This window comes from Oncorhynchus nerka, linkage group LG20 (genome assembly GCF_034236695.1).
Source record: "Oncorhynchus nerka isolate Pitt River linkage group LG20, Oner_Uvic_2.0, whole genome shotgun sequence".
Classification (NCBI taxonomy): Eukaryota; Metazoa; Chordata; class Actinopteri; order Salmoniformes; family Salmonidae; genus Oncorhynchus; species Oncorhynchus nerka.
The window spans coordinates 36,533,931-36,678,109 of NC_088415.1; the positions used below are offsets into that span (position 1 = coordinate 36,533,931).

Below are 144,179 nucleotides of genomic sequence, written 5' to 3' on the forward strand. Positions count from 1 at the left end.
AGAATCTGGTTGACTGGCAGATCTAGAAGATCATGGCTGACTGGCGGATCTAGCTGCTCTATGCATACTGACAGCTCTGACTGCTCCATGCAGGCTGACAGCTCCTTGCAGACTGGCAGCTCTTTGCAGACTGGCAGCTCCCTGCAGACTGGCAGCTCTTTGCAGACTGACAGCTCTGGCTGCGTCATGCAGACTGACAGCTCTGACTGCTCCATGCAGGCTGACAGCACCCTGCAGACTGGCAGCTCTTTGCAGACTGACAGCTCTGGCTGCTTCATGCAGACTGACAGCACCTCTGGCGGATCCTGGCTGACTGGCACTTCTGGCGGATCCTGGCAGACTGGTGGATCCTGGCTGACTGGTGGATCTAACTGATCCTGACAGACTGGCGACGCTGGGCAGACTGGCGGCGCTGGGCAGACTGGCGGCACTGGCGGCAGCGCAGGAGAGGAGAAAAGCGCTGGCTGCGCTGAACAGGCGAGGCGCACTGAAGGCCTGGTGCGTGGTGCTGGCACTGGTGGTACTGGGCCGAGGACACGCACAGGAAGCCTGGTGCGGGGAGCTGCCACTGGAGGACTGGAGTGTGGAGGTGGCACAGGATGGGCTAGACCGTGAAGGCGTACTGGAGATCTTGAGAGCAGTGTTAGCACAGGACGTGCAAGGCTAGGGATGTGCACAGGAGGCCTGGTGTGTGAGGCTGGCACCAACTTCACCAGCCGACTAACACGCACATCAGGTTGAGTATAGAGCGCTAACTCAGGTGCTATCAAATCCCCGACACGATCCGTCGGGCGAATATCGTATCTATAACACCAAGCTAGCAACTCCCTCATTACTCTCCACTCCACTTTCCCCATTAACTCCTTCACAGTCTCTGCTTCGCTCACCTCTAACACCGGCTCTGGTTCTGGTCTCCTCCTTGGCTCCTCACGATAAACAAGGAGAGTTGGCTCAGGTCTATCTCCTGACTCAGCCACTCTCCCTCTGAGCCCCCCCCAATAAATTTTTTGGGGTGACTTTCGGGTTTCGCTCTGCGCCGCCGTGTCTGTTTCTCTAACTCCATTCGCCTATAGCCCTCTTCGCACTGCTCTAGCGAATCCCAGGCGGGCTCCGGCACTCTCTCTGGGTCGGCCGCCCACCTGTCTATTTCTTCCCACGTCGTATACTCCCGGCCTCTGCTATCCATAACGTCCTCCCTTCGCTGCTCCTGCTGTCGCTGCCTGTTACCACGCCACTCGGTCCGTGTGTGGTGGGTGATTCTGTAACGGCGTTCTTCGTTTTTTTCGAAAGAGAGGTCCGAAATGCAGCGTGGTGGTTACTCATGATCTTTAATGAAGGAAAACGGAACGATACATGAAATAACTAAATAAACAAAACAACAAACGGAACGTGAAACTTATTACAGCCTATTTGGTGAACACTACACAAAGACAGGAACAATCACCCACGAAATACACAGTGAACCCAGGCTACCTAAATACGGTTCCCAATCCGAGACAACGAGAAGCACCTGACTCTGATTGAGAACCGCCTCAGGCAGCCAAGCCTAACTAGACACACCCCTAATCATATGCAATCCCAAATCCTATAAAACCCCAATACGAAACACAACACATAAACCCATGTCACACCCTGGCCTGACCAAATATATAACGAAAACACAAAACACTATGACCAAGGCGTGACATCCTGAATCAAATCAAATCAAATGTATTTATATAGCCCTTCGTACATCATCTGATATCTCAAAGTGCTGTACAGAAACCCAGCCTAAAACCCCAAACAGCAAGCTCGCAGGTGTAGAAGCACAGTGGCTAAAACTCCCTAGAAAGGCCAAAACCTAGGAAGAAACCTAGAGAGGAACCAGGCTATATGGGGTGGCCAGTCCTCTTCTGCCTGTGCCAGGTGGAGATTATAACAGAACATGACCAAGATGTTCAAATGTTCATATATGACCATAAAAGACAAACAATGTATACGAAATGCTTCAGTCTGGTTTTAGACCCCATCATGGCACTGACACTGCACTTGTGAAGGTGGTAAATGACCTTTTAATGGCATCAGACGAGGCTTTGCATCTGTCCTCGTGCTCCTAGACCTTAGTGCTGCTTTTGATACCATTGATCACCACATTCTTTTGGAGAGATTGGAAACCCAAATTGGTCTACACGGACAAGTTCTGGCCTGGTTTAGATCTTATCTGTCGGAAAGATATCAGTTTGTCTCTGTGAATGCTTTGTCCTCTGACAAATCAACTGTAAATTTCGGTGTTCCTCAAGGTTCCGTTTTAGGACCATTATTGTTTTCACTATATATTTTACCTCTTGGGGATGTCATTCGAAAACATAATGTTAACTTTCACTGCTATGCGGATGACACACAGCTGTACATTTCAATGAAACATGGTGAAGCCCCAAAATTGCCCTTGCTAGAAGACAGTGTTTCAGACATAAGGATGGCTGCAAACTTTCTACTTTTAAACTCGGACAAAACAGAGATGCTTGTTCTAGGTCCCAAGAAACAAAGAGATCTTCTGTTGAATCTGACAATCTTAATGGTTGTACATTCGTCTCAAATAAAACTGTGAAGGACCTCGGCGTTACTCTGGACCCCGATCTCTCTTTTGACGAACATATCAAGACTGTTTCAAGGACAGCTTTTTTCCATCTACGTAGCATTGCAAAAATCAGAAACTTTCAGTCCAAAAATGATGCAGAAAATGTAATCCATGCTTTTGTTACTTCTAGGTTAGACTACTGCAATGCTCTACTTTCCGGCTACCCGGATAAAGCACTAAATATACTTCAGTTAGTGCTAAATACGGCTGCTAGAATCCTGACTAGAACCAAAAAATGTGATCATATTTCTCCAGCGCTAGCCTCCCACACTGGCTTCCTGTCAAGGCAAGGGCTGATTTCAAGGTTTTACTGCTAACCTACAAAGCATTACATGGGCTTGCTCCTACCTATCTCTCTGATTTGGTCCTACCGTACATACCTACACGTACGCTACAGTCACAAGACGCAGGCCTCCTAATTGTCCCTAGAATTTCTGAGCAAACAGCTGGAGGCAGGGCTTTCTCCTATAGAACTCAATTTTTATGGAATGGTCTGCCTACCCATGTGAGAGACGCAAACTCGGTCGCAACCTTTAAATCTTTACTGAAGACTCATCTCTTCAGTGGGTCATATGATTGAGTGTTGTCTGGCCCAGGAGTGTGAAGGTGAACGGAAAGGCTCTGGAGCAACGAACCGCCCTTGCTGTCTCTGCCTGGCCGGTTCCCCTCTTTCCACTGGGATTCTCTGCCTCTAACCCTATTACAGGGGCTGAGTCACTGTCTTACTGGTGCTCTTTCATGCTGTCCCTAGGAGAGGTGCGTCACTTGAGTGGGTTGAGTCACTGATGTGATCTTCCTGTCTGGGTTGGCGCCCCTCCTTGGGTTGTACCGTGGCGGAGATCTTTGTGGGCTATACTCAGCCTTGTCTCAGGATGGTAAGCCTTGTCTCAGGATGGTAAGTTGGTGGTTGAAGATATCCCTCTAGTGGTGTGGGGGCTGTGCTTTGGCAAAGTGGGTGGGGTTATATCCTTCCTGTTTAGCCCTGTCCGGGGGTATCATCGGATGGGGCCACAGTGTCTCCTGACCCCTCCTGTCTCAGCCTCCAGTATTTATGCTGCAGTAGTTTATGTGTCGGGGGCTAGGGTCAGTTTTTTATATCTGGAGTACTTCTCCTGTCTTATCCGGTGTCCCGTGTAAATGTAAGTATGCTCTCTCTAATTCTCTCTTTCTCTCTTTCTTTCTCTCTCTCGGAGGACCTGAGCCCTAGGACCATGCCTCAGGACTACTTGGCATGATGACTCCTTGCTGTCCCCAATCCACCAGGCCGTGCTGCTGCTCCAGTTTCAACTGTTCTGCCTGTGATTATTATTATTTGACCATGACCATTTATGAACATTTGAACATCTTGGCCATGTTCTGTTATAATCTCCACCCGGCACAGCCAGAAGAGGACTGGCCACCCCTCATAGCCTGGTTCCTCTCTAGGTTTCTTCCTAGGTTTTGGCCTTTCTAGGGAGTTTTTCCTAGCCACCGTGCTTCTACACCTGCATTGCTTGCTGTTTGGGGTTTTAGGCTGGGTTTCTGTACAGCACTTTGAGATATCAGCTGATGTACAAAGGGCTATATAAATACATTTGATTTGATTTGATTTGATATGATATGCTTTCGGATTAGTCTCCCGCTCCTTGAAAGTGGCAGCTCTAGCCTTTAGCGCAATACCGATGTTGCCTGTAATCCACGGCTTCTGGTTGGGATATGTACGTAGAGTCACTGTGGGGACGACATTGTCAGTGCACTTATTGATGAAGCCAATGACTGAGGCGGTGTACTCCTCAATGCCATTGGATGAATCCCTGAACATATTCCAGTCTGTGCTAGCAAAACTGTCCTGTAGTGTAGCATCCACGTCATCTGACCACTTCTGTATTGAGCGAGTCACTGGTACTTCATGCTTTAGTTTTTGCTTGTAAGCAGGAATCAGGAGGACATAATTATGGTCAGATTTGCCAAATGGAGGGTGGGGGTAGAACTTTGTATGCATCTCTGTGTGTGGAGTAAAGGTGGTCTAGGATTTATTTCTCTGGTTGCACGTGTGACATGCTGGTAAAAATGTGGTAAAACTGATTTAAGTTTGCCTGCATTAGACCCCGCCTCTAGGAGCACTGCTTCTGGGTGAGCATTTTCTTCTTTGTTTATGGCCTTATAGAGTTGGTTGAGATCAGTCTTAGTGCCAGCTTCATTCTGTGGTGGTAAATAGATGGCTACAAATAATATAGATAAGAACTCTCTTGGTAGATAGTGTGGCAACACCTCGAGATTTCTTTAATATTAGACATTGCGCACCAGCTGTTACTGACAAATAGACACACACCCCCACCCCTGGTCTTACCAGAGGTAGCATCTATGTTCTGCCGATGCATGGAAAATACCGCTAGCTCTATATTGTCCATATCGTCGTTCAGCCATGTCTCGGTGAAACATAAGATAGTACCGTTTTTAATGTCCCGTTGGTAGGATAATCTTAATTGTAGGTCATTAATTTTATTTTCCAATGATTACATGTTAGCAAGAAGAACGGATGGCAGTGGGAGTTTACTCACTCGCCAACGGATTTTCAGAAGGCTGCCCGATCTACGGCCCCTTTTCATGCGTCTTTTCAACACCAAAAGGTGGGGGTCTGGGCCTTTTCCGGTGAAAGCAGGATATCCTTCTAGTTGGACTCATTAAAGGAAAAAGTTTCTTCCAGTCCGCCGTGAGTAATCTTTCTGAGGTCCAGAAGTTATTTTTGGTCATAAGAGTTGGTAGCAGCAACATTATGTACACAATAAGTAAAAAAATAAGTTACACAAAACGCTAAAAAACTAACAAAACAGCACAATTGGTTGGGAGAATGTACAGTTTACATACACCTTAGCCAAATACATTTAAACTCAGTTTTTCACATTTCCTGACATTTAATCCTAGTAAAAATTCCTAGTAAAAATTCCCGTCTTTAGGTCAGTTCGGATCACCACTTTATTTAAAAAATGTGAAATGTCAGAATAATAGTAGAGAGAATGATTTATTTCAGCTTTTATTTCTTTCATCACATTCCCAGTGGGTCAGAAGTTTATATACACTCAATTAGTATTTGGTAGCATTGCCTTTAAATTGTTTAACTTGGGTCAAACCTTTTGGATAATCTTCCACAAGCTCCCCACAATAAGTTGGGTGAATTTTGGCCCATTCCTCCTGACAGAGCTGGTGTAACTGAGTCAGGTTTGTAGGTCTCCTTGCTCGCACACACTTTTTCAGTTCTGCCTACAAATTTTTTATAGGATGAGGTCAGGGCTTTGTGATGGCCACTGCAATACCTTAACTTTGTTGTACTTAAGCCATTTTGCCACAACTTTGGAAGTATGCTTGGGGTCATTGTCCATTTGCGACAAAGCTTTAACTTCCTGACTGATGTTTTGAGACGTTGCTTGTATATATCCACATAATTTTCCTTCGTCATGATTTCATCTATTTTGTGAAGTGCACCAGTCCCTCCTGTAGCAAAGCACCCCACAACATGATGCTCCCACCTCTGTGCTTCGCGGTTGGGATGGTGTTTTTCAGCTTGCAAGCCTCACCCCTTTTTCCTCCAAACATAACGAAGGTCATTATGGCCAAAAGGATATATTTTTGTTTCATCAGACCAGAGGACATTTCTCCAAAAAGTACAATCTTTGTCCCCATGTGCAGTTGCAAACCGTAGTCTGGCTTTTTTATGGCGGTTTTGGAGCAGTGGCTTCTTCCTTGCTGAGCAGCCTTTCAGGTTATGTGAATATAGGACTCGTTTTACTGTGCATATAGATACTTTTGTACCTGTTTCCTCCAGTATCTTCACAAGGTCCTTTGCTGTTGTTCTGGGATTGATTTGCACTTTTCGCACCAAAGTATGTTCTTCTCTAGGAGACAGAGCACATCTCCTTCCTGAGCGGTATGACGGCTGCATGGACCCATGGTGTTTATACTTGCGTACTATTGTTTGTACAGATGAACGTGGTACCTCCAGGCATTTGGAAATTGCTCCCAAGAATGAACCAGACTTGTGGAGGTCTACAAAAATTTTTTTTTTGAGTTCTTGGCTGATTTTAGATTTTCGCATGATGTCTAGCAAAGAGGCACTGAGTTTAAAAGTAGGCCTTCAAATACATCCACACGTACACCTCCAATTGACGTCAATTAGCCTATCAGAAGCTTCTAAAGCCTGACATAATTTTCTGGAATTTTCTAAGCTGTTTAAAGGCACAGTCAACTTAGTGTATGTAAACTTCTGACCACTGGAATTTTGATACAGTGAATTATAAGTGAAATAATCTGTCTGTAAACAATTGTTGGAAAAATTACTTGTGTTATGCACAAAGTAGATGTCCTAACTGACTTGCCAAAACTATAGTTTGTAACAAGAAATGTGTGGAGTGGTTGAAAAACTAGTTTTAATGACTCCAACCTAAGTGTATGTAAACTTCCGACTTCAACTGTAAAACGTCGGCCATGTTCTTCGGCGCCATCTGTGTTTAGTTTGGGTGATTGTGGAGGCCAGGTCATCTGATACAGCACTCCATCACTCTCCTTCTTGGTCAAATTGCCTTTACACAGCCTGGTGGTGTGTTGGGTCATTGTTCTGTTTAAAAACAAATGATAGTCCCACTAAGTGCAAGCCATATGGGATAGCGTATCGCTGCAGAATTCTGTGGTAGCCATGCTGGTTAAGTGTGCCTTGAATTCTAAATAAATCACTGACAGTGTCACCAGCAAAGCACCACCACACAATCATACCTCCTCCTCCATGCTTTACAGTGGGAACTACACATGCAGGGATCATCCGTTCACCTACTCTCATAAAGACAGCGGTTGGAACCAAAAATCTAAAATTTTGACTCATCAGACCAAAGGACAGATTTCCACCAGTCTAATGTCCATTGCTTGTGTTTCTTGGTCCAAGCAAGTCTCTTCTTCTTGTTGGTATCCTTTAGTAGTGGTTTCTTTGCAGCATTTCGACCATGAAGGCCTGATTGAAGCAGTCTCCTCTGAACAGTTGATGTTGAGATGTGTCTGTAACATGAACTCTGTGAAGCATTTATTTGGGCTACAATTTCTGAGGCTGGTATCTCTAATGAACTTATCCTCTGCAGCAGAGGTAACTCTGAGTCTTCCTTTCCTGTGGTGGTCCTCATGAGAGCCAGTTTCATCATAGCGCTTGATGGTTATTGTGATTTAAATTTTGTGGATTGACTGACCTTCATGTCCTAAAGCAATGATGGAATGTTGTTTCTCTTTGCTTATTTGAGCTATTCTTGCCATAATATGGATTTTTTTTTTACCAAATAGGGCAATCTTCTGTATACCACCCCTACCTAAGGGCTCCTTAGTAGCGCAGCGGTCTAAGGCACCGCATCTCAGTGTTTGAGGTGTCACTACAGACACCCTGGTTTGAATCCAGGCTGTATCACAACAGGACGTGATTGGGAGTCCCATAGGGTGGCACATAATTGGCCCAGCATTGTCCGGGTTTGTCGGTGTAGGCCGTCATAAATAAGAATTTGTTCTTAACTGACTTGCCTAGTTAAATTTAAATCAAATGCATTAGGAAGGAAAGAAATTACACAAATTAACTTTTAACAAGGCACACATTTGAATTGAAATGCATTCCAGGTGACTACCTCATGAAGCTGGTTGAGAGAATGCCAAGATTGTGCAAAGCTGTCAAGGTAAAGGGTCGCTTCTTTGAAGAATCTACAATAGAAAATATATTTTGATTTGTTTAACACTTTTTTGGTTACTACATGATTCCATGTGTTATTTCATATTTTTGATGTCGTCACTATTATTCTACAATGTAGAAAATAGTACAAATAAATAAGAACCCTTTAAAGAGTAGGTGTGTCCAAACTTTTGAATGGTACTGTGCCCAGTATTTGGGTATGTTCCAGATAGACTCTGTGCAGATTATCAGATCTTTACAATGCCTGGAGAATATCAGGCACCACATCAATGTCAAGATCCTGTAACACTGTGTATGTATTTTAGTGTTATACTTTTGTGGTCCAGCTCAAAGGTAATTAGGAACCCACCGTGCAAATAGACATGACATGCCACTGCAGCCAGGATTGGGCCCACATAACTAGCTCTCCCTCTGCCGTCATCATTTTTACAATCCTATAATTTGCACAGCGCTCCATGATCCCTGTTCAGAATATCAATGGCTCATAAAAGTTATAATACAGTCAAGACTACCCCTTGAAATGATCAAGAGTATGTGTTAATAATTCCAATTTACATAAATTCACGCCTCTATGAACTCATTCGCGTTGTCCAAAGGTTATTTTGGCATGCGTGGCGTGCATGACCGATTTCAGTCTGTTCGGAAGTGACGACGTGGATAGATTTGTGACTAAGCCTGAGGGCAAAAATATTGGAGACCATAGACGACTGGTAACATTGCGGAGAAAGACACCCAGGTAAGCGCTGAATCACTTAAAAATACAAGTTTTATATAGCTAGCTAACTACATGGCTAGCAATCTTAGTGAGTTAGTAAACAGACCCAGTTAGCTAGTTTGCTGTGTGCCACAAACTGGAGAGACGAGCGTTAGCTAGCTAACGTTAGCTAGCATTGTCAATTGAACTAGCGGCTAATTAGCTAAGGTTATTAATTTAACTAGTGTAGTTGACGATTAATACAGTGATAAACTACACTGCAGTCTCAGGGGGCTGTGAAAATATTAACGTTAGTTAGGTAACGTTAATAACACTAATAGCTTGCTAGTTACCTTCCTTGCGAACAGTTCATTGTGGATTTGGCACGTTATTTTAACAAAGCGAGAAGAGTTAATGTTAACTAGCTAGGTTAGCTTGCTAACGCGTTGGGTGGTCTCTAGCACTAGTTTTCTACATTCCATAGATTATTATGATGGTACCCGGCAAGTTAACGTTAGTTAGTTAAATAAATACACTTAGGCCAATGTATATAGCTAGCAACAAGCTAAGTATAAAATGGGGCAAGTTTGGCTAGCCAGGACTGGCGTTGCTAAGATACAGTCACCAACACATTGCACAAAATTTATAGTTTGGGACTTCGCTACCTAGCTAATTGGCCAGAATGTGTTTTTTAATTAATAACTAGAAGCAGGTAGCGAGCTAACGTTAGCTACTGGTGGTATTTTTCAGAAGCTCGCACAGACGAACGTATTAGGTTGCGAAGTATTTTAAAGGGCTAGTTTACCCAAATAATGTTGCCTTATCTTTACTGAGTGGTAACGTTATATTGCCCACAAGAGACAGACTACTAATATATCAATTTTGTTCACTAGCGAAGTTAGTTGCCATGCTGTGGAAGCACACAGGTGAATGTAGCAATTGTTTGAGAAGGGATTAAAAAGAAAATCACATGGTTTATTGTCATTACACACATCGCTCTGGCTATATGTCAATAAACGTCGGCAAAAAAAGTGTAATTAAATTTTTGCTAGCAGCACAATTAGTCACCAACTATATGGATAACATGAAAACTACCTGTTCTGGGGTGAGTAAAATGGTCTGAGTGAGGTGTTCTCTCATTTGTGTCTGGACGTAGCTAACAGTGTGCGCTCTGAACGCTCCAACGGCTGAAACGCTTCGATTTTAACAGACAATCTGACATGGCACTGCTCTGAATTTCCGAACGCCCAGAGCGCACTATGAGCACACTCGGCACTCCAGATTAAGTTTATGAACACACCCTAAATTAATTGGTCTCGTACACAAATGTGCAATTGTTATCGCAGGTACAGCGAAATTCTTGTTTCTAGCTCCAACAATGCAGTTATACAAAATACCTAGCGATACAAAACAATACACACATAATCACAAAAGTTCAAATCAACAGCGAACGTGTGTGTGTGCACGACGTACAAAAGTTTGGGGTCACTTAGACGTTTCCTTGTTTTTGAAATAAAAGCTAATTTTCTGTCTATTAAAATAACATATAATTGATCAGAAATACAGTCTAGACATAGTTAATGTTGTAAATGACTATTGTAGCTGGAAACTGCAGATTTGTTTATGGAATATCTACATAGATTTACATAGGCCAGGGGTGTCAAAGTCAAATGGACGGAGGGCCAAATAAAAAAATCAGCTACAAGACGAGGGCCGGACTGTTCGAATGTTCATTGAAAATTTTTTAAATGACGCATATAGTCTAGTGAACCTAATTGAACCTACTGAAAACCTAACAAATATATTACAATATGATCAGATAAATAAAGCAATATTTTCTTATGGCTCTGTCAGTAATCTTTAATTTTCAACAGACACAAAAGACAAATTTCCTTTATATAAATATCCCCATAACATGAACATTAAATGAAAGAAACCGGTATTCAAGGCACCATCAGTAGACTATATTTTCTATTTTAGCAAAAGTGGGCTAAATTTACTTCAAAGAAAAAACAATAATAGCAATTTTCTATCATCCACTCAACTGAAATATTTTTAAAATATAATTGGATTGAAATACAAAAAATAAAGTGCAAAAATCTATTAATCAAAAACAACACTTTGTTTAAGGAGAAGTAACATGCAGTGAAAACAAATATTAAATTTTAACTTTTAAACTTGAACTGAGTAAAAACTCTAAATATGTGATTGCACAGTAATGTTCACTTGTTTGAGGTTGAGGGTGATACTTGGTGGTGTCCCATCTTTTCCACAAGTTCATCAATGTTAGGGGTAAGGCTCTGAGCTGAAGAAATCCTCAGAATTGAGTGGAGGTGTTCAGCAGTAAGTCGACTTCTGTGTGATGTTTGTTCAGGTTCATCAAAGAAAACAGTTGTTCACACAGGTATGTGCTGCCAAACATAGACAACGTTTGAGCAGCCTGGATGCGCAGCTGGGGCATTGTGCCGGGAGGAAACGGGCGAACTCCGCAGCACCCACTGCCGCATATTTTGCCCTCAGTGCATCATTGCATTGAGGTCAATCAACTCCATTTGGAGGTTTGGTGGTGAGCTTTCCACGTCAACAGCAAATGGGTTACCGAGCAGTTCCAACCTGCTTTTTGTGCTTCAAAGTCAGCAAATCGGCGTCGAAAGTCAGCGGCAAGCATACCTATTTTATCAGCCAACTGTGTGCTCGGGAACGCACTGGTAGAGAGCTTCTCTTTCATGGTCTGGCAGCTGGGAAAGTGGCTCAAATTTTCTTTCCGCATCTGTCTCCCACAGAGTCAGTTTGGTTTTAAATGCCTTCACTGTACTGTACATATCAGAGATGACACGATCCCGACCCTGCAGCTGCAAGTTTATTGCATTCAGATGACTCGTAATGTCACACAGAAAAGCCATTTCACACAGAAACATTTAGTCTCGGAGTTGTGTTGTGTCTTTCCCTTTGCTGTCCAAGAACAGACAAATCTCCTCACGAAGCTCAAACATCTTTGAAGCACCTTTCCTGGCTTAGCCATCGCACCTCTGTGTGATAAGGCAAATCACCATGCTCCGTTTCTAACTCCGTCAGAAATGCCTTGAACTGGCGGTGATTCAAACCTTTGGCTCTGATAAAGTTAACTGTGCGTGATGATGCTCATTACATGCTCCATTTTCAAGGCTTTACTGCACAACGCTTCCTGGTGTATGATACAATGATAAGCTGTCAGCTCACCTGTCGCGTTTTCCTCTTGCATCTTTCCCATCTTCGCCACCAGTCCGCTCCTGTGTCCACACATCGCAGGTGCTCCGTCGGTTGTCAAACCCACAAGTTTTTCCCAAGGCAGCTCCATCCCATTTACACATCTTGACACCTCTTCATACAAATCATGCCCGTAGTTGTGCCATGCATAGGAAAAGCCAAAAACTCCTCTGTCACGCTTAGGTTGGAGTCCACTCCGCGGATGAAAATTGACAACTGGGCAATGTCAGAAATGTCGGTGCTCTCATCCACAGCCAAGGAATATGCAATAAAATCTTTTCCCTTTTTCACAAGCTGCTCTTTTAGATTGATGGACAACTGGTCTACTCTCTCGGCAATGGTGTTTCTGCTCAGACTCACATTTAAAAGAGTTGCCTTTTTTCTGGGCAAACTTAGTCACAAACTTTAATCATGCAGTTTTTGATGAAATCCCCTCCGTAAATGGCCGGGCTGATTTAGCGATCTCTTCTGCCAAAATAAAACTGGCCTTGACAGCAGCCTGGCCTTGTGATTTGGCTTTTTTGAACAGAGCCTGTCGAGATTTGAGGCCTCGTTTTAATTCCTCTGCCTTTTGTAGCCTTTGTTCCATGTCCATATTCTTGTTTTTGTCCGCGTGTTTCGTTTCATAATGTCGTCTCAGATTATACTCTTTCAGTACCGCCACACTTTCTCCACACAGAAGACACACAGGTTTTCCAGCTACCTTCGTGAACATATACTCCGACTCCCACCTTGTTTGAAACCCCCGGTTCTCAGTATCCACCTTCCGTTTTGCCATTTTTGATGGGTATCTGAAAGTTAATTTTACTGTGATGCTGACGACTGCTGTGCCAATAAATATTGAAATGAAGCAGCCTACTGCTCGGTGCGTCACCTTTGCATTGTGGGAAATGTAGTATTGGTGCGTGTAAAAGATCTGCGGGCTGCCGGCTTGCTGCGGGCCGGTTCTAATAATAAATCAAGATCATCCCAGGGGCCGTAAAAAACCTTCTTGCGGGCCGGATGTGGCCCGCGGGCCTTGACTCTGACATATGTGACATAGGCCCATTATCAGCAACCATCACGCCTGTGTTCCAATGTCATGTTGTGTTGCCTAATCCAAGTTTATCATTTTAAAATGCTAATTGATCATTAGAAAACCCTTTTGCCATTATGTTAGCACAGCTGAAAACTGTTCTGGTTAAAGAAGCAATAAAACTGGCCTTTAGACTAGTTGAGTATCTGGAGCATCAGCATTTGTGGGTTTGATTACAGGTTCAAAATGGCCAGAAACAAATGCATTTCTTCTGAAACTTGCCAGTCTATTCTTTTTCTGACAAATGAAGGCTATTCCATGTGAGAAATTGCCAAGAAACTGAAGATCTCACGCAAACTTTCTCTAACCAGAATAGAAAGGGGAGTGGGAGGCCCCGGTGCACAACAGAGCAAGACGACAAGTACATTAGTGTCTAGTTTGAGAAACAGAGGCCTCACTAATCCCCAACTGGCAGCTTCATTAAATAGTACCCGCAAAACACCAGTCTCAACTAGAGGTCGACTGATTATGATTTTTCAACACTGATACTGACTATTGGAGGGCCAAAAAGCCGATACCAATTAATCAGCCGTTTATTTTTTAAATATATATATATTTGTAATGACAATTACAACAATACTGAATGAACACTTATTTTAACTTAATATAATACATAAATAAATACATTTAGTCTCAAATAAATAATGAAACATTTAAATAAAGGTTTAAATAATGCAAAAACACGGAGAAGAAAGTAAAAGTGAAATATGTGCCATGTAAAAAAAAAAGCTAACGTTTAAGTTCCTTCCTCAGAACATATGAATGAAGCTGGTGGTTCCTTGTAACATGAGTCTTCAGTATTCCCAGTTAAGAAGTTTTAGGTATTATAGGACTATTTCTCTCTATACCATTTGTATTTCATTAACCTTTGACTATTGGATGTTCTTATAGGCACTAAAGTATTGCCAGCCTAATCTCGGGAGTTGATAGGCTTGAAGTCATAAACAGCGCTGTGCTTCAAGCATTGCTAAGAGCTGCTCGCAAACGCAGTAAAGTGCTGTTTGAATGAATGCTTATGAGCCTGCTGCTGCCTACCACCTCTGACTGCTCTATCAAATGATAGACTTAATTATAATATAATAAACACAGAAATATGAGTTTTGGGTCATTAATATGGAAACTATCATTTCGAAATCAAAAAGGTTACTCTTTCAGTGAAATACGGAACCGTTCCGAATTTTATCGAATGGGAGGCATCCATATGTCTAAATATTGCTGTTACATTGCACAACCTTCCATGTTATGTCATAATTATGTAAAATTCTGGCAAATTAATTACTTTCTTCATTAGGAAGAAATGGTCTTCACACAGTTCGCAACGAGCCAGGTGGCCCGAACTGCTGCATATACCATGTCTCTGCTTGCACAGAACGCAATTACACAATTTCCCTAGTTAATATTTCCTGCTAACATGCATTTCTTTTAACTAAATATGCATTTTTTTTTTTAAATATACCGGTGTATTGATTTTAACAAAGGCATTGATGTTTATGGTTAGGTGCATTGGTGCAACGACTGTGCTTTTTTTCACGAATGCGCTTGTTAAATCTGCACCCGTTTGGCGAAGTAGGCTGTCATTCGATGATAAATTAACAGGCACCACATTGATTATTTGCAACGCAGGACAAGCTAGTTACACTGGTAATATCATCATCCATGTGTAGTTAACTAGTGATTATGTCAAGATTGATAGTTTTTTTAATTGGATAAGTTTAATGCTAGCTAGCAACTTAACCTGGCTCCTTGCTGCACTTGCGTAACAGGTGGGTCAGCCTGCCACGCAGTCTCCTCGTGGAGTGCAATGTAATCGGCATCCAAAAATGCAGATTACCGATTGTTATGAAAACTTGAAATCGGTGCTAATTAATCGGCCATGCCAATCGCATAGCCTGTTGGAAGGCAACGGGTGCAGCAAATAGGCTACCAAATAGTTACGAATATCAGTGAAAGAGAGGCCCAGCCAGGCATATAGCAATATTTCAAAATACAATCGTGGGAATTGCTATTGCTTCAAAGAAGACAACGAAAAGACTAAACTAAAATACATATCATATTTCTCAACTTAATTGTGCTTACATTATTGTTAGCACTAGTGGAGTATTGTATAGAGCGTGCGTATTCCGTTTTTAAGCAGTGGGTCAGTGCCACCTTATAAGATTCTGTTCATCTCTCCAGTCAAGTGTAAAAGAATTGCATGATAAAAAAAAGGCCTAATTTTTCCTGTGCAAGGAAAGAAAAAGGAATATCTGCTCTAGCCTAGGCCTACCACACCACATGCTGCATTTAAGTTTTTTTTGCAAACAGTGATTGAGTTATATTATTAGCTTAAATTATGACTATCCAATGTACCAATCACATTAGGAATAGTCAGATATCTTACATAACTCTGCAAATGTGATGACGCATGGAATGCACCCCCCGTCGGCCCCACCCGATGACTCGTACATATGGCATGCCAATCACCAACACCTGAAATTCCAAGATCGTCAGTCAAATGATAACACTACTTAGTATAGAATTTAACATTTCTTCTAACTGTGAAATAAATATGATCATACTAGTGCCAATATTGTATCGTCACGATTGCATATAATTGCCGACAGAGAATTTTCTCCTCAATGTCCACTGAGCGGAGCACCCATGCCATTCAAATATATGCAGACTTGTTAGAACTTCAGCTTTAAGCACGTGGATTTTTTCCTTCTGACCAAGAAAAAGGACGTATTGTTTCATTTTATGACATTTTTTCATGAATTGTGAGGTGTGAAACCAGACATTTAAAGTCAGCTCCGATAAGAGAGTGAAAGGGGAGAGCAGACAGATGTCAGTCGGAACCTGTCCAGAACCGCTCAAAGTCCCCCTTATAGGTGTCTTACATTTACATTTTACATTTAAGTCATTTAGCAGACGCTCTTATCCAGAGCGACTTACAAATTGGTGCATTCACCTTATGACATCCAGTGGAGCAGTCACTTTACAATAGTGCATCTAAATCTTTTAAATCTTTTAAGGGGGGGGGGATTACTTTATCCTATCCTAGGTATTCCTTAAAGAGGTGGGGTTTCAGGTGTCTCGTATAATATTAATGGTTGGTGGCTAACCATAGGATGCATTGCAGTCTCTCCTTGTCCATAAGAAACCAATATGTAATTCATTTAGGTGAACTATCACTTTTTAAAATAGGACTGTAGAAAAGCCAGCTTAGAGGTACAGGTAACTGCCAAAGTAAAGAAACGCCAAATGGACAAATCAGGTCCCTCTACCTAAATTCACTCTGGATGCTGCCTTTTTGTTGTTAAAGCCTAATGAACCTAGAACTACATTGCCAATGACCAAACGAGTCAATTTAATGTAGCCTATGGATCTGGGCAAATTCAAATGTTGTATTCGGCGCATGTGACAAAATTTGATTTGATATATGATCAAATCAAATTGTCACATGCGCCGAATACAACAAGTGTAGACTTTACAGTGAAATGCTTACTTACAAGCCCTTAACCAACAATGCAGTTTTAAGAAAATACATAAAAACATGTAAGAGATAAGACAAACAAATAGTTAGAGCAACAATAAATAACAGCTTGCGGTAGAAGCTGTTTAGAAGCCTCTTAGACCTAGGCTTGGCTCTCCGGTACTGCTTGCTGTGCGGTAGCAGAGAGAACCGTCTATGACTAGGGTGACTGGAGTCTGACATTTTTTAGGGCCTTCCTCTGACACCGCCTGGTATAGAGGTCCTGGATGGCAGGAAGATTGGCCCCGGTGATGTACTGGGCCGTACGCACTACCTTCTGTAGTGCCTTGTGGTCGGAGGCCAAGCATTTGCCATACCAGGCAGTGATGCAACACGTCAGGATGCTCTCGTTGGTGCAGCTGTAAAACCTTTTGAGAATCTGAGGACCTATGACAAATCTTTTCAGTCTCCTGAGGCGGAATAGGCTTTGTTTTTCCCTCTTCACGACTGTCTTGGTGTGCTTGGACCATGTTAGTTTGTTGGTGATGTGGACGCCAAGGAACTTGAAGCTCTCAACCTGCTCCACTATAGCCCCGTCGATGAGAATGGGGGGCGTGCTAGGTCCTCCTTTTCCTGTAGTCCACAATCACCTCCTTTGTCTTGATCACGTTGAGGGAGAGTTTGTTGTCCTTGGACCACACGGTCAGGTTTCTGACCTCCCTATAGGCTCTCATTGTTGTCGTGATCAGGCTATTGTGTCATCAGCAAACTTAATGATGGTGTTTGAGTTGTGCCTAACCGTACAGTCATGAGTGAGCAGGGAGTACAGGAGGGGACTAAGCACGCACCCCTGAGGGGAGCCCGTGTTGAGGAGCAGTATGGCGGATGTGTTGTTACCTACCCTTACCACCTGTTGGCGCCTGTCAGGAAGTCCAGGATCCAGTTGCAGAGGGAGGTGTTTAGTCCCAGAGTCCTTAGCTTAGTGATGAGCTTTGAGGTCACTATGGGGTTGAACGCTGAGCTGTAGTCAATGAATAGCATTCTCACATAGGTGTTCCTTTTGTCCAGGTGTGAAAGGGCAGTGTGGAGTGCAATATAGATTGCGTCATCTGTGGATCTGTTGGGGTGGTATGCAAATTGGAGTGGGTCTAGGGTTTCTGGGATAATGGTGTGGATGTGAGCCATGACCAGCCTTTCGAGGCATTTCATGGCTGCAGACTTGAGTGCTACGGGTCAATATCCACATACGAGCCTCCATATTGGAATTACAAGTGGGAAAGTGATAATGTTGCAGTTGCAATGCTCGTGATGTAGAATTGCAGGCGATTATGCTCCAATTTCAAGACTATTTGAAGGCATAGTTGAAAAGAAGTTAAATAACACTAAATATATATATATATATACACACACACAGGATTAATTATAAAATAAAAGATGTAATTCTTTCAATGCGTGACAAATGAAAGGTGTGGCTTGTGTGAAGAGGGTTAAATGCATGTGTCTCATGCCTAATGCGTGAGTTGGCAGCACTGCAAAGTAGTTTGGTTGGTTGGATCAGTGTGTCATGTCCTTTGATTACACAAACTACAAAGTGGTCCACATTCTAAGCAAAATAATTTTCCAATGTATTTATCCATTATGGAACACACAGCCTGGTGAGTCTTTCAGGTGGTATAATCTGTCTCTGAAGTCCTAACAACTTTGATCAACACAGCTACACTTTTTATCTGAGGTTATCCGTGAGTTTTCTGAATCTAGGCCCTGCAGGATGCATTGTCTGTAAGATAATGACTGATTGAACTATCAGTGCTGTTCACCTCACAAGACAGTGGGTTACCAACATCTTGAGTTATGATGACCTGTGTCAATTCGCTTCACGCTTCAAACGGACCTCTTATTTCAGGTTCCTCCAATTTGCTATTCTCAAATTCAGTTTTTAGAATGTAGGTCAATTTATATATTTTATATTGCATGATCCTCTTCAGTGTTTTGCCTAAGTCAACACATTATGTGTAACCTACTTGGGGAATCAAGCACCATCCCTCTTGATAAACACAATGCATCAATGTCTTGACTGACTTGAAACATTGTTGTCCACATGCTGGCGTCACTTGTTGACAGTGCATATGTTTGATGTGTTCAAAGGTGTGGTGGCATGCCATGCAGTAAGTGTGACGTAAAGGGATAATGAAAAGGGTGTGGGTTTGCACAGTAAGTTTCCCTTTCCATGATTGCTGGGTCAGAAAGAGAAACCTAAGTGGGAAACAGCTGGCCTATAAATGACTACAGTTTACTGAGGGTGGTGTTCAAGGTTCTCAAGGATCAAATACAATTTTATGTCTCATGCTTCGTATACAGGTATAGACTAACAGTGAAATACTTACTTACAGGCCCTTCCCAACAATGCAAAAGAAGAAAAGAGAAACTGTAAAACAGTTCAAATATTATTTTTTATTTTTTTTAACCTTTATTTAACTAGGCAAGTCGGTTAAGAACAAATTCTTATTTTCAATGATGGCCTAGGAACACTGCCTTGTTCAGGGGCAGAACAACAGATTTTTGCCTTGTCAGCTCTGGGATTCGATCTTGCAACTAAAGGTCGACCGATTAATCGGAATGGCCGATTAATTAGGGCCGATTTCAAGTTTTAATAACAATTGGAAATCTGTATTTTTGGACACAGATTGTGCCGATTTATTTGTATTTATTTTTTACACCTTTATTTAAAGGTGTAACAGCAGTGCGCTCTTTATTTAACTAGGCTAGTCAGTTAAGAACACATTCTTATTTTCAATGGTGCCCTAGGAATGGTGGGTTAATTGCCTTGTTCAGAGGCAGAACGACAGATTTTCACCTTGTCAGCTCGGGGGACCCAATCTTGCAACCTTACAGTTTACTAGTCCTTGTGCACTCCACAACGAGACTGCCTGTTACGCGAATGAAGTAAGCCAAGGTAAGTTGCTAGCTTGCATTAAACTTATCTTATAGAAAAACAATAAATTAATCATAATCACTAGTTAACTACATATGGTTGATGATATTATCTACCGTGTCCTGCGTTGCATATCTGACTGAGCATAAAAGTATCTAAGTATCTGACTGAGCGGTGGTAGGCAGAAGCAGGAGCGTAAACATGCATTCAAACAGCACTTTAGTGTGTTTTGCCAGCAGCGCTTCATTGTGCGTCAAGCATTGCGCTGTTTATGAATTCAAGCCTATCAACTCCCGAGATGAGGCTGGTGTAATCAAAGTGTAATGGCTAGCTAGTTAGCGTGCGCTAAAAGCGTTTCAAACTTCACTTGCTCTGAGCCTTGGAGTGGTTGTTTCCCTTGCTCTGCATGGGTAACGCTGCTTCGAGGGTGGCTGTTGTGTTCCTGGTTCGAGCCCAGGGAGGAGCGAGGAGAGGGACGGAAGCTATACTGTTACACTGGCAATACTAAAGTGCCTATAAGAACATCCAATAGTCAAAGGTTAATGAAATACAAATGGTATAGAGGGAAATAGTCCTATAATTCCTATGACTACAACCTAAAACTTCTTACCTGGGAATATTGAAGACTCATGTTAAAAGGAACTACCAGCTTTCATATGTTCTGAGCAAGGAACTCAAACGTTAGCTTTTTTTACATGGCACATATTGCACTTTTACTTTCTTCTCCAACACTTTGTTTTTGCATTATTTAAACCAGATTGAACATGTTTCATTATTTATTTGAGGCTAAATTGATTTTATTGATGTATTATATTAAGTTAAAATAAGTGTTCATTCAGTATTGTTGTAATTGGCATTATTACAAATCAATTTTAAAAAATCGTCAAATTTAATCGGTATCTGCTTTTTTGGTCCTCCAATAATCTGTATCGGAGTTGAAAAATCATAATCAGTCGACCTCTACTTGCAACCTTCCGGTTGCTAGTCCAACACTCTAACTACTAGGCTCCCTGTGTGTAGATTAAAGGAACACTTTCTTGTTCAGGGGCAGAACGTATTCAAGCACAATTCCTCTTGATAAACACAATGCATCCAATGTCTTGACTGACTTGAAACATTGTTGTGCACACGCTGGCGTCAGTATTCAAACCCCTTCACTTTCTCCACATTTTGTTAACGTTACAGCCCCGCCGTATTCTAAAATTATTAAATTGTTTTTTAAATTTCATCTACACACACTACCCCATAATGACAAAGCAAAAACAGGTTTTTAGAAAAAAATTGGCTATCACATTTACATAAGTATTCAGATCTTTACTCAGTACTTTGAAGCACCCTTTGCAGTGATTACAGCCTCGAGCCTTCTTGGATATGACGCTACAAGCTTGGCACACCTGTATTTGGGGAGTTTCTGCCATTCCTCTCTGCAGATCCTCTCAAGCTCTGTCAGGTTGGATGGGGAGTGTCGCTGCACAGCTATTTTCAAGTTTCTTCAGAGATGTTAGATCGGGTTCATGTCCGGGCTCTGGCAGGGCCGCTCAAGGACATTCAGAGGCTTGTCCCGAAGCCACTCCTGGTTTGTCATGGCTGTCTAGGTCAGGTTTAATTCACCCAAAGAATTAGGTCTCAACTAAATCATGATTTAATGGTTTCTTCTCCATGCATTTGAACCAAACCGAAAATATGCTGCTGCCAATTACAATATTGAATGCCGATTGTATAGGATGTTGTGTCAGACAGTAATTTATTATTTTTTATAATGTTTAATGACTTATGCACAAAGAATATATATATATATATATATATGCACTTTACTATTTATTAAAAAAATCCGGACAATGTACATTCATAGTAGTATTAATTTCTATACGTTTTCCCTAGAATCGCCTAGTTATAGGCTTGACGTCAGGGCATTTCCATCTATACAGATCCATGAGCACTAACGTGACATTTATAGGAGCATATCAGATGGAAGCCAGGAGTCTATTTGAGAAATTAAGGCATATACCCTACCAGTCAAGAGTTTTAGAACACCTACTCATTCCACGTTTTTTCTTTATTTGTACTATTTTCTACATTGTAGAATAATAGTGATGACATCAAAACTATGAAATAACACATGGAATCATGTAGTAACCAAAAAAGTCTCAAACCATCAAGCGATATGATGAAACTGGCTCTCACGAGGACAGCCACAGGGCTGAAGACCCAGAGTTACCTCTGCTGCAGAAGATGAGTTCATTAGTTACCAGCCTCAGAAATTGCAGCCCAAATAAATGCTTCAGAGTTCAAGTAACAGATACAGCTCAACATCAATTGTTCAGAGGAGACTGCGTGAATCAGGCCTTCATGGTCAAATTGCTGCAAAGAAACCAGTACTAAAGGACACCAATAAGAAGAGACTTGTTTGAGCCAAGAAACACAAGCAATGGACATTAGACCAGTGAAAATGTGTCCTTTTTGTCTGAAGTCCAAATGTGAGATTTTTGGTTCCAACTGCCGTGTGGGTGAACGGAAGACCCTCCGCATGTGTATTTCCCACCGTAAAGCATGGAGGTGTTATGGTGTGGGGGTGCTTCGCTGGTGACACTGTCAGTGATTTATTTCGATTTCAAGGCCCACTTAACCAGCATGGCTACCACAGCATTCTGCAGCGATACGCCATCCCATATTGTTTGGGCTTAGTGGGAATATCATTTGTTTTTCAACAGGACCATTACCCAACACACCTCCAGGCTGTGTAAGGGCAATTTGACCAAGAAAGAAAGTGGAGTGCTGCATCAGATGATCTGGCTTCCACAATCTCCTATCTCAACCAAATTGAGATGGTTTGGGATGAGTCAGACTGCGGAGTGAAGAAAAAGCAGACAAAATGTGCTCGACATATGTGGGAACTCCTTCAAGACTGCTGGAAAATCATTCCAGGTGAAGCTGGTTGAGAGAATGCCAAGAGTGTGCAAAGATTGCCTGGTCTGTAATTATGTTACCAAAAACCCACATCTTTAAAATATTTTTAAATTTCCCTCGTGAGGGAGGTAGACCTACCAATTAGTTAGTGTTTTTAAGTATAAAATCTGACTCAAAGTGTAATTCCGGCACCAATGTTATAGTTCTTCTGCCTGAATATGCTAAATGTTATGATTTTCCTTTTTGTGCATTTGGTGGGTCAACATTCATTACAAACTACTAGTTTGTTCCATTGGATCGTCTCATGAAACTCTGTTTTTAATCCTGTGTGCTTATTACATCCACCCTAGACAGTAACCTTATTTCCCTGTCTCCTTTTTTCAGAGTTGGATCAACTTTGTGGAGAACGGAGAAGAAAAGTTGAATCCAAGCCTAAGTGGTGGAGGCCTGATCTGACCCTGCCTACTCCAACCCCTCCTACTGCCAGATTTGTGAGCCTTTGTTGGCTTCCTGTCTGAGAGGGAAAAATCAAGGAGGAACATTTCTACAAATGAAGAGCTGAAGTCTTCACATAGGAAACAAGTTCAAACTGAATATCTGGAAAAGTGCATTATTTTATTGATTTGTTTTTGACTTGAGCTAAAAACTTGGACGCTATACACTGGGATCAGTTGGGACTTACTTACTGTACCTTTTAGACTAGTGGTGTTTCAACATGGCGAAGAAAAACAGCCAGAAGGGTATGTGTGCTACCATTCGTCTTTTAAAAGCAGATGAACTAGTATTGATAATGCAATAACTAGTGTGTGAATGCTTTTTAAATGTGTAGAGTTGATTCTCAAAACATAGCTGGTGGAATGAGCAGCACTTGACATGCAACTTCATCAAGTGTCTACCAGACCTCTTATTGAGTTAGAATGGATCCTTTCAAACACAATAGCTGGGGATAGCTGAGAGAGATTGACAGCAATATGAACTCATGTCCGTGCAGTCCACTTTGGATGGGATACCTTTAGAAGGGTCCCAGCTTTTCTCCGGAATAAAATTAAGCTATTTCTGAAATGAAGCTCTCTATTAGGACTGTCTTTGACTTGCAGATCACAACATTTTCTGTTGAGTTTGCCATTGTTAAACTGTCCTCTGGCATTCTTTGGTCATGCCACATGTATTTGGGTCACAGCAACCCAGCTGTTTCTCATCTCATTGAGCTTACTTTGTTTGGGGCTGTAATTCTTATCCATCTGATGCATAAACCCCCTGCTTTGCTGACTCATTCTGTTTCTACAACTCTACATCAGTTATAACCGGTTCAAATTCAATGCAGATCTCGGGTCCTTTACGGCCAGTCCAGATGCCAATATTTCTTGAGTTTAATCTCATGGCTCCAGGGCCAGTTCTTTTTGGTCCTAGCATATATAAATCCATTAAAAGTGTTGTAAAATCTTTAGGCCTCAAGCAACTTAAAACAGTTGTTAAATGTGTACATATTTTACTTGAGAGGTCATCAAGCATCTTGTCACATTTGCCCATAAAGGAAATATCTGGGTCCTAATAGGTTTTTCATGTAAATCACCTCTTCTGTCTCTTCCACATGATTTATGAAAGTCCCTGTGTTCTCTGCCATGGTTTACTTTCAACACACATAGGCCTAACTTTGAATGTCCAGGAATGACTAGGTATGGCGAGAGTTTTGTTTAGCAAATGATGTGCCTATGTACTTACAAATGTTTTGCAAATAGACCTGGGTCCAGCAGAAAACAATGAGAAATTACAAATCAACCCTTTCTCCCTTTTTCGCACAGATACCTCTGGTATGGTGTTTGACACAAACTTGAAAATGGTTATGTCCCAGGGAGGGACTTTTGAGAGAATGAAGGAGAAGGTAAAAACTGCCAATTATTTCTCTCTAGGCATAACATTCCAATTGCATTGATTTGAGTACATTAAGTGCTATTCCTCTTTAGCTAGTACGTTTTATTGGGTGAGAATGCCCATGGCCTTAGGATATGTATCACTATGCTAAACCTTAATTTGTCAGATCGTTCTCTTATTTGTTTTCTTCACAGATCAGTGCTGTCAGGGCCGTTGTTCCCAACAAAAGCAACAATGAGATAGTTCTGGTCTTGCAGCACTTTGAGAACTGCGTCGATAAGGCCGTCCAGGCTTTCCTAGAAGGTATGGAAATGCCATAGTGATAATTCTTGTTGTGGTATAGAACACACACTAATGAATGGAAAATACCTTTTTGATTTCTAATTTAAGAATACACTGGTTCAAACGGCGTACATTAAGTACAACTTTGTCACCCTCTTATTACCTGATGTTTTCCTCTCAGGTAGTGCTGTGGAAATCTTGAAGGAGTGGAATGTAACTGGTAAAAAGAAGGTAAACTTGTTTGTTGTCCTATACTGCAGGGTAATGCATTCTATATGCAAGGGCAACATGAGTATGAATGAAATTTAGTGTCATGACGTTTTTAAGTACGGCCTATCCCTCACGTGATTGAGACGGCACTTTTTAAAACAAGTTCCAAAGATATTCTTCCAGTGACAGCTCATCCAGATTTGGATGGAAAAATTTTAACTTTAAAGGCGATTAACTTTAAACTCTAAATGTTTGTTTTATTATTTTTTTCACCTGTTTTTATTTGATGTCAGAAGCTCTAGCTGAAAATATGGCATCTGTCATGAGGACCTACAACCTGCTCAACCATTGCTATATATGAATTATTAATGAACTTCAAAAGCTGTTTAAGTTTATATTCTAGTGGTTAAAATCCAACTTTGATTATTCAACATCTAGCCCAAGAAGAAAAAGAAGCCCAAGCCAGAGCCAGAGCCTCTGGCAGAGGAGCCTGCTCTAGCCGAGACCATGCAGCCCTCTGAGACTGAGAGTAAGGAAGCTGTGAATGGGTTCCATGCCAATGGCTCCGTGTTGGACGGAGACTCACTAGACTCTCTGAGTGAGCAGTTGGATTCTGCTTCCTTGGACGCAGCCGAGTTGGATTCTGAACCTGCCACGTCGGACATTACAGGTATTGTAATGGAGTGTTTTCAGTCGCTTTATTTTATCCATCAGACGGCCTTTGAATTGTTGCGACAATATAAGACTTTTGATAATCCTCCATGTAGTTGAAACCAACCCCTACAGATCAGAAAACAGCTTTCTCTTAACAGGTGCGGAAGCAGACTCTCTTTGTAGTGGCCCAAGCCCCACCCCTCACCATGCTCAAGGAGGAAGGAATCACCAGCCTCCCCGTGGCAACAAGTTCCGTTCCAGAACTAACTCCCAGCCATCCACTTCCTCTGTGCTCACCACTGACGAGAACCAACAGGGATCCTCTGGAGCCAAGAAGATTGGTTAGTGACAAATTTCTTTAAAACAAAAATGGTAATGATTTTGTTTTTCTAAGACAATAGGTGATGTCTAGTCTAACTCTGTTCTTTGACTCTCAGCGCCCAATATTGACCGCTCTGTGAAGGACCTGCAGAGATGCACAGTGTCGCTCACTCGCTACAGAGTGGTGGTCAAGGATGAGATGGACTCCTCTATCAAGACCATGAAGCAAACATTTGCTGAGCTCCAGAGCTGGTAGGTACATCTACCATCATTACCTCCACTACATTAGTTTGTAAAGTTGTAGTTTATATTTGGAATATGAACTTATGGTGGGATATAACGGCACAGATTCCCTTATGTTAAGCAATTTAGGAGCCTTGATTTTAAGGTCCAATGCAGCCTTAACCTAATAGCAAATCATTTTTGGGTGACAACTAAGTACTTTACTGTGATTTTGTTTTCAATTAAAATGGTAAAAGAGAAACAAATAGCTTCTTAACCAAGAGCAATTTCATAAGCAATAATTTTGCTAGGACTGTCTGGGAGGGAGGGGAGTACTTTAAACTAGCTGTTAATGGAAGAGATGTTTGAAATTATTATTTTTTCTATCCACTAATTTATCACCTGATGTCACCAGGCAGGCTGAAGCTCCAAGTGCATTGCTCTCAACTCTGCTCTACAACAACCACCACAAATATCTATTTCAGTGTCGCATGTAGTCAGTCTATTGCTGTAGTCTAACCAGTGTTATTGTAGTATAGAAATGGTGAGTGTAGCCAAAATCAAAGTACAGAGACTATCTTAGAAATCTAAGGAATCACGATCCCTTTATCTTAGTAAAGAATGTCATTTCATATATTTTCCCCTCCCCCGCTCTCTCAGCCTGATGGACAGAGAGGTTACTCTGTTGACAGAGATGGACAAAGTCAAAGCAGAAGCCAGTGAGTACAACACCTTTTTAATTAGCATTTGGACTTCAATGTAATTCTATTCTTACTATGTTTACATTTTTTCCCTGAAAGCCTTTGTCCCAGAGTCGTCCTGCTCTCAATTTGTCTAAATGTTTAAACTTTCCATATATAGACACACACACCCTATGTGTTTGAATACATATACACTGAGCTTGTCTGATGCTTTAAGCACACTGTTTGATTAAATAATTAAGACCCACAAATGACTCCGTCACTGTTAAAAATGTAATGACAGCGAGTGCCTGTGTGAGTGCTGGGCATTGTCTCGCTCTCCTCCCTACTGCAGCGAAAAGGCACCACAGCAAGTGTTTATTGTGCTGTTCGTGCTGAAGCTGCCACATCATTACAGCCATTTAGTTAATTTTTTTCTGACTGGAAAGTTCTGTTACTGAAATTCATAAGTTTTTTATGAAAAACATTCCCTATTCTCCCATAGCTCTCTTTATGTGCATCATGTAAGCATCGCATGAGTATGACCAATGGGGCCTGACCTATAGCCTATCATAATCACATCGCTAAATTGGTTATAACAAACTTCGACAATGTCGACAGCAAAATAAAAGCAGAGAAAGTGAAATTGAAACTCGAAAAGGGGGAATGTTTACTGGTTGCTCAGGAGGGAAAAAGGAGGTCAGATCTATGGAAGACATTTGACTTAGTTGTGGAAACTTCTGAGGATCAAGAGGGAGATAAAGAAAAAGGGGGGTGTAGGACCAAGCGTTGGTGAGCATTGTGTGCCAAACAGTTGCTTTTAAATTACAATATTAAACATTTTCCTGAACCTTTGGAACAGTGTAAACAACACTAAATAAGTGTAACAGTGTGTTCTAACAAACAACATAAGATTGAAAAGCCTTTATTACAGTAGACTAAACGGTTGCATGCCTTGAATTACGGTTTAGGCTAATTATTAAAAGCTCCCTTGTGTTATTTCATTTTAAAACTAAAATGCTTGATTGCATTTCAAAGCATAAATGTCTCATGCTTTTTCATGGCATGAACGAATGAAGGATTGATTGATACAGTAGCCTATAAATTGAAATGTAGGCTTAAGTAAGTTAAGGTATTAAGACTTAACGGGATGCGCTCTTGGGCCTACAACTCGATGGTGGTTATACAAGGATACTATACTAAGCTTACTAATGATAACGACATTACTTATTATGATGATCATAATAATTGTAATAACAAAGAGATTAAGAGGATTTAGGAGCGTGCATATCTGACAAACCGATGCTGTTAGATTACAATATAATTTTTCTGCCTGTTTGGAAAGGTGTAAACGACACGAATTAAATGCGAAAAGACTGGTATTGCTTACAACAAACATTTGTGTAAAACCTTTATTACAGTCAAATCTGTGAAATTGCTTTATCTGACGTTTTGCTGTTACAGGAGGCATGGCGCTCACGGAATCAGTAGGCTATTAAACACTCAAACAGGCAACAGAAGCAGGATCTGTCTTATTTCTGTAGATGTATATGGATCATTTATAAAGCTAGGTACATTTTAACAGTTAGGCTATTTATTATAGACCTAATTAAATTGAGGTTTCTCCTCTCAATTTTCTTAGACAATTAGGCTAAAGCATTGGCTGTTTACTCATCTCTGCTGCTGCCTCTGCACATTGTTCTCAATCCCAATATGTTGGTTAACTTTGCTATTATGCACATATCAACATAGGGAAATGCACCAATTCTACGGCGCACTGAAGATTGTTTCAGAACCGCGGTCAGCGACCTTATCCAAAGCAGGAGAAAGCACGTTTGTTCTAAAATTTGATTTGTTAATGTTGCACTTAAAAAAAAAAAAAAGTACTTTAAACATTTACAATTTCAGTAACACGTCTTGGTGATGGACTGTGCCATCCCTGTGGTCTCCGCAATGGATTAGTCCACTGAAATATGCTCTAATCAGACAGGTGTCTTGTGAACCATAAACTAAGTTGTGACTGCTTGACTAAAGAAATCTGTCCACCAGCAACCTATCGACCAAACAAAATACTAAATGGGATCAGCTCTACAGTTAAGGTATTCCAAATACATTAACTGTCTTAAATGCATTTCCTCAGGGTTATTTTAGACGTTAGACATACCAGAATCTTCTATGTAGTGAAACATGACAGAGCAAGACTGCATATTTCCACAAGTGGGCCATTCTGCCCTCATTCTTTCCTTCCTCCCAATGCACAGTGTTGTGTGTTCTGAGCCTGGAAAAAGTGAATAGTGTCAGGTGTCATGGCAGACTAAATGCTGTCTTTGTGTTGAGGTGTGTGGGGAATTGAGGGAAGAAGAGGGAACACTAGAGCAGTTCTTTGACATTACAAAAACCCAACATTCCTTGAAATGTACCAGTTTCAGCCCTAATCTCCCCTCGTTTAGATGTGTTACTGTTAATGGATGAGACTTGCTTTCTTCCCTCCCCCTCATGAAAAAAGTATTTTCTGTGTATCAGTTGCCAAGGAGATTCAAATGACAAAGTGCTCTTCCTCTCATGTTTTGCATGTGTTTATTTCCCCCCCTCTGTCCTGATAATGGTCAGCACCAGGAAAAGCCTGTGGAGTTATTTATGGATGCAGGGTTGTATCTGATCTATTTTGTAGAAACTAGTCAACTAATAGGCCTACCTGTTACCTTATAATATTGAGGACATGCCTAGTCCCAAGTTTCAGTATGGTATTGCCTGTGTGGATTTCTCTCTGTACAACTGAAGGTCTCTGAATATGGGGTGACGTGGTCAACTAATAATGTATCTGTTTCAGTGGCCATTTTGGATGGCCGTCAAAAGAGAGCAGAGGAGCTCCGCAGGCTGACTGACCAATCGGCATCCATGTCTGAGGACCAGCTGAGTGAGCTGCGTGCTGACATAAAGGTAAGTTGACTACCATAATAACACCCACTATATAGTCAAGACAATTGTGCAACCCGCTCAGGAACGGTGTTGTATGGGAATTGAGCCATGATCTGACCTAAGACAAGTCCGTAACCCCTGGTCAGCGATGATATGTTTTCTATTTTTTTTGCAGCACTTTGTGAGTGAGCGTAAATTTGATGAAGACTTGGGAAAAGCTGTGAAGTTCACTTTTGAGCTAGAACCACTGAAGACAAGCATCACAGGATTTGGATCAGGTACAGTCCTTTGTTCTTCTCTAGTTGATGTCTTTTCTCTCACAGAAACTCATTGTGGTAGTACAGTATTGCATTGCTATTTGTTGGGCAGTATATCCATATCCTTGATAGTAACACCCACAGAATCAAATAGAACACGTACAGTATTTGTATAATAAACTCAGCAAAAAAAGAAATGTCCTCACTGTCCACTGCATTTATTTTCTGCAAACTTAACATGTGTAAAAATTTGTATGAACAAAACAAGATTCAACAAATGAGACATAAACTGAACAAGTTCCACAGACATGTGACTAACAGAAATGGAATAATGTGTCCCTGAACAAAGGGGGGTCAAAATCAAAAGTAACAGTTTCTGGTGTGGCCACCAGCTGCATTAAGTACTGCATTGCATCTCCTGGTGTATCTCGGGCAGTTGTTCTTGCCATCCTGTACCTGTACCGCAGGTGTGACGCTCGGATGTACCAATCCTGTGCAGGTGTTGTTACACGTTGTCTGCCCCTGCGAGGACGATCAGCTGTCTGTCCTGTCTCCCTGTAGCGCTGTCTTAGGTGTCTCACAGTATGGACATTGCAATGTATTGCCCTGACCACATCTGCAGTCCTCATGCCTCCTTGCAGCATGCCTAAGGCACGTTCACACAGATGAGCAGGGACCATGGGCATCTTTCTTTTGGTGTTTTTCAGAGTCTGTAGAAAGGCCCCTTTAGTGTCCTATGTTTTCATAACTGTGACCTTTAATTGCCTACCGTCTGTAAGCTGTTAGTGTCTTAATGACCGTTCCACAGGTGCATGTTCATTAATTGTTTATGGTTCATTGAACAAGCATGGGAAACAGTGTTTAAACCCTTTACAATGAAGATATGTGAAGTTATTTGGATTTTTACAAATTATCTTATTCTGTTTTACCTTTATTTAACTAGGCAAGTCGGTTAAGAACAAATTCTTATTTTCAATGAAGGCCTAGGAGCAGTGGGTTAACTGCCTGTTCAGGGGCAGAACGACAGATTTGTACCTTGTCAGCTCGGGGGTTTGAACTTGCAACCTTCCTGTTACTAGTCCGATGCTGCCTCATCTTTGAAAGATAGGGTCCTGAAAAAGGGATGTTTATTTTTCTGAGTTTGTATCTCTATGGTAACGCCTGCCCTTGTGTCACCCTCCCCTTTCAGTGTACCACCCTCAGACGGGTTACTCCAACCGCTCCCGCTGTAGCTCCACCACCTCCTCCATCACAGGCCCAGGGTCCGTAGAAACCCCACCTCCCTCCAGCTACGAAGGACGCCCTACCCAGCCAAACAAAACGGTTAGCTCACAAAGCAACCATAAACATGCAACTAAGTTCTCATTAATGTTGTCTCCTTAGGAGTAATAATTATCAACGTATGATTGTTTTATTTGATTTAACTTTGATTTTAAACTTGAACTTTCAGACTTTCCTAGGCAACAGGCGTTACACAGCGGGTCCAGGGTACCACGCCGGTGGGCAGCGGTATAATGGCGGCTCCTATCGTGACAGGAACCCCAATCGTGGAGGCTACCGTTCCCAGGGCTACCAGGGCCAAGGCGATGGCCCCAGCCATCCTACTGCCACACAATCCTCCAACTCCACAAGAGCCCCTTCCAACTCCGCTCCATCCTCTTCTTACCGTCAAGACCACCCTTCTCATAACGGTCTGCCCCAAAGGCCTCCGCGGACACACTGCCCCTGACACCGGAATTACCTGGCCCATTTGTCAAACCCCCTACTAACCCTGGCATTCCACCCTCAATACCCTGCCCCTTCCACCCCACTAACTCCTCTCAATGAAGAATAGAATACAAGTTTACATATTTTTGTCAATTGAGCTGTAGTGCCACCCATAGGCAACCATTCATCCTCCTAACTTGAATATTAGCTACCCATGTTCTGCCACTTTCTCCATACTTTAGAATGAGCTATTAAGACCTATTTTCTCATGCCTGTTGATATAGCAGCTACCCAGGTCCCCTTATGTGAGTCTGATTTAATATTTGCTATTTGAGGCCAGTGTTATCTGGTGATGCGTTTATATGCATTTTGTAGCATTTTTATTTGATCTGTTTTTGTTCTCGAGCATCAAATTAATTTTTATTTTGCTTTAGGTTGCAAGTTTTTTGCAGTCTATCAAACCATTTCAGTTCCTTATTTTAGACGATACATGACACCCTTACAATGGTTTCACAAGTATGTATGGGAGATTGTCATCAATGGCATAGAATCAACACTACATAATTGTATCTTATTATTTTAGAGCTTCCCATATATGCTGGTTGCTCCTGTAAATAATATGTACTCATTGAAATGTATGATGAATATGTTGTTAATCAGAACTAGCAGGTGAACCAGAGCGGTAATCACGTCGGTTGTTGCCTGATAGCAGTTTATTCCCTCCCTCACATGTAAATTCAGAATTTTTTTAGTGGATAGTTTTTCTGTCCTCCCTATTGTTATTGTATAATCCAAGGAGAGGGCTCCTTTTTTTTTTTTTTTTTTTTTACATACATCCTTTATTATGTGGGACTCCACTTCTCAAATCTCAGGTATGAGAAAGGAACCTACACTCCCCTTCACATATGGTCTGAATTAGGACTTCCTTTTGTTAGTACATCTATTCTGCTGTTATTTGGTCTTCTCATTCTTTCCTTATGTTTAGTGTGTGTCAGACAGGACCATAAACCGCATATACTTGACATGCTCGTATCACATTGCAACTTCCTTTGCCTTTCTAGAAATGCAAAGATGCTCGCATCACGAACACTGTTAAGCGCACACTCTTCTGATCTTTTACATTACTGAAAAGTGAGCTGTAGGAACGTTGTCCTTTTTTGATGCGTTCACTTTCCTCTTAATTATATCCTAGAGAAGAAAAATTGGATGAAATTTGTCTATGCTGTTTCGGTCTTATTTTGAACATGTTCTATGGCTGCTGAGTTGGGACAAATTGAAATGGTAATGCCAGGATTTAATATTTTTTTTATGTCTACAATAACTGAACAAAAATTTGGAGAAATACCTCATTGTTTCCCCTTGTACACTGCTTGGTAGCATAATGTTGCTTTTGGGACTTTGCTTTACAGTGGTCTGAATGCGAAAGCAGAGTCGTCTCATGTCAAGCTGCAAGGCATGTGTATAAGATCATACAAACTAGCTGTTTCCTCTGTACCAAAGGGCCATACTGATGAGTAGAATAATTGAGAGAAACTTAGACTAACTGCCCCCCCTCCCCCCAGGTACTTAAGTCTTCTTATAGGAGTGTAGTTTGGTCATGAGAAAAATAACTTAATTTTGGGTTTTGTTATATTGCACATCAATGTAAAGATTGTGGTTCTGGTTTGTTCAGTGGTTTACAAAGTATTCTGTGGAAGTGCAGAGTATACAGTAGGGCAGATCACTTGGCATGTATCAGCAACTGTGCTTGAGCAGGTAAGGCTTGGTAGCCAACACCAAGATCTTCCAGCCTTCAGCAAATCTTTCCTCATCTCAGATCTGCACTCTAAATATAGTCTCAGTAATCATAATGCACAGTAGTGGAGATGCATGCATTACAGTACAAAGCATTCTATCTCCACAACACTGCTAGTTGTTACCTTTTGGTGCTGTGCATGTTGAGGTTTGATTTTAATAGCTGAACTGATTCTGCATAGGGAATGAATGATGCCGGTCTCAATCGCTCTTTTACCAAATGTATGTAAAGTCACATTCACAGCATTCCAAACTATCTGGATAGGTTATCGCCAAAGAGATCATGTTGTCTTGTTCGAGTTGCTGCCTTTTTTCTTACTCTGCTTATAAAAAAAATATGATTGTTTTACAATGGGATAATCTATTCTAGGTTGAGTAACATTGTTTCTTTTACATTTTTTCTTTCCTGAATCTTTACTGTATATATGTAGCTATAATTTAGTTGTGCTCACATGGTGCATTTTGTATGTTATATACATATTGAGCATATGGTTTACCTATGACAACTGTAAACTTAAGTGCCTTCTCTTGTCTCCCTCAAATTCATTCACTACCCCCCCCCCCTTCCCTACCACTACCACCCAGTATGGACCAAAGACATCTGCCCTCCACATCCATTCCAATACAAGCGCCTCTTGTATACACGGCCCTCCCCATCCATTCCAATAGAAGCACCCCACCCCAATACACAGAAAGGCACACTTTTCCTTTACTATTAAACGATTGTTTGCAATACATTAGTGTCCTTTGTCTTAATCTGCACAGTCCATTTCAATGTGACTGTATTTTACAGATCCGTAGGTCAAGTTAACTGTAAGCAAAAAAATTGTGATAAGCTCGCCTATCACCTCTCATTTCATAAATAACTGCTCTCCCCACAATTTATATGGACAATGAAGCTTAAAGTTGTACATTTGGCTCTACGCTCCAGAATCTTGGATTTGGTTTGTAAGAATTGTAATTTAATTTGCCATTCTGGAGGAAGTATGGTTGTTTAAGATGTGGTGCGGGGCTACGTTCTCCAATGCTGGAAGGGGGGCCCCGATTGGGGGGAAAGTTTCTGAACCCCTGCATTAGTATACCATCTTCAGCATTGTAGGTGTCTTAAGGCATCCTCAGGTTCGGTTTGCTCCTAGCAGAACTCTGCTAGGTGAAGTGAACGTCTGCTCACATCCTTCCTAAAGACCATCGCTTCAAAAATTAGAGAAAAGCGGCAGTATTGCCGTTTGTCCCTCTTGAGCCACCGTAGCAACAGCCATAACGCTTCTTCACAATGGTCCGAATTAATCTAATTTGACGTTCTTGTTGGTCTTAGCCGTGCAATTGTACATCTAGCTAGGCTGTTTGGTGCAGTACTTCTCAAGTGAAAACATTTACATGAAAACTAATAGTGCACTGCAGACAGTAGGGCCTAGTAGCTGCTGTGCTCTCGTTGAATGACAGCAAACACTTAATTGAAGAATCCCGTCTATTGTTCCCACCCCTATTGTTGACCAGTCAGACGATGCAAAACAAGTCACCATTTCGTCATATATGCATGAACTGTGGAAAAACGCATGTAGATGGAGTTCCTTTAGCTGTTGATTGGATTTCTGCTGTATTGCATAGACAAAGGAAATAATTTGTCAGAATAAGTAGAAGTGTAACTGGCTTTTTCTTCTGGAGACAAAAGTTTGGGAAATTAAAGGATTTCTCCCGCCTGTCATTGGTTTGCTTTCCCTGAGTGTGAGTGTTACGAGATGGCTCTGCTATTCCCACTGGGCGCGTGTTGACGTTGTTTCAATGTAATTTGTCTTCGTATTGTGACATGTCATCTAGCTGTCTACTCAAGAAAAAGTTTAAACAAACCAGTGCCTGCAACCTGGTTCAGGTTGTCAACCTAGCAGGGTATTTAGGAACATCTCAGGAAGGAAATCATCCACATGTGTTATTTACATTTTTATTAATGTTGCAGAAATCTGCTCTAAAGCAGTATCCACAACCATCGGCTGTAGTGATCATAATATTGGAGCTTTGGTTTTCCTAGATAGGGTTACTAAGGCTGGGCCTAATATACTGTAGTGTATAAATGTAATAAACATGCACCCATTAAGAAAATTACTAAAAACTAAAAATATCCCTGTGGATTGATGAGGAATTGAAAAATGTTATGGTTGGGATGAGTCAAAATAAATGGCAAATAAGTCTGAGTCACAGCTGATTGGCAGAGATATTATATTGTAAATTGAGACCATATAACTAAACTTAACAAAAATAAACTGTTATGAAACAAAGAAGTGATATAATAGTAAAAAGCTTTGGAGCACCTTAAATTTGGGGGGAAATCCTTCACTTGAATCAGAAGGCTCATTCATCACAGAACCCACTTATATTGCCAATTACTTTCAAGATTTTTTGATTGGCAAGATTAGATCATTCAGGCATGACATGCCAACAACAAATTCTGAACCTACACATCCATGCATAACTGACCAAATTATGAAAGACAAGGATTGTAATTTTAAATTCTGTGAAGTGAGTGTGGAAGAGGTGAACAAATTGTTGTTGAGCAACAATGGCAAGCCACCTGGGTCTGAACTTGGATTGAAAATTACTGAGAAGGATAGCGGATTATATTGCCACTCCTATTTGTCATCTCTTCAATCTAAGTTTACAAGAAAGTGTGCACTCTCAGGCCTGGAGGGAAGCAAAAGTCATTCCGCTACTCAAGAGTAGCAAAGCACCCTTTACTGGCTCAAACAGCCGACCAATCAGCCTGTTACCCATCCTTAATAAACTTTTGGAAAAATGGTATTTGACCAGATATAATGCTATTTCACAGTTAACAAATTAACAATAGACTTTTAGCACGCTTACAGTGCCTTGCGAAAGTATTCGGCCCCCTTGAACTTTGCGACCTTTTGCCACATTTCAGGCTTCAAACATAAAGATATAAAACTATATTTTTTTGTGAAGAATCAACAACAAGTGGGACACAATCATGAAGTGGAACGACATTTATTGGATATTTCAAACTTTTTTAACAAATCAAAAACTGGAACATTGGGCGTGCAAAATTATTCAGCCCCCTTAAGTTAATACTTTGTAGCGCCACCTTTTGCTGCAATTACAACTGTAAGTCGCTTGGGGTATGTCTCTATCAGTTTTGCACATAGAGAGACTGACATTTTTTCCCATTCCTCCTTGCAAAACAGCTCGAGCTCAGTGAGGTTGGATGGAGAGCATTTGTGAACAGCAGTTTTCAGTTCTTTCCACAGATTCTCGATTGGATTCAGGTCTGGACTTTGACTTGGCCATTCTAACACCTGGATATGTTTATTTTTGAACCATTCCATTGTAGATTTTGCTTTATGTTTTGGATCATTGTCTTGTTGGAAGACAAATCTCCGTCCCAGTCTCAGGTCTTTTGCAGACTCCATCAGGTTTTCTTCCAGAATGGTCCTGTATTTGGCTCCATCCATCTTCCCATCAATTTTAACCATCTTCCCTGTCCCTGCTGAAGAAAAGCAGGCCCAAACCATGATGCTGCCACCACCATGTTTGACAGTGGGGATGGTGTGTTCAGGGTGATGAGCTGTGTTGCTTTTACGCCAAACATAACGTTTTGCATTGTTGCCACAAAGTTCAATTTTGGTTTCATCTGACCAGAGCACCTTCTTCCACATGTTTGGTGTGTCTCCCAGGTGGCTTGTGGCAAACTTTAAACGACACTTTTTATGGATATCTTTAAGAAATGGCTTTATTCTTGCCACTCTTCCATAAAGGCCAGATTTGTGCAATATACGACTGATTGTTGTCCTATGGACAGAGTCTCCCACCTCAGCTGTAGATCTCTGCAGTTCATCCAGAGTGATCATGGGCCTCTTGGCTGCATCTCTGATCAGTCTTCTCCTTGTATGAGCTGAAAGTTTAGAGGGACGGCCAGGTCTTGGTAGATTTGCAGTGGTCTGATACTCCTTCCATTTCAATATTATCGCTTGCACAGTGCTCCTTGTGATGTTTAAAGCTTGGGAAATCTTTTTGTATCCAAATCCGGCTTTAAACTTCTTCACAACAGTATCTCGGACCTGCCTGGTGTGTTCCTTGTTCTTCATGATGCTCTCTGCGCTTTTAACGGACCTCTGAGACTATCACAGTGCAGGTGCATTTATACGGAGACTTGATTACACACAGGTGGATTGTATTTATCATCATTAGTCATTTAGGTCAACATTGGATCATTCAGAGATCCTCACTGAACTTCTGGAGAGAGTTTGCTGCACTGAAAGTAAAGGGAATGAATAATTTTGCACGCCCAATTTTTCAGTTTTTGATTTGTTAAAAAAGTTTGAAATATCCAATAAATGTTGTTCCACTTCATGATTGTGTCCCACTTGATGTTGATTCTTCACAAAAAAATACAGTTTTATATCTTTATGTTTGAAGCCTGAAATGTGGCAAAAGGTCGCAAAGTTCAAGGGGGCCGAATACTTTCGCAAGGCACTGTAGCTGTTATTGGCAGAGGTTTGGAATTCTCTTTCTTATTGGTCTATTAACTCATTTATAGCCTGCCGATATCACCAGGCAGGCCAAAACTCATCCCACCAAAACAGGCTGACATTTCAGTATGTCTTTTCATACAGCTCTTACACTAAAAGGCATTATCATAATTTTTACAATTTCACATTATTATTCCAACTTCATTGTGTGAAAATGTAAAACACAGATTAATCACGTTTTGACTGCACTGGCCCTTTAAACGTGATTCTGTGAACTGTTAGTTCGACTGTTTTTCTTTTTCGAATAACTGATGAATTAAAAAAATATATATATATATTACCAATGTAGAAAAGTCTGTATACATACAATAAGTACATAAATAGACAATGATAACATATGCTAGGGGGTAGAACCAATTACAGATTACACAAAGACCTTAAAAGAAACACACATATTGATTGTTTTAACAGCTTTCTTATTAGAAGAATGTAGAATGGTCTTAATGTACTGCTCAAATCCTTATAGAAAACACGAAAAAGGTTTTTTTTATTAGTGAATTTACATTTATGAATATGAAATTTTGCACAATTAGATTTATGAGGTAAAATTGTTTTTCTTTATCTTTATTATAGTTAAGGAAACCGAGCAGCACATTCTCCCATAACAAACAAAAGTCATCTAGAATATTAACAATTATATAACTGTGAAAATATTTCCACAAATGTTATACATGTAGACAATGCCAAAATGAATGTGAAACTGTTTCTGGATGCTCAACACAAAAAGTACTATCAATGTTAATGTATTTTTTGAGACCTATTTGACCTTGTTAACAAGCAAGTATTTGTGTGGTAATAACCAGACTTTTTTCCAACAGATATTAGTGACCAATGTATTCCAGTAAGTTATGACATAAGGAATGGATACAATATCCCTTTGAAATAAAGCACGTATAGATCTGTTGTTCTGAGGGAGCAAGGAGAAACATATTTTCCCTATTGGAGAGTAAACTGGATTAAGCGAGGGTAGGTCAAGAAGGTGAGGTCTGGCTACACCTCTAAGTAACATGAGAGTTCCAGATGGAATAGCATCAAAGACTATGGCGAACTCTCTAGGTGTTACAAGGATACTGTAACGAGATAAAACTTCCTCATAATTGAGTAACAGTCCTTCTGCATTAAAAAGTTGACTCACCAGCAGGATATGATTATTGAACCAGTTCTTAAAAAATAAAGACTTGTTTCTATACAAAATGTCCTTATTGTTCCAAATGAAATACCTATGCGGGGAAAAATTATGTTTATATATTAACGACCACGCTATGAATACTTGTCTATGAAAAGCAGATCATTTTTCAGGAATCTTATCAATGTTATAGTTACATAGTAACATAAAATTGAGGTCACCAAAACAGGAGAAGATATAATGAGGGATGAAATTCCAAACAAAATTGTAGACCTGCACCAGGCTGGGAAGACTGAATCTGCAATAGGTAAGCAGCTTGGTTTGAAGAAATCAACTGTGGGAGCAATTATTAGGAAATGGAAGACATGCAAGACCACTGATAATCTCCCTCGATCTGGGGCTCCATGCAAGATCTCACCCCGTGGGGTCAAAATGATCACAAGAACGGTGAGCAAAAATCCCAGAACCACACGGTGGGACCTAGTGAATGACCTGCAGAGAGCTGGGACCAAAGTAACAAAGCCTACCATCAGTAACACACTACGCCGCCAGAGACTCAAATCCTGCAGTGCCAGACGTGTCCCCCTGCTTAAGCCAGTACATGTCCAGGCCCGTCTGAAGTTTGCCAGAGAGCATTTGGATGATCCAGAAGAAGATTGGGAGAATGTCACAGTATGTCTATTCCTCATGAAGCCAGATTGGGTCTCTTCTATAATTGAGTCCAATACTGCCTTCATTCTTTTTGCAAATATAGAGGCTAATATTTTGTAGTCATTATTGGGCAGACAGATTGGACGCCAATTATCGAGTAGAAGCAAGTCTTTATTGGGCTTAATCAGACCTTGAGTCAAACTGGGAGGGAGAGCATCATTTGTAATGCTTTCAGAAAACACCAACAGAAATGGGGCCAACTGTTGAGAAAAAGTTTAGTAAAACAGCAGATATACCATCAGTCCCAGGAGACTTATTATTTTCAATAGAATAAATGATCTCTTCAACTATAATAGGGTCATCACACTGTTCCCTCTCAGCCTCCCCAATTGATTTCACATCCCCCAGAGAGTCAAAAAAAGAGTTGAGGAAACCTCACAATACTTAGAACTATATAAATTCCTGTAGAAGTTGCAACTAAAGTTAGAAATTAATTTGGGATCATCTGTGATGAGACCGTTAATATTTAATTGTTGAATTGTATTATTTTTAGAGTGGTATTTTTCTAACCTGAAAAATCTGATGAATTTTGTTCACCCTCCTCTAGTCACTTCTTCCTAGATCTGACAAAAGGCTCCCTCTGCTTTCAGATTATACATACTGTATCATCCAACTTCTTTTGCAGCTCAAACAGAGCAGACTTGTCCTCCTCTGAGAGACTTTGAACAGGCTTTTGAACAAGAGAGGTGATCTTTGTAATTACACCTTCTTCTTCAGCTCTCCTTGTCTTGACAAAAAAAATCCCATATTTTCTTAAATATTTTCCAACCTCATATTTAAAAAGCTCCCAGTTATTACTGTATGAGTTGTCACTTATAGCTTCGTTCCAAAAGTGTGTAATTAAATTGTTTATCTCCATCTTGACCAACTCGTGTTTTAATATAGAGCTATTCAGCTTCCAGTAGGATGCTCTGTCAAGGCTATTATCAGAGATAACAAGTTTAATGTCAATATAAGTAGCTCTATGATCAGTAAGGGGAGTGGCAAGGATGTTAACAGAAATACCCTGTTAATCAAAAGATTTAAACACCAGTCTGGAGCGTGCCTTATTACTCCATGTGAAAGACTTGTCATTAGGAAACTTTACTCTCCAAATATCTATAATATCAAACCTTTCCATAAACTGCCTCAAACGTGTATTCATAGAAGTGGACTGTACAAGTTAGCTGGCCCTGCTGACTTACTGATTAATTACAAACATATTTGATTAATTTGGTTGTCATATCCAAATTAATCCTAGAGGGTCACCATTAAGGGTTGGATATAGAGAACCTCTTGAATTCATTATATTAGCAGTTATCGTTAACTGTATACCATTAATACTATCAACAATATAATCACAGTAAATTGTACTATATTCTCATTCTGAACAGTCGTCAGCTCTCGAACTGCAAGAACCCAATCGTACACAAATGAACTCAATGCCACACATAATTCATTCAATGATTTATTTACAAGACTAAATAAGTCAGAACATTAAGTAATTAAAGACACAATATAAGACAGGGTATAATGGGGTACAACACAGTTATTAAGGTGAGAAGCTCCACAGGTCAATATAAAATAGGCTTCCGTACTCAACTCAGGCAAACACAACAGAACATTCACGGGACTTTTGAGAATGACAATCTCATTAATTGAAAGCGAAAATGTGAGAGAACCAAGTCGACATAGGCTTTCACAACCGTGAAACCCAAGAGCTCCCCAACCAGGAATAGACATGAACTAGACTACCGATTGGCATCTGATGTGGACAGTGCCGGGACCGTATTGACCATGGGTTTGTAAATTAAACCTGCCATCTTACAACACTCAATGACTTCAACCACTTTACACACAAAAAGCGCCACTTTACTCTGTAATGTATAATACAATGGGGTAATTTACTTGTATGTCGATGAAGCCGCCATGGAGATGAAAAGGGCATGTTGTCCAAGACTCTATCTCTCTCTCTCTCAGTTCTTAGTCCAGGAAAGTCAAGTCTATGAGAGCTCTTCCGTGCAGTGAATTATTCCTCTGCTCCCACCCGGGATGGATTGCAAACTCACTCAGTCTCGAATGCAAACATTGAGTTTCTGCAGGACCACCTCCGGTATGATTGCTTCGGTCTGAGTAGGATAGGTCTTGATTTGCGTTTTGTTGCTAGAAGGTTTTGTCGATAGGAGTTTGGTTTCCGAGAAGAATTTAGGTCATTTGTTCCTCATGGCCTGGCCGCACCGCGAAGAAACGTGATCCCACATCTGTTAGCCAGTCCTGTAGTTTATACGGATACTCACAGAGGGCGGGCCCCGATAGGCCGGACAAGGAATCACTTGACAGCCCCATTGATTCAGAGAACCACGCACATTAAACCTGAGATGTCCTCATAAGTGTTCACAGAATGTTTCTACTGTACAGAAAACAATTGAACAGTTCCTAGGATGAAATACATAGCCTGTAGGATCTAAACATGCTTTGCATATAAAACAGCCACTCTATATTACAAAAAATACTCATTATGCCCCTTTTTATGACAGGGAAATCAGAAGAAAATTGCCACATTATACTTCAAGTTACACCAACATTGTTCAGAAAATGTGTTTAATTGTCACTGGGCTGTATTGGCGTCGTTTCCCTTTGTTACAAAGAGTAAACGTTCCTGACTCTCTTCCCTGCAGATCATAAGATGGTCTGCTGATTTGCGAAAGGTGTCTGTTTTCTGTCTCCTGACCCCACTCAGAGATCATCCATGGAGGAGGAGAGTGTGGGAGTGTTTTTCTGGTGGTACTCTCTGTGATTTATTTACAATTCAAGGCACGATTCGCCATCCCATCTTGTTTGCGCTTAGTGGGACTATCATTTGTTTTTCAACAGGATAATGACCCAACACACCTCCGGGCTGTGTAAGGGTTACTTGACCAAGAAGGAGAGTGATGGAGTGCTGCATCAGATGACCTGAAAATATATTTTGATGACCTGAAAATATATTTTGATTTGTTTAACACTTTTTTGGTTACTACATGATTCCATATGTGTTATTTCATAGTTTTGATATATTCACTATTACTCTACAATGTAGAAAATAGTCATATATACACCGTCTCTGTAATAATATAGGAGATATATACACCCCATTTTTCTCACCAATTTAGTGGTATCCAATTGGTGGTTACAGTCTTGTCTCATCGCTAGGATTCCTGTACGGACTCGGGAGAGGCGAAGGTCGAGAGCCGTGCGTCCCCCGAAAACACAAACAAGCTGCACTGCTTCTTGATACAATGCCCACTTAATCCGGAAGCCAGCCGCATCAATGTGTCGTTGGAAACACCGTACACACCGCATGACAAGCGCACATTAGTTAGCAGCAAGAGGCTTTTTAAAAATTGCCAATCAAAAATTTGACATGGTTTATGAAAACATCATTGCAACAAAATATTAAATACTTTTACAAAGAAATGTTCTTCATAGAAAATTACAATATAGCTATGCACTTGTAATTTGTACTTGCTAATAGATTTAGAAATATACACTGCTCAAAAAAATTAAGGGAACACTTAAACAACACAATGTAACTCCAAGTCAATCACACTTCTGTGAAATCAAACTGTCCACTTAGGAAGCAACACTGATTGACAATAAATTTCACATGCTGTTGTGCAAATGGAATAGACAACAGGTGGAAATTATAGGCAATTAGCAAGACACCCCCAATAAAGGAGTGGTTCTGCAGGTGGGGACCACAGACCACTTCTCAGTTCCTATGCTTCCTGGCTGATGTTTTGGTCACTTTTGAATGCTGGCGGTGCTTTCACTCTAGTGGTAGCATGAGACGGAGTCTACAACCCACACAAGTGGCTCAGGTAGTGCAGCTCATCCAGGATGGAACATCAATGCGAGCTGTGGCAAGAAGGTTTGCTGTGTCTGTCAGTGTAGTGTCCAGAGCATGGAGGTGCTACCAGGAGACAGGCCAGTACATCAGGAGACGTGGAGGAGGCCGTAGGAGGGCAACAACCCAGCAGCAGGACCGCTACCTCCACCTTTGTGCAAAGAGGAGCAGGAGGAGCACTGCCAGAGCCCTGCAAAATGACCTCCAGTAGGCCACAAATGTGCATGTGTCTGCTCAAACGGTCAGAAACAGACTCCATGAGGGTGGTATGAGGGCCCGACATCCACAGGTGGGGGAGTGTGTCAGCAGTTCCTGCAAGAGGAAGGCATTGATGCTATGGACTGGCCCGCTCGTTCCCCAGACCTGAATCCAATTGAGCACATCTGGGACATCATGTCTCGCTCCATCCACCAACGCCACGGTGCACCACAGACTGTCCACGAGTTGGCGGATGCTTTAGTCCAGGTCTGGGAGGCGATCCTTCAAGAGATCATCCGTGAACTCATCAGGAGCATGCCTAGACGTTGTAGGGAGGTCATACAGGCACGTGGAGGCCACATACACTACCGAGCCTCATTTTGACTTGTTTTAAGGACATTACATCAAAGTTGGATCAGCCTGTAGTGTGGTTTTCCACTTTCATTTTGAGTGTGACTCCAAATCCAGACCTCCATGGGTTGATAAATTTGATTTCCATTGATAATTTTTGTGTGATTTTGTTGTCAGCACATTCAACCATATAAAGAAAAAGTATTTAATACGAATATTTCATTCATTCAGATCTAGGATGTGTTATTTTAGTATTCCCTTTATTATTTTGAGCAGTGTATATTATTAACACCATATTCCATGGGTTTACTGACCACAATCCATTGAATTAATATTAAGTGTTTATTATTAGGCGTCAGGAGAGCACAGCGCATCAATCAATCAATCAAATTGACTTATAAAGCCCTTCTTACATCAGCTGATGTCACAAAGTGATGTACAGAAACCCAGCCTAAAATCCCAAACAGCAAGCAATGCAGGTGTAGAAGCACGGTGGCTAGGAAAAACTCTAGAAACCTAAAGAGGAACCAGGCTATGAGGGGTGGCCAATCCTCTTCTGTCTGTGTCAGGTGGAGATTATAACAGAACATGGCCAAGATGTTTAAATGTTCAAAAATGACCAGCAGGGTCAAATAATAATAATCACAGTGGTTGTAGAGGGTGCAACAGGTCAGCACCTCAGGAGTAAATGTCAGTTGGCTTTTCATAGCCGATCATACAGAGTATATCTACCGCTCCTGCTGTCTCTAGAAAGTTGAAAAGAGCATGGTCTGGGACAGGTAGCACGTCCGGTGAACAGGTCAGGGTTCCATAGCCGCAGGCAGAACAGTTGAAACTGGAGCAGCAGCACGGCCAGGTGGACTGGGGACAGCAAGGAGTCATTAGGCCAGGTAGTCCTGAGTCATGGTCCTAGGGCTCAGGTCCTCCGAGAGAGAAAGAAAGATAGAGAGAATTAGAGAGAGCATACTAAATTCACAGAAGACACCGGATAAGACAGGAGAATTGAGATTTCCTCATAGTGCGGATATTAATGGTGACATGTGCAACACCATTCCCGCCCCCACTACAGTAGAATATATGGTATAAATAATCCGCAAAGTAAAACAGTTCTTAAATATATAGCCTACATCTTTATCACATAAAATGTGAATTTGGAGTAAAATATAAATACGAATAGACAGTTCAGTGTACTAAACTCAGCAAAAAAAGAAACATCAACTGCATAACATGTGCAACACCATTCCCGCCCCCATATTTCATTTAGATAATTAAAGTAATACATTAATAAATCATTTCTAAATTGTTGTGTGTGGGATGACAACATTTGATGAAATAACAAAACAAAAGTGTTAACTTCAACCATTTATTTCCCTTCATAATTTATACGCCTTCATCCACATATTCCCCCCCCCAAAAAAGTAGATTTTTTTGTGTCAACAATAAGACATTGTTCTTAGGGGCGCTAGTTACACCCTGGTACGCTACGTGCCCATCTAATTGATATCAGATAATTAGAGATGAACAAATTGTTTTTGTACCCACCATGCGTCATTTTGCGTAATGACCATGTGAGGTGAAATGTGTATGTTTTGGGAGTGAGCACTGTTTGTTTGACCTGATCGAAACGTTGTCAATAAAGCAGTGAATTGGGAACTTTAACAGTGAGCGGGGCGATCTTATTTTCTTACACCCATTCAAAAGATTAATGGACCTCCTACGTACACACATAGAAGGTGGAAGTCCCCTCCAACTGATTCGTTCTTGCCCCGGCCCTGCTATAGCATTTAAATAGATTACAGGTACAATGTCTATTGGCATTAAAAACAGGATATTATTGGATATGCTAAAGTAGAGAAAAACGGCGCGGTATGATCTATTCTAGGTCTACTGAGTATGATGACTGGCTAAAGATCTCTGCTGATCGACTACTTTCTTATCTTCTTTACAATAATTACCGTATTACTTGTCTGACCTCGGAAAACCACTCCATCGAATACGTCACAACAGAGGATGACGTAAACTCGTTTTGGCGCTCCTGGCTGATGAAACGTCGGGTACCACGTTTGAAACCTAAATCAAATCCATAACATTCACAAATACACTCATCCAGTGTCAACTCCTGATAATGGCAACTCTGTGCAGTGCAGTGTTCACCAATAAAACCATATTTTGTACTTACTCCAGAAAGCTCAGCACACATTTAGCTAACACAAAACGGATTGGACATTGCAAAATGTGGCAAAGAAAGAGTTTGTTGCATTTTTAATGGTTTATTGTGGTCAGACAGGCTGGAAGTAGCCCGGGTTGACTTTTCCAGATGTTTACACCTGTCAATGTCACCTGGAATTACATAAGAAAACCTTCCCAAGTATGGTCAGCAGAGGGTGCTATAACCCTGAGCCGTGGAGGCCTTGGCAACATCTTAATGTCACATTCATTTCACACTACAGTAGAATATATGGTATAAATAATCCGCAAAGTAAAACATTTCTTAAATATATAGCCTACATCTTTATCACATAAAATGTTAATTTGGAGTAAAATATAAATACGAATAGACAGTTCAGTGTACTAAACTCAGCAAAAAAAGAAACAAACTTAACGTGTAAATATTTGTATGAACATAACAAGATTCAACAACTGAGACATAAACTGAACAAGTTCCACAGACGTGACTAAAAGAAATGGAATAATGTGTCCCTGAACAAAGGGGGGGTCAAAATCAAAAGTAACAGTTAGTATCTGGTGTGGCCACCAGCTGCATTAGGTACTGCAGTGCATCTCCTCCTCATGGACAACACCAGATTTGCCAGTTCTTGCTGTGAGATGTTACCACACTCTTCCACCAAGGCACCTGCAAGTTCCCGGACATTTCTGGGGGGGAATGGCCCTGGCCCTAGCCCTCACCCTCTGATCCAAAAGGTCCCAGACGTGCTCAATGGGATCGAGATCCGGGCTCTTCGCTGGCCATGGCAGAACACTGACATTCCTGTCTTGCAGGAAATTACGCACAGAACGAGCAGTATGGCTGGTGGCATTGTCATGCTGAAGGGTCATGTCAGGATGAGCCTGCAGGAAGGGTACCACATGAGGGAGGAGGATGTCTCCCTGTAACGCACAGCGTTGAGATTGCCTGCAATGACAAGCTCAGTCCGATGATGCCGTGACACACCGCCCCAGACCATGACGGACCCTCTACCTCCAAATCGATCCCGCTCCAGAGTACAGGCCTCGCTCATTCCTTCGATGATAAACACGACTCCGGCCATCACCCTGTGTGAGACAAAACCGCAACTCATCAGTGAAGAGCACTTTTTGCCAGTCCTGTCTGGTCCAGCGACGGTGGGTTTGTGCCCATAGGCAATGTTGTTGCCGGTGATGTCTAGTGAGGACCTGCCTTACAACAGGCCTACAAGCCCTCAGTCCAGCCTCTCTCAGCCTATTGTGGACAGTCTGAGCACTGATGGAGGGATTGTGCGTTCCTGGTATAACTCGGGGGGTTGTTGTTGCCATCCTGTACCTGTCCCGCAGGTGTGATGTTCGGATGTACCGGTCCTGTGCAGGTGTTGTTACACGTGGTCTGCCACTGCGAGGACGATCAGCTGTCCGTCCTGTCTCCCTGTAGTGCCGTCTTAGGCGTCTCACAGTACGGACATTGCAATTTATTGCCCTGGCCACATCTGCAGTCTCATGCATAAGGCACGTTCACACAGATGAGCAGGTACCCTGGGCATCTTTCTTTTGGTATCAGTAGAAAGGCATCTTTAGTGTCCTAAGTTTTCATAACTGTGACCTTTAATTGCCTACCGTCTATAAGCTGTTAGTGTCTTAACGACCGTTCCACAGTTGCATGTTCATTAATTGTTTATGGTTCATTGAACAAGCATGGGATACAGTGTTTAAACAATTTACAATGAAGATCTGTGAAGTTATTTGGAAGACAGGGTCCTGAAAAAGGGACGTTTCTTTTTTTTGCTGAGTTTATATTCTGTTTTAATTACAGGCCTCTAGAAACATCACTACAAAAACTTCAGCACATTTTCAAAATACTATTCTTTGCCCATGTAAGCAGCATAATGTACAGCATAATGACAGACAAACATTCTTTACAAATCTAAGGAAAAATAGAAAAGGAAAAATGAAATCAGAAATAGTTTTGGTTTATGCTTTGAAGATCAAAACTGTTCATTCCTTATTCAAATGCTGTACAGGCAAGTAAGATTATGTGGAAAGTTGGGACACTGACACAACCTCTGTCAGGATTCTGCTCTTGTCGATGACTTGTCCAGTTTCATGTATGGGGGTCTTATTGAACTTATTGATACTAGGGCTGCGACGTCATGGAATTTCTGATGACGGTTATTGGTCAGCCAAATTACCGCGGTCATCATTATGACCTTTCAAATAGCAACAACAAAAAAATACAGTTACGATGGTTATTTTATTTTCATGACGGTCTTCATCCTTAACTGTTGGTTAAACTGTTGTATGGTAATTGTGCCAGCCCTAGTTGTAACTATACAAAAGAAAAGGCTGATTGAAATAGAGAGTGAATCAGTTTGTCTTCAGGCACTCTTCACAGTCCCATCATTGAGGGAAGACAGTTGTACCTGTTGGAGGGGACCACATTCAATCAGTGTGGATTGATTGATACTGTAAACGGCTAATAATAGTAAGTAAAGTTTAGTTAACCTCAATAATTACCAAACCCCACCAACATTACACTCTCTAATGCAATGCCAGTTTCATACTTTTTGGGCTACCTTAACCATCTCCTGTGTCACAGTCCGGGACTTTCCAGTCCATCTTGCGGCCTTTCTCGTAGAGTCCCTTCAGAACTTTGCGGACTTCGTTGTTTCCTCCTCCACGACTCAGTTCCAGGTACTTATTGTAGAGAGAAAGCGCGGTGCGTGCATCCTCGATACTGTCATGGGTCTCACCCTGGATGTTAAGGTCTGGAGAAGCAAGTAGCAGTTTTACCATTTCACACAATTTTGTGTTACACGGAGAAATTTGGAAAATGGCAGACTAAGAAGACATTTTTATATGAACAAAACAGTGGTTGAGGAGTATAAACTCTTACCCAGGAAGTACCAGGCGAGAAAGCGCAGAGAGATCATCCTCTTACGAGGCATATGGAACAGGTAGACTGTGTCAACAACCTGATCCTTCAGCACCTGAGCCAGGAAACATAAAAACACAGATGAGCTCCCGAACTCTCTCCACTGAAATGACCCCGTCTACTGTTTCTAGCTAACCAATAGGGCAGGATTACTGGACACAGATTAAGATTGGTTCTGGACTAAAAAGCCATTTTAAAGGACATTTTCCATTGAGCATTCTTTTTAGTCCGAGGCTTAATCTGTGTCTGGGAAACTGGCCCATAATCTTTACTAAAACTGCAGCCAGGGGTATAGAAACAGGTCAATTTGGTTCAATTTCACAATCCGATATATTAAGAATACAAAATTTACCAGCAAATTTATAACCCGGAAGTCCTTTTGTAAACCATGGCCAACAAAGCGCACTCCGGTGTCAATGAGGAAGCGCAGCTTCAGGTAAGTTGACTTCAGAGTGGTCAAGTGCTTGGAGGAAATCTTAGCATCTAGGTCCCCTGGTTTGATGCCTGAGTACTGGGTCAGATAGTCCACCACCTGCACCAGCAAAAGAGTGAAGTAGATTCAACTTTAAGAACTAAGATGAGTTGAATTTAGGTATCTTTGTTTAAGAAGCTGTATTGTTTGTGGTTATATAACATCCGATTTTACTGCAAAGCAATAATTATCTGAACATCCATCCATCCTGTTGAAGTACTCATATTATTGCCAGGTCGAGAGGGGCTGCATTACCTGCTCCTGAGTGGAGATGTAGTCATCGATGAATGGTACTCCATCGTTGGGACCCTGACCGCGCACACAGGTGATCCGTGCCACAGACATCTGACTGGGCTTAATGGTAGACTTGGTGCCGTCGCTGCGTAGCTCTGCCTCCTCCTACATACCCAAAGACATGGATTTGATCCATAGGGGGGAATTTAAACAGTGAGGTAGGAAAAAATATTCCAAAACTGTACCTTAGAGGAACCTTCTAGATACATAGTTGATCTAGCACTCTGACATATACACCAAATCTAGCAATCAGACTTCTGCCAGACTGACCTGGTTGAGGGTGACAAACTCAGCGTCCAGCCCCACGAGGTCTCCGGCCTGGGGCATCTCACTGACCATGAGGGGGATGAACGTGGCGTGGCTCTTCCTCTGCTTCCTCGCCAGTGATGCCTCTGTCAGCAGCACACTGGCCTCGATGGGGTTTTTAACTGGGAAAGACAGACAGAAATCAAGTGTTGGAGTGGGGGTGTTATAAAACAGGTAATAAGTGCAGTCATACACAGTACCACAAACACCATCCATCTTCACAGAGGAGGTCAAGGTTATGTTGCGTACTGGTTTGGACTGACACCAAGACAAATATCCTGTACATGTTATGTATACTGAACAAAATTATAAACGCAACTTGCAACAATTTCAAAGATTTTTACTGAGTTACAGTTCATATAAGGAAATCAGTCAATTGAAATAAATTCATTAGGCCCTAATCTATGGATTTCACATGACTGGGAATACAGATATGCATCTGTTGGTCACAGATACCTTGAAAAAAGTGGGCCTCACAATGGGTCTCACTCACAATCTCGTCACGGTATTTCTGTGCATTCAAATTGGCATCGATAAAATGCAATTGTGTTTATGCCTGCCCATACCATAACCCCACAGCCACCATGGGGCACTCTGTTCAAAATGTTGACATCGGCCAACCGCCCGCCCACACGACGCCATACATACTGCCATTGAGTGGATTGCTTACTGCGTAGGTCGTATTTGGAGTGGTAGTTTCTCTTGGCGTAATACAAGATGGCAGGCACCTTCCAGTTCACATCAAACTGTGCTGCTTCCGCCTGAAACACACAAACAAAAACACTTATTTTAGACTCCTGTTATATTTGAGGAATTAGTAAGATATTTGATATGTTGATTCAGTGAGTAATCAAAGATGACCTTGTCAATTGGCTCAATCAGGAAATCATTGAATAGATACCACTGCTGGTGTGTTACCCCCTTAAACCGCAACATGAACAAAAATAAATTAGTCAAATATGGTTTTCACATTATTATTATCAGCATATATACAATGAGTCTACAAAACATTAAGAATACCTTCCTAATATTGAGATAACCCCCCCCCTTTGCCCTCAGAACAGACTCAATTCGTCAGGGCATGGAATCTACAAGGAGTCGAAAGCGTTTCACAGGGATGCTGGCCCATGTTGACCCCAATGCTTCCCACAGTTGTGTCAATGTTGGCTGGTTGATGTCCTTTAAGTGGTGGATCATTCTTGATACCCACGGGAAACTGTTGAGCATGGAAAACCCAGCAGCATTGCAGTTCTTGACACAAACCGGTGCGCCTGGCATCCTACTACCATACCCCTTTCAAAAGAAACTTAAATATTTTGTCTTGCCCATTCACCCTCTACATCTTTCTTTTAATTTTTTTAAAAATTGAACCTTTATTTAACTAGGCAAGTCAGTTAATAACAAATTCTTATTTACAATGACGGCCTACCCCGGCCAAACCTGGACAATGCTGGGCCAATTAAGCGCCGCCCTATGGGACTCCCAATCCCGGCCGGATGTGACGACACACACACGCAATCAGTCTCAAAGCTTAAAAATTATTCTTTAATGTCTCCTCCCCATCATCTACACTGATTGAAGTGGATTTAACAAGTGACATCAATAAGGGATTATAGCATTCACCTGGTCAATCTGTCATGGAAAGAGCAGGTGTTCTCAATGTTTTGTACACCAAGTGTAGCTTTCCATTCTCCTGATGTCTGTTGATGTTCTTACTTTGGCTCTAACAGATCTATCCATCCACTCACCTCTTTTCTGACGTGATAGGTCTCTCCCACTTTGATGTGTGCTACCAGATTTCCCCCAGTTCGAGCGTCCAGTACATGAGGCACAGTAACCACCAAGTCATAGAGAGACGCTCCTTCATCCTCCTCAGTGGAGCTCAGCTAAACGATTGGTTAAAGAAAAAGCATTCACACACATACAGTACTAACACACTTCATTCTATTAAATTGAAACCAGTACGGAAAAACAAAAACAAGCTAGAAGGAGCCAAATGGAAAAACCATCTTGGAAAATTATTTGGTGAGTGAACCTATGAATGTGAAGTAAAAGTAGTTGTTGGCTGTTCTGTGTCTCTCACCTAGGGTTGCACAATTCCATGAACTTTCAACCAATTCCCTGAATTTTGAAACCCTTCTCTCACCTCTTCTTCCTCTGGCCAACTGCTTATCTCCAGGCCCTGGCTTTTGCTGATGGACATCTTCAGAGTGAGAGGGATCCAGATGTGACGCAGGTCCTCCACTCTGGTGTCAAAGGTCAGGCCCTCCGTATTGACCAGCCCCTCCCTAAACAACATGGAGGTTATCAAAAGTGCATTGAGGAAAATTTGAATTTCAGTTTACTCCCTGAATTGCCCCGATGCCGGGTAACATTTCAAAAACAAAATGTCAGATGATCATTGTTTTAACAAACTTTCCCATCAATATTTCCATGAAAGTATGACCTCTCAGCCAAATATTTGGAAAGGTTCATCATTCGTACTCTAAGCACCACTCTGTTGGTTGTGGTGGTGGAGGTTCTTTGGGCTTATGGGGTTCCATTTCCTCTTTCTTCTTGGCCTTGATGAAAGCGTACTGTGGAGAGAGAGGAACAGCCTGATTCACTGTAATAACTTTGTGGAAAAATATTACCGACACTGGAAACACAAACAACACCATCGGGATAATAGAAGTACTAAATCTCTAATGTGCTCCTGTAGCTCCTGTAAATATATGGCCATCATGTCATTGTAAATATCAATCGCAGTCTGTATTCAGCATTTGCCATTGTAGGAGGAAAAACTCAAGCGGTCGATCATGGTTTGGATTTAAGAGCTCACCTCTGCCTGAGCCTTCCAGAACTCAGCTTCTTTGACACTGTTCACCTCACAGTTAATGACCAGCACATCAGGAAGGCAGCGGATGTTCCGTGTCTGCACCTAGAGATAGATGGATACAGGAGAAACACATGAAAGAATTGACTCAAACAACAAACAAACCCATTTTAAAACTAAAATAGTTAAAAAAAAAAAAAATTAAGTGTCACTTACTGTGGGCTGGTACTTTTCACAGTTCTCACACCATGCCTGTGTACTCTGCTCCAGACATATACTCTTCTTCAGGATCTCAGCAAAGTCGTACTCCTTTATCGTCTTATCTAACAGAATAGGGTTTACAGTAAAACATCAATATATGATCAAGAAATCCATTATACTACCCAGATAACAGTGATACTAGTCAAATACTTGCAGAGTAAAGATAATTAGGGGAAAACTTACCAAGTGAGTTCTGCTCAGGGTAGTGCATGGTGAAGAGCAAGGTGAGAGAGGAGCGTACTGTCTCCTTTCCACAGCGACACAGGCTGCTGTTCTCAACCTCACACCCAAACTGCCTTCCGATTACAGACTCGCCTGAGGAGCCCAGAGCACTGTCCCAACAAAGCATAAAACAATTATCAAGCCAAAGTCATCACTAAACACAAATAGAAGATGCTCTAGTATACACTAATGAAATGTTAAAAGCTGATTTACTTCCTAAGATTGAGAGTTTAAGAAATGCACATCATTTTAACTCGTATCTTTTTTTTAAACAAAAGGAAAAAGGTGTCACCTGCTGCTGGCTCCTCGGTAGGCCTGTGGCCCCTCCTGCTCCTGGGTCTCCTGGTGGAGCTGGGTTAGAATGAAGCGGTTCCAACTCTGGATGAGACGACCCAGCCTGGCCTTCCCCGTCTGCTCATCAGAGTCAGCCAGGATAAGGCCCAGGGCAGACGCCTCTGGGATTGTTCGGAAAGCTCGGAGGAAATTACTTGCCTTTGAGAGGGGTTAGAGGAGACAGTAGTTGCAATGAGTGAATGGCCATGGGAGTAGGCAGCAGGATGGTTCAATTATGGTCCGTCAGTTCAGTGCATACATAAACACATTACAGTGCTCTATTACCTCTATTACAACTGCATCAAACACTTTATTACAACTCTATTACATCTATTACTACTACCATTACTACAGGGGTCTATGATTTTGTATTGACAGATGGACCATATGACAGAGTGTGAGATGTGTCTTGGCTGTCGGTGGCATAGAGCTAGAATGAATAGAATGGCTTGGAACCTGACCCTAAAGGTCGTCACTAGTTACCACAGCCAAAGACAGAAGGCCCACCGACTCGAACAATCAAATGAGGGAGTGTGATAACGCGTATGACGGTTTACCGTTCATGGGAAACGACCAATCAGATGAGGAAGTGTGATGACACGTATGCCGACCGGCTTGCAGGGGGAGATAAAAGAAATCCATGTATCTTATCTTTCGATCCGTCAATGATTTGGTTATTTAGCTATAATGAAACCAACCGTTATAAATGAAAAGTGTTAATCAGATGTCTTATTCTTACTCATGGTCACTTGTCTTAACCCAAAATAGGTTTACTACAATAGCTGCATTGTTTTTAAAATGGCATGTAGACAAATAGATTTACACATTACATTGACATATTAGTCTTTTAGCAGACACTCTTATCCAGAGCGACTTACAGGAGCAATTACAGGAGCAAACGAATGGAGGCTGTTCTGAGGGCAAAAGTCTGTGTGTGTGTGTGATACTTGAGTTTTCCCTATACCCATCATGTGGTTGCTAGAACCTAGCCAACGAATTAAGGTTTACGAAGGTGCACACAGGCCGAGAGAAAAATGAGAGTAAATCAAGGTGACAGACAGTAACACATTCAACACCGCTTTGCTCACTCTTGCCTGCATCTAACTGATCTCGGGCGCAGTCATTAGTCCAACAGTTGCAAACAAGAGTTTCTATTGGACAAATTCAGACATGTTTATCCCTGTTTTGTTCCATTTGCTTCCATTTAAGAAACGTTTTTCAACAGAATTGGCGTAATGAATACATCCCTGATCACACTAGGGCTGACCCCATTTGGTTGACTGGTCGATTTTTTGGTTGCTCAATAATTTTTTAGTCGAGCACACCCAGTATCCACCCATTCAGCGTTAATTCACATAATTTCTAATCTACAATGTTTGTTTGGTTACCATATTTTCTGTTAATGCATTTAATATATTATTAGTATTTTACAGTTCTCATTGTCGGAGTGGACATGTTATTTACAATGTACAACCTAGGATACACTTGTGAGAAACATGTTTTGGTTCATTTCTTTCCATTTACGAGTTGTGTTTTGATCACTCTTGTCAATGTTGAGTAAGGACGCGCACTGATTATGCATAGAAGTAGGCCTAGGCTACCTGGCCAGCATGCAAATGTCGGCTTATAAAATGTGCCCATTTGGGGATCTGATGGTATTTCTGATCGTCTTGAAAATAAAAAAGAGCTGCATACTCTAGGAGCTCAGATGCAAAAACCAACGTTTCGACAGCCAAGCTGTCTTCATACCAACGTTTCGACAGCCAAGCTGTCTTCATCATGTCGCAATGTTGGTAATTACATTTTTGCATCTGAGCTCCTAGAGTGTGCGGAGTGTGCTCCTAGAGTGTGCACACTCTTGGAATTCTCTCAACCAGCTTCACCTGGAATGCTATTCCAACAGTCTTGAAGGAATTCCCACATATGCTGAGCACTTGTTGGCTACTTTTCCTTCACTCTGCGGTCCAACTCATCCCAAACCATCTCAATTGGGTTGAGGTCAGGTGATTGTGGAGACCAGGTCATATGATGCAGCACTCCATCACTCTCCTTCTTGGTCAAGTAGCCATTACACAGCCTGGAAGTGTAATGGGTCATTGCCCTGTTGAAAAATAAATTATAGTCCCACTAAGCGCAAACCAGATGGGATGGCGTATCGCTGCAGAATGCTGTGGTAGCCATGCTGGTTAAATGCCTTGAATTATAAATAAATCACTGACAGTGTCACCAGAAAAGCACCCACACACCATCACACCTCCTCCTCCATGCTTCATGGTCAGAATACACGTGAAGATTATCCATTCACCTACTCTGCGTCTCACAAAGACACGGCGGTTGGAACCAAACATCTCAAATTTCAAATCAGACCCATGGACAGATTTCCACCGGTCTAATGTCCGTTGCTTGTGTTTCTTGGCCCAATCAAGTCTCTAATTCTTATTGGAGTCCTTTAGTAGTGCTTCTTTTTCAGCAATTTGACCATGACGGCCTGATTCTCGCCGTCTCCTCTAAACAGTTGATGTTGAGATGTGTCTGTTACTTGAACTCGGTGAAGCATTTATTTGGGCTGCAATTTCTGAGGCTGGTAACTCTAATGAACTTATCCTCTGCAGCAGAGGTAACTGTGGGTCTTCTTTTCCTGTGGCGGTCCTCAAGAGCCAGTTTCATCATAGCGCTTAATGGTTTTTGCGACTGCACTTGAAGAAACTTTCAAAATTCTTAACATTTTCTGGATTGACTGACGTCTTAAAGTAATGATGGACTGTCGTTTCTCTCTGCTTATTTGAACTGTTCTTGCCATAATACGGACCTGGTCTTTTACCAAATCTTCTGTATACCACCTCGACCATGTCACAACACAACTGATTGTCTCAAACGCATTAAAGAAAGAAATTCCACAAATCAACTTTTAACAAGGCACACCTGTTAATTGAAATGCATTCCAGGTGACTACCTCATGAAGCTGGTTGAGGGAATGCCAAGAGTGTGCAAAGCTGTCATCAAGACAAAGGATTTCTACTTTGAAGAATATAAAATATATTTAGATTTGTTTAACCCTTTTTTGGTTACTACATGATTCCATATGTGTTATTTCATTATTTTGATGCCTTCACTATTATTCTACAATGTCGAAAATAGTCAAACTAAAGAAAAACCCTTGAATGAGTAGGTGTCCAAACTTTTGACTGGTACTATACAACAGCATCGCACAGCCATTGAAGAGGAGCGGGACAACATTCCACAGACAACACTCAACAGCCTGATCAACACTATGTGAAGGAGATGTGTCATGCTGCATCAGGAAAATGGTGGTCACACCAGATACTGACTGGTTTGCAGATCCACGCCCCTACCTTTTTTTTTAAAGGTATATGATTTCCTTATATGAACTGTAACTCAGTAAAATCTTTGAAATTGTTGCAAGTTGCGTTTATAATTTTGTTCAGTATACATAACACGTACAGGATATTTGTCTTGGTGTCAGTCCAAACCAGTACGCAACATAACCTTGACCTCCTCTGTGAAGATGGATGGTGTTTGTGGTACTGTGTATGACTGCACTTATTACCTGTTTGATAACACCCCCACTCCAACACTTGATTTCTGTCTGTCTTTCCCAGTTAAAAACGCCATCGAGGCCAGTGTGCTGCTGACAGAGGAAGAGCCAGGCCGGAGACCTTGTGGGGCTGGACGCTGAGTTTGTCACCCTCAACCAGGTCAGTCTGGCAGAAGTGTGATTGCTAGATTTGGTGTATATGTCGGAGTGCTAGATCAACTATGTATCTCGAAGGTTCCTCTAAGGGACAGTTTTGGATACGTTTTTCCTACCCAGATCCTTAACTGTAACTCAAAAAAATAGCTAAATGTGTGCACATCAGACTTTAGTAATGCACATCAATCATGGCGGATTTGATGAATAACCACTTTGTTAGATTCGATTTGTTGAATATGCCCCAATCCGGCATCCTTCTATCCCCCACAGTCTGCGTTCCATTCATTTATTTACCGCGTCTATGTCAGTTGAGTTGACTTAACATATCACAGCACAGATTGAAGGGAATACTTTGTGCTTTTACTTCCTGGCACGGGTACACTCAAAATGGCTGCCAATCCACCCATTATGCCATCATTGACTTGAATGGAGAAGGCCTTTCTATTCATTCTATTCCTATGATCAGTGGCTACCTGACAGGGGTCTCCTCGTGACAGGTCCAGCATGTGGAAGAGGAAGCCCAGCTCACACGCCAGACAGAACTCCTTCTGACACAGGTGGTTCTGGACCAGGCAGCGGATTGGCTCCAGGAAATACAGCACCTAACCAATCAGACACACAGGGAAAACACACACTGAAATAATCTTACAACATTTTCATTTGTAAATGGGAACAAATAATCATGAACTCGATAAATTAAACAAATATAAATCAACCTTGTTATACTTAGAGTACATAAATAAACGCCACTCATTTCCGATTCTCACCTGGATCATGCAGTTGCAGTAAGCATTGGGAATGTGAGGTTCAAGACCAGCAAACAGGGTCCTGTTGTAATGTTTGAAGTCAAAGTCCTCCAGGCCAAGTTTGGAGTATTTGATGGTGACCTGATGGGCACAAAACAATCCAAGATGTCAGGTCTTATCGTTAACACAACAAGCTAACCACATCACCCACAATGAACTGTGCTCATAACACATAATCATACTATTAAACCACACATTTCACAATTACAGGTAGATAACAATGTAATTAGTAAAGAGACACACCTTCCTGTATTTCTTGGGCACCATGTACAGGTGTGGTTCTTCATCTCGACCAATAAGAGACTCAGGAACACCCTGATTGTAGTTATCATAGTCCAGCTCAACCTCCTTGATCTTGTAAGGAACCTGAAACACAGCAAACAGGTCATTGGGTCACCAAGAGAGGATTTCTATACAAGCCAAGCATAGTTCAGTATCCAACTCTTCCTGGATAACACTGCCTGGGCAAAACAATGGATGAAAACCCATTGCTTCTGATGTAAAAAATAATAATAAATACACTGAATTTGTGGATAAGTGATGTACCTGGTTCCGGGGACGTGTGCGAGGATTGGGGGCGTAACCAATGAACCCTACAGAGTTCATAGTGCGCAGGATCTCTGGGTCCACTGGGGGTGCTCGCCTGGAGGATAAAAAGGTGAGAAATATGTTTATACTTACTTTAACTTAGTCATTTACATTTTAGTCCTTTAGCAGACGCTCTTATCCAGAGTGACTTACAGTTTGTGCATTCATCTTAAGACAGCTAGGTGGGACAACCACATACCACAGTCTTAAGAAAATGTTACCTCAAAGAAGTTATCAGCAATCTGAGGTAGCAAGAAAATACACTTTTGGGGGGAGGGGAGAAGACAATTGATGCTTCTGGCACAAGAGAATACATCTACATGAACTTTTGGGAAGAGATTGGCATTAACCCAGCTCAAGGTGCAGTGAATTCACCCCATAGCCTACTTCAGCAGATCAAAGTCACAACACTTGTCTTAAAACAATGTGTTACCTACCTAGGGCTGGGAGTGGCCTGTGTGGTGACCCAGTCTGACAGCAGCGGCTCTGAGCTGTTCAAAGGCATGGGGATGAGGGACAAGGGCAACAGGTCATGGCTCCAGTCTAGCTGAGGCAAGGAGTCTACCAGACAGGGCAGCGCAAACTCTGTCTCCCGTGAGTAGCTGTTGTAGGAGACTTCTGGGGCGTCTGACCAAAGGTGCACACCTCCCCCAGAGTCCCCAAAGGCCAAAGCCTGCTTGCTGGAGGACACATCAAAGCTCATGAGCAACTGGCCCACGGTGTTGACATGGAAGACGTCAGCCAGGTTAGCTAGTCCAGTGGGCTCACAGAACTGACACTCTCCTGGGGATGGAGGGAAAAGATGGTCAATTATTTTCTGCAGTCTGATAAATACAGCTAGCAGGCTGCATAACAAACACATTCCCCATTTGATCAATACCTGTCTGTGAGATGATGGCCAGGCGTGACGTGTATGTAGGGATGAAGCGCAAGAAGAGGGGGTCCACGTGCACCTGGAGTGGTGTCACAGTGCGCATCATGCGCAGGTCAAACACCATGAGGAAGCGGTCACACGCCAGTCTGTTCAGCCCTCGACTGGAGAACCCACACGCAGCCAGGAGGTTGCCATGGACATCGAAGTCTGACAGGCTACCGGAGAAGGCATCAAACTCATGTTCTAGCTTGAAGGTGCGCAGGTCACAAAGGGACACCTGGTTTTGTGGAAGGCAAGATGATGAGCTATACGAATGGTTAAGTATGTAAAAAGCCCTAGTAGCATCTTCCAAACACTGAGAAACATGGGTGGCCTTGGGCCTCTCTTGTTGTCTTTACCTTCCCAGATGTGTTCCCACAGAATAAGAAACGATTGGACTGCCGCATGATAGCTACCCCTGGAGCCTCGACTGTGAACTAGGCATCGGAAGGAAAGATCACAATATTTACAATTATTCATCTATTCAATCACTTATTTTCAAGAGCCTATAGGCCACAAAATACAGGCAAAATTATTTATTGCAACTATAGTTATATCTTCACATGCTGATGTTATGCAATACCTTTTGGGTCTGCTGCACAGTATTAAGGTCAAATTCAAGCACATAATTCTGTAGTCCACCCATGAGCATTGCATTGTTTTCTGTCATAAGCAGACTATGCATGTCAGCTCCCTCCTCCATTCTGAAATGTACACATTCATTAATTAAGACAATTATACAATAATGTACAGTATTCAAGGTGGACGCCCAAACTGAAGCTGTAACTTTGCTTCAACTGAATGTTGATTCTTTGATTCTACTGATACATTTTTGCAAGCATCATTTCAGCACCCACCTTTGAACCTAAGCAAACATGGCTGCATGGCTCGCATAATAACATGATTGGGTTATCAGTGAGAACTAAATCAGTAAGAAAACTACAATGTGCAAAAGCATTTGCATGCCACTCACGGGTAGTCGAACATTACGAGGCCTCCACGAGTTTGGCACTTGAGATTACTCTTAGAGAGAAACAGAACCCCTGTCTCCATGCTCTGAATCTGACGAATGTCATCAGTCGAGTGCGCCTGGAAAGATGAGTAGCGGCCCATGGTCGAACCAAAGAAGGACATTGCATGTCCCTATGGAAAAGAGAGTGGGGAAACAAGTTAATATTACTGGGAAAAGGTGCCGAATAGCCCATATTGCAAAATTACACAGAAAGTGCCAACTGAAACGAAAGTGAACAAAACATTTGTGGACACACATGTTCCAAGTACTACAACCCTATTGGGTTGTTCCACCTCAAAAAGGTGGAACAGATAAAATAGGTATTCCTGCAACATTATATTGTTGAAATATTATTTGATCTATGATCAATTAAGCTAATTGATTGCATTCAAACTGGCCATTTTAAATTATAGGATTCATATAATATTCAATAAATATAGTAACCAACATCCGATTTGGACCAAATGAGTTAGACATGAGGAATCCAAAGAAATGGTCAAAGGCCACCCCACATCCCCTGGAAATCCCACCCCAACAAAGAGTATATAGTGTTAGGTCTCTATGTCTAACAAGTAGTACGGAGCTGCAGCTCCGTTAAAGGGATCGTTCACCCAAATTACAAAATTATTGATTTTCTTACCCTGTAAGCGGTCTATAGACAAGGTCTGACAGCAATCCATGCTTTGGTTTTGTTGTCATCCGTTTCAAATGCTAACTGTTTTGCATTTGTGGCACAAATCCAATTAATGGTACCTAATATCAGCATTTTCATACATCATGTGCAAATCATCCTCAAGTATATTAAAAAAATGTACTGCGTAACACAATGATGTTACTTATAGATTACTTGGATATGCATTTAATCATTTTAGTCAATAAGATTCTTGCTACGTAAGCTTAACTTTCTGAACACTCGTGACGTGTAGTCCACTTGTCATTCCAATCTCCTTTGCATTAGCGTAGCCTCTTGTGTAGCCTGTCAACTATGTGTCTGTCTATCCCTGTTCTCTCCTCTCTGCACAGACCATACAAACGCTCTGCGGCCAACAAGGCAGAGTTCATCTCCGCCCACTGACGGAAACATGGATCACCACAGACAACACTGCTACTCCTACTCTCTTCGTCTGCCCACGTGTTCTCGCACACCCCAGCTTCTGGTCGGGGTGGTGGCACCGGGATCCTCATCTCTCCCGGCCATGCTGTCACAGTTACCAGCCCTTTCAAGCTTAACATCCTTATCATTTATCGCCCTCCAGGTTCCCTAATCTGGTGGTCCCTAATCTGGTGGTCCTGGTGGCCCCTCCAAGTCTCCGACCACTACCTTGTATCCTTTTCCCTCTCGCTCTCATCCAACACTTCCCACACTGCCCCTACTCGGATGGTATCGCGCCGTCCCAACCTTCGCTCTCTCTCCCCCGCTACTCTCTCCTCTTCCATCCCATCATCTCTTCCCTCTGCTCAAACCTTCTCCAACCTATCTCCTGATTCTGCCTCCTCAACCCTCCTCTCCTCCCTTTCTGCATCCTTTGACTCTCTATGTCCCCTATCCTCCAGGCCGGCTCGGTCCTCCCTCCCGCTCTGTGGCTCGGACGACTCATTGCGAGCTCACAGAACAGGGCTCCGGGCAGCCGAGCGGAAATGGAGGAAAACTCGCCTCCCTGCGGACCTGACATCCTTTCACTCCCTCCTCTCTACATTTTCCTCTTCTCTCTCTGCTGCTAAAGCCACTTTCTACCACTCTAAATTCCAAGCATCTGCCTCTAACCCTAGGAAGCTCTTTGCAACCTTCTCCTCCCTCCTGAATCCTCCTCCCCTCCCCCTCTCTGCAGATGACTTCGTCAACCATTTTGAAAAGAAGGTCGACGACATCCGATCCTCGTTTGCTATGTCAAACGACACCGCTGGTTCTGCTCACACTGCCCTACCCTGTGCTCTGACCTCTTTCTCCCTCTCTCTCCAGATGAAATCTCGCGTCTTGTGACGGCCAGCCGCCCTACAACCTGCCCGCTTGACCCTATCCCCTCCTCTCTTCTCCAGACCATTTCCGGAGACCTTCTCCCTTACCTCACCTCGCTCATCAACTCATCCCTGACCGCTGGCTACGTCCCTTCCGTCTTCAAGAGAGCGAGAGTTGCACCCCTTCTGAAAAAACCTACACTCGATCCCTCCGATGTCAACAACTACAGACCAGTATCCCTTCTTTCTTTTCTCTCCAAAACTCTTGAACGTGCCGTCCTTGGCCAGCTCTCCCGCTATCTCTCTCAGAATGACCTTCTTGATCCAAATCAGTCAGGTTTCAAGACTAGTCATTCAACTGAGACTGCTCTTCTCTGTATCACGGAGGCGCTCCGCACTGCTAAAGCTAACTCTCTCTCCTCTGCTCTCATCCTTCTAGACCTATCGGCTGCCTTCGATACTGTGAACCATCAGATCCTCCTCTCCACCCTCTCCGAGTTGGGCATCTCCGGCGCGGCCCACGCTTGGATTGCGTCCTACCTGACAGGTCGCTCCTACCAGGTGCTGTGGCGAGAATCCGTCTCCACACCACGTGCTCTCACCACTGGTGTCCCCCAGGGCTCTGTTCTAGGCCCTCTCCTATTCTCGCTATACACCAAGTCACTTGGCTCTGTCATAACCTCACATGGTCTCTCCTATCATTGCTATGCAGACGACACACAATTAATCTTCTCCTTTCCCCCTTCTGATGACCAGGTGGCGAATCGCATCTCTGCATGTCTGGCAGACATATCCGTGTGGATGACGGATCACCACCTCAAGCTGAACCTCGGCAAGACGGAGCTGCTCTTCCTCCCGGGAAGGACTGCCCGTTCCATGATCTCGCCATCACGGTTGACAACTCCATTGTGTCCTCCTCCCAGAGCGCTAAGAACCTTGGCGTGATCCTGGACAACACCCTGTCGTTCTCAACTAACATCAAGGCGGTGGCCCGTTCCTGTAGGTTCATGCTCTACAACATCCGCAGAGTACGACCCTGCCTCACACAGGAAGCGGCGCAGGTCCTAATCCAGGCACTTGTCATCTCCCGTCTGGATTACTGCAACTCGCTGTTGGCTGGGCTCCCTGCCTGTGCCATTAAACCCCTACAACTCATCCAGAACGCCGCAGCCCGTCTGGTGTTCAACCTTCCCAAGTTCTCTCACGTCACCCCGCTCCTCCGCTCCCTCCACTGGCTTCCAGTTGAAGCTCGCATCCGCTACAAGACCATGGTGCTTGCCTACGGAGCTGTGAGGGGAACGGCACCTCAGTACCTCCAGGCTCTGATCAGGCCCTACACCCAAACAAGGGCACTGCGTTCATCCACCTCTGGCCTGCTCGCCTCCCTACCACTGAGGAAGTACAGTTCCCGCTCAGCCCAGTCAAAACTGTTCGCTGCTCTGGCCCCCCAATGGTGGAACAAACTCCCTCACGACGCCAGGACAGCGGAGTCAATCACCACCTTCCGGAGACACCTGAAACCCCACCTCTTTAAGGAATACCTAGGATAGGATAAAGTAATCCCTCTCACCCCCCCTCCCCCTGAAAAGATTTAGATGCACTACTGTTCCACTGGAGGTCATAAGGTGAATGCACCAATTTGTAAGTCGCTCTGGATAAGAGCGTCTGCTAAATGACTTAAATGTAATGTAAATGATATGAAGCGTGAAAATGCTAACATAGGTACCATCTAAGATAATCTAAGATAGTGGGTGTCATGGCTTGCTGAAATGACATGGAATGACCCTATTTTCGCACATAATAATTTATCTCTTACCCTGTGGTTTCCCATCCAGAGCAGCTCCTCTTGCAGGTCAAAGTGAGTTGCTGTGACAGGAACGCCCACCTCTGCATGCACACTGTGGAGCTCAGAGAACATCCCCTCCATCATGTGCACAGACTCAGGTATGGCCACGGGAAGACCATCTGGATCAAGCTCCACACCTTGCAACAAAGCCGGATTGAGTCGTGGATCCATCGAGGGCTCCCTACTCGGCTCTAGATTCCCATGGAGGGCGGGTGCGTATTCACCCATTCCTGGGTCCAGACCATCAAAGTTCATCATGAAGACATCTGTCCTGGAAATAAAATGGGTGCATGTTATTCAAATAGGCTCGTAAATTGGATTACAGACTGACTGTAGTAGCCAGTTAGCTACAGATTATGAATTATATTTAGGTAGCATTCTCATTAGGCCATCATTGTAAATATAGAATTTGTTCTTAACTGACTAGCGGAGTTAAATAAAGGTTCAATAAAAATAAATAAATGAACACTAGTGACCTCTTGGCGTAACAGAGGTGTATTCATTCAGCAGATTCTGTTGCAAATCGTTTTTTAAACGGAAGCAAACATAATGAAATGTGGAAGGATTTACCGCTGAGGTATATGGGACTTACCTGAATGTGTCCAATAGAAACGTATTTTAGTTGCACGTTTTGCAACTGTTTGGACTAATGATTACACCCCAGCTAATCTAGCCCCGTCAGCATGCTAAGCATAATAGGTAACCATCAGGGCTATAGTTGTTGGTTTGCTGTATTCGTAAACTAAGTAAGAATTACAATATTGCTATACTGGATTGCAATAGTACAGTGTTCATTATTTTTAAGAAATTAAAAGAGGACAAACTAGTTAGATGTATCGGCCCAACATGTGCGGATTTCATGCAACTGTTTGCTAGCTAACTAACGTTAGCGACGTTAGTAAGCACGGGCTACAGTTTGGATAACACAACTCCTAATACGAATCCCATGTTTAAAATCAATGGAAACAAAGACATTCATAATTTACTAAATGTACACTGTGCCCCAAATAATAGCTTCTCAGTTTCTAATTTTGTTATGTAGATTTCTTTGCGCCCATGATTGCTTCATTCATAATAACAATAAAACCAACGAGCAACCAAGTACTTCCGGAGCAAGTAGTGTCGCTACGTTCACGAAACGACAAAGTTCAGAACCAACCCTCAATGTTCTTATTCTTCATCCAATATGTTGCATTACTGCCACCTACTAAACTGGAGTACAACTCCCTTATACTTTGCTTGAAAAATAAATAAACAAATACCCTACCATCTAACACTACACTATCAACAAAAAATAAATAAAATATAAATATCACCCTTCTCCACTATTTAAATATATTTAGTCCTACCTCATGCCAACAACCTGAAAGGATGGGACATCACCACTTAACACACCCTGTAACTCTTCTGATGTCAAGTCTCGCACACCCAAATACTTCTCTGCAGCTGTCACCACAACCTCTATTTTCTGCAACTTATACATTCCATCCCTGCAGTACAGTTGATAACCATTGCTATAAATGCAAAACATTCAATCTTACTGAAACATATATCACTTGTTGGCCTATTCTTCTGTACTGGTACAGATCTCCTACTCACACCACTCCTCTCAGGATACTTATATATCCTAACATCACTATGTCAGGCAAAGACTCAACATCTGCGTCGCACCAAATGACGAGCATCACAAACACCGGGAATCTTCCCCTTCAGTTGGTCAACTTTAACATTTACTGCTACCCCAGTAATCACTCCTTTCAATGGCACACTTTTGTTGAGAGTGAAACAATTCATATTTCTTGCTCCCATTCGTATAACGCAGAGCTCCTTCTACCCTCACCGATTCCATAGTATCCAACTCTGTTTTCACCCACCCTGAAACCACAAATCGATAAGCCAAAAGGCAAGGGGCCACTTTTTCCAAAAACTTCACTCCTACTGTCACAGACTCATCTTTATCCCAACCCTTGGTGCAAGCCTCGGGCTCCGAGAACTTCACCACACCTACCACCTCCGATGCTTTGTCCTCATTCCTTTCCATTTCTCCTCCTGCCTTCAGCTCACTTTGCTTACACTTTCTACCATTCTTCTTTAACAAACCATCTCCCTTTTTCTGCCATTTGTAACTGACTCAAGCTCACCATCTTCCTCCCTCTCTCTCTTAGACCTCCTTTGCCTCTCTTTTCCCTCCATTCCTCCTACATATACCAAGTATACGTCTCCTTATGATAATACTGACATGCATCTTGTTCTTGCTTTCTCAAGGGACACCATTTAACCGGCTGTCACAATGTCCATTCAATCAGTACGAACCCCTTGGGATGTTGCACTCAACAGTGCATCCCACTTATAACGCAGCTGCTTCGTCTTGATGTTATTCCAAACCCTCGATGTTAATTGATTGAAGGTAAAGTGTTGGTAGTCTAATGTTAATTTGACAGTGAAAAGTAAATCCTTGAACTCTCACCTCTTTGCCTGTGCAGTAGGCCTACACAATTGAATGTTTTTTTTTTTTTTTTTGTCAAGAATATGCTTAGGCCTAATCTAGATCTGATGAAATGTATGTTTTGAACCTGGGTGGGAATCAGAACATAGACTATTCTAATACAGGCCTGTTGGCAAGTGTTTGTGTTTTAGGAATTGCCTGTTCTCAACTGAATACATTTTTGTGTTGATCATGCATATTCACGCATTGGCTCCACCAGACCAGCGAATTTGAATACATTTCTGTTCTACATTTCCTTCCCTTTATCTTTCCTTGTGAAATAAAAACATGTTCTCTAATTTAAACAAAGAACAATAGGTGTGTTCTCATACTTATACATAACAATGACTTTATTCATTGCGGTATTTGCCTGTGTACTTTTCAGTGTAGGCCTAACCTCCATTTTAGTGGTCAACAAAATATTCTTCTCATGAAGAGAATTTGTCAGGGGCTCAAGAAGCAAGCGGAAAGTTTACACTACTCACAGCCCCACACATTAGAAGCCAGTAATGTACATTTCACAGTGGTTCTTTATGTAACAAATGTTGGCTAATTTCACTTGAAAGCTGTAGTTCTACAGATGCCAAACTGCAAAATACATTACAAAAGAGGAAATCCATCTGTAAATGATGATGACAGAGCCAGTCAACAAGAGTCATTGAGGAAATGTCATCAATGAAATGTCCTCAATTGAAATTCTTCTTGTATAATTTTGAGTCAAAAAGTTTGAAAGAGTTTGAATCAATATGCAGAGTTGTTGGCTTAATGTATTTTATCAAATATAAAACATACTTTTATTAAAAAGTGGTTTTATTTTGGGGGAATATTCATCAGGCAAGAGTACTTTAAACTTAAATATCTAGGGCTAAGCCTATTAAATAACCAGTTTAATACCTTTTTAAATAAATAAGACAAACATTTGAATAAAACAGCAATTAGGCTTCAAAACAATTGTATTCGCTATGAACCATTTGATGAATAGGTGTGCGTTTGGGTCGATTAGGCTAATTAAGACTTTTAGCTTGCATACTTATTTTCTATAAAAGTCCCAAGCTCTACAAATTTAATAGGGTATAAGTGCATTTATTGTCTGCACTCATACTGTCAGGTGAACACATACGCTACAATAATTTCAATGATAAATAGACAACATTTGTTCATTGGTCATTGGAAAATAGTCAAATGCTTTGCAAACACATTCTTTACAATATGGTGTGGACAGCATTAACGAAAACGAAACTACACATTTGATCTCTACTGGCTATAGGCTAAAACTCACCTGAAGGATGCCCCGGGAAAGTCCTCGCGTGACTCACCGGTCTGTCTAAGCATATAAATGGACAGGGACTCCGCTGCAATGTCACCGAAACGGCGATTTATAAACACATGCAATACGGACCTGCAGAACTGCAATCAATCGTAGAAGAAATCAGAGACATGTACCTGCCGTTCATAACCGTTGTTGGCCTTCTTGCGGTATTTACAGTTGCATTAGGCGCTCCAGTTAATCAAACAGTTGGAATCAGTTGGAATGAAGTCACAGAGGGCTCTTTAAAACTAAATGAACTTGCTAAAAGACTCTTAACTGAGGTAAGTGGTTTATCATCAGTATTCAGTATTGCTAATGGTAGGGTGATGATAAAACTGAATTAAAGTAGGCCTAAACTACCCTGGTTATTGATGCTTTTGTGGGCTATTTGGTACCTATTGGTTAAAAACTGGTTCAAATAACGTTGTTTCCACTTTATTTCAACCCCAAAAATCAATGTGATGACGTTGAAACAACGTGGGAAATGTATTGGATTTGACAAAAGTAATACATTTAAGAGCATTTCGTCATTTTTCCGCATAACTTTTCTTAACCGAAATCCAATGACATTGTGTTTAAAAAGAAAAGTTAAATTCACTTTAGTTGACAACTCAATCAAATGTAAATCAAAACTAGATGCTGAACTGACATCTGTGCCCAGTGGGTAGTCAGACCGTTAGAAGTGGAAATTAATAGGTGCCTGCTACAGGTAGGAAACTTGTATTGAATCTGCCTCTGAAACATTTTATCATGTCCTGCAGGAGCTCAGTCATTTGAAAAATGTGGAAAGAGTTGTCAAAGGGCCAAGAGTGCTGGTGGAAGCCACAGACAAATGTGATCCAAAAAACCTAAGAGCAGATTCAATGGTAAGTCACAACTTCCATTCTGATAGTGAATTCACTTGGACCAACAACTTTAATAAAGCACATATGTGGTCAATGGTTATACACATGCAATTTTTTTCAAAATGTTTAAAGAACTAACTAATTCTATCATCTGTCAGCCACAAATGAGAAACAAATACACAACACCAAGTGTACAAAACTGAAATAATTAATCACCGTTTGTCTTTTTTTTAACCATGGTCCACCTAAGCCTTGTCTTAAGAAGATGGTTTTTGCTCTGAAGAACTACAGTACAGTATTTGGGATAATTAGTCAGTTCAAGAATAACTGTGCAAAAACTGGAAAGATGGTGAACACAGTAGTGAAAAAACTCCTTTTAGAATTGAAGGTAAGTCCAGTGTATTTGAAGTCTGAACCTACTGATCTCTCAATCTACAGAATCATATTTCAATAACTTATTAATTGAGGGGTTGCATATCCTTACTCTTAATTGGTTTGTAGGAGCCCCATCCTCATTCAGAAGAGAAGTGGCAGGAAGTGAAGAGCTGGGAAGAGCCAGGACTATGCCGTGACAATATTGAGAAGCTGTTCTCCTTCTCCATCCTCATGGCTCGGGTCTTTGCCCCTGGTGATCCTGCAAAACACATAATGGATTCGCCTAAATATTGTATCTAAAGCTGCGAAGCAGGCCACAATTGATTCGTCATCTGTGATCTGTTTCAGTATTAGACAACATAGTAGTAGATGGACATCTACATTAATTGTATGATCAATTTGATCAAAATAGTCTGAAATGACAAGTAACTTTTGTGGTGTTGTATGTTGTTACAATGTTTCATAAACATTTCATTAACACACTTATATATCTGCCTGTGTTCCACTTTGGAACAGTTGTTTATATTTAGGAATGTATTTATATATGTATCTATCCATATTAATATATTTATCAAATGTATGAAAATGTGAAGTAACTTAACATATTTTTAACATATTTAATTATTTAACTTATTTCATCTATGTTAACACCTATTTATCTGCCAATGTAATATTTTTTTAACAAAATGTATTTATTATTGGATATAATTTTCCACGTGTTAAATTGCTTAAAAAAATAAATAACTTTTTACTTTAAACTCTTGTTGTGATATCTTGTTGTGTCAATAACATGGCTATTTTTGCCCTTACATCTACTGTAGCGGTGGAGTGACCACCTTTCAATTCTGGAAAATGCCAGATGGGCTGGACCATTTTTTTAGATGGCTGGGCTAGTCAAAATTGACACACACTCCCAATTTCTTGTTGCTGATAAAAATAAAACAATGAAAAATATGTTTTTTTTTTGTTTTTGAGCAATTTCTCCGTTGTTCTAATCTACACTAAACAAAAATATAAATGCAACATGTAAAGTGTTGGAACCATGTCTCTAGAGCTGAAAAAAACACAGACTTTTCCATAAGCACAAAAAGCTTATTTCTCTCAAATTTTGTGCACACATTTATTCATATCCCTGTTAGTGAGCATTTATCATTTGCCAAGATAATCCATCCACCTGACAGGTGTGGCATATCAATAATCTGATTAAACGGCATGATCATTACACAGGTGCACCTTGTGCTTGAGACAATAAGAGGCCACTTTAAAATGTGCAGTTTTGTCACACGTCACAATGCCACAGATGTCTCAAGTTTGAGGGAGCATGCAATTGACATGCTGACTGCAGGAATGTCCACCAGACATAAACTGCCTCTAATGTCGTTTTGGAACATTTGGCAATATGTAAAACTGGCATCACAACCCCAGACCATGCGTAAATATGCCAGCCCAGGACCTCCACATCGGGCTTCTTCACCTGTGGGATCGTCTTTGAAATTGTTACATGTTTCGTTCATATTTTTGTTCAGTATATAATGAGCCTTTAGCTGATCAATGGGCAAAGGCCGGCCCCCCTACCAAGATAGGCCGGGACTGTTTTCTGATAGGCTGAGCTGAGGTCACGCAAACTCATTCAAAGTCAAATGCAGCATTAGCAAAGAGACCTGCTCAGACTCTGTCATCAGTTAGACAGCCAAGATCATGGATCGTAAAAAACGGAAAGGGTGCCTACAAACCTAGAAAGAGCACATTCTACATTGTCACCTCACTCAAAATTTCTTATTTTTTGGGGCAGCTAAAACTATAAATTGGTCAAAAACTATTATCCTCATGGATTCATGTAATGAAAGTGTCTGCCCTGCCCCTGTGCCTGTGCCCTTGCTGGGGCCTGCTGCTGTGATGAGCCAGGCACTCTTCTCTCCTCCCATATGCTTGAGAGAAAATTTGTTCTGATCATATAACATTTAAAAATGCAATTGTGGGAAAACACAGCTTAGGAATCTTCGTACACTTGGCCCTGTCGAAGAGTGGAGGGTTTAATCTTTCTGTAGGTATAATTTGTATTTATCACCTTTCAATATTCAGCTCAATAGCAATTATTTTACAACCAAGATATTTGATATGGCTTTGAGATATGGAGCGCGAATTGTGAACCGGCCATTGTGAGGGAATGGTCTCATGGGTAGTAGCCTACAACTGTGTTTTGTGTTTCCACCTCAGGTGATGAACCCCAATTTAATTAGCCTATGATATTAGTTAGTGCACATACAGATGTATGTAATTAATCTCTATTGAATCCCCACTGGAAGTGCAGTGACGTGGGCTGGTGGTGATAAATTGCCAGGGTCAAATTATTTTCCCAGTCTGCCCCTGATCTACTGTAATAATAAATATTATTCAACAGCTAATAATCTATGCTAGGGAGGTCATCAAGGAATCTCTAATGGCTGTTACATGATTTCTCAAACTGCAGTCAAGCACTACACTACATAAGAAGGAAGCTGTGCTTTCCTAAAACCTTCCTGTTATTCTTCATGGAGGTGCACAGCTTCCTATTGTTGCCCCATACTTCAATATGTCTATTATTGTGGGTAGACGTATAATGCTGACTACACTTCCTTCCAATAATGATTACGTAATGTTGACAGTAATTTAAACTGTCAAAAAATAATGTTGTACTCACTTTCCCCAAAAAAGGAACTTGCACTCAGTGCACATAAGCTAATATATACAAGGAAGTTTGTTTTATGACTCATTCCTTCACTGACTGGGCAGAACTCTTTTGAAGACATTTAATTAAAAAGCACACTGACGTACTGGTAATACATAAGCAAAAACATTATTTTGTATTTTATTTCTCCCCCCAAAAATTATGCATATTTGTTTTTTTCTGCCCGCTCATCAGTTGTGGAAAAAGTACTGAATTGTCATACTTGAGTAATAGTAAAGATACCTTAAGAGAAAAGGACTTAAGTTCAAGTAAAAGTCACCAAGTAAAATACTACTTGAGTAAAAGTCTAAAAGTATTTGGTTTTAAATAAACTTAAGTATTAAAAGTCAATGGAATTGCTCAAATGTACTCAAAAGACAAAGTAAAAGTATAAACCATTCAAATTCCGTATGTTAAGCAAACTAGACCGCACAATTTTCTAGTTTTTTCAATTGACGGGTAGCCAGGGGCACACTCCAACAGTCAGACATAATTTACAAACGATAGGGATGACTAGGGATGTTCTCTTGATAAGTATGTGTATTGGACCATTTTCCTGTCAAACTGTATCGAGTACTTTTGGGTGTCAGGGAAAGGGTATGGAGTAAAAATGTCATTATTTTAATTGGGAATGTAGTAAAAGTAGGCAAAAATATAAATAGTAAAGTAAAGTACAGATACCCCAAAAAACGACTTAAGTATTATTATTTATTTTTATTGAGTACTTTACACCACTGCCGCTCACTCGTTTTAACTTTATTATTGGGAAGCTGTTGTGCAGTAAAATCCGATTCTGATAATAACTGACATGGCACCATTACAGCCAATCCTAAACGAGCAATGGAATGAGCAAGTTGAGTGATTTCCTGGTTACAACAACATGTGAGTTTCTAGCTAGATTGTAAGGAAAGTTTGATCCAAAGTGCTAAATGTCATGTGTTAGCACATATTCACATAATCTAAATAGATTTTGCAGATTCATTTTAGTTTTCACGGCACAAACAGCTGTTGTTATTTAGCTACAGTAGCTAGCTAGCCAGCTTGCTGGTGGAGTTAGCTTGCTAGTTAGATAGACTTTTAGCTAGCTAGCTAGTTAAAGCAGCAATCGGCGGTGGAAACAATAACAAAGCGATTCCCCACCACTGTTTCGGTATAAAGCGCGTGTATGGGGCTTGAGAATTGTAAACGCTCTCAAATTCAAAGACAGGGCTGACCATCCATGATATCAAAAACAGTTTGCAGTATAACTGAAGTACGTATGCACAGTGTTTTTTTTACTGCAGTAATTTTGCAGTGTAACTGCAGTTGCAGTATAACTGCAGTACAGTATCTGCAATACCACAGTTGACTGCATTTATCTCACTTGTACTGCACTTCTTTTGCAAGGGTAGTTTTAACCATGTTTATTATGCAATACAGTGTTTGTTTACATTTACTTTGTTTACAAACATTGGAGTAAAACAAGCATATATTTTGGGTTCTGATGGGGTACGACAGTTGAACTAAGGCATTTGTAAGTCATATATATTTTTTAAATCAATGGGTACATGTAAGTATGAAAATGGACGTAGGAACTGCTGATTGTCCATTTAACTTAAAGAGCTAGCTAACTAATAGCTGACTTCTAAATGACCGGCTGTAGTCACCAAATAAGGACTAAAGTGGCCTGAGCTACTCAGTCAGATGAGTTGATGTTAGACCCACTTACTATATCCACAACAAGATATTAGCTAGTTTTCGTAGTAGTTAGCCAGTCTGAGGGAGGGATCATGGCTGTGGGGATCAGTGACAGAATTCTCAATTTCTCAAATACACTTGGATTGGAATATATATATATATATATTTTTTATACAAGCCATGAAATATGTAGAGTATATTGATAGCTACCTACCCATGATAATAGGATCCGGTAACAGATGGTCACTTTTACCTGACCTAGTGGTATACTGGAAGGAGAACTAGGCCGCTAGATTTTTACTTCCCACTTGACATCAATGTTCTATATCTGACATAGCCTACCTCATCTTCTCACGTTGATCTATGAAATGAGTAATTGAGGGAACTGTGAAATATGCAAATGATGTACTCATTCTCCCTTTGTTTAGTAATTTTCACAGAATTTAATTATAGATTTTGTTATTCATATACCAATCAAAAAATCTGCTCTTTCAAATGTTCCATTTAATATCATACTTCAATTCTAGAAATTAATAGGAATTTCCCAAGCCGTAGGCCTAGATCCAGTATATTCCTTACCTGCATGAAGCTTCAATGTTTCCTGTATCAAGCTTCAATGTCCAATGACCATCATTTGTAATCAGCCTCTGTTCCCTCAGGATGAATGTGGGTGTGGCTCACAGTGAGGTGAACCCCAACACGCAGGTAATGAACAGCAGAGGGATCTGGCTGGCATACCTACTGCTGGTCACCGTGCTGCACGTCATCCTGTTGAGTATCCCTGTCCTCACAGTGCCCCTTGTCTGGACCCTCACAAATGTCATCCATAATCTGGTCAGAACAAGTATTTATAGTTTGTTTTTTGTTTTTCCAATCAAATGTAGACGACATTTAACTATATTTAAGCCACTCTTTTTGATAGATATAGCTATTTAAGTTATTGGATCCCCATAATTCTGAACAGTAGAGTAATGTGGACTTGTGTTATGACATTGTAATGACTAATAAGTGTGTCTGTTGTAGAGGTCGACCGATTATGATTTTTCAACGCCGATAACGATTAATCGGCCGATTTTTATGTATATTTATAAAAATGACAATTACAACAATACTGAATGAACATGAACTCTTTTTATTTTAATTTAATATAATACATAAATAAAATCTATTTAGTCTCAAATAAATAATGAAACATGTTCAATTTGGTTTAAATTATGCAAAAACACAATGTTGGAGAAGAAAGTAAAAGTGCAATATGTACCATGTAAAAAAGCTAACGTTTAAGTTCCTTGCTCAGAACATGAGAACATATGAAAGCTGGTGGTTCAATATTCCCAGTTAAGAAGTTTTAGGTTGTAGTTTTTATAGGAATTATGACGCGTCAACTATTTCTCTATAACATTTATATTTCATATACCTGTGACAATTGGATGTTCTTATAGGCACTTTAAGTATTGCCAGCCTAATCCCGGGAGTTGATGGCTTGAAGTCATAAACAGGGCTGTGCTTCAAGCATTGCTAAGAGCGGCTCGCAAACGCAGTAAACTGCTGTTTGAATGAATGCTTACGAGCCTGCTGCTGCCTACCACCGCTATATCAAATATCAAATTATAGACTTAATTATTATAACACAGAAATACACACAGAAATACCAGCCTTTGGTCATTGATATGGTCAAATCCGGAAAAAATAATTTTGAAAACAAAACGTTTATTCTTTCAGTGAAATACGTAACCATTCGTATTTTGTCAAACGGGTGGCAACCCTAAGTCTAAATATTGCTGTTACATTGCACAACCTTCCATGTTATGTCATAATTATGTAAAATTCTGGAAAATTAATTACGGTCTTTGTTAGGAAGAAACACAGTTCACAACGAGCCAGGTGGCCCAAACTGTTCCATATACAGTTGAAGTCGGAAGTTTACATACACTTAGGTTGGCGTCATTAAAACTAATTTTTCAACCACTCCACAAATTTCTTGTTAACAAACTATAGTTTTGGCAAGTCAGTTAAGACATCTACTTTGTGCAAGTCATTTTTCCAACAATTGTTTACAGACAGATTATTTCACTTATAATTCACTGTATCACAATTCCAGTGGGTCAGAAGTTTACATACACTAAGTTGGCTGTGCCTTTAAACAGCTTGGAAAATTCCAGAAAATGACGTCATGGCTTTAGAAGCTTCTGATAGGCTAATTGACAACATTTGAGTCAATTGGAGGTGTACCTTTGGATGTATTTCAAGGCCTACCTTCAAACTCCGTGCCTCTTTGCTTGACATTATGGGAAAATCAAAATAAATCAGCCAAGACCTCAGAAAATAAATTGTAGACCTTCACAAGTCTGGTTCATCCTCGTGAGCAATTTCCAAATGTCTGAAGGTACCACGTTCATCTGTACAAACAATAGTATGCAAGTATAAACACCATGGGACCACGCAGCCGTCATACCGCTCAGGAAGGAGGCGCGTTCTGTCTCCTAGAGATGAACATTCTTTGGTGCGAAAAGTTCAAATCAATCCCAGAACAACAGCAAAGGACCTTGTGAAGATGCTGGAGGAAACGGGTACAAAAGTATCTATATCCACAGTAAAACGAGTCCTATATCGACATAACCTGAAAGGTCGCTCAGCAAGGAAGAATCCATTGCTCCAAAACCTCCATAAAAAAGCCAGACTACGGTTTGCAACTGCACATGGGGACAAAGATCGTACTTTTTGGAGAAACGAAGAACACCATCCCAACCGTGAAGCACAGGGGTGGCAGCATCATGTTGTGGTGGTGCTTTGCTGCAGGAGGGACTGGTGCACTTCACAAAATAGATGCCATCATGAGGGAGGAAAATATGTGGATATATTGAAGCAACATTTCAAGACATCAGTCAGGAAGTTAAAGCTTGGTCGCAAATGGGTCTTACAAAAGGACAATGACCCCAAGCATACTTCCAAAGTTGTGGCAAAATGGCTTAGAGACAACAAAGTCAAGGTGTTGGAGTGGCCATCACAAAGTCCTATAGAATATTTGTGGGCAGAACTGCAAACCTACAAACCTGACTCAGTTACACCAGCTCTGTCAGGAGGAATGGGCCAAAATTCACCCAACTTATTGTGGGAAGCTTGTGGAAGGCTACCCGAAAAGTTTGACCCAAGTAAAAAAAATTAAGTCAATGCTACCAAATACTAATTGAGTGTATGTAAGCTTCTGACCCACTGAGAATGTGATGAAATAAATAAAAGCTGAAATAAATCATTCTCTCTACTACTATTCTGACATTTCACATTCTAAAAATAAAGTGGGGATCCTAACTGACCTAAAACAGGGAATCTTTACTGGGATTAAATGTCAGGAATTGTTATAAACTGAGTGTAAATGTATTTGGCTTAGGTGTATGTAAACTTCCGACTTAAACTGTACCCTGACTCTGCTTACACTGAACACGAGAAGTGACACAATTTCCCTAGTTAATATTGTCTGCTATCATGCATTTCTTTTAACTAAATATGCAGGTTTAATAAAATATACTTCTGTGCATTGATTTTAAGGAAGGCATTGATGTTTATGGTTAGGTACATTTGTAATGATTTTTCGTTTTTCACGAATGTGCTTTTGATAAATCATCACCTGTTTGGCAAAGTTGAAGTAGGTTGTGATTCGATGATAAATGAACAAACACCGCATTGATTATATGCAACGCAGGACAAGCTAGTTAACCTAGTAATATCATCAACCCTGTGTAGTTAATTAGTGATTATGTAAAGATTGATTGTTTTTTATAAGATAAGTTTAACGCTAGCTAGCAACTTACCTTGGCTCCTTGCAGCCACAAGGTCCTTTTGATGCTGCACTCGTGTAACAGGTGGTCAAGCCTGCCAAAAAGTCTCCTCATGGATTGCAATGTAATCGGCATCCAAAAAGGCTGATTACCGATTTATTATGAAAACTTGAAATCGGCCCTAATTAATCGGTCGACCTCTAGTCCACATCCTTTTATATAGTATAGTATAGTGTATGTGTGACCTGTCCACCACAGGTGATGTACTTGTTTCTGCACACGGTGAAAGGAACTCCTTTTGAGACACCAGACCAGGGCAAAGCTCGTTTACTCACACACTGGGAACAGATGGACAACGGCATCCAGTTCACATCCTCACGCAAATTCCTCACCATCTCACCCATTGTACTGTAAGACAGAACATTTGTGCATACTCGTATTATCCATGTGCTTTTGGAGCAAAACCTTTTTTTTAAAGTTTAAGTTTTTCTTATGGCTTGCAATGATAGATTAATGTAGACGAGTAAGTATTGAATTATTGCATTCTTGTTTGTTATCAGCATTGAATAATAACCCTAAACCATCTGTTAATTATTCAGGTATATTCTTGCCAGTTTCTACACCAAGTACGATGCCACACATTTCCTGGTCAATACAGGCTCTCTCCTCAGTGTCCTCCTTCCAAAGCTGCCCCTGTTCCATGGAGTACGAATATTTGGGATCAATAAGTACTGACACAACTGGATAGTATCAGATTTATGTTTTATTTATGTGTAGTTTATTTCTAAGGTCCAGAGGCGGAAGTGAAGAAGACACGTTCAGTAACTTTGAGCTGTTTTGAAGGAAATAGTTGTTTTTATTGCACAGCTCATGTTACCTCTCTGACCCAAAAACAAAGGAAGCAAAATGTGATGAACACCAAGCTATAATGATTAAGAGTTACTGAGTGGCCTCTGCTTTATTTCACTATATTCATTTTCATTATATGACATTTATCATGTTTGTGTGCAATGTGCATGTATCCTCAAACCATTCTTCTCTCTTTGGTTGGATGACATGTATTTGCCATTTTCTAGAAAGAGCTTTAATGTGAACTTCATCACCTTGAAAACTAAGTGTTCATAATTACTTGTATTTGTCCACACATTAGAATGTGTGATTAGAGAGTTTAGGATAGTGGCAGCCATAAAAATTGAATGGTGGGCACCAGTATGTTTGTGGTGCCTTAAAGTTTTCAGTTGGCTGCCACATTTTTTTCATTTAGTTTGTTGACCAATCCATGTGAAGACTCTTGGATATACATTGCCATGTGAGCATTCTCAATATGTGATAGTGCCTAAAAATAAATGTTCCAATATCAGGTTTGATTCTTCAGCCTACATCGAAATACTTCCTGTTTTTGTTTGGAAATTTGGGGTACATCCTTACCATTTTGTACACACACAAGTGCACTGTGCAGCAGATTAATAATTACACAAGAACAAGTTTAATTATTGCATTGATTGTTCTCATCTAATCCCACGGATGGTGTGGGTTTTGAATGACATAAGAGGGAAACCTAAGGGGAATGTTCAGCAGTGAGGAAAAGCAACACAGGAGTATAGTAACATTGTGCAGGAGTGAGGGGTCGTACCATCATGTAAATTCTCAGATTGCCTGTGTGGGGATTCTGGGGAACTCCACACACTTTACATGAGGCCTGTCACGTTTCCTGTGATGTGCTGATAAAACAGGGATTTCCGCCTGAGATATGACCATGTTTGCATTTCAGTTATGAGGTGTCTCCCTACTGAGGTGGTGTGTTTGCTCTCCTGGGGGAAGTAGTGGAAATGGTGTCCTGGGTAATAATTTGACTACGCTGTAGAATATGCCAATCTGTTTTTCCTGGGAAGCACATGCAAATGATATAGTAGCTCCACCATCAGCTGTCAGACTGCAGAAACCCATATGGGGTTGCCTGACTCGCACCCACTGTCTGGAATGCAAACAACATTTGTGTCACCTTTTCAGAGGTAGAAGTGAAAAGCAAAAGTGTTGCACCACCTGGCTTGAGAATTGTAGCTAACAGGATGATAATCTATTCTGAAACCTGGTAATATTGAAGGTTGTCAAGGTGAACATTTTAGTTAGTCAAAGCATAGGGTGTTTGTCCCTAAATACCAGAAAATCCAGAGTGGCGCAGCGGTCTAAGACACTGCATCTCAGTGCAAGAGGCATCACTACAGTCCCTGGTTCGAATCCAGGCTGTATCACATCCGGCCATGATTGGGAGTCCCATAGGGTGGCGCACAATTGTCCCAGTGTTGGCCAGGGTAGGCCGTCGTTGTAAATAAGAATTTGTTCTTAACTGACTTGCCTTGTTAAAATAAATATACAGCAAAATAATACCAATTAGCCATACCCCCTGGATACATGTTGATACCCCCATTTACAACCACATTACTTGATGATCAATATCCAAGTTTACCCTAAAAACAGGTAATCAGTGGTTCTGCTTCCACTTTATTTCACAATCACTGATTTTATGATGCACGCCTTTGAATTACAACATGCAAAAATTACAAAGCCAGTATTTATAACTATGCCGATCAACAGCATTCTGTTAAATACAGTCTACAGTCAATCACGGACTACAGGAAGAAATCCAGCCCAGTCACGGACCAGGATGTCTTGCTCCCAGGCAGACGAAATAACTTTTTTGCCCGCTTTGAGGACAATACAGTGCCACTGACACGGCCTGCAACGAAAACATGCGGCCTCTCCTTCACTGCAGCCAACGTGAGTAAAACCCTCGCAAGGCTGCCGGCCCAGACGGCATCCCCAGCCGCGCCCTCAGAGCATGCGCAGACCAGCTGGCCGGTGTGTTTACGGACATATTCAATCAATCCCTATACCAGTCTGCTGTTCCCACATGCTTCAAGAGGGCCACCATTGTTCCTGTTCCCAAGAAAGCTAAGGTAACTGAGCTAAACGACTACCGCCCCGTAGCACTCACTTCCGTCATCATGAAGTGCTTTGAGAGACTAGTCAAGGACCATATCACCTCCACCCTACCTGACACCCTAGACCCACTCCAATTTGCTTAGCGCCCAAATAGGTCCACAGACGATGCAATCTCAACCACACTGCCCTAACCCATCTGGACAAGAGGAATACCTATGTGAGAATGCTGTTCATCGACTACAGCTCGGCATTCAACACCATAGTACCCTCCAAGCTCGTCATCAAGCTCGACACCCTGGGTCTTGACCCCGCCCTGTGCAACTGGGTACTGGACTTCCTGACGGGCCGCCCCCAGGTGGTGAGGGTAGGCAACAACATCTCCTCCCCGCTGATCCTCAACACTGGGGCCCCACAAGGGTGCGTTCTGAGCCCTCTCCTGTACTCCCTGTTCACCCACGACTGCGTGGCCACGCCCGCCTCCAACTCAATCATCAAGTTTGCGGACGACACAACAGTGGTAGGCTTGATTACCAACAACGACGAGACGGCCTACAGGGAGGAGGTGAGGGCCCTCGGAGTGTGGTGTCAGGAAAATAACCTCACACTCAACGTCAACAAAACTAAGGAGATGATTGTGGACTTCAGGAAACAGCAGAGGGAACACCCCCCTATCCACATCGATGGAACAGTAGTGGAGAGGGTAGCAAGTTTTAAGTTCCTCTGCATACACATCACAGACAAACTGAATTGGTCCACTCACACAGACAGCATTGTGAAGAAGGCGCAGCAGCGCCTCTTCAACCTCAGGAGGCTGAAGAAATTCGGCTTGACACCAAAAGCACTCACAAACTTCTACAGATGCACAATCGAGAGCATCCTGGCGGGCTGTATCACCGCCTGGTACGGCAACTGCTCCGCCCTCAACCGTAAGGCTCTCCAGAGGGTAGTGAGGTCTGCACAACGCATCACCGGGGGCAAACTACCTGCCCTCCAGGACACCTACACCACCCGATGTTACAGGAAGGCCATAAAGATCATCAAGGACATCAACCACCCGAGCCACTGCCTGTTCACCCCGCTATCATCCAGAAGGCGAGGTCAGTACAGGTGCATGAAAGCTGGGACCGAGAGACTGAAAAACAGCTTCTATCTCAAGGCCATCAGACTGTTAAACAGCCACCACTAACATTGAGTGGCTGCTGCCAACACACTGACACTGACTCAACTCCAGCCACTTTAATAATGGGAATTGATGGGAAATTATGTAAATATATCACTAGCCACTTTAAATAATGCTACCTTATATAATGTTACTTACCCTACATTATTCATCTCATATGCATACGTATATACTGTACTCTACATCATCGACTGCATCCTTATGTAATACATGTATCACTAGCCACTTTAACCATGCCACTTTGTTTACATACTCATCTCATATGTATATACTGTACTCGATACCATCTACTGTATCTTGCCTATGCTGCTCTGTACCATCACTCATTCATATATCCTTATGTACATATTCTTTATCCCCTTACACTGTGTATAAGACAGTAGTTTAGGAATTGTTAGTTAGATTACTTGTTGGTTATTACTGCATTGTCGGAACTAGAAGCATAAGCATTTCGCTACACTCGCATTAACATCTGCTAACCATGTGTATGTGACAAATAAAATTTGATTTGAAATACAGGGGGACTGTGTCATTTATTAACTGAATTTCAGAGTATAGGTTGTTATCTGAAGCATATCAGAAGTACCCTAGAAGTTTCACATAAAAGCTGCATATTCCTGGATGATTCTATCAGTTTTTAAAGAAACCACAACTCCTCATGAAACTAGATATTTTTCCAAAATTTGAACAAAAAAACAAATACATTATTCAGTTTGGATATCATTTTCTGAACATTCTCTGCTCTTACTAATCAGGAAAACTTTGGGGATTCTAGGTAACTGTCCCCGAGTAGCTTGAGAACCTCATAAAAATGGGTGGGGAAAGATAAGTCTTCTCTGACTTCAGGTTATTGTGGGAGGAAACCCACCTCACCAGAGACTACTGTAACTGCAAAATTAGGTTACCCGTATGCTTACTGTGAAATACTGTATATCCACATAAAAGGTGTATTGCACCCCCTGTTGTTCATGTATAGCAGTTTCAGTACAACTCATACAGACAATGCATCATTCAGTACCACCTTTCTAGGGATTTATGCTCCTCTCAGTATTCCCCTTCTACAGCAACAGGCGAGTGGGCTTTCCACTGGTGGAAATTATGTCTCGATATGAAGTGGGATTTTACGATATCATTAATTTGACATCCACATGATTATTTACAATGAACAGTACACAACTACCTGGCCACCAAATCTGTAAAGGCTTATGCATAGCCAATTCTACCACACAGAATAGAGGCCAGAATACAAAAGTACAATATCTCAAAGTATAAAAGTATTATCCATTTTTAAGGCAATGCTTGTGATATGCTGTCCGAGGGTAACTTTGGAAGGGCCAGTGTCCCCGAACCCTGTCTCCAGTATTTATGCCGGCAGGATAGGGCCAGTCTGTCCTATCTGGTGTAATTCTCCAGTCTTATCTGGTGTCGTGTGTGATCTTAAGTATGCTCTCTCTAATTCTTCTCTCTTCCCTCCCGGAGGACCTGAGTCCTAGGACAATGCCTCAGGACTAACTGGCCTGATGACCCCTGGCAGTCCCCGCCCCCAATCCACCTGGTCGTGCTGCTCATCCAGGTTCTGTTATTCTGCCTGCGGTTATGGAAACTGGACCTGTTCACCGGACGTGCTACCTTGCTCAGGACTTGCTGTTTCGACTCTCTCTCTACCGCACCTGCTGTCTCGACCTCTGAATGCTCAGATTTGAAAAGCCAACTGACATATACAGGTGGTGCAAAAGGTCAGCACCTCAGAAGTAACATGGGTGTCACAATCATTCCATGGAGGGCCAAGTGTCTGCTGGTTTTTGTTTTTTCCTTTCAATTAAGACCTAGACAACCAGGTGAGGGAGTTCCTTACTAATCAGTGACCTTAATTTATCAATCAATTACAAGGGAGCAGAAAAAACCTGCAGACACTCAGCCCTCCATGGAATTAATTTGACACGTGCTCTATAAATCACTGTGATTATTTGACTCTGCTGGTGATCTACAAACTTTTGAACATCTTAATGAACAATCCGGCTTTAATGGCCATGTACTCTAAATCATTTCCATCTGGCACAGCCAGAAGAGGACTGGCCACGCCTCAGAGCCTGGTTCCTCTCTAGGTTTCTTCCTAGGTTCCAGCCTTTCTAGGGAGTTTTCCTATCCATTGTGCTTCTACATCTGCATTGCTTGCTCTTTGGGGTTTTAGGCTGGGTTTCTGTAGAAGCACTTTGTGACAACTGCTGATGTAAAAAGGGATTTATAAATATATTAGATGGATATGAAACCTTTAAATCTCAGTCCAAACAAAACATGAAACTAACTAACTAAGAACATAACCATGTAGACGTGTCACACAACGTCAAAGAAAGGTTATAATACTTGCAATGGTACACTTTACACATTACTGTTTTTATTCCCGTACATTTTAAAAATGATATAAATTCAGGCTCAATGGCTATAAACATCGTGCTTTCAATACCAAAATACGAATTTCCTCCCAAGCAGATGTCAGTTTGCCTTTTGTGTTTTTTTACTTGTCAGCTATGAATTTCTTCCCGTTTACATCGACACGTGTTTGATGACACAAAAATGTGTTACGTAAAATCAACAATAATACCAAAGATAACAAATGTCAAAAAATGACCTTGCAGTTAAGACCAAGATAAAGTTGTGACATTCCTCCAAGAAAATAAAATACCCCATTCTTAGTGGTCATAAACCTTTACTTACTGACCAATAGGTTTCTCAGCTTAATTCAAACACAGGACTCAATCCTAATTTGAGAAACACTACAGTCTCATTTCTCAAGTCAGAATCTGGCTCTGTGTCGATAACCAAAACAGGTGGTTGCCATAAGCAATCTACACTGAGTGTACAAAACATCAGGAACACCTGCTCTTTCCATGACTGACTGACCAGGAGAAAGCTATGACCCCTTCTTGATGTCACTTGTTAAATCCACTTCAATCAGTGTAGATGAAGAGGAGAAAACAGGTAACTTTTTTTTATTTTTAAGCCTTGAGACAATTGAAACATGAATTGTGTGTGTATGTGTGCCATTCAGAGGGTGAATGGGCAAGACAAAAATGTAAGTTCCTTGGAATGGGGTATGGTAGTAGGTGCTAGGCGCACCGATTTGAGTGTGTCAAGAACTGCAACGCTGCTGTTTTTTTTAAGCTGAACAGTTTTCCATGTGTATCAAGAATGGTCCACCACCCAAAGGACATCCAGCCCACTTGACACAACTGTGGGAAGCATTGGAATCAACATGGGCCAGCACCATTGTGGAACACTTTCAACACCTTGTAGAGTCCATGCGCCGACAAACTGAGGCTGTTCTGTGGGCAAAAGGGGCAGCAACTCAATATTAAGGTGTTACTAATGTTTTGTACACTCAGTGTATAATATAATGTATGCCACAACCTGGATGTCAGACATTAGCTCACAGGCCTAGCAATGGCCAGATTCCACCATCTCCATGGCGATTCATGAGCACCTGTCTTATGGTTGGAGGAGAGCTGTAGGGGTTGAAAGCCAGTCAGCACTATGCTCCATTAACCTTGCTACAGGAAAATAACCACATCTATTCACCTTCACAAGTCTCTGTCTTTCCATTCAAGGTCTTCTTTTTTCAAAGCATTCATCATATTCTCCTCATCATCTTCCTCATCCGTGTCAAAGAAATCATCCTCAAAGAACGATCCATATTCCTGTGCGTGCACAGAAACCTCATTCGATATCAGGTGAGGTGATCCCTCCACAAAATCGGCAAACCTGTGGATCACAACATCAAGCTTTTGAACAACACTGAACATATGTTTAGTTCAAACCAGGAATGGGAAAGAGACAGTTAGGTGACTAGTAATAGACCTAAAAAGACAATAAGTCACCCTGGGACCGAAATCTAGCTTTTCAGGCTAGCAGTACATACATTTCAGTAGGTATTTCAATGCTACTGAATGTCACCTTTTTGGGGACGCAAGTCGAGAGACGGTCTTCCATTTGCTGAAGTCTGGACTGCTGCAGTACTTCCTCAGCTCCTCCAGGGCATGCTGCGTCTCCACCTCCCCCTGTTTCTGGAACTCCTCTTCAGTCAGCAGCCGACGAGGCTCTGGCTTCCAGCGCAGAGTTGGCGTGACTTTGCTGCCCAATGAGAATTAACATTATTAAAAATACCAATAAATACGAATAAAGGAATCATTTGAGTTATAAAGAACTACCGCCAAGCCAGAAGGATCAATGAAATGGAATACTCCAGGTTCTTAGAGCAGAAGGCAGCCACGATGATGGCCAACGCCACTTGCTGAACCTGGATCCCACTGTAGATCAGTAGCAGGCCAAACAACTGCAGTGTCCAGGACAGGATATGTATACTCCTTTCCTCCACAAGAGGGCCATGACGATAGCACACGGCAAAACTGATAAACCCAACCACTGCAGCATAGCCTAAAGTACACAGAAACAATTCATTCAACTGTTCCTACTACAGACATGGAGCAATGGTTGTGGACTTATCATACCAGATACAAAAAGTTTGAGCGATAAACAAGGCACTTCCCAGAGTTTGTTGCAATTGTGTTTATTACAATCGATACTTACCAAAAGCCACGTGCCAGTGCTCTCTCAGAATCATCTGCAGGTTCCTGAACACAAGCTGGATGATGTAAATGGAAAAGGACCAGCCACCAACTATTACCATGTAAAATGGGCTTTTCTGAGAAAAGAAAATGAAGATTATGGGGCATGAAATCTAAACATATATTTTCATGACTCTCGTACATACATTTAAGTCATTTAGCAGATGCTCTGATACAAATCAGAAAGGTCTCCCAAATATGAACTCAGGGTACACCCAGACTTTTTGCTTTGTTCAAAATAAAATGTGTTAGTAGTGGGTGAGTCCTTGATATAGAAGACTTGACTTCTTACCTTGGGCAGAAAGCGTGCCATGATGAAGATGAGGATGATAAGGGAGGCAATCATACCTGTGCTCATGCCAGCAGAGTAATAGAATACCTGACTCCTGTTAGACAAAAAAAAACACATCAATCATCCTAGCTGCAGGAAGTAGGGGTGCTGCAGCACCACCTGATAAATCAGAAATAAATAATAATCCACATTGTGAGAAAAAAAATGGTGTTCACTGGGCCTTTATTACTCCTGTATGAGCGGACAAAAATTGTCCTCAGCAGTGCGGCAAGAATAAATTCTCTACAGCCCCACCCCTAAATACCTTCCCGCAGCCATTACAATCAGAAAGGCGAAATTATCAGGATCATGTCATTAAAATAGAGGGTAAAATGTGAACACAATTAATTTAGTTACCTGCTGAGTGAGTCTGCAAAGATGAATAACATCACTCCAGCCAGGAATGTCACAAACATGTAAATGTCAAATTCTGCAGGAGTAAAGCAGAGACAGCAAAGATTCCACATGAGCCTATTACATATTGATTTCGTAACTAACAATGACACCCCACCTTTCCTTTAACTTACTTCGTATGGGCATTACAGTGTATTGTGCTCCAAGGTTGATGGGGTCGATCTTGAAGCAGGTCTTTGGGCTGAACAGGCTGATGCTGATGGTGGTTTCATTGGTCTGCTCAAGCATTAGGTACTGCACAAGACCCCAGACACTGAAGTGTTCTAGTTCCTGCAGCTTCTCCTCATCCTCCACAACAGTCACCTTCAGCTGTTTCGAGCTCCATACTCGAATCTGTCGGCAATAAGACAAGTATTAGCTACACACAAATATAAAACATACAGTGCATTTTGGAAAGTATTCAGACCCCTTGACCTTTTCCACGTTACAGCCTCATTCTAAAATTGATTAAATTAAAACAAATCCTCAGCAATCTACACAACACCCCATAAATGACAAAGCAAAAAATGTTTAATTTTTTAAAAATGAATTAAAACTTAAATAGAAATACCTTATTTACATACAGTACCAGTAAAAAGTTTGGACACACCTACTCATTCCAAGGTATTTCTTATGTTTTACTATTTTTCGACATTGTGGAATAATAGTGAAGACATTAAAACTATGAAAAAACACTTACGGAATCATGTAGTAACCAAAAAAAAGTGTTAAACAAATCAAAATATTTTAGATTTCAGATTCTTTAAAGTAGCCACCCTTCGCCTTGATAACCAGTTTAGCACACTCTTGGCATTCTCTCAACGATTCTCGTCATGAGGTAAACATCTGGAATGCATTGCACTTTCATCTTAATGTGTTTGAGCAAATCAGTTGTCTTGTGAGAAGATAGGGGTGGTATACAGAAGATAATATGACTTGGTCTTTTACCAAATAGGGCTATGGCAAGAACAGCTCAAATAAGCAGAGAGAAATGACAGTCCATTACTTTAAGACATGAAGGCCAGTCAATCTGGACAATTTCAAGAACTTTGAAAGTTTCTTCAAGCGCAGTGGCAAAAGCCATCAAGCACTACAGAGTTCAAGTAATAGACACATCTCAACATTAGTTAAATAAAAGTTTTTTTTTTTTTTTTTTTAAATAGGAGACTGCATGAATCAGGCCTCCTTGGTCGAATTGCTGCAGAAAAAAAACACTACTAAGGGACACCAATAACAAGAAAATACTTCCTTGGGCCAAGAAACACAAGCAATGGAAATTAGACCGGTGGAAATCTGGCATTTGGTCTGATGAGTCCAAATTTTAGATTTTAGATTCCAACTGTCGTGTTTTTGTGAGACGCAGAGTAGGTAAACGGATGACCTCCGCATGTGTAGTTCCTACCGTGAAGCATGGAGGAGGAGGTGTGATGTTGCTGGTGACACTGTCTGATATATTTAGACTTCAAGGCACACTTAACCAGCATGGCTACCACAGCATTCTGCAGCGACACGTCATCCCAACTAGTTTGCTCATAGTGGGACTATCATTTGTTTTTATACAGGACAATGACCCAACACACCTCCAGGCTGTGTAAGGGCTATTTGACCAAGAAGGAGAGTGATGGAGTTCTGCATCAGATGACCTGGCCTCCACAATCAGCCGACCTCAACCCAATTGAGATGGTTTGGGATGAGTTGGACCGCAGAGTGAAGGAAAAGCAGCCAACAAGTGCTCAGCATATGTGGGAACTCCTTCAAGACTGTTAGGAAAGCGTTCCAGGTGAAACTACTTGAGAGAATGCCAAGAGTGTGCAAAGCTGTCATCAAGTCAAAGGGTGGCTACTTTGAATAATCTAAATCTGTGTTTAACCCTTTTTTGGTTACTACTTATTTCATAATTGTGATGTCTTCACTATTATTCTACAAAGTAGAAAATAGTAAAACCCTTGAATGAGTAGGTGTGTCCAAACTTCTGACTGGTACTGTAAGTATTCAGATACTTTGCTATGAAATTGAGCTCAGCTGCATCCTGTTTCCATTGATCACCCTTGAGATGTTTCTACAACTTGTTTGGAGTCAACCTGTAGTAAATTCAATTGATTGGAAAATGATTTGGAAAGGCACACACCTGACTATATAAGGTCCCACAGTTGACAGTTTCTGCAGCATTGAAGGTCCCCAAGAACACAGTGGCCTCCATAATTATTAAATAGAAGAAGTTTGGAACCAGCAAGACTCTTCCTAGAGCTGGCCCTTTGCCAAACTGAGCAATCGAAGGAGATGAACAAGAACCCGATGGTCACTGACAGAGCTCTAGAGTTCTTCTGTGGAGATGGGTAAACCTTCCAGTAGGACATCAATCTCTGCAGCACTCGGGCCTTTTTTGGTAGAGTGGCCAGACGGAAGCCACTCCTCAGTAAAAAGGCACATGACAGCCTGCTTGGAGTTTGCCAAAAGGCACCCAAAGGACTGTCAGACCATGAGAAACAAGATTCTCTGGTCTGATGAAACCAAGATGGAACACTGAATGCCAAGTGTCACGTCTGGAGGAAACCTGGAATCATCCCTATGGTGAAGCATGGCGGTGGCAGAATCATGCTGTTGGGATGTTTTTCAGCGGCAAGGACTGGGAGACTAGTAAGGATCGGGTGAAGGATGAACAGAGCAAAGTACAGTGAGATCCTTGATGAAAACCTGTTCCAGACCTTGGAATGGGGCGAAGGTTCACCTTCCAACAGGACAACTACCCTAAGCACACAGCCAATACAAGACAGGAGTGGTTTCGGTACAAGTCTCTGAATGTCATTGAGTGGCCCTGCCAGATCCCGGACATAAACCTGATCGAACATCTCTGGAAACCTGAAAATAAACGTCCTCTCACTGTCAACTACGTTTACTTTCAGCTAACTTAACATGTGTAAATATTTGTATGAACTTAACATGTTTCAACAACAGACAAACTGAACAAGTTCCACAGACATGTGACTAACAGAAATTAACAAGGGGGGGGGTCAAAATCAAAAGTAACAGTCTAATCTCCTCATGGACTGCACCAGATTTGCCAGTTCTTGCTGTGAGATGTCACCCCATTATTCCACCAAGGCACCTGCAAGTTCCCAGACATTTCTGGGGGTAATGGCCCTAGCCCTCACCCTCCGATCCAACAGGTTCCAGGTATCCTCAATGGGATTGCGATCCGGGCTCTTCGCTGGCCATGGCAGAAAACTGACTGTCTTGCAGAAAATCATGCACAGAACGAGCAGTATGGCTGATGGCATTGTCATGCTGGAGGGATGTCAGGATGAGCCTGCAGGAAGGGTACCACATGAGGGAGGTGGATGTCTTCCCTGTAACGCACAGCGTTGAGATTGCTTGCAATGACAACAAGCTCAGTCCGATGATGCCATGACACACCGCCCTAGACCATGACGGACCCTCCACCTCCAAATCAAACCCGCTCCAGAGTACAGGCCTCGCTCATTCCTTCGACGATAAACACGACTCCGACCATTACCCCTGGTGAAACAAAACCGCGACTCGTCAGTGAAGAGCACTTCTTTCCAGTCCTGTCTGGTCCAACGATGGGTGGGTTTGTGCCCATAGGCGACGTTGTTGCCGGTGATGTCTGGTGAGGATCTGCCTTACAATAGGCCTACAAGCCCTCAGTCCAGCCTCTCTCAGCCTATTGCGGACAGTCTGAGCACTGATGGAGGGATTGTGCGTTCCTGGTGTAACTCAGGCAGTTGTTGTCGCCATCCTGTACCTGTCCCGCAGGTGTGATGTTCGGATGTACCGATCCTGTGCAGGTGTTGATACAGGTAGTCTGCCACTGCGAGGACGATCAGCTGTCCGTCCTGTCTCCCTGTAGCGCTGTCTCACAGTATGGACATTTCAATTGATTGCCCTGGCCACATCTGCGGTCCTCATGCCTCCTTGCACCATGCCTAAGGCACATTCACACACATGAGCAGGGACCCAGGGCATCTTTATTTTGGTGTTTTTCAGAGTCAGTAGAAAGACCTCTATAGTGTCCTAAGTTTTCATAACTGTGACCTTAATTGCCTACCGTCTGTAAGCTGTTATTGTCTTAACGACTGTTCAACAGGTGCATGTTCATTAATTGTTTATGGTTCATTAAACAAGCACGGGAAACAGTGTTTAAACCTTTTACAATGAAGATCTGTTAAGTTATTTGTATTGTTACGAATTATCTTTGAAAGACAGGGTCCTGAAAAATGACCTTTTTTTGCTGAGTATAGCTGTGCAGTAACGATCTTCAACCAACCTGACAGAGCTTGAAAGGATCTGCAGAGAAGAATGGGAGAAACTCCTCAAATACAGGTATGCCAAGCTTGTAGCGTCATACCCAAGAAGACGCAAGGCTGTAATTGCTGCCAAAGTTGTTTCAACAAAGTGCCGAGTAAAGGGTCTGAATACTTGTGTAAATGTAATACTTCAGTTATACATTTTTTATAAATTACCACCAATTTCTAAGAACCCATTTTTGCTTGTCATTATGGAGTATTGTGTATAGATTGATGATGGGGGAAAAAATGATTTAATCAATTCTAGAATACAGCTGTGACCTAACAAAATCTGGAAAAAGTCAAGGGGTCTGAATACTTCCCAAAGGCATTTTCTGTTAAAGCAAGGCACCACAGGCTGAAATGAAATGTCCATTAGTATTCTCAAAAAGTAAACAAAAATGTAAACTTGATGAAAATGTTTTTTTCCCCCTTGGTGTATCATATAACCGTCAACATTTTTATTAATTTTAATATCTTTAGAATGGACATACATCAATCATTTCGAAGCTCAGTACATTAAATTACACCCAATTTCAAAGCCCATTTCATAGTGTTACAAACTGGACGATATTTAGTAACTTAATTTGAAGATATGGTGATTGGGTATTAATAGGGTTTTGGCAGACTAAATTTCCCGAAAGTCAGACTCTTGCCACACACCAACTCATTTTCTCAGCTTCAGAAGCATCTGCATTCACCACATTTTGTGTGGTATCCTTAGATACAGTTTAAGTTGGAAGTTTACATACACTTAGGTTGGAGTCATTAAAACACATTTTTCAACCACACAAATTTCTACTATGGTTTTGGCAAGTCAGTTAGGACATCTACTTTGTGCATGACACAATTCATTTTTCCAACAATTGTTACAAACAGATTATTTCACATTTTTCCAACAATTGTTACAAACAGATTATTTCACGTTGACTGTGCCTTTAAACAGCTTGGAAAATTCCAGAAAATTATGTCATGGCATTAGAAGCTTCTGATAGGCTAATTACATTTACATTTAAGTCATTTAGCAGACGCTCTTATCCAGAGCGACTTACAAATTGGACTCATCATTTGAGTCAATTGGAGGTGTACCTGTAGATGTATTTCAAGGCCTACCTTCAAACTCTGTGCCTCTTTGCTTGACATCATGGGAAAATCAAAAGAAATCAGCCAAGACCTCAGAAAACAAATTGTAGACCTCCACAAGTCTGGTTCATCCTTGGGAGGAATTTACAAACGCCTGAAGGTACAACGTTCATCTGAACAAACAATAGTACGCAAGTATAAAACCATGGGACCACGCAGCCGTCATACCGCTCAGGAAGGAAACGCGTTCTGTCTCCTAGAGATGGAACGTTCTTTGATGCAAAAAGTGCAAATCAATCCCAGAACAACAGCAAAGGACCTTGTGAAGATGCTGGAGGAAACAGGTGCAAAAGTATCTATATCCACAGTAAAACTAGTCCTATATCGACATAACCTGAAAGACCGCTCAACAAGGAAGAAGCCACTGCTCCAAAACCGCAATCTGCTAAATGACTTAAATGTAATGTAATGATAACCTGAAAGACCGCTCAACAAGGAAGAAGCCACTGCTCCAAAACCGCAATACAAAAGCCAGACTACGGTTTGAAACTGCACATGGGGACAAAGATCATACATTTTGGAGACATGTCCTCTGGTCTGATGAAACAAAAATAGAACTGTTTGGCCATAATGACCATTGTTATGTTTGGAGGAAAAAGGGGGAGGCTTGCGAGCCGAAGAACACCATCCCAACCGTGATGCACAGGGGTGGCAGCATCATGTTGTGGGGGTGCTTTAATGCAAAGAGGGACTGGTGCACTTCACAAAATAGATGGCATAATGAGGATGGAAAATTATGTGGATATATTGAAGCAACATCAGCCAGGAAGTTAAAGCTTGGTCGCAAATGGGTTTTCCAAATGGACAATGACCACAAGCTTACTTCCAAAGTTGTGGCAAAAACGGCTTAAGGACAACAAAGTCAAGGTATTGGGAGTGGCCATCACAAAGCCCTGACCTCAATCCTATAGATAATTTGTGGGCAGAACTATAAAAGCTTGTGCGAGCAAGGAGGCCTACAAACCTGACTCAGTTACACCAGCTATGTGGAGGAGGAATGGGCCAAATGTCACAACTTATTGTGGGAAGCTTGTGGAAGACTACCCAAAACGTTTGACCCAAGTTAAACAATTTAAAGGCAAAGCTACCAAATACTAATTGAGTGTATGTAAACTTCTGCCCCACTGGGAATGTGATGAAAGAAATAAAAGCTGAAATAAATCACTCTTTACTATTATTCTGACATTTCACATTCTTAAAATAAAGTGGTGATCCTGACCTAAGACAGGAAATTTTTACTAGGACTAAATGTCAGGAATTGTGAAACTGGGTTTAAATGTATTTGGCTAAGGTGTATGTAAACTTCCGACTTCAACTGTATATTCTCCAGAATTGCCGAGAGAAAATTGATATGTTGTCCATTTTTTATTCTACATAAGATTTTCTTAGGAAACTTTTTTTTTTTGTCTTTAGTATTTTACAGATAGAAAGATGAAAACAAGTATTTATCCACAATGTGCTCTGGACACGTCCGGTCCTGGAATGTCTAAACGAAATTAAAATATCATCCAGTGTCCATAAAAATGTAATAGTGCGATATGCGAATAGTGCGATATGAGATATCAACATATTTGCATATTTTAAAGGGATATTTTGGAATTTTGACAACGAGGCCCTTTATTTACTTCCCTAGGGTCAGATTTGTGGATGCCATTATTACATCTGTCTGCAGTACGAAGGAAGCTCGAGGTAGTTTCACAAGCAAATACTAACTAGTGTTAGCACAATGACTGGAAGTCTATGGGTATCTACTTCTTCATTGCGCTGACGCTAGTTAGCAATTTCCTTCAAACCGCCACCAGAGACAAAAATGGTATCCTCAAGTTCATCTGACTCTGGGGATGTAGATAAAGGGCCTCATTGCCAAAATCTTGAAGTATCCCTTTAATAAAATATTTCAGAAAAGTTAAATATACAACAATGAAGTTGGCAAGAGCACAAACAGATTTGGGACTAGACTACTTTTCTCTTACCTGGATTCTTGTCCATGTTTCCTTCCAACCTGGAACAATTGGGTTGAGATAGCAGAAGTGACTCGACCCTGTTCTGTCAGACTCCTGGCCATCTTTGATATTGATTATGTTGATGTTACTTCCTGTGAAAATTGCAAGTTGTGAGGGCACGGACTGTATTTACCAGCAAACTTCTGTATGCTTTGCACAATCTGCTAGCAAGCCAACTAAAGTCAAGCTGGACATTGGCTTTCATGACAGGGTTAAGTGAGACACCAGAAACAGACCACGATTTAAGTATTTGGCTAACGTTAGCTGACTTGGTTATAGCTAACGTTAGCTACGCAAGTAACGTTAAAGGTTGTGGAATGTGGACTCGGAGGGTTGCAGCAGCTGGCTAGCTAAAGTTATTTTCTGGTACTAGTTTAACTTTCCATTTTAATCACTTAGCTAGCTAAAATATATATATATATATATATATAATCCAATGACTAAGAATGAAGGGTCTAATCTCACCTGGATACTGACAGAATAGCTAACGTTAGTTCGCTAGCTAAAACGTTAGTTCACCTGGCTGGATCAGTTCGAACGTTTGCTCGATAGCTTGCCTCATCGCAAACTAAAAGTTAGCATCACTAATTTCAAATTGGCTATCAATTCCCCGCCTCAAATGACCTAGCTAGCTATATACTATACCTGAGGTTTGGTGTGAACCTAATATACACAAAAGCACAATTAGCAAAACTATTTTGGAGAGGGGTCCATTTTTCCATTTCATGTATCCCGCCATGACAGAAGTCTACACCGAAACCACGTGGTTCTTGTTACAGAAACAACTACCCAATCACATAAGAGGTAAACTGTTCCGATACATTCAAGATGTGAATGTTTATGAATTTGTAGAAATTATGCGAAAATAAGACATTATGGGCACAGATAGAACAAATCTTGATTATAAGTATATTTGTTATATGGGGGTATATTTTTCTACTCTGACTGTAGATTACCAATAAATCACACCTTGGTCTGCGGAAGAAAAAAATCGAATGCGTTACAATCTACTTGAAAAGGTGCAATATTTCTTGTTCTGTCTTTCTACCACAGAGGACAGCCATCCGCTTACCTTAAAGGTAAAGTGGCTCGATTTTCAGTCAATTGCTTGCTGTAGGTGGTGTTTCGCTATCACATACACCTCATCACCTTTTGATGTTGTGAATTATTACACATTAAGGACTTTATTTTCTGCAATAGTGCTGACCGCTTGGTCCCTCAGCGCAGATGGTTAACTACTATAGGAAGCCTAGGCAGAGAGCTCTGTAATTATTGTACAAATGTGTTTTTTCAACTTTTAATTTTTTATTTGGATAACAATTCGTTTTTATTGCATATATCTGGTGGTTTTGAGCCACGGATTTGCGGTTGACTTGACAGGTTAAATATTTTTGGCTTGGCTAGCTAGTTAATGTTTTAGTTTTAAAAAATGCATTACCAGCTTTTTTGTTTCACCTTGCTGCCAGTTCGTGATCCTTTAAGAACTTGATGAATACAGCAGTGCTGAGGCAGAGGGCTTGTAAGTGAGGACGACTGGCTACTATTCTGAACTTTGTGTGGTGAGCTTTTTGGTGCCCAGAGCTGCTGAGGCATCAACCAATTGGGGGCTACACAGAGTGGAAGCCCAGTGGTTATAAGACAGGCTGGTTCCCAGACTTGCCCTCTACAAGATCATCAGCAGACTCCATCACCTTCGTCTACCATCCTCTGACCAGCTCCCTTCACTCAAGCCATGAACTGACCCTCTCCATCTTCAGAGGATGCAGCATTCAAAGACTTTGCCTCTCTTGGTTGACCTGTCATGATACTGTACATTGCTTGCTTGTTTTTTGCTCTTGAATCGCTTTGAGATTATATGAAAAGCTCTTCTTCATCTTCTTTTTTTCCCTTCTTCTTCTTCTTCTTCTTCTGTGGACTTTATACGGCGGTTGGCAACCAACTTTAAGGTGCATTACTGCCACCAACTGGACTGCCGAGTGTGGACCAGAGACAGTGAAGGTCTAAATCCTACCCAATAATCTAATCTCCCTAAGGAAACGAAATACATCATTAAATACTACATCCCCTGAAGATTTCCCCAGCAGTTCACTTTATCCTGGTTCTTCAACCCCGTTACTCCACAAATCCAATAACATTTGCTCCCTTTCTCTCACATATTTCTGGCACTGAAATAGAACATGTTCCACTGCCTTCATCTTCTGACAATGATCACACCTCCCAGTCGGATGATTCCCCACCACTTTCAATGTACTATTAAGCCTTGTATGTCCAAGTCTCAGCCTTGTGACTACACTTTCCTCCCTTCTCTCTCGGCCTGAGGACCTCTCTGCCCCCTCCTTTAGATGGATCTTATACAGGTGTCTTCCCTTACACACCCTGTTCCACAACTCTTGCCACTTATTTTTTAACCACTATTCTGATTAATCCCTTGGTTTCTGCTTTACTGATTGACAGTTCCATCTCAACATTAGGATGTTTAAGAGCCTGCTTGGCAATAATATCCACTTCCTCGTTCCCCTCTACTCCCTATGAAAAGGTCTGTAGAAATTGTAATGTAGAAATGTAATAACTTATTATTATTATCACTGATTAGTCCATTATTAATGTAGGCCGCTCTGTGTAGTGTCGCTCTGTGGTACAAGAAGGCTATAGCTTTCCGCAGAGAAACACTGAGCACTACATGACTCAGAGATCCTCTGATATCATCCCCTATGTCACAGGGAACAGCACTATCTGTAGCCCTTAACAGAATTTGGTCTTGTTTCTCTTTGGTCTTTTCTAAATAGAAACTCTGTAGACATTGACTACAATATTGTCTGTGAGTAGGTTAATGTTGTTGAGCCTATATAGTTTAATCTTAAATGAAAATAAATGTTCACACTACAAGATTATCACCATGTGATATAGTGTGAATGCGACCAATTTATGAATCACCATGTGAACTCTTTCAGAATTGTGATCATGACTACGTCCCCTGGCCTTCGAAAACCTCATCCCCATGCAACACAGCTTTTGAGAGCTCTGATCAGCTCACTCCTACTTGTGCCTGCCCTATATAATGGAGCTATATACGGGGAGCACCAGTACCAGATCAATGTGCAGAGGTACGAGTTACTTATGTACATGAAAGCAGGGTAAAGTAACAAGGCATCCAGATAGATAATACTAAGAGTAAAATAAAGAACAGTAGCAGCAGCAAATGATGATTGTAAAAGTGTGTGTGTGTGTTTGTTTGTGTTGTGTCGGGATGCGTGTTATGTGTGTGTGTATGTGCGCGTATGTAGTGTTTGAATATGTGAGGGATTTGTGTGAGAGTGACAGTGTAGTGTGTATATGGTGTGTATATAAAGTCTAGTGAGTGAGTGTAGGGTCAGTGCAGATAGTTCGGGTACCATTAATTGACTATTTAGCAGTCTGGCTATTTAACAGTTATGGTTTGTGGGTAGAAGCTGTCTCAGAGCCTGTTGGTCCTTGAGCCGATGCGAGACATTCTATAACTTTGGTGACTGGAGTTTCTGACAATTTTATGGGCTTTCCTCTGACACCGCCTATGATATAGGTCCTGGATGGCAGGAAGCTTGGCCCCAGTGATGTACTGGGCCGTTTGCACTACCCTCTGTAGTGCCTTACGGTCAGATGCCGAGCAGTTGCCATACCAGGCGGTGATGCAACCGGTCAGGATGCTCTCAATGGTGCAGCTGTAGAACCTTTTGAGGATCTGGGGTCCCATGCCAAATCTTTTCAGTCTCCTGGGGGGGGGGGGGGGTTTGTCACGCCCTCTTCACAACTGTCTTGGTATGTTTGGACCATGATAGTACGTTGGTGATGTGGATACCAAGGAACTTGAAACTCTCGACCCGTTCCACTACAGCCCCGTCGATGTTAATGGGGGCCTGTTCGGCCCCACCTTTTCCTGTAGTCTACAATCAGCTCATTTGTCTTGCTCACATTGAGGGAGAGGTTGTTGTCCTGGCACCACACTGCCAGTTCTGACCTCCCCCTATAGGCCGTCTCATCGTTGTCGATGATCAGGCCTACCACTGTTGTGCCGTCAGCAAACTTAATGATGGCGTTGGAGTCGTGTTTGGCCATGCAGTCGTGGGTGAACAGGGAATACAGGAGGGGACTAAGTACACACCACTGAGGGGCCACAGTATTAAGGATCAACGTGGCAGACGTGTTGTTGCCTACTCTTTCCACCTGGGGGCGGCCCATCAGAAAGTCCAGGATCCAGTTGCAGAGGGAAGTGTTTAGTCCCAGAGTCCTTAGCTTAGTGATGAGCTTCGTGGGCACTATGGTGTTGAATGCAGTCGTGGGTAAACATGGAGTACAAGAGGGGACTAAGTACACACCCGGTGGGCCCCCATGTTGAGGGTCAGCATGGCAGATGTGTTGTTGCCTACCCGCACCACCTGGGGCCAACCCATTAGGATGTCCAAGATTCAGTTGCAGAGGGAGGGGTTAAGTCCCAGGGTCCCTAGCTTGGTGATGATCTTGGATGGGACTATGGTGTTGAACGCTGAAATCGAGTCTATTAACAGTATTCTTACATAGTTATTTCCCCTCTTGTCCAGGTGGCAGAGGGCAGTGTGAAATGCAATTGGTATGCGAATTGGAGAGGTTTTACTCTAGGGATGATGGTGTTGATGTGTGTCATGACCAGCACTTCATAATTACAGATGTGAGTGCTACAGGGCAATAGTCATTTAGGCTGTTACCTTGGCGCTCTTGGGAACATGGACAATGGTGGTCAGGTTGAAACATGTTGGGATTACAGACTGGGACAAGGACAGATTGAAAATGTCTGTGTATGCTTTGAGAACGTGCCCTGGTATTCCGTCTGACCCGGTGGCCTTGTGATTGTTAATCTGTTTAAACATTTAGCTCACATCGGCCTGGGAGAGCGAGATCACACAGTCATCTGGAAAAGCAGGTGCTTTCTCGCAAGGCACGGTGTAAAATTAATCGAAGCGAGCATCAAAGGCATTTAGCTCGTTTATGAGTTCTGTATCGCTGGGTAGCTCATGGCAGGATTTCCGTTTGTTGTCGTCTGCATACCCTGCCACATACGACATAGCCGATGTAATATGATTCCACCTTCCTCCTACATTGTCCTTCTGCATGTTTGATGTCTCGTCGGAGGTCGTAGTATGATATCTTATGTGTGTCCATGTCCCGTTCATTGTAAACGGTAACTTTAGCCTTTATCCCAGCGCGGATGTTGCTTGTATTCCATGTTTTTTTTGTTGGGATACGTTGTTATAGCCACGGAGGGGGTGATATTGTCTATGCACTTATTGATGAAGCCTGTGACTGTTGTGGTAACTCCTCAATGTTATCAAATATATCCTGAAACATACCCCAATCTGTTCTAGCGAAACAGTCGCCTCGCGTCTGTTTCGTCCGAGCACTTCTGTATTGAGCGCAACAAATTGATTGATTTAATTATTTCAGTCGTCACTAAGTTAAGTCTACTACACATTTGTTTTAGGCCTACAGTTACATTAAGAAGTGTGTACATTTTACAGGCTAGGGCATCACTGATGAAATTAAATGAATAGTGCTACACCTTGAAATATTACAGGCTCAACTGATAGGCCTAATAACTGTTGTGCAAATGGAACTGCTACTGTGTGTACTGTGGATGATAGTGAAACTTGTTGTTGACGGTCATTTTCCATGACCACTTTTTTATGCTTTCTGGAACCAGATTAGATCATGGAGGGCGATTTAGAGAGGGAGGGGCTTATAAAACGAAGAATTGCTTCGTCAATTTCCCCAACAACTTGTTTCCAAATTTCAACCAACGCCTCACATCGCTTCGCCGCCTTCACTTTTCCAACTTGAAAACAAAGGTAAGTGTTATTTCATTCAAGTTTGTTTTTCAATTCTTTGATGTTATACTATGACTGTTAAATCTGAAATAAAGAAAGAAAGAAAGGGGGAAAAAAAGTTTGGTTTTGAGAATGCGGAAACGTCACGTTTAACTAAAGCTGTAGTCTAATATACCTTTGTCTTTACGGTTACTTAGTAGTCAATTTAACTAATTGAATTTGGTTACTAACGATAAGCTAGAACAATAGTTACATTGTATCCTGCGCCCTCTGATTAACGGTTTGGTTGGTCATTGTTGCCTCAGCGATGGGTGTCGCAGTCTTGATTTTTTTAAAGTCCGAATTCCTATTACGCTCCCCAGACAGTAATTGTTCCAATATCAATTGTTTACTCGTGATTTGTTTTAAATGTATTTAATTTATTAAGCCCATTTGTCACGTCAATCATACGAGGCCTTTCAGGGCTAGCGGCAGAACGAATCAATTGTACGGATCTTTGATTTCCATCGGCGTGCACGTTTTTTCACTGGATCCATGTGTGTAGGCGCTTGCGCGTTGACATGTTTTTAATGGGTGTAATCGTAAAGAACATAGGCAGCTCGTGTGTTTCAGGTTTGGGAAAGCTTACGTTTTAGCCTACAGTTATGATTTTTTTATATGCGCATTTTCGTGGAACAGTTTCATTTCAACAACGTTTTCATTTCTGAAAGTCATTGTCATGTGTTCAGTAATAAACATCTGAAGTAAAATGATACAAATCTTAGTTTTATTTCAACTATGGCGAGAGCACTAGCCTCTGCCATATGGACACACTAATACACTGTGCTCCATTGGAGGCTAAAGAAATAGACTATAGGCCAGTGCCGCAGTCGGCATATCTTCCATAGTCTACTAAGTAAAATGCATAGGCAGAAAGCCGACAATTAAACACAGTGGAAAATATCCTGATGAAAGAACTTGCATTTTCGATCACATTCATCTCTCTTACTCCGCCTGTCTGCCTCCCTTTCAATCCGTCTTGATTAGCTATTGAAGTTCAACGTATTAAAATTATGACTGGGTCTGGCCCAAAGCTGTAGCTAGCGACTTTCCAATATTATATCAACTAGCCTATTCAAACTTGAGTAAAAGTAAAGATACCTTAATAGAAAATGACTCGAGTGAAAGTAACCCAATAAAATACTACCTGAGTAAAAGTATTTGGTTTTAAATATACTTAAGTCTCAAAAATAAATGTAATTTCTAATATATACTTAAGTAGTAAAAGTATACCCAAATTCCTTATTAGGCAAACTATTCCTACCATTACAAAGTTTGGGGTCACTTAGAAATTCCCTTGTTCCTGAAAGAAGGAAAACATATTTTTTTCCCCTTTTAAAATAACATCAAATTGATCAGAAATACAATGTTATTAATAACTAATGTAGCTGGAAGGCTTTTTAAAAATTGAATATCTACATAGGCGTACAGAGTCCCATTATCAGCAACCATCACTCCTGTGTTCCAATGACACATTGTTAGCTAATCCAAGTTTATCATTTTTAAAAGGCCAATTGATCATTAGAAAACCCTTTTGTAATTATGTTAGCACAGCTGAAAACTGTTCTGATTTAAAGAAGCAATAAAACTGGCCTTCTTTAGACTAGTTGAGTATCTGGAGCATCAGCATTTGTGGGTTCGATTACAGGCTTAAAATGGCCAGAAACAAAACAGAGCACTTTCTTCTGAAACTCATCAGTCTATTCTTGTTCTGTGAAATGAAGACTATTCAATGTGAGAAACTGAAGATCTCGTACAACAATGTGTACTACTCCCTTCACAGAACGCATAACTGTCTCTAGACAGAATATTAAAGGAGTGGGCAGCCCCAGTGCACAACTGAGCTAGAGGATAAGTACATTAGTGTCTAGTTTGAGATATAGACGCCTCACAAGTCCTCAACTGGCCGCTTCCTGAGATCGTACTCGCAAAACACCAGGCTCAACGTCAACAGTGAAGAAGCAACTCCGGGATTCTGGCCTTCTAGGCAGAGTTGCAAAGTAAATGCCATATCTGACTGGGAAATATAAGATTAAGATGGGCAAAAGAACACTCACTGGACAGAGGAAGATTAAAAGTAACAAATAATTAAACAGCAGCAGTAAAATAACAAAGCAAGGGTGTATACAGGGGGTACCGGTACAGAGTCAATGTGGAGGCTATATACAAGGGGTACCGGTACAGAGTCAATGTGGAGGCTATAAATGTACAGAGTCAATGTGGAGGCTATATACAAGGGGTACCGGTACAGAGTAAATGTGGAGGCTATATACAGGGGTACCGGTACAGAGTAAATGTGGAGGCTATATACAAGGGGTACCGGTACAGAGTAAATGTGCGGGGGCACTGGTTAGTCTAGGTAATATGTACAATATTTTTTTGTTGTTTGAATTTTACCCCTTTTTCTCCCCAATTTCGTGGTATCCAATTGTTGTAGTAGCTACTATCTTGTCTCATCGCTACAACTCCCGTACGGGTTCGGGAGAGACGAAGGTTGAAAGTCACGCGTCCTCCGATACACAACCCAACCAAGCCGCACTGCTTCTTAACACAGTGCGCATCCAACCCGGAAGCCAGCCACACCAATGCGCCGGAGGAAACACCGTGCACCTGGCCACCTTGGCTAGCGCACACTGCGCCCAGCCCGCCACAGGAGTCGCTGGTGCGCGTTGAGTCAAGGACACCCCTACCGACCAAGCCCTCCCTAACCCGGGCGACGCTAGGCCAATTGTGCGTCGCCCCACGGACCTCCCGGTCGCGGCCGGTTACGACAGAGCCTGGGCACGAACCCAGGGACTCTGATGGCACTGCTGGCGCTGCAGTACCCAATATGGCCCAATATGTACAAGATTTAAAGTGACTGCATGATGATAAACACTGTAGCAGCAGTGTAAAAGAGGGGTCTGGGTAACCCTTTGATTAGGTGTTCAGGAGTCTTATGGCTTGGGGATGGAAGCCGTTTGGACCTAGACATGGCACTCCGGTACCGCTTGCCATGCGATAGCAGAGAGAACCGTCTATGACTAGGGTGGCTGGAGTCGGTGACAATTTTTGAGGCCTTCCTCTGACACCGTCTGTTATAGAGGTCCTGGATGGCAGGAAAGCATTCAAAATGTAATGAGTACTTTTGCATGTCAGGGGAAAATGTATGGAGTAAAAAGTACATTATTTTCTTTAGGAATATAGTGAAGTTAAACTAGTCTAAAATCTAAATAGTAATATACAGATGCCTAAAGAAAAAACTGAGTAGTACTTTTAAAGTATTTTTACTTGAGTACTATATACCACTGAACAGCAATTTAACATTTTTAATGATTCTCTGGTCATGCTCCCTGGTGAAGTATTTTTGAATGATTCTATTCAGACAGGAGTAACTGTATAATTTTGTCAACACATCAATTTACCTTGGGCAATCCAGCATCCTAAAGGCGTCCTGCATGCTTGCCAGCCGAAAAAGTTCGGAAGCGTTTGTGCATATATTATGACAACAATTTGTGACGTTATTGTTCGTTTTGGACATCGGCAAGTTTTTTTCCGGCTGTTCCGGCACACAACATTTCTCTGGAGGCAAACCAAAGTCATAGCCGCCTACGCCCCTTCGTCAGTGGTCAACAGTGGGATTTTTCACAATTATTTCATTCAACGAGAAAGTTTTCATGGACATTTGTTCATTAAAAAATACTGCATCAAACATCTTAGATGTAAAATTGTGTGACTAAGATCTCCTTGGCAAAACGTCTAAATGAATGACTCTTTAACAATGCACTGTGAACTGGCCAACTTTACTTTCCAATTCGTAAGAGGCTGAAACCAGAGATCTGTAAATAATGACAAGATGCTCATGTCTCCGCCTAACAATGGGAGTATTTGTCCCAAAGGCAAGAGGCAGGCGACAAGCTTAGGTCTGCATATAATTCCCATATGAACTCATTTTGGTTTATCCTGGACATATTTTGGCGAGTGTGATCCCTCTCGCTTTGCCTCTTCCTCTCTGCTGTAACTGTCAATGGAGGAAGCATCTGGGCGAGCGAAACAGCGCCTCCCTATATGTAGCCCATGTATCTGATGCTGTCTGGACCAAAATATGTCATACTATTTCTGGCCAGACTTGCCTAGTTAAATAAATGTTTAAAAAAATGTATTTTTCTTTGTCTTGAGCCAGGGTCTTGATCCGGACTCACCATGGGTGTCGAGGGAAGAATGAAATGTGTGAAGTACCTACTCTTCTTTTTCAACTTCATCTTCTGGGTGAGTAATGCAGGTGGAGGGTTGGTATCTTGTCTGGCTAGGATTTTGGCCTTTTGAGTTCTGTACATCTGGTGGCACTAATACAACCTTCATCTAGATTGATTGTGAAATGCCTCTGACACTCAGTTAACACATCTCATGATTCATTAAGGAAGTTTCACAGTTCCTCGAACTGATGTAGTTTTAATGTGGTGTATTAGTTTGGTCCATGTGATATGTTCAAGACAAGTTAGGTCATTGGTAGACTTAATAAGAAAAGTCTTATTTTCACTAATACTGAAAATAAACATCTACAAATCTGGAAAAGGGCATGTGATCATCATGACTCTTTACAGCTGTAAAAGTTATACAAGCCGCCTCCAACTGTCGGTTGTGATGTAGTTAGTTATGCCACAAAAGGACATTTTTATGTTTGGTGTGGGACCGAGAGCAAGGTTTCTTACTGTCTGTTAGCTTACCTCAGTTTCTGAGCCTCTTAATTGTTTGGCATTAAACTGTTATTTTAGTTACTTGACCCAGTTTATATGTAGCCTATAGCTGGTTATGTGTATTTATTTAAGCTATTTCTTTCCAACTCCCCAAGACTGTCATCACTTAGTCTTGTAAGGCCAATACGCAGGAGTCTGTCAGCTGACCCAGGACACATACGCACACAAACTCCTATTGGAAAATATAAAGAATGGTGTTAATGTTTAACTTCTAAAATTCCATTGAAAGAGGAAGTAATGACTTGAGAGGGAGGGGGGTGAGTGAGCGAGAGGTGGAGCATGTGATGAATCTGAGTCTTGTGACCTGTTCAAAGTATTGTGAAAATATCATGTGACTTGGTTCTTTTTTTTATGGTCTGCATTCACTGATACAAAGCCTTCATGTGAAAAGTTAAGATCTCTTGACTAATCCGTGGGCTATGTTGTAATAAGAGGTCAGAACCTGCATGCGCATCGCTCTGTCCCCATTTAACCATTTAACAAACATCGATCTATTTTTGTTACTACCTGGACCTACCATTTTGGTTTTGAAGTATTGAAACCAAACTACATGGTTTTGAAGGTGACTAAGAAGGATTTAGATTACAAATAAATAAATTGTGAAGCTTTTACGAGTGCGGCACATTAGGCTGACAGGTACTTTAAGCGCCCAACATTTAAACATGTCCTTTTTATTAAATCATTATTGTGCATATAGGTGTTTGACTTACTCAGAATGAAATGCAAATGAAACAAAATATGCCTTATTAGGTTGTCTACAATGCCTTTGAATTCAGTTTTAGAAACACAAGTTTGGCCAGATTCTGTGGCTTGCGATGGTGCCTGGAGAGCAGGCCAGTAGCGGTAAATACCGCGCTTGCAGAGCCACTGGGGATGCTAAACAACCTTTGGGCCACTCTTGCCAGGCTGGGCATGGATGCAGAGTTGTTTTGATTTTTTTTTTTATAGTTGGACCAAAGGTTTAGTCAAAATAACCCTACCAAAATGGAAAGCGTCTCTGAACGAGGTAATATGTCAGGCCTATTGTGCCAAAATCAATGACAGTATATTGAATAGATAATATAACAAACATGAACAGCTTTTCAGAGGCTAGCGTTTTTGTTTATAAATACTTTGCTAGAACAACACACTTAGCTAGCTTCCCGCCTCGTTCCTTTCTGTTAGCATGTGCACATAGTAAAACATCATGCTTTCTAAAAATACACTTTTTCTGATTATTTGGTTGTGGATGCTACATCACTCTCTCTCTTGGTCCTTTTTTGTAAGTCACCCTAATTTTTCACCCCTGTGATTTATCAGTTTCTTCATGAAACTATTTAGCTAACTCTATGACGGTAGTTAAAGCAAGGGGCTATAGCAGCACACAAGTAGCCTACAAATGCATGCTGAGCTGGGAATGTCCTGAGCTCGTGAAGTGTGCACAATTTGAGAGGGCGAAAAGGCCCAATGTTCCAGCCTTTGGGGAAATTCGCTCCGCACTCTAGTCAAATTGGGAACGCTCAAGCTCCACTCTCCTTACATACTCTGCTACAAAGCAAACATTGGTGATCTATGAAGCTTTACCACAACGTTTTTTGAAACCTTTTAATTTACAAATGTAGAAAAATATAAACATGAATATTGAACATGTACAATTTTGTTTATTTGTCAAATGTTTCAATATATCGTTAAACATAATATACTGTACAGACATATCGAAGTTCCCGGGTGGGATCTCTGTCTTGTTCCTAGCTCCTAAGCAACTTTACACTTTATATTTTTGTGTGTTATTTCTCACATTATTTTCTCAGAATGTTTTTTGCATTATTACCTATAACTTTTGGATATTAGATTGGTGGTCACTCACCAGCATTTTGACCAGAAATACAACGTTCCTAAATTGTATCCTTTATTCGTCATTGTGGCAGTTTACAGGAACTCAAGTTTTGTTAACCTGACCTAGAATACCCCCCAATAAAATGCTGGCCGCATTACCTCCCGAGAGAATTCTCTTCGGACATCATCACAGCTGTGTATATTCCCCCTCAAGCAGATACCATTGAAGGCTCTCAATGAACTACACTGAACTTTGTGCAAACTGGAAACCGTATATCCTGAGGCCGCATTTGAACTCTCTAGAGACAGCAGGAGTGGTAGAAATACTCTTAATGATCAGCTATGAAAAGCCAACTGACATTTACTCCTGAGGCGCTGACTTGCTGCACCCTCAAACTACTGTGATTATTATTATTTGACCATTTATGAACGTTTGAACATCTTGGCCATGTTCTGTTATAATCTCCACCTGGCACAGCCAGAAGAGGACTGGCAAGCCCTCATACCCTGGTTCCTCTCTAGGTTTCTTCCTAGGTTCTGGCCTTTTCTAGGGAGTTTTTCCTAGCCACCGTGCTTCTACACCTGCATTGCTTGCTTTTAGGCTGGGTTTCTGTACAACACTTTCAGATATCAGCTGATGTACGAAGGGCTATATAAATACATTTGATATTGTAGCTGGGAACTTTTAATAAAGCAAATCTGAGGGAAATGCTACTGAAGTTTTATCAACATCTCGCCTGTGCATCTCTCGCCTCAAACTCAACCATTGTTACACTCTTTTCCGGGAAGGCTACAAAGCTCTCCCATGCCCTCCCTTCGGCAAATCAGATCACGCGTCCATTCTGCTCCTCCCTTCCTATAGGCAGAAACTAAAACCGGAACTATCCATGGTAAAGACAGTTCAACGTTGGTCTGACCAATTGGAATCTATGCTTCAAGATTGTTTTGATCACGCGGACTGGGATATGTTCCGGGTTGCCTCTGAGAATAACATTGACGTATACACTGACTCGGTGACTGAGTTCATCAGGAAGTGCATTGGGGATATTGTTCCCACTGACAATTTTTTTTAACCTATCCAAACCATAGATGGATTGCAGCATTCGCACACAAATGCAAGCCTGAACCACCACATTTAACTACGGCAAGGTAACTGTGAACACGGGACGAATACAAACAGTTCAGTTATGCCCTCCGTAAGGCAAACCGGCAAAACGTCAGTACAAAGTGGAGTCGCAATTCAGTGGCTCAGACACAACATATGTGTCAGGGACTCCAGACAATCATGGGCTCTAAAGGGAAAACCAGCCATGTCACAGACACTTTGAGAGGCTAGTTAAGGATCATATCACCTCCACCTTACCTGAGACCCTAGACCCACTGCAATTTGCATACTGCCCCACTAAATCCATGGCGGATGTAATCTCACTGCCTTATCCTATCTGGACAAGGGGAATACCTAGCTACCCTCAAAGCGCATCACTCAATTCTGGGCCCTGGGTCTGAACCCCGGCCTGTGCAAATGGATCCTAGACTTCCTGACGGGCTGCCCCCAGGTGTTGAAGGTAGGCAACAACACCTGCTACGCTGATACTCAACACAGGGGTCCCACAAGGGTGCATGCTCAGTCCCCTTCTGTACTCCCTGTTCACCCATGACTGCGTGGCCACGCATGTCTCTAACTCAATCATTAAGTCTGCAGACAACACAACAGTGGTAGGCCTGATTACCAACAGTGACAAGACAGTCTATAGGAAGGAGGGAAGGGCCCTGGCGGAGTGGTGCCAGGAAAATAAATACATTTTCTCCCTCGACGTAAACAAAACGAAGGAGCTGATTGTGGACTTCAGGAGACAGCAGAGGGAGCACACCCCATCCACATCGACAGGGCTGCAGTGACTTTGAAAAGTCACTTGTTGTAAACCTCAGGAGGCTGAAGAAATTTGGCTTGGCCCCTAAGATCCTCACAAACTTTTAGCTGCCCCGTTGAGAGCATTCTTTCGGGCACTATCACCGCTTGATACGGCAACTGCACCGTCCACAACTACAGGGCTCTCCAGAGGTCACACTGCCTGCCCTCCAGGACATCTAAAGCAACCGGTGTCACAGGAAGCCAAGAAGAAGATAAAGGACCTCAGCCACGGCCTGCCCCCCCCCCCCCCCCCCCATTACCATCTAGAAGGTGGGGTCAGTGTAGGTGCATCAAAGCTGGGCCCAAGAGAGAGGGAACACTTTTATCAAGACCAAATGGTTAGTCACCATTTGCAGGCCTCCGCCCAGTACCCTGCCTTGAACTTTAGTCACGGTGACTAGTCTGCTACCACCCGGTTACTCAACCCACACCTTAAAGGCTGCTGCCCTATGTTCATACTTTCCTGTAGGAATAGGCCCTGTAACTATTGCTGTACATTTACTATTCTATTCTACAGATAGAATATGTAGTATATCTATATATTGTCTATATGTCTCATCATACAGTGCATTCAAAGTATTCAGACCCCTCAACCTTTTCCCAAAAATTTTAACATTAGGCTTTTTCTAAAAGTAATAAAAATACAACATTTTTCCTCATCAATCTAAACACAATACCCCATAATGACAAAGCAAAAACAGGTTTAGACATTTTTGGAAATGTATTAAAATTGTAAAACAAATGTTATTTAAGGATTCAGACCCTTTGCTATGAGACTCGAAATTGAGCTCCGGTGCATCCTGTTTCCATTGATCATCCTTGATGTTTCTTGATTGAGATATTGATTGGAGTCCACCTGTGATAAATTAAATTGACTGGACATGATTTGGAAAGGCACACACGCCTGTCTATATAAGGTCCCACAGTTGACTGCAATTCAGAGCAAAAACCAAGACATGAGTTTGAACGAGTTGTCTGTAGCGCTCCGAGACAGGATTGTGTCGAGGTACAGATCTGGGGAAGGATACCAAAACATGTCTGCAGCATTGAAGGTCCCCAAGGACACACTGGCCTTGTCATTATGGGGTATTGTGTGTAGAATGAGGAACAAAAACTATTTAATCCATTTTAGAATAAGGCTTTAGCGTAAGTCGAGGTTTGAATACTTTCCGAATGCACTGTATATATTAATATTCCAGACTGACATTGCTCTTCCTAATCTTCCTCTTAATTACATTTATTTAACTTTGTAGATGTTTGTATTTTCTTATCGTTAGATATTACTGCACTGTTGGAGCTAGAAACATAAGCATTTCGATACAATAACATCTGCTAAATATGTGTATGTGACCAATACGATTTGATTTCTTATTCTTTCTTCTCAGGTGTTTAATGGCACATACACTGTACATTTCTTTTTACATGATAATCTTAATGAGTATTTGTATTGAGATGTAAGGCTACAATTAGTGTCATGGCTCTTTCTTCTGCATGTTATCATTTTCATCCCTCTGTGTACCTACCTGTCTCCACTATATAGAAACCAGGAATTGACCAATCCTATTCCTAACCCATGCCAAATATTTACATTTGGTATTACCTGTGATGAAAGGACCTGAGTTTGGACCGGATGCACCTGGATTAAAAAAATAATAATTTAAACTGGGGCAATGACTTATCACACCAGTTAGGTGATATTCCACAGAACTGACCTGCCATTGTGGGATTAGGTTTTGCTGGGTTTTTCATCCTGTTAATATTAGGCTATATTGTCTAGGTGTTTTATCTTGATACATGACCGAAAGTTAGATCGGTTGTGGTTCGACCAGTTTTGCGAGTTCTCCGAGCTGTTGTTCCTGGAGCTACTGCACATTTATTTCCAGGACTTTTTTTGAAAGGGGGAAATAGGAAGTCTTCATAAAATCTGAGTCAAAACACTTTATGAAACAGAAAGTGATGATATATCAAACATGCTATATAACCCACATTTGACCTGGTGCCTAAACCAATCTAAACTATGGCTCAAATTAGGATATGGTACATTATTTTGTTTGTTACTTCCATAATTTCATCATACCTAGTAACTAGTATCCTGGATAACTAGTAGCCTGTCTTGTCATCTCTGATTGTGAGCAACACACCAGTGAGATTGGGCCTATATCCTAATACATAAATTCTCCATGTAGTACAGCCTTGCTGTAATCGGTCCAGCACCTGTCACCCAATGCATACAGAGGTGTGTTTGTGTGACAATCCTGTTTATTCAACCTACTCCGGTTGTTTGTTTATTTAAATGACCAGGGCTGGACGCCATTAGCAAATAACCATGGTAGTAACTGTCATTCTAGAATGAGTGTCTTCACACACAAAAAATCAGTAAATTACTTATTCGCATTAGGGCCCTTGATCATTCCTGTATTAGTTCATTTAAATGATAACTTAAACACGGGGAAAAGGCCGACGCTGATGTACACTTGTCTGACATTTACATATTTCTGTACAGCACTTTGTGACATCAGCTGATGTAAGAAGGGCTTTATAAACACATTTGATTGAAATTTGACATGCACTTTCTTGCCATTTATAAGTATGACCTCATACAATACCAATGTATCATTCAGTTGTACAGACTTCAAACTTGGCTGTACATGTTCGGGGTTTAGGCTAAGTACGATCCTGTTCACATGACATATTTCAAAGTGTTTGTACAACACAACCGATATTCAATGATTGTAGAAGCCCATGCATGCATGATGTAAAATGATTTGTGTATATTTCTGTGACCTCTAATTATTTAACTCTTTCTTCCATCTCTCCATTTATTTCTCTCTAGCTGTGTGGTCTGGCTCTGGTAGTGCTGGGAGTTTTGGTTCAGGTGGCTCTCCACAGCACCGTAGTGATCAATAATGTCTCAGCCTCATCAGCCCCCTTGGTCCTCATCGTGGTGGGGGTCATCGTCTTTTTCATCGCCTTCTTTGGCTGCTGTGGTGCCTGGAAGGAGAGCTACTGCATGGTCACCATGGTATGTACACATATAACATGACATTTATGAAGGAGAGCTATTGCATGGCCACCATGGCATATTTACATACAACAACATGACAACCTGTATTAGGGGAGGGGGCTGCTGCATGGTGGTCACCCTGGTATTCCAAACAAAACAATGTATCCAAACCATTAACTGCATGCATGTTTGATCTTGTTGAAAAGCAGTCTGAACCAACATTTGACAACGTTCTTTTACATCTTGGCAACTTTTTTTCTGTAGTGAATGCAGTGTTTGTTACATCCAGACAGACATAACAGATTTTGTTACCTGAATTAGAGAAGGATTTTACAGTAGCTCAATCTAAATCCTTATTAATGTTCAGTACATCGGCTTATCAATTTATCAATGTGTTAAGTCCTTCAATCATAAAAAAAGAGCATATATATAATGTGTGTGTGGAAACATCTAGGAGCAACAACGGCTCAGCCGCGAAGTGATAGGCCACGTAAGTTCACAGAAGGGGGCTGCAGAGTGCTGAAGCACATAGCGTGTAAAAATCGTCTGTCCTTGGTTGCTACACACCCGACAGAGTTCCAAACTGTCTCTGGAAGCAACGTCAGCACTAACTGTTCGTCAGGAGCTTCATGAAATGGGTTTCCATGGCTGAGCAGCCACACAAGCTTAAGATCACCATGCGCAATGCCAAGCGTCTGCTGGAGTGGTGTAAAGCTTGCCGCCATTGGACACTGGCACAGTGGAAACGTGGTCTCTGGAGGGATGAATCACACTTCACCATCTGGCAGTCCGACGGACTAATCTGGGTTATGGTAGATGCCAGGAGAAGGCTACCTGACCGAATGAATAGTGCTGGTGGAGGGATAATAGTCTGGGGCTGTTTTTTAATAGTTTGGGCTAAACCCCTTAGTTCCAGTGAAGGGAAATCATAACACTACAGCATACAATGACATTCTAGACAATTCTGTGCTTTCAACTTTGTGGTAACAGTTTGGGGAAGGCCCTTTCCTATTTCAGTATGACAATGCCCCCATGCACAAAGCGAGGTCCATACAGAAATGATTTGTCGAGATCGGTGTTGAAAAACTTGACCTCAACCCCACTGATCACCCAGGGGATCATTTGGAACGCCGACTGTCAGCCAGGCCTAATCCGTGCCCAACTTCACAATTGCTCGTGGCTGAATGGAAGCAGCAAATCCCTGCAGCAAATGTTCCAACATCTAGTGGAAAGCCTTCCCAGAAGAGTGAAGGCTGTTAAGGCAGAAAAGGGGGGACCAACTCCATATTAATGCCCATGATTTTGGAATGAGAGATTTGACGAGCAGGTGTCCACATACATTTGGTCAAGTAGTGTATCTATCTGAACTCTGCGCTCATTTTTTAATCATTTATTTTCTCCTAAGTTTTCTATCCTTCTGGGTCTGATCATTATCACTGAGATTGGTGCTGCCATCGCTGGATATGTCTTCAGAGGCAAAGTGAGTATACTCAGGCAGGTATACTCATGTATTCCAGGCAGCTTCTTTACACATCTGTGTCTATACAGTAACTGTACAGTCTACAGACTGTCTATATAGTATCAACGTAGTTAACAGATGGAATTACTAAATTATGTTTCTGTCCTCTACTTAGCTGACAGTCATTGTCCATGATGGTCTCAATGACATGGTCACCAAGTACAGCAATGGCACCGCTGAATTCAAGAAGGCCCTGGACAACCTGCAAGTTGACGTTAGTATCAACCATTACATCTGACCGAAGAAACAACTGACATTTGATATTTTTAGGTGTAGTAATGTGCGACACCACTTACAGTGCCTTCAGAAAGTATTCATACCCCTTGATTTATTCCACATTTTGTTACAGCCTGAATTCAAAATGCTCACCCATCTACGCACAATAACCCATAATGACAAAGTGAAAACATGTCTTAAGGAATTTCAGTAAATGTATTGAAAATTTAAATGGAGAAATCTCATTTTTAAATAAGTATTCACACTAATACTTTGTTGAAGAACCTTTGGCATTGATTACAGCTGAGTCTTCCTGGGTAAGTCTCTAAGAGCTTTCCACACCTGGATTGTGCAACATTTGCCCATTTTTAATTGTTTAAAAAAAAATATTCAAGCCCTGTCAAATCAGTTGTTCATTGGTAGACAACCATATTCCAGTCTTGCCATAGGTTTTCTAGTTGATTTAAGTCTAAATTGTAACTCGGCCACTCAGGAACATTCACTGTGTTCTTGGTAAGCAACAGAAGTGTAGATTTGGCCTTGTTTTAGATGGCTGAAAGGTGAATTAATCTCCTAGTGACTGGTGGCGTTGACTGAACCAGGTTTTCCTCTAGGTTTTTGCCTGCGCTTAGCTCCATTCTATTTATTTTTTTATCCTGAAACTTCCCAGTCCTTAACAATTACAAGCACACCCATAACATGATGCAGCTACCACTATGCTTGTAAGTATGGAGAGTGGTACTCTGTAATGTATTGGATTTGCCCCAAACATAACGTTGTATTCGGGACAAAAAGTGAATTGCTTTGACACATTTTTTGCAGTATTATTTTAGTGCCGTGTTGCAAACAGTATGCATGTTTTGGAATATTTATATTCTGTACAGGCTTCCTTTTTTACTCTGTCTCAATTAAGTTACTATTGCGGAGTAACTACAATGTTGTTCCATCCTGTTTTCTCCTATCACAGCCATTAAACTTTAACTGTTTTAAAGTCACCATTGGCCTCATGGTGAAATCCCTGAGCGGTTTCCTTCCTCTCCAGCAACTGAGTTAGTACAATGATACAGGCAGCCTTTCTAACTGGGTACACCATCCAAAGTGTAATACTTCACCATGCTCAAAGGGATATTATATATCGGCTTTCTTTTCATCTACCAATAGGTGCCCTTTTGTGAGGCATTGATAAACTTAGTCTTTGTGGTTGAAATTCACTGCTCGACTAAGATAGCTGTATATATGGGGTACAGAGATGAGGGGGTCATTCAAAAATCATGTTGAACACTAATATTGCACACACCATGCAACTTATGACTTGTTAAGCATGTTTTTACTCCTGAACTTAATTAGGCTTGCCATAACAAAGGTGTTGAATACTTATTGTCTCAAGACATTCAATCTTTTCCTTTTTATTATTTTTAAACATTGAAAAACCATAATTCCACATTTTGGTGTGTAGGCCAGTGACAAGTCTCTAATGCATTTTAAATTCAGGCTGTAACATAACAAAATGTGGAAAAAGTCAAGGGGTGTGTACTTTCTGATGGCACTGTATTGACTCAGCAAATGTCAAGACATTTGTCATAATGTTAAGATGTATTTTGGACTTTATTTGATTAATTTGGCACCTCTCCATGTAACATTACTCTATCCTTTTTAGTGTGAGTCTTCTATGCCATGTTTATCTTGTCTTGTCTTCTGTTGACATTATTAAGCAATATCCTGCCCTGCTTCCGGTCTGTGTTTCCCCCCATCTAACCAACAACCTTACTACCTCATTTTGCTGTTGTCTCTTCCTCCGTCTACCCGTGTCATGTTCAAACTTATTCTCACCATGCTTGCTGTTCTTCTTCCAGCTGAAATGTTGTGGCGTGACCAACGCCACTGACTGGAAAGGCAAGTTCGGGCCTGTTCCAGACTCTGTTCCAGACTCCTGTTGCATCAATGTCGCCGCTGACTGTGGTCAGGGGGCCATGGGGGATGCACTCAAGATACACCAGACGGTAAGGTCCAACCCAGTGGTAGATTTATGAAACCGTGAAATAAAATACCAATTCATCCAAGCAAAAATACCTCCAGAACAGTGTATGGGTTGGGAATGACGTTTCTGTCTCGGATTGCTTTCTAGGGGTGTGAAACTGTTGTAGAGAAGCTGTTGAAGAAGAACATCATGTGGGTCATTGTAGCAGCACTGGTGATTGCTTTCCTGCAGGTAGGAGCAAACGCACACACATTTGCACATACAAATCCTGGGCCTGGAAGAGTCGCTGGTTGTAGATGCTAGTTCAACACGCACACAATTTCGCATGTTTTCTAACTGTGTTTTTGTGTGTTTTCAGATCATGGGCATCATATTCGCCTGCATGTTGATGGGGGGCATTCGCAGTGGCTATGAAGTCATGTGATCAGTTGGCCAATAGCAGAGGGGAGTGGCTGACAGTCAGTTGCACTGTCAGGTCATGTTATGGCCAAACATTTTGTAATTGAGTTCAATAACTTTTTAAAATGTACTTATTCAAGATGTTTAATGCGTGCCTTTGCACTGATGCCGAATATGACTCCTGCCAAGAATATCAATGTTTAGTTATTTTTTAGAAAAGTATATTTTTTATTTAAATAGGGCAGCATTCTCAAATTGCCATTTGCACTTGTTTTTGAAAGTGAAATGTTAACTTTTGATCTTATGAACATATTCTACTCTAGAATATATTTTCAATAAAAGCTATTTAATCTGTCATTCTTCGTGGTTCCCCAATTTTAAGAATTTTTATTACAGGTTTCAGTCAATACCTTTTCAATTTAGTGTTGATTGATGCCCTCTGTCCTAGTGGAACATCTGCTGTGGTGTCTCACTAAGCAGAACAGTTGACTGAATCTATGGACAAGGCTGATGTAAATAATTGGTGACAATGTGCAGATCTAACTCGTTTCTTCTTACTGTAAATGGCATTTCTCTACATTGACAAGTATTTGAGTACATTTTATTTGACATCAATCACCTTAATACACCAGAACTGATTTCAAAACAATTGAACAAGTAGAGTAAGAACATTAGTTGGCATATTTAGTATGAGAATCTTATGGCCACTTCAAAACCACGGACTATCGATCCCATTTAAGGCAACAAGGCATTTCCAGGTTTTAAAAAAACAGCACTGGTAGAGCATAGTGGGTTCAATCCCCAGGGCCACATGACTAAATCACCTGCCGAATGGCATTCCCCCGTGTCTTGAGATTCATCGCCTTACTGCATGTAACAACATTCCATCTACTCGATTCGAAGTTGCTCTCCCCCCAGTAAAACCAGTAAAATGACACCATATGCTCTCAAAAGGCTATGTAGGTGTGGGTTGGAATGTCTGCAGACAATTATTTTTCCAAATGTAACCTGTATTAATATGGTTAGCTGAACATTGACCCCCCCCCCAGCTATGCTCCACATCTTATGTGAAATCATCAGCTTCACAAGTAAACAAAACGACATTCAAGGCTGAGTACTGCACTTGAGCAGAGATTACGAGTAAGCGTTTCCCTGTACCATTTACACCGTGTATCTTGTGTACGTGACAACTGATTTGATTGAGCCTGAAAACATTGACCAGTTCAAGATGTTGCTATGTAATCACATTTTCTTCACCACAAATCTACTGCATTAAGTAATCACTTTGTCCTTCTAAAAGTGAGTTGTAAAGCTTGGCATTTCTTCCGTTTGTAGATTGCAGATGTTGGCACCCTATGGAAAAGTTACCCTGCCCAGCATGTTGAGAGATGGCTGAATTAATGGAAGTGGCCGATCACTCCTTGTTCCTTCCTGTCAATGGTGAGAGGGCTTTGGGTAGTTGGCAGAGAGCAAGACCATACTGTGCACAAGCAGAGACACCTCTGACTCTGGGACAGAGGGACATAGAGAGAGTCATGAGGACAAACATCACCCTCTCCCACAAATATTTTAATTGAACAGACCACTCTATCGGGAGAGGGAAACATTAGATACCTTTCAGGTGAGAGGAGAACTGGAGCCACTGTGAAAGCCATTCCCGACACTGGTTGATGCTGAGACTGCCAGAATCAAGCCCCCTGACATAGCAGGCCTGATGAGACCAGGGTCAAGTTATCAATATGACTAGTATGTGTTCCATTTGTACATGTGGGTTTTTGCTGACATGATTCCGATTTACATAGACAGTGGGTATAGAAAGTCAGAATGTTTGCCTTACAGCCTGAAAAAGACAGTTATTTACACACAGTAACTAACTATATCCAAGTGGGGGGAAAAACAAACTCTTAAACTAAAATACCCTTATTTGAATAAGTGAACACTTGGTGGAACCACCTTTTGCTTGAATTACAGCCATGAGTCGCTTTGAATACGTCTAACTTTGCACACCTAGACTGATATTTGCACATTCTTCCTTGCAGAATTGTTCAAGCTCAGTCAAATTGCATGGTGACTGCACTCAAGTCATTCCACAGATTCGATTAGGTTGGCGCTCTGACTAGGCCACTCAAGGACATTCACCTTCTTGTCCTTCAGCCACTGTATGGTTGCTTTGGGTTATTGTCATGGTTTCAACATCTTCCCATTTTCAAATTCCTGGCAGATGTCTCGGTTCTCAAATCTTTTGGTATATTTCACTGTTCATTTCCCTTTCTATCCTGACAAGTGCTCCAGTCCCTGCTGATAAGATTACACCCCCACAACAGGATGCTGCCACTGCCGTGCTTCACTGTAGGCATGGTGGACTTTGGGTTTTCGCCAGAAATTTTGTTTTGCGTTCAGGCCATAAAGTTCAATTTTGGTCTCATCTGGCCAAAGCACCTTTTTCTACTTGGCCTCAATCTACAATGTGCTTCTTGGCAAAGCTCAAAAGAGACTTGATGTGAATTTTTTTTTTGAGGAGCTGTATTTTTCTTGCCATCCCCCCCATAGAGGCCAGATTTGTGGAGCGCTTGTGATAGTGGTCACATGCACACGCACAAGTCACCATTGGTTTCTTGGTAGCCTCTGATCAGTCTCCTTGCCAGGTCATCCAGTTTGGAGGGACGGCCTGATTATGCTGGGTCTGGGTGGTGCTATACGCCTTCCACTTCTTAATAATGGTCGAAACTGTGCTCCGAGGGATAGACGAAGCCTTTGAAATCCTTTGAAATCCAGCCTCTTGACTTGTGCATTTCCACCCATTGTGGATTCTTTGCTTTGAAATGCACTACTAAGCAGTGGAGTCCTATGAACAACTGGTTTTATTCTGAACTAATCAGTCACTACAATTGATCACAGATGGAAGCCAATCAGCTGTATTTGTGATCTGGAAGGTGGTTGGTTATAATTCAAAGTTTGCAATTGCAATTCTAAGGAGGGGGGGGGGGACTTATCCACGTAGGGTATTTTACTGTTAATGCATTTTCAGAGTTTGAGAAAAAAAAATACTTGGATATTGTGGGTAAATAAAGCTGGAAAAAGTCACGTTTTCATTTCAGGCTGTAAGGGAACAAGGTGAACATTTTGAAAGGGGGTGGTGACTTGCTATACCCAGTGATGTGCACTGACCTGTCTCAGCTCAGAGTCATCCAACTGGTGCAGGCCATGTCTGCTGAGAGCACGGTCCAGCTGTAGCAGCTCTATGGCGTGGCTGTTCAGTCGAGTGCCAATCATGGGAGTTGGGAGGTGGGGAGTCAGGAAGAACAGGGGACAGAGTTGCCTCTGGAGAGAGAGGGACTTACATTGATGTAATATTTTTCAGCTGGTACAAATACAGTGATATACAGTACCAGTTAGTTTGGACACCTACTCAATCAAGGGTTTCTTTATTTTGTACTATTTTCTACATTGTAGAATTAGTGAAGATGTCAATTATGAAATAACACATGGAATCATGTAAGCAAAAAAAAGTTAAATCAAAATATATTTTATATTCTTCAAAGCAGCCACTCTTTGCCTTGACGACAGCTTTGCACACTTGGCATTCTTTCAACCAGCTTCATAAGGTAGTCACCTGGAGTGCATTTCAATTAACAGGTGTGCCTTGTGAATTTGTGGAATTTCTTTATGCGTTTGAGACAGTTTTGACAAGGTAGGGCTGGTATACAGAAACTAGCCCTATTTGGAAAAATACCAAATCCATATTATGGCAAGAACAGCTCAAATAAGCAAAGAGAAACAACAGTGGATTACTTTAAGACAAAGGTCAGTCAATACAGAACATTTTAAATCACAAAAACCAGTAAGCGCTATGATGAAACTGGCTCTGAGGAGAGCCTTAAGAAAGGAAGACCCAGAGTTACCTCTGCTGCAGAGGATAAGTTCATTAGTTACCAACCTCAGAAATTGCAGCCCAAATAAATGCTTCACCGAGCTCAAGTAACAGACACGTCTCAACATCAACTGTTGAGGAGACTGTGTGAATCAGGCCTTCATGATCAAATTGCTCCAAAGGACACCAATAAGAAGACTTGCTTGGGCCAAGAAACATGAGCAATGAACATTAGACCAGTGGAAATATTCCAAAAGTCCAAATTTGAGCATGGAGGAGGTGTAATGGTGCTTTGCTGGTGACACTCTGGTTTATTTAGAATTCAAGACACAGTTAACCAGCATGGCTACCACAGCATTCTGCAGCGATACACCATCCCATCTGGTTTGGGCTTAGTGGGACTATCATATGTTTTTCAACAGGACAAAGACAACACACCTCCGGGCTGTGTAAGGGCTATTTGACCAAGAAGGAGAGTGATGGAGTGCTGAATCAGATGACATGGCCTACACAAATCACCTGACCTCAACCCAATTGAGATGGTTTGGGAAGAATTGGACCGCAGGGAAGGAAAAGCAGCCAACTGCTCAGCATATATGGGAACTCCTTCAAGAATTCCAGGTGAAACTTGTTGAGAATGCCAAGAGTGTGCAAAGCTGTCAAGGAAAAGGGTAGCTACTTTGAAGAATCTAAAATATATTTTAGATTCTTCAAACACTTTTGGTTACTACATTCTTCCATTTGTGTTATTTCATAGTTTTGATGTCTTCACTATTATTCTACAATGTATAAAACAGTAAAAATAAAGAAATCCTTGAATGAGTAGGTGTGTCCAAACATTTGACTGGTACTGTACATGCAGTAAACCCATGGACTCATGTTTTAGGGAATTTCTGAATAAAGACTACAAGAAAAAACTGACCATCTGATTTGCGTTTATTCTCTTGATACTCAGGGGAGCTCCAGAAAACAAGCCTCGAATCGCCTGGATGTCAGATATGTTAGGGTGTACCCCACTTTGCACCTAAAAAACACGGACTGGTCAGACTTATTTTACTGCTGCTCTTTAATCATGTTACTTTCATTTCTTATATATATTCTTTAGGTATTTAAAAAAAAAGCATTGTTGGTTAGGGCTTGTAAGTACGCGTTTCACTGTAAGGTATTCGGCGCATGTGACAAATACATTTTTATTTGACATCAGTGTCTAGAGGCATTTATTAGCTGCATTACAGTTATGGGAAAACATTCATGTTTGCCCAACAACATGTTGGACAATGGACACATTTGAACATCTGACATATGCAAGGGAGGGGTTAAGTGTTTCTGTATCACCCGCCTTGTTGCAGAGGTCTAGTAGGCTGATCTTTAGGTGGCCATCTTTGACAAGTGAACCTGCACTCTCAAGCCCCTTCAGCACAGCCCAGTGGTGCTGGGCCCTGTGGGAATGGTTCACTCCCTGGAACTCAGTCTGCTGCTGGGGGTCCAGAAGTGGCGGATCAGGAGCTGGCGGGGGAAAAGGTACCTGGAAGTGAAAAAGAGAGGAGGGAAGCAGAGGGAGGAGCAGATGGAGGAATATGTAAGGCAGGGAGATGAAGACAGGACACGAGGGGGGGTTAATACATTGTAGGGGGGGGGGAACAATGTATTATCGTTGGGGGCATCCTGTATGTTTACAATGATTAATCAGCCTTTTAACTCCCATTGACTTGAGAATTAGGCTATTTTCTAACTAAATATGAATCAAAAGAGGATGTTGAGGAGATGACTGAAATTAACTCACATTAGGACAAAAACCAGGTAGTTGGCAAATGGAGGAATAGAAATTAACAGCAGTGGAATGGCTCTGATCATGTCTTTGCGAAACTGAAAGACAAAGAAAGGAAGTGTTACCATTTACTATAACCCATGCTAAGGAGAACTTTTCAGACTTGGACATGCAGACATAGTAAAATGAGTCCTATGTATTGCAGATCAAAGTGTTACAGTTCAAAGCCTTTAATGCAGATTAAAGACTGCTAACCACAAGATCAAGAACTTTCCTTGTTATTCAAGTGTATGCCCTAGCTTTGACCGACCTGCCTGAGTTTCTCCATATCACGGTAGGGCAAGTCCTGGACTTCAACACTGTTGGTGAGCATCCTTGTTCTTATCACCTTCACCTCTTTGGCATCTTGGAAAAGGAGTTGAATACCTGAAAAAATATAATACAAAATATGGCTAATTTTCAGTGTACTGGCAGCACAGAAGCCTGCCTATGTGATGCATGGAATTGTAACATATTGAGCTAGGCCACGTGTGTGTTCTTTTGCCTTCAAACGTGAGATCTTATTGGTTTAATGTATCTAGATAATTTTGCTAAGGTAATGTAGATCTGTAAATAGAGACAAATAAAGAGATGCATGATGCCAAACAAAGGATAAACTAAGGAGGCTTATATCACTTATAAAGTTTAACCTAGTTCTATGGCAAGTAGTGTCTTACCTTTCGTAAAAGTGTGATAGAGAACATAAAAGCGAGGGAAATATCTTTGGAGGAAGAGTTCATATTTGGCATTGGCCCCTTGCAGCCTTGACACAATTTGCAGCCCAATCCCTAGCCTGGATTTGGGGGATGAGTAGTGTCTGTACAGGGGCAGTCTGTAAAGGACACAAAACGATTGTAATGAAACAAGAGCTGCTCATACGTTCAAGCACTTAAAGAGTTTGACTTGTCGTTAAAAAGTAGTACTGTTTGTATGACAACTCAGAGAGTATCCAAATAAGATTATTATTTTTAAACAGAACTTTAATATTACAAGCTGGTTCAGATCCATTTGTGCCGACTTATGTCCAACAACTCTCGTAGTTGTTGTCATGCCAAAAATGTAACGTTAGAATTCAAAATGTTGCATAACTAGCCTTTATCTGACAGTGAACAGTGGTTGGGTGTTGCCCGCCCAGACCGAACAGTCAATGAGTTTACTCCAGAGAAGTGCCACATAACAGCGGCTCGACAACATCACGATACAAGTATATAACGTCTTGCATGGGTTTTCATACCTTGCTCCAGAGGTGGCCGTGAAAGAGGAGTGTATAACTGTAACCCCATTAGTTCTGATTCCGTACAAATCCACAGAGAAACGGCGGCACACCGCCGCACAGAACAGCGCCATTTTTAGAAGGGCAGATTGACAGCTTCTCTCTGCGTGATTGGCTGTATGATTACCGTAATGTACCCAATATTTACCTTGCCGCAGTCTAGCAACATTTTGTTATGTTGCTAAATTCTAGAATGATGACTAACACTATACTGAACAAAAATATGAATGCAACATGTAAAGTGTTGGTTCCATGTTTTATGAGCTGATATAAAAGATCTCAGAAATGTTCCATACCCACAAAAATGTCTCTCAAATGTCGTGCACAAATTTCTTTACATCCATGTTAGTGAGCATTTCTCCTTTGCCAAGATAATCCATCCACTTGACAGGTGTGGCATATCAAGAAGCTGATTAAACAGCATAATCATTACACAGGTGCACCTTGTGCTGGGGACAATAAAAGGCCACTCATTTGGCAGTAGGTCCAACCTGCATCACAACCACAGACCACGTCTAACTACACCAGCCCAGGACGTCCATATCTGGCTTATTAACCTGCGGGGAATATCCTAATATCCTAATATTCCTAATATCGAGTTGCACCCCCCCCTCCCCTCCTCTCTCCCAGGACTGACAAAAAAAGCAGAATGAATTACATAAATTGAAGTTAAGAGGCACTCTGGCAGTTCTTATGTTTTATATAGATGCATGCTATATTATTCTCCCGAGTGGCGAAGCAGTCTAAGACACTGCACCTCAGTGCAAGAGGCATCACTACAGTCCCTGGTTTGAATCCAGGCTGTATCACATCCGGCTATGATTGGGAGTCCCATAGGGCGGCAATTGGCCCAGCATCGTCCAGGTTAGGCCAGGGTAGGCCGTCATTGTAAATAAGAATTTGTTCTTAACTGACTTGCCTAGTTAAATAAAGATTAAATATAAGGTTACTTCAATTTGACTTATTGACTATGCACATTTGAGAAAATAAATCACATTCACTATTTTGTTTGACTATAAATGCATGTTTGTAACCTAACCTTTGACATGGTGATTAGTGTTTGTGTGTTCCCCTTTTGTAATATGATTTTTGCGGAAGTGTTTCCCTATACAAACTCTGCATGTAGGCTGTTCATGTATGTTCCTGACGCCCTCCTGCAGAGAGATTAAGATATTCCAATGTATTGCACATAATTAGATCTCTTCAAGATGCTCATTACGCTGACTGTGTAAAGTTGATTTAGCCTCAATGGATCTTGCTTTGATCTTTCAGTGATTTAATTTTATATAATTGGATTTTGGCCTGTAAAAATGTTTCATAATGTGAGGTGGAGTAATGTTCTGTCCCCATGAGTGTTTACATGTCTACTAATTTGCATGTTGTGCTACAGAGAACTGAAGGAGTGAAATGGAAGGGGCATTTGAGCAAATTGGATTTAAGTTGGACTGGATGTACTGTTCATAAAGACTAGCTACTGCAAGCGTCACCACTGTCAATGTTCATTAAATTTGTATCAGAGCCACAGGCCTGCCCTAACCAGATGCATCTCAGCTGGCTCATGTAATCCACTGTGGCAGTTGAGCACACCAGCTCTGAGCAAGTGGGTTCTCTGGTAAGAGGGACTGTGATGACAGCTTTTGTCTGCCCCCCTATATTCTTAAGTTATTTGCCTTTGGTGGAAAATGCATCTACATTTTATTTTTCTCTATCATGGGTAGAAAAATTCCGTTAACATGGTTAAGTCTTGCGCTTGTTGTGGCTGCTTCCTGAAAATATGATTAAAAAGGTGCAATGCTGGTAATGTTGTCATATTTGCATTTTACAGCAAAGCTGTAGCTGTGTGTACAGCTAAACCACAGGTATCAACTCTCAAAGAAAGTGACTAGGAGTTATGCACTGTCATAAGTGTCCAAGTGGATATTTTTTTTTGCTGTCAATCACCTTTTAGTTGACTGAACAAGGAGCAAAATTGAAACAGATGGGGGTGGGAGGGACTCCCTTGTCGCTTCCTATTCATAACACATGACTGGAGTGCCGGGCCGTTCTGCCCTTGTCGAGATGGGAAGGTATTGCAGCTGTTTTCACTGATGATGATGATGATGATGATGATGCTGATGAGCTCAAGGTTGAAGCTCTAGGACTCCTACTGTTCTACTTGAAATATGGGGGACGAGTTCCTCTGGCAGTCTGATCCTAAAGACACGATCATAATAGCGATCGGTCAGAGCAACTAAATACGCATGATCAAAAAACCAAAGACGAATGGTCTGACATACCCTTGGCATGTAGCAGTGCATTAGGCAGGAAATAATTATCGCATTGTGCTATCTTCGTTAAAAATCATCAATAGACTGTAAATGACTGTTGGTTATCTACTGAAGATTAATGTATAGATCCCTTCCATAATCAGAGGTTGCATGGGTGCATTGCTGTGGCTTAGTACACCTCTCACTCCCTTTGAATTTTACTCTATTGGTTTGTGAGTGGAAAAACTGTAGGCGATGCATAAAAGCCTCGAGTACAACCATATATTGCATAGCTCTAAAACAAGATGGATTAACCAGGTTGTGGTTGATCGTGATCTCCTAAACCAAAATACTCTCTAGTAAAACATGATGCTTGTAATACATGACTGCTGAAAGCTATAGTGCTAAAAAGTCTGTAGTAAGATTTGAGAGCTATAGGATGCGGAGGAGGCAGGTGGATTTGATATAGTATGGCATTCGAATCCCTTATTTGGGTTATGGTTTCTACAATAGCTTCCATTACATGTGTTTGCCACCCGCTTTGGTCAACCTCCTGATTAGTGGTGTCCTTCAGCAGCACGTTTATTGCCTTACCTTTGACATGAGCTATTTGCATTCGACTGCATAATGTCATTTGTTTTTAAACTCGCACAAAAGAAGCCAAAGAAGTTTACTGATATCCCACACATAGATGTTTATTGGTATTCCTACAAGGATAGAAAACATTCTATAGGGTAGGTATAGGCTGTAAAAAAAGAAAACAAGCCCGATTTTGACAATTGAACTTTTAAAGTGTTCAGTGAACAGTGAATAATAAGAACAGTGAATAATAATATTCAAGGAACATACTGGAAACTTTATGATTTGAAAATAAAATAAAGATGTTTAATTAAACAAGTAGGCCTGCAATCCTATGAGGCGACCATGATCATATCATTGTCCGTAGACGGTCTCCGGTCTTCTACAAAAATACTAATCATACTTTCTGTTTTAATTAGAAGATTGCAACCAAGGAAAAATATGCCAAAAATCACAGTGAGTGACAATACGCACAGGACCGCGATCTGCACCACACGCATTGTGAAGAGGTCATGTTCCTCTGGATGAGACGCACCGAATCCATTGTCGGTGATAACTGCTGCTGCTGCTGAAACGTTGCAGCATACACGCACAGTGTCAAATCCAGAGTGCTCTTCTTCGGACACTGATTTATTCAGTATTTTCCCGGCGACATCCATGTTGTTGAAATCGTTTTTTCCTGCAATAAGTTGGCTGCTTTCTTTTTTCTTCAATTAAATCGGACTTATCCAACTCTATGCAGTTATTCAATCGTCTTCTGTAGGCTAGAAGCGAAGAATGTCAAATGTTTCATGATTCTCAGAAAATTGATTCTTGGGTGAAATGATTCTCAAATTCCTAGTGAAATAGGCTACTCCCCGAACTATGATATTTCAAGAACACCTAAATAAAGCATGACACGATGGTCAGATGAAGGTTCAGCATTTATTGAATAAAAACGAGACCGCAAAGACTTACATTATTTTTAGTGTAACGACACACTGCTCTCTGAAGGTTCTTTGCCAAGCTATGTTTCTGACACGAGGTTTTTAAAGTAGGCGTGCGTGTATGTGTGTTCGCGCGCGCTTCTCGACATTCTTGGGCTGCCTTTGCATCACTCGTCATGTCCACCTGATGGCAGTGTTAATGAATTTGAAGCTGAGTATTCTATTTTCTTGACTTTGTATGTACGCAAGCAAACAAAAAACAGAATAACATTTTGAAACCCCGATTGATGTTTTCCTCTTTCCACTGACTACTCATATAACTAATTTCAACAACCGAACGGATTATATCGATTAGATTTGGGAAAAACCTGTCCAGTCTGCTTCGATTAGGACCTTGGTGATACTGTGTTATCTCTCATGGGCACTTTTATTTAATGTCTCCAAAATGTCCTTGTTCCAATTGGTGTTTTAAAAAATGTTTCTCAAGCCACAGGTAAGCAAGCATGAGCGGTACAAATTACGTTTACAGAGCTCCAAGGCCACAAGTGGCGCCTTATTCATAGAATTTGGATTGCCCTGCCGACACATACTGAGTCTCATCCAAGTGGCATTATTGAATTCATGTGATGACTGGCTATTTTAAAATTGGCGTCTAATATAGGAGGTGTTCAAATGACAGCCTGCCTCCTTCCCTGTCGCCATCTGGGCTGAGATAATTTGAATCCCCCTTAAACATGGTGTAGGCCTATACTCTGAACAAGACATGACTGGCACTTATTTCAACTAGTTTAATTTCTTTTTAATCCTTTTTAGTTGGGGCCATTGAATATGTGTGATTCTCGTAATGAAATACCATTTTCGTTGCATTGATTGAGCTGCTAAAATTATATTGTTATATGTAGGCCTAAATCCTACAATATGTGGGTAGGTTCCTTCTTTTTTATTTTTTATTTTTATTTCACCTTTATTTAACCAGGTAGGCTAGTTGAGAACAAGTTCTCATTTACAACTGCGACCTGGCCAAGATAAAGCATAGCAGTGTGAACAGACAACACAGAGTTACACATGGAGTAAACAATTAACAAGTCAATAATACAGTAGAAAAAAGGAGAGTCTATATACATTGTGTGCAAAAGGCATGAGGAGGTAGGCGAATAATTACAATTTTGCAGATTAACACTGGAGTGATAAATGATCAGATGGTCATGTACAGGTAGAGATATTGGTGTGCAAAAGAGCAGAAAATAAAATAAATAAAAACAGTATGGGGATGAGGTAGGTAAAAATGGGTGTGCTATTTACCGATAGACTATGTACAGCGGCAGCGATCAGTTAGCTGCTCAGATAGCAGATGTTTGAAGTTGGTGAGGGAGATAAAAGTCTCCAACTTCAGCGATTTTTGCAATTCGTTCCAGTCACAGGCAGCAGAGAACTGGAACGAAAGGCGGCTAAATGAGGTGTTGGCTTTAGGGATGATCAGTGAGATGCACCTGCTGGAGCGTGTGTTACGGGTGGGTGTTGCCATCGTGACCAGTGAACTGAGATAAGGCTGAGCTTTACCTAGCATGGACTTGTAGATGACCTGGAGCCAGTGGGTCTGGCGACTAATATGTAGCGAGGGCCAGCCGACTAGAGCATACAGGTCGCAGTGGTGGGTGGAATAAGGTGCTTTAGTGACAAAATGGATGGCACTGTGATAAACTGCGTCCAGTTTGCTGAGTAGAGTGTTGGAAGCAATTTTGTAGATGACATCGCCGACATCAAGGATCGGTAGGATAGTCAGTTTTACTAGGGTAAGTTTGGCGGCGTGAGTGAAGGAGGCTTTGTTGCGGAATAGAAAGCCGACTCTTGATTTGATTTTCGATTGGAGATGTTTGATATGAGTCTGGAAGGAGAGTTTACAGTCTAGCCAGACACCTAGGTACTTATAGATGTCCACATATTCAAGGTCGGAACCATCCAGAGTGGTGATGCTAGTCAGGCGTGCGGGTGCAGGCAGCGAACGGTTGAAAAGCATGCATTTGGTTTTACTAGCGTTTAAGAGCAGTTGGAGGCCACGGAAGGAGTGTTGTATGGCATTGAAGCTCGTTTGGAGGTTAGATAGCACAGTGTCCAAGGACGGGCCGGAAGTATATAGAATGGTGTCGTCTGCGTAGAGGTGGATCAGGGAATCGCCCGCAGCAAGAGCAACATCATTGATATATACAGAGAAAGGAGTCGGCCCGAGAATTGAACCCTGTGGCACCCCCATAGAGACTGCCAGAGGACCGGACAGCATGCCCTCCGATTTGACACACTGAATTCTGTCTGCAAAGTAATTGGTGAACCAGGCAAGGCAGTCATCCGAAAAACCGAGGCTACTGAGTCTGCCGATAAGAAGAGTCGAAAGCCTTGGCAAGGTCGATGAAGACGGCTGCACAGTACTGTCTTTTATCGATGGCGGTTATGATATCGTTTAGTACCTTGAGCGTGGCTGAGGTGCACCCGTGACCGGCTCGGAAACCAGATTGCACAGCGGAGAAGGTACGGTGGGATTTGAGATGGTCAGTGACCTGTTTGTTGACTTGGCTTTCGAAGACCTTAGATAGGCAGGGCAGGATGGATATAGGTCTGTAACAGTTTGGGTCCAGGGTGTCTCCCCCTTTGAAGAGGGGGATGACTGCGGCAGCTTTCCAATCCTTGGGGATCTCAGACGACATGAAAGAGAGGTTGAACAGGCTGGTAATAGGGGTTGCGACAATGGCGGCGCATAGTTTCAGAAATAGAGGGTCCAGATTGTCAAGCCCAGCTGATTTGTACGGGTCCAGGTTTTGCAGCTCTTTCAGAACATCTGCTATCTGGATTTGGGTAAAGGAGAACCTGGAGAGGCTTGGGCGAGTAGCTGCGGGGGGGGGAGCTGTTGGCCGAGGTTGGAGTAGCCAGGCGGAAGGCATGGCCAGCCGTTGAGAAATGCTTGTTGAAGTTTTCGATAATCATGGGTTTATCGGTGGTGACCGTGTTACCTAGCCTCAGTGCAGTGGGCAGCTGGGAGGAGGTGCTCTTGTTCTCCATTGACTTCACAGTGTCCCAGAACTTTTTGGAGTTGGAGCTACAGGATGCAAACTTCTGCCTGAAGAAGCTGGCCTTAGCTTTCCTGACTGCGTGTATTGGTTCCTGACTTCCCTGAACAGTTGCATATCGCGGGGACTATTCGATGCTATTGCAGTCCGCCGCAGGATGTTTTTGTGCTGGTCGAGGGCAGTCAGGTCTGGAGTGAACCAAGGGCTATATCTGTTCTTAGTCCTGCATTTTTTGAACGGAGCATGCTTATCTAAAATGGTGAGGAAGTTACTTTTAAAGAATGACCAGGCATCCTCAACTGACGGGATGAGGTCAATGTCCTTCCAGGATACCCGGGCCAGGTCGATTAGAAAGGCCTGCTCACAGAAGTGTTTTAGGGAGCGTTTGACAGTGATGAGGGGTGGTCGTTTGACTGCGGCTCCGTAGCGGATACAGGCAACGAGGCAGTGATCGCTGAGATCCTGGTTGAAGACAGCGGAGGTGTATTTGGAGGGCCAGTTGGTCAGGATGACATCTATGAGGGTGCCCTTGTTTACAGATTTAGGGTTGTACCTGGTGGGTTCCTTGATGATTTGTGTGAGATTGAGGGCATCTAGCTTAGATTGTAGGACTGCCGGGGTGTTAAGCATATCCCAGTTTAGGTCACCTAACAGAACAAACTCTGAAGCTAGATGGGGGGCGATCAATTCACAAATGGTGTCCAGGGCACAGCTGGGAGCTGAGGGGGGTCGGTAGCAGGCGGCAACAGTGAGAGACTTATTTCTGGAGAGAGTAATTTTTAAAATTAGTAGTTCGAACTGTTTGGCTATGGACCTGGAAAGTATGACATTACTTTGCAGGCTATCTCTGCAGTAGACTGCAACTCCTCCCCCTTTGGCGGTTCTATCTTGACGGAAAATGTTATAGTTGGGTATGGAAATCTCAGAATTTTTGGTGGCCTTCCTGGGCCAGGATTCAGACACGGCAAGGACATCAGGGTTAGAAGAGTGTGCTAAAGCAGTGAGTAAAACAAACTTAGGGAGGAGGCTTCTGATGTTGACATGCATGAAACCAAGGCTTACAACTACTTGAGATGGTAATTCGTTTAGGCACATTGCTTGGGATTCCCTTGGCCTACACAAAGATATCTCTGTATTTCAATAGGGGTAGGAATTTTCAGCAAAGTGCGTTTTTATTCAGAGCTCAAGGTTTTTGGTTGTTGTGCTGTTTATGTGGAAGAGCAAATCTGTGATTCTCAACCAACCATGGTTATTCTAAACTAGGGGTGGCCAACAGTCCTCATGAACCTGCTGTTTTTGACTCATATCTTGTCTCACCTTAACTTACGGTCTCAGGGAGGACTGTTGGCCACCCCTAGTTTAGAATAACCATTGAGCAGGTGCTCTAACTGATCACCCACCAGTGCTCTGACTGGGAGGTTCCTCGATCTGTCTGCCAGCCCATACAGTGCCTTCAGAAGTTTTCATACCCATTGACTTACTCCACATTTTGTTGTGTTACAACCTGAATTCAAAATGTATTAAATAAAAAATCTCACCATCTACACACAATATGCCATAATGACAAAGTGAAAACATGTTTTTAGAAATGTTTGCAAAAGTATTGAAAAGTAAATATAGAAATATCTAATTTATATAAGTATTCACACCCCTGAGCCAATACATGTTAGAATCACATTTGGCAGTGATTACAGCTGTGAGTTTTTCTGGGTAAGACTAAGAGCTTTGCACACCTGGATTGTACAATATTTGCCCATTATTCCTTCAAAATAATTCAACCTCTGTCAAGTTGGTTGTTGATCATTGCTAGACAGTCATTTTCATTTCTTGCTGTAGATTTTCAAGCCAATTTAAGTCAAAACTGTAACTAGGCCACTCAGGAATATTCAATATTGTCTTGGTAAGCAACTCCAGAGTATATTTGGCATTGTGTTTTAGGTTATTGTCCCGCAGAAAGGTGCATTCGTCTCCCAGTGTCTGTTAGAAAGCGGACTGAACCAGGTTTTCGTCTAGGATTTTGCCTATACTTAGCTCTATTCCGTTTCTTTTTATCCTGAAAAACACCATAGTCTTTGCCAATGACAGGCATACCCTTAACATGATGCAGCCACCACCATGCTTGAAAGTATGAAGAGTGTGTCACGAGGAGCGGAACAGGTGAACCCAAGAGCAGACTCAGATGAGGAGACTGGGATGAGGTAACCAAGGTATTTAATGAAACACGGGGGGGAAGATTGAGTGCAGGCCAGGGGAAGCTTGGGCGGGTTGTAGGAAACCATGTGAGGAGGCTGAGGCTGGAGCGAGAGGTGTGGGACAGGTCTGGAGGGGAATCCAAGGGAGCATAAGTGTGGAATTCAGGACAGAGTATCAGGACTGACAAGAAGTCCAACTGGAGACAGGGACCAGAGTCAGAGCGTGCAGAACTGTAGCAGAGAGGAAAACAGCGTCAGGCAAGGGAAACCAGGCACAACAGGAACAAACGGCTAGAAACATAGACTGACTGGGCAGAGATTACGATCTGGCAGTGTGGAAGTGGCAGGACTGAGTATTTGTAGAGGTCTTGATTATGGAACAGGTTGCAACAGGTCTGCTCTGACTCCAGCACACCTGTCTCCTCCCACACAATCACACAGAGTGTGACAGAGTGGTAGTCGTTCATGTGCTGGGCTGGATTTTCCCCAAACACAACACTTTGTATTCAGGACATAAAGTACATTTATTTTCCACATTTTTTGCAGTTTTACTTTAGTGCCTTATTGCAAACAGGATGCATGTTTTGGAATAGTTTTATTCTGTACAGGCTTCTTTCTTTTTCCTCTGTAATTTAGGTTAATATTGTGGAGTAACTACAACATTGTTGATCCATCCTTTGTTTTCTGCTATCACAGACATTAAACTCTATAACTGTTTTACAGTCACCATTGGCCTCATGGTGAAATCCCTGAGTGGTTTTCTTCCTCTCCGGCAACTGAGTTAGGAAGGACGCCTGTATCTTTGTAGTGACTGGGTGTATTGATACACCAGCCAAAGTGTAATTAATAACTTCACCAAGCTCAAAGGGATATTCAATGTCTGCACTTTTTTGTTATCTACCAATACGTACCCTTCTTTGCGAGGCATTGGAAAACCTCCCTGGTCTTTGTGGTTGAATCTGTGTTTGAAATTCACTGCTCAACTGAGGGACCTTACAGATAATTGTATGTGTGGAGTACAGAGATGAGGTAGTCATTAAAAAATCATGTTAAACACTATTATTACACACAGAGTGAGTCCATGCAACTTATGTACCTTGTTAAGCACATTTTTACTCCGGAACCTTTTTAGGCTTGCCATAACAAAGGGGTTGAATAGTTATTGACTCAATACATTTCAGCTTTTCGTTTTTATACATTTGTAATCATTTCTAAAAACATAATTCCACGTTAACATTATGAGGTATTATGTGTAGGCATGTGACACAAAATCTCAAATGAATCCATTTTAACTTCAGGCTGTAAAACAACAAAATGTGGAAAAAGTCAAGGGGTGTGAATACTTTCTGAAGGCACTGAATCTACACTTTTGCTGAATTTGAACATGCGGTATCTGTTAACAGCTTTGGTAGGCCTACTCCTTGTCCCAGCATGAGAGACTACAGTCTATGGTGCCACCAATGGATAAGAATGCAATGGGTGCATTTGATCAAATACCAACGCCACCAATCTCTCATCACATGACATTTACAGTCACTTCCAAAATGATTGGCACCCTTGAAAAAGATTAGCAAAAAATAATGTATAATAAAAAATCAAATGTTATTGGTCACATACAAATATTTAGCAGATGTTATTGCGGGTGTAGAAAAATTATTGTTCCTAGCTCCGTGCAGTGCAGTAATATCTAACAATTCACAACAATACACACAAATCTCAAAGTAAAATAATGGAATTCAGAAATATATAAATATTAGGAGAAGCAATGTCAGAGTGGCATTGACTAGAATACAGTAGAATACAGTATATACATATGAAATGAGTAAAACAGTATATAAACATTAAAGTGACCGGTGTTCCATTATTAAAGTGACCAGTGATTCCATGTCTATGTACATAGGGGAGCAGCCTCTAAGGGTTGAGTAATCGAGTGGTAGCCTGCTAGTGGCAGTAACTCAGTTCAGGGCAGGGTACTGGGTGGAGGCCGGCTATTGATGGCTATTTAACAGTCTGATGGCCTTGAGATAGAAGCTGTTTTTCAGTCTCTCGATCCTAGCTTTGTTGCACCTGTACTGACCTCGCCTTCAGTCTCTCGCCTTCAGGCAGTGGCTCGGTGGTTAATGTCCTTGATGACCTTTTTGGCCTTCGTGTGACATCGGGTGCTGCAGCTGTCATGAAGGGCAAGTAGTGTTCCCCTGGTGATGCGTTGGGCAGACCACCCCACCCTCTGCAGAGCCCTGCGGTTGCAGGTGTTGCAGTTGCCGTACCAGGCGATGATACAGCCCGACAGGATGCTCTCAATGGTGCATCTGTAAAAGTTTGTAAGTGTCTTTGCCTCCTGAGGTTGAATAGGTACTGTTGCACCTTCTTCACCACACTGTCTGTGTGGGTGGATGACTTCAGATTGTCAGTGATGTGTACACTGAGGAACTTTAAGCTTTTTCACCTTCTCCGTCGAAGTGGATGGGGGCGTGCTCCCTCTGCTGTCTCCTGAAGTCCACAACCAGCTCCTTTGTTGATGTTGAGGCAGAGGTTATTTTCCTGGCACCACCCTGTCAGGGCCCTCACATCCCTGTAAGGCTGTCTTGTCATTGTTGGTAATCAGGCATACTACTGTTGTGTCGTCTGCAAACTTGATTATTGAGTGGGAGATGTGAGTGGCCACGCAGTCATGGGTAAACAGGGACAAGCAACCTTGTGGGGCCCATGTGTTGAGGATCAGCGTAGTGGAGGTGTTGTTTTCTACCTTCACCACCTGGGGGCGGCCCGTCAGGAAGTCCAGGACCTAGTTGCACAGGGCAGGTTCAGACCCAGGGCCCCGAGCTAAATGATGAGCTTGGAGGGTACTATGGTGTTGAAGGCTGAGCTGTAGTCAATGAACAGCATTTTTACATAGGTATTCCTCTTGTCCAGATGGGATAGGGCAGTGTGATGGCAATTGCATCATCTGTGGATCTATCAGGGTGGTATGCAAATTGAAGTGGGTCTAGAGTGTCACGTAAGGTTGAGGTCATCCTTAACTAGCCTCTCAAAGCACTTCATGATGACAGAAGTGAGTGTTACGGGGCGATAGTAATTTAATAATGCAAATACTTAGCAATACATAAATAATGAAAATACTGAGCCATACTGTATACTCAACATTTTTTGAAAAATACATGATTTTATACTAATACAATTGCTCAGAGAAAAAAACTCAGATAGGTGTTGATATTATTGGCACCCCTATTTTTAATACTTTGTGCACCCTCCCCTTGTAAGAATAATGACACTTAGTATGTTCCTGTAATGTTTAATGATATTGGAGAACACATTGGGAGTGATCTTAGACCATTGTTCCATACAGAATCTTTCCTGTATGTATCTTTCCTGTATACTAGATATCCTTTGACCTTAAATAGGGCCCCAGTACTTGTGGAAGCAAAATAGCCCCATAACATCAAATATCCACCACCATATTTTGCAGTAGGTATGAGGTTATTTTCTGCATATGTTTCCTTCTTTTGATGCCAAATCCACCACGGTTTATTTATACTTGTTAAATTAAACAAAGTCAATTTTTTTCTGAGAAATTTAATTAGTATAAAATGATATATTTCCAGACTCTTGCATTTGCCTCTGACTGCTCTGGGCCTTAGCTTTATTTTATTTTACGTGGCTGCTTGTGTCTGGTATGTGATCCCTCTGACCTCCTCATGCCTGGGCTGGCTGGATGTCTGGGTGGTGTGCCTGCCGCAAACAAGTTTCAGGCGTGCGTCCAAGAGCATTGGAGCCCAAGCCTCCCTGTCACTCTTGTTTTATAATTGTAACATTCTCATGTTCTCGCAGCCACCCCATTTCCAAAACAGTGCATGGTTGGTAGACAGATGGTAGTGGGGTCTGGACTGGAGTGACCCTGTACTCTTATCCTTCTGAAGATTGTAAATCCATGACTTTTCAGTTCTCTTCATGTGCTCTTTAAGAAAGGTGATTTCTCTTTTTCAAAGGGTGGGGTACTCATACGCACAACGGCATGCCATTACCCACATAACTGCTGTAATCAGAGTGATAGTGACTCTATCCAATTACTCTTGCTGGATGAGTCTTGGTATTTTTTATTATAAGATTGCCATGACCTTCACAGGTTCATATTGGGTTTCCATAGCAGACATTGAAGTTCGTAATCTGCACATCAAGCGAAAAACATTCCCTCCCTGCTCAGTATGCACCTCTTCCCAACACTGTCCTTTGGGTTTCTTGTCCTTCCCTAATAGTAAGAGGCATATTAAACCAGAATATGTTCAGGTTTAGGAGGTTTTCAATATCAGACAATGGGAAACTCAATCAAATCAAATCAAATGTATTTATATAGCCCTTCGTACATCAGCTGATATCTCAAAGTGCTGTACAGAGACCCAGTCTAAAACCCCAAACAGCAAGCAATGCAGGTGTAGAAGCACAGTGGATAGGAAAAACTCCCTAGAAAGGCCAAAACCTAGGAAGAAACCTAGAGAGGAACCAGGCTATGTGGGGTGGCCAGTCCTCTTCTGGCTGTGCCGGGTGGAGATTATAACAGAACATGGCCAAGATGTTCAAATGTTCATAAATGACCAGCATGGTCGTATAATAATAAGGCAGAACGTTGAAACTGGAGCAGCAGCACGGTCTGGGGACAGTAAGGAGTCATCATGTCAGGTAGTCCTGGGGCATGGTCCTAGGACTACCTGCACATGTACAGTATCACTACCACCTGTCTCTTAGTTGAAGCCCCGTGTAAAGGCTTAGATGGGACACATGCATGCAGTAGGAGTAGCTTATTGGGACAAGGTGACATAATCTGTGAAAGAATTTGAACTAGGCAGTAGTCATACAGACATACACAGTATTGATTGTATAGCCTGGCACAGTGGACGTGTCATAATACCTATAAAACACAGTAATGGTTCCAATTGTTTTTTCACCAGTCATTTTTGCATCTGGGATTTTAGAACTACTTCATATAAAGGTCTGTGTTTAGTGTAGTCTTATCCTGGCGTGACGTTTTGAGAACCGTTTCATTCTCTCACGGACAAGGCGAGTTTTATCAATAAATTCTTCTCAATTTACTTTCAAAAATTCTAAATGCTAATTAGCAGCAGAGAAGACCTCAGCAAGACGACTAATTCCTACAGGAAGCTCCTACACATCATCTCTGTCATCTACTGTTCACCAGTGTGATCAGAGAGACCTTCTGTGTTCAATCAATCAATAAATCAAGCAATGATCCTCTTATGTCTTAGCTAACCACTGACTACACTTTAGCTAGCTAGTTAGCAGAGCAGTAGATCTTAGCCGAGATAATTGTTTGTACAGTACATCAACTTTGGTGTCTATTTCAGACCTTATGGCATTTTTCAAGGATGAGCATAAGAGCATTAAAATGGGGCAAGACCACTGTAAGTCTGGCCATGTGGAGAAGACCACTGTAAGTCTGGCCATGTGGAGAAGACCACTGTAAGACCGCTGTAAGTACAGCTATTGACGGGGCATCCTACCGGTTTGGTCAGGGCCAGCATGAGGGATAAAGTTGATCCTGTGTCGTTAAGTGTAGCTATTAAGTTAAGTTTAAGCATCTTAGTAATACAATGTGTTCTATACAGCTGTCAACATTCTCCAAGGAAAAAGACACTTAATCAATTATATAATCATTAACCAGATTATCCCAGATACCAGACTTCGATGAGTGATAACTCAGTTCTAGAATGTTGTCATTGATGAGAATGAATTAAAAAATATATTGACATTCAGAATTGACTTTGTTTAGACATCCAACCTGTACTGTAGTTTCATGACAAATCTTCAAAGGCATAGTATTTATTCATTTGGAGTGCTACATGTATTTATCCAGTCTTGATTTATAGGATCCTTCCCACTATATATTTTTTTGTTGTGGTTGTAATGTAACCTTTATTTAATTAGGCAAGTCAGTTAGGAACAAATTGTTATTTACAATGACAGCCTACCCCGGCCAAACCCGGACGACTCTATAGGACTCCCAATCACGGCCGGAGATGCAGTGCCTTAGACCGCTGCGCCACCCGGGAGCCCTATATCAATTAAAGGTTTATGGAAAAACTTAATGTCCTCATGTGAAAACGTGTTTATTAAATATTCTACAGCTGTAATGTCATCGATCAAATCAAACTTGATTTATATAGCACATTTATTGCAATAAATGCATTTCAACATGTTCAAAGTCATGCATTGAAAGGCATGTGGCACTTTAAATCCTTCCTCTTGGCAGGTCTCTATAGGTGACCAGGGGATTCTCTCTACCACATGGGAATGCCTCAGTGGAGCTCATAAGTCTTGCCATGCAGCCTATTTTGTCAGTTCACAATATCAGGCATATGGATGTGGAATGCAAGTGGAGGAAACCAGCGGTGTCCAACCAGGTGCAATCAGTGGAGGACCTGTACCTGGCCGAAGACTACAACCTTCTGTCCCGAGAGCCCAAAGAGCAGGATCTTCAGTGGCTAAGGAACAGTCTCTGTGGCAGGTTCAGTGGAATGGCATGTCTCCTTGAACAGGAGCCATAACAACCGCTACCCTTGCACCAAATCCAACAGGCACACCATGAGGAAAAGGAGGTTGACGGCCAGCAATTATGGAGCAGTGGTAAAGGCCAAGCGCGTTACTCCACCGCTGCTAAAAAGGGTCCTCAGATCAGTCGATGGATGGGGTGTTCTGTAAAGTGAGGCACAAATAACAAAGAGGAGGGCATCAAGGCATTCAAATAGCAACTGGCATGGATGTGAGAAGTCAGGGCTTTGTGGTCGCCATAGCAGTGGTTGTGGTCAAGTGTCCCAATAGTGCAAGGGACATTACCATTGAATAGGCAGAGAGAGGTGAAGGTCAAGAGCCGTGCGTCCTCTGAAACAAGACCCAGCCATGCCGCACTGCTGCTTGACACAATGCTTGCTTAACCCAGAAGCCAGTAGCACCAATGTGTCGGAGGAAAAATCGTACACCTGGCGACCGTGTCAGCGTGCATGCTCCCGGCCCACCACAGGAGTCGCTAGAGCGCAATGGGACAAGGATATCCCAGCCGGCCAAACCCTCCCCTAACGACGCCGGGCCAATTGTGCGCCGCCCCATGCTCTCCCAGTCGCGGCCGGCTGCGACAGAGCCTGGACTTAAACCAGGATCTCTATTGGCACAGCTAGCACTGTGATACAGTGCCTTGGACCACTGCTCCACTCGGGAGGCCAAGGAGGGAGGGACTTACTTAGTGCCACCAGGTCCAAGGTCAGCTCCACATCACTGGAAGGGACACCTGCTTCTTTGTTGTGGGGACCACCAAAGTCTCAATCACCATCACCATCCAGCGTGGCAACCTCTGACAGACTCATATTCCTCTCACGTCAGTACCTGTTTTCAGGGTAGCCTATGGTCCAAAACTATTTCACAGTTCATACACACACACACACACACACACACACACACACACACACACACACACACACACACACACACACACACTAGGCTCCCAGAATAGAATATGTTTTGCTGAAAGCAGCCAGCTAAAGTAATGTAGTTAACGTAAGTTCAATCACAAAGGCTGATCTGAGTGCATGTCTTCAGTTTAATTTAGTAGGACAACAAAATTCACATTGCATTTTACAGTGGGAATTTCCAGTGCCTTCATAAAGTATTCAGATCCCTTGACTTTTTCCACATTTTGTTATTTACAGCCTGAATTTAAAATGGATTACCCCATAATGACAAAGCAAAACAGGTTTAGGCATTTTTGCTAAATGCGTTGAACCTAATTTATCATTGAATCATACAGTTTTATTTATAGACTATCCCGTGTTTAACCCATTTAATCCCGAATTTTTCCCAGACATTAAAATATCCAAATCAAGTGTCATTAGTAACCCTTTGAGGTAATCAATCATTATTTTTTGACATTTTAATGGAAAAGTAGGTGAAAACGTGTGTTTTATGGTCGGTCACAATTGTGACCGGTGGGATAATGTTACTTATACTGAATTAACATATTTCTCGTATGCAGTTATCAAAGTTCTTATAAATCCCAACCCAGTTATTAACACACTTAAAACTCTGTCACTGGCTGTCCCCAGCATTGCCACTAGAATGCCCCGTCACATTCTAGTGTGACTATTTTACACATCAAAAACCCTTATACAACACGATATGAATACTGAGAGCAAAGACAAAAAGACAACAACCATCAACGTATTTCAACATTGTTACTTTAGTGCAACATGTACTGAAACATTAATATTGTAACTTTATTGTAACATTTGAACTTGTACTTCAGTGAAATATTCATTGTAACATTGTCATTGTGACATTTTAGTGCAACATTCACTAACAACTGTATAGCAGTCCTGTGATTCATTCTCACTGAACATAAAGGTAACATTTAGGATAGAGGTAGCCTGTAGAACATGCATTCAAGTAGAGGCCTACACTGAAGAAAATACAATTATATATATATATATTTAAAAAGCACCACTGGACAATGAGTGCTTACATGAGACAATGAGTGCTTTTCTTCCTAGAGTCCGTTGTACTGCTTCTCCTCACCCTTTATCAACTTTTCTATTTGGTCTTATCTCCTTTTCTACTGTCCATGGTATATCTTGAAGCACTCAATGTGCAGTGGCGCTTTGCATTTCTCACATGCATAGGTAGTGTGTTTGTCACAATGACGACTTCTCTGGAACCGGTGCATAGTGTTGATTGGCCAGTGAGAAGCTTTGTCATATCTTGCCTGATCTTCAACAGTAGCAGCCAGTAAAGATCTCCTTCCATGGCTCAGTGGTTTCGTGCCAAACTTTTGCATATTTGGGCTGTATACTATGTGTTTTGGAATCACATCAGTGGCAGGCCTCTTCGATCGTTTGAACACTCAATCTTTATTTTTGACCACCTGCAGCTTTTCCCTTGGCTCTTCTGGCTGACCCCTACGGCTTGTAGAGGCCCTTGGCTCTTCTGACTGGACCCTCTGGCAGGTAGAGGCCCTTGGCTCTTCATTACCAACAATGGAGGGGTGTGGGGAAGATTGGGGGTGGGGGTATGGGGTAGGTCATCATCACTGATAACGTTATTCCTGTCATGATCTGTTTGCATAGGTTCAGCATATGCATTCAACAGCCTGGCTGGCAAATGGCCTGTCCATAGTCCATATCTGACCCATCGCTATCACAATCACTCAGGACAGCATCTTGCTCATTTTGAGGGATAACTACAATGTTGCATGCCCTGTCTGGGCAGTCACCTAGATCCAACATATCCAGAACTTGACTCAAAGTGAAACTAAAAGAAAGAACAGAGTAGAAAGTTAGGTAAAACAAGAACTATGTATGTGTATAACTATGTGTATACCTAGATGCACGGTGTTATCTCGCCGGTCACTATTGTTGCCGTCAACATGTTTACACATTCTATGACCACACTGAACAAAGGTGAGTAATTGCAAATGCATATATCAACACTAGACACCTTAAAGATGATGTGTACCAAAAATGTCCTATCTTTATGTTAACATACTTTACTAACCTGTTGTTTGGGAGCTTTGATGCAGCCATCCTCTTCTCATGGTGCATCCAGGAAGTAAACAGCTCTGGTCATGTGACAATTTACACTAAACATGTGACACTGCACATCATTCATTGAGATCCTTTATTATTTCAATATTTGCTGGAAATGCATTGATAGATCATTCAGTAACATTTTTAGAGCCTTATAACTGAAAAGGTTTTTTACGGTCACTATCGTGACCGATGGGATTACATAGGTCAATGAAATGTATCCAATCACAAGTGAGAGAAACCATTGACATATGAGACAGATCTGGGTTGGCCATACATAGAATCCAGAAAGCTATACACTCTTAGAAAAAAGGTGCTATCTGGAACCAAAAAGGGTTTTGGGTTATGGCGACATTCACAGAACCCATTTGCAAGATTCCATTAGACGGACCCTGACGTGGAACCCCCAAGGTAAACTGTACTATCCAGGCCCAATGTACTATCCAGGCGCCCAAAGGTAATCCTGGCTATGGTGACTGTGTCCTGTTGATTTCATCACCTTATATTTTGTTGGCAAAATGTGCCTTGCAAAGCCCCACTGAAGGCATAAGATGGATGGACTGATGGCCCATATGTGTGTATGTGCCAATATGAACACTTTGTACAACCAGCTTGATTACATCGCAAATGCCAATGCTTGAAGTGGACTAAAATTGGTGTTGGTACTCATTGAATCAGACCTAAATTCACACAACTGGACTTTCATGCTGTGAAAAATAGAGAAAGAAATAGAGAGAACTACAATTATATTAGAGAGAAGAATTCTGTTTCAGAACTCTTTTAAAAAATTGTATATGGAGCTGCGGCGTAAAGATGAACAATTTTGTCTATGTAATGCCCAAAACCAACTTGGATTGTATCACAATACATATGAAATGTTAAAGCCACAGTCTTAAGATTTCCAGAAATGTAAAATAAGGAAGTACTGTAATCCTCTTGATTTCGAAAAATATGACTCCCGTTATCATAACTACTAAATGTTGTGTTTTTGCAGGCAAAGGAAACTGAACAAATTATGTACAATAGCTTTAAATCAAGTTGATCATTTGAGCACTTAAGTTAATCATTTTATAATCAAGTGCTCTTTACATCTGGAAATGTCTTGACTGCACATCTTGCAGATTGTGGCTTTAAGTAACCCATGCTAATTTAAAGACATTGTCAGGTATTACACAGAAATAGTCACAATGGACACAATAAGCTATGTATAATATTCATAGAGGCAAAAACCAATAATACAGTTGTAATATTTGTTTGAACTGTTCAATCATAGCTGCCATATCAGTGATATTTGCACAACATTACTGACAAATAGCATAGTGTTGATTATCATGAAGATTATCTCCAATTGGTAGGTCAGGGAACCTTCTCAGATTTCCTTATGATTGTAACATGTTTCAGTCACAATGCTACAGTCGATTCATTGTGCATATGCAATAACACCATTATACAACAAGTACAATCTTGAACCTGAATTTTAAAAAGACCATAGCTAAGGCATAATATACGGACTTTGATGTTATAGTAAGACGATGCAGTCATAGGGCCTGAGTAAATGTAATACATTCCTTTATGTTGATCAGAATCTACTGTATAGGCTCTCAATTATAGCACAGCATGGTGGTATTTAAGTTGTTAAGTCTGCTTTTGGTTCATGGTCTTTTAAAAATATCTATACATTTTGAATGTTTAAAACATACAATATACTACATGCAGTGAAGCCGCTTAACTACATCAGTTATCTAGCAGATCTCACACAAGGTTTGTTTGCTAAGTTGATATAAAAATATAATTATATATGTATAAAAAAAACTATTATGTAGATATTCCCTCTGATACACTACTGAAGCTGTGTAAATAAACCACGTTGTCACGGCTGTTGAAGGAAGTGGACCAAGGTGCAGCGTGGCGACCATACATTTTCTTTTATTATAAAAAAATGACGCCAACAAAACAACATGAGAAAACAACCGTGAAGCTACAGGCTATGTGCCATAAACAAAAGTCAACCTCCCACAAAGACAGGTGGATAAAAGTGCTACCTAAGTATGGTTTTCAGAGACAACGAGCGACAGCTGTCCCTGATTGAGAACCCTACCCAGCCAAAACATAGAAATACAA

The 144,179-nt window shown here is 41.7% G+C and overlaps 7 protein-coding genes across 14 annotated transcripts; 3 read left to right on the forward strand and 4 right to left on the reverse strand.

Annotated features, from left to right (window-relative positions):
• Positions 1-8,910: 8,910 nt before the first annotated feature.
• On the forward strand, positions 8,911-34,267 carry LOC115102414 (spermatogenesis-associated serine-rich protein 2-like). 2 transcript variants are annotated; one of them, XM_029622340.2, is made up of 13 exons: positions 8,911-9,045; positions 22,999-23,354; positions 24,417-24,496; positions 24,681-24,789; positions 24,950-24,999; positions 25,417-25,648; positions 25,791-25,973; positions 26,070-26,205; positions 26,836-26,894; positions 29,686-29,795; positions 29,950-30,052; positions 31,221-31,354; positions 31,482-34,267. In XM_029622340.2, exons 2-13 carry the CDS (start codon positions 23,330-23,332, stop codon positions 31,758-31,760), a joined length of 1,500 nt encoding a protein of 499 aa, XP_029478200.1. In that variant the 5' UTR covers positions 8,911-9,045; positions 22,999-23,329; the 3' UTR covers positions 31,761-34,267. The 2 variants fall into 2 exon arrangements, with proteins under 2 accessions (XP_029478200.1, XP_029478201.1); XM_029622341.2 differs by lacking the exon at positions 8,911-9,045 and adding an exon at positions 19,144-19,728.
• Positions 34,268-44,564: 10,297 nt separating this feature from the next.
• LOC115102415 (PAN2-PAN3 deadenylation complex catalytic subunit PAN2) lies at positions 44,565-66,091 on the reverse strand. Of its 4 annotated transcripts, none has more exons than XM_065005459.1 (26): positions 65,572-66,091; positions 64,950-65,250; positions 61,139-61,308; positions 60,749-60,869; positions 60,525-60,602; positions 60,133-60,403; positions 59,690-60,035; positions 59,211-59,307; positions 58,908-59,030; positions 58,626-58,745; positions 58,332-58,460; positions 54,106-54,305; positions 53,775-53,923; positions 53,547-53,653; positions 53,337-53,435; positions 53,000-53,091; positions 52,662-52,803; positions 52,264-52,401; positions 51,377-51,436; positions 51,186-51,276; positions 50,480-50,637; positions 50,171-50,314; positions 49,796-49,975; positions 49,405-49,498; positions 49,085-49,276; positions 44,565-45,244 (listed from the first exon to the last, which is right to left on the reverse strand). In XM_065005459.1, exons 2-25 carry the CDS (start codon positions 65,235-65,237, stop codon positions 49,086-49,088), a joined length of 3,588 nt encoding a protein of 1,195 aa, XP_064861531.1. In that variant the 5' UTR covers positions 65,238-65,250; positions 65,572-66,091; the 3' UTR covers positions 44,565-45,244; position 49,085. The 4 variants fall into 4 exon arrangements, with proteins under 4 accessions (XP_064861531.1, XP_029478203.2, XP_029478202.2 ...); XM_029622343.2 differs by lacking the exon at positions 44,565-45,244 and adding an exon at positions 46,572-48,931 and having other exon boundaries at positions 64,950-65,245; XM_029622342.2 differs by lacking the exon at positions 44,565-45,244 and adding an exon at positions 46,572-48,931.
• Positions 66,092-73,479: 7,388 nt separating this feature from the next.
• LOC115102416 (ORM1-like protein 2) lies at positions 73,480-79,513 on the forward strand. 2 transcript variants are annotated; one of them, XM_029622344.2, is made up of 4 exons: positions 73,480-73,582; positions 75,037-75,211; positions 78,412-78,563; positions 78,753-79,513. In XM_029622344.2, coding segments are annotated over exons 1-4 (465 nt in total). In that variant the 5' UTR covers positions 73,480-73,580; the 3' UTR covers positions 78,889-79,513. The 2 variants fall into 2 exon arrangements, with proteins under 2 accessions (XP_029478204.2, XP_029478206.2); XM_029622346.2 differs by lacking the exon at positions 73,480-73,582 and adding an exon at positions 73,592-73,952.
• Positions 79,514-84,651: 5,138 nt separating this feature from the next.
• Positions 84,652-95,851, reverse strand: LOC115102417 (nuclear envelope integral membrane protein 1-like). 3 transcript variants are annotated; one of them, XM_029622348.2, is made up of 10 exons: positions 95,718-95,851; positions 95,043-95,164; positions 87,757-87,976; positions 87,587-87,659; positions 87,191-87,284; positions 86,861-86,975; positions 86,482-86,707; positions 86,228-86,404; positions 85,853-86,035; positions 84,652-85,599 (listed from the first exon to the last, which is right to left on the reverse strand). In XM_029622348.2, exons 1-9 carry the CDS (start codon positions 95,809-95,811, stop codon positions 85,855-85,857), a joined length of 1,302 nt encoding a protein of 433 aa, XP_029478208.1. In that variant the 5' UTR covers positions 95,812-95,851; the 3' UTR covers positions 84,652-85,599; positions 85,853-85,854. The 3 variants fall into 3 exon arrangements, with proteins under 3 accessions (XP_029478208.1, XP_029478210.1, XP_029478207.1); XM_029622350.2 differs by having other exon boundaries at positions 84,652-86,035; positions 86,515-86,707; XM_029622347.2 differs by having other exon boundaries at positions 84,652-86,035.
• Positions 95,852-100,820: 4,969 nt separating this feature from the next.
• Positions 100,821-116,881, forward strand: LOC115102419 (CD63 antigen-like). The gene is made up of 8 exons (XM_029622354.2): positions 100,821-100,927; positions 105,108-105,193; positions 112,242-112,430; positions 113,818-113,892; positions 114,047-114,145; positions 116,001-116,147; positions 116,273-116,356; positions 116,484-116,881. The coding sequence occupies exons 2-8, from the start codon at positions 105,128-105,130 to the stop codon at positions 116,547-116,549; spliced, it is 726 nt and encodes a 241-aa protein (XP_029478214.1). The 5' UTR covers positions 100,821-100,927; positions 105,108-105,127; the 3' UTR covers positions 116,550-116,881.
• A 222-nt stretch (positions 116,882-117,103) lies between these two features.
• Positions 117,104-123,574, reverse strand: LOC115102418 (LETM1 domain-containing protein 1). The gene is given in 10 exon segments (XM_029622352.2): positions 117,104-118,032; positions 118,139-118,235; positions 119,693-119,845; positions 121,318-121,419; positions 121,735-121,883; positions 121,886-121,920; positions 122,179-122,261; positions 122,474-122,589; positions 122,880-123,034; positions 123,437-123,574. Coding segments are annotated over 10 exon segments (1,077 nt in total). The 5' UTR covers positions 123,550-123,574; the 3' UTR covers positions 117,104-117,958.
• A 2,834-nt stretch (positions 123,575-126,408) lies between these two features.
• Positions 126,409-127,290, reverse strand: rprm3 (reprimo, TP53 dependent G2 arrest mediator homolog 3). Its single transcript, XM_029621143.2, has one exon. The coding sequence runs from the start codon at positions 126,957-126,959 to the stop codon at positions 126,633-126,635; it is 327 nt and encodes a 108-aa protein (XP_029477003.1). The 5' UTR covers positions 126,960-127,290; the 3' UTR covers positions 126,409-126,632.
• Between the last annotated feature and the right edge of the window lie 16,889 nt (positions 127,291-144,179).

Bases quoted from the DNA above. Each gene is read 5' to 3' on its own strand.
- LOC115102414 (XM_029622340.2), top strand. From the start codon at position 23,330: ATGGCGAAGAAAAACAGCCAGAAGG. The intron at 24,790-24,949 runs GTATGGAAATGC...TTTTCCTCTCAG, and splicing joins CGTCCAGGCTTTCCTAGAAG to GTAGTGCTGTGGAAATCTTG. The intron at 30,053-31,220 runs GTACAGTCCTTT...CTCCCCTTTCAG, and splicing joins CATCACAGGATTTGGATCAG to TGTACCACCCTCAGACGGGT.
- LOC115102415 (XM_065005459.1), bottom strand. From the start codon at position 65,237: ATGATGAACTTTGATGGTCTGGACCCAGGAATGGGTGAATACGCACCC. The intron at 58,461-58,625 runs GTGAGAATCGGA...CTGATTGGTTAG, and splicing joins ACTGCAACTGCATGATCCAG to GTGCTGTATTTCCTGGAGCC. The intron at 52,804-52,999 runs GTACGAATGATG...CATGTTGTTTAG, and splicing joins CCAACAGAGTGGTGCTTAGA to GGAGGGGCTGGTCAATACGG.
- LOC115102416 (XM_029622344.2), top strand. The intron at 75,212-78,411 runs GTCAGAACAAGT...TGTCCACCACAG, and splicing joins CAAATGTCATCCATAATCTG to GTGATGTACTTGTTTCTGCA. The intron at 78,564-78,752 runs GTAAGACAGAAC...TTAATTATTCAG, and splicing joins ACCATCTCACCCATTGTACT to GTATATTCTTGCCAGTTTCT.
- rprm3 (XM_029621143.2), bottom strand. From the start codon at position 126,959: ATGGATGTCGCCGGGAAAATACTGAATAAATCAGTGTCCGAAGAAGAG.
- LOC115102419 (XM_029622354.2), top strand. From the start codon at position 105,128: ATGGGTGTCGAGGGAAGAATGAAATGTGTGAAGTACCTACTCTTCTTT. The intron at 105,194-112,241 runs GTGAGTAATGCA...ATTTCTCTCTAG, and splicing joins TTTTCAACTTCATCTTCTGG to CTGTGTGGTCTGGCTCTGGT. The intron at 114,146-116,000 runs GTTAGTATCAAC...TTCTTCTTCCAG, and splicing joins TGGACAACCTGCAAGTTGAC to CTGAAATGTTGTGGCGTGAC.
- LOC115102417 (XM_029622348.2), bottom strand. From the start codon at position 95,811: ATGGCGGGATACATGAAATGGAAAAATGGACCCCTCTCCAAAATAGTT. The intron at 87,977-95,042 runs GTAAGAGAAAAG...TATTGCCGACAG, and splicing joins AAACATGGACAAGAATCCAG to ATTCGAGTATGGAGCTCGAA. The intron at 87,660-87,756 runs GTAAGTTAAAGG...TTACTCCTGCAG, and splicing joins CACTGTAATGCCCATACGAA to AATTTGACATTTACATGTTT.